The 144,179-nt window shown below is 43.5% G+C and overlaps 1 protein-coding gene and 1 pseudogene across 3 annotated transcripts; one reads left to right on the top strand and one right to left on the bottom strand.

Annotated features, from left to right (window-relative positions):
- The first annotated feature begins 42,909 nt into the window (after positions 1-42,909).
- Positions 42,910-102,899, top strand: AGPAT5 (1-acylglycerol-3-phosphate O-acyltransferase 5). 3 transcript variants are annotated; one of them, XM_022570837.3, is made up of 8 exons: positions 42,914-43,498; positions 60,891-60,960; positions 66,123-66,238; positions 69,376-69,465; positions 79,431-79,521; positions 91,361-91,522; positions 97,848-97,971; positions 100,367-102,899. In XM_022570837.3, exons 1-8 carry the CDS (start codon positions 43,280-43,282, stop codon positions 100,590-100,592), a joined length of 1,098 nt encoding a protein of 365 aa, XP_022426545.1. In that variant the 5' UTR covers positions 42,914-43,279; the 3' UTR covers positions 100,593-102,899. The 3 variants fall into 3 exon arrangements, with proteins under 3 accessions (XP_089759708.1, XP_089759707.1, XP_022426545.1); XM_089903582.1 differs by lacking the exon at positions 91,361-91,522 and having other exon boundaries at positions 42,910-43,498; XM_089903581.1 differs by lacking the exon at positions 69,376-69,465 and having other exon boundaries at positions 42,911-43,498.
- LOC111173591 (protein SEC13 homolog) lies at positions 75,042-77,475 on the bottom strand (annotated as a pseudogene).
- Positions 102,900-144,179: the final 41,280 nt, after the last annotated feature.

Genomic DNA, 144,179 nt, shown 5'->3' with positions numbered 1-144,179 from the left:
CACAAAAAAAGAGTGGCTAAATGGACTAAAAAACAAAACAAACAAATAAAAAAAAACAAGACCCATCTGTATGCTGCTAACGAAACTCACTTTCGGATCAGAGCAAAAATAGAGACTAAAAAACAATAGAAAAGATGGATGAAACTAAGAGCTGGTTCTTTGAAAAGGTAATAGACAAACCTTTAAGCCAGACTCATCAAGAAAAAAGAAAGAGCATGAATGAAATCAGAAATAAAAGAAATTACAAGTAACACAGAAATACAGACGATCATAAGAGATTACTGTGAACAACTACTGTATATGCCAACAAATTAGACAACCTAGAATAAATGGATAAATTCCTATGGTATACAACCTACAAAGATTAAATCATGAAATGAGATAGAAAATATGAACAGACCAATTACTAACGAGGAGATTGAATCAGTAATCAAAAACTTCCCAACGGTCAAAAGTTCAAAACCAGATGGCTTTAATGGTGAATTCTACCAAATACTCAAAGAATATCAATCCTTCTCAAACTCTTCCCAAAAAAAAGAAGAGGGAACTCTCCCAAGCTCATTTTATAAAGTGAGCATTACCCTGATACCAAAACCAGACAAGGACGACACAAGAAAAGAAAATTACAGGCCAATGACCCTGGTGAACATAGACGTAAAAATCCTGAACTAAATATTACCAAACTGAATTCAACAATACAATAAGATCATACACATTATCAAGTGAGATTTATTCCAGAGTTTTAAGGATGGTGTAATATCCACAACCGAGTCAATGTGATACACCACATTAACAAAATGAAGGGAAAAGAAAAACATATGTTCTTAATAGATGCAGAAAAAGCATTTGAAAAAATACAGTCAGTTCATGATAAAAATCCTCAGCCAAGTGAATGTAGAGGGAACATACCTTAACATAACAAAAGCCATGTATGACAAGCTTAGAGCTAATAGCATACCCAATACAAAAACACTTTACAGCTTTTCCTGTAAGATCAGGAACAAGACAAGAATACCCATTCCTGCCACTTTTATTCAATACTGTATTGGAAGTCCCAGCAACAGCAATTAGGTAAGGAAAAAGTGAAAGAAATCCAAATTGGAAAGGAGAAACTAAACTTCATTATTTGCAGATTATATATAGAAAATCCAAAGGCTCCATCAAAAAACTATTAGAACTAAAAAATTCAGTAAAGTTGTGGGTTACAAAATACACAAAAATTTGTTGTTTTTTCTATACACTAATAACAAATACCAGAAATGGAAATTAAGAAAAAAAATCCCATTTACAGTTGCATCAAAAGAATAAAATACTGGGCTTCCCTGGTGGCGCAGTGGTTGACAGTCTGCCTGCCCATGCAGGGGACACGGGTTTGTGCCCTGGTCCGGAAAGATCCCACATGCCGCGGAGCGGCTGGGCCCGTGAGCCATGGCCGCTGAGCCTGTGCGTCTGGAGCCTGTGCTCTGCAACGGGAGAGGCCACAGCAGTGAGAGGCCCACGTACCGCCAAAAAAAAAAAAAAGAGAGAAGAAGAAGAAAATACTTAGAAATAAATTTAACCAAGGAGGTGAATGATCTACATATTGAAAACAAGACATTAAATAAATTGAAGATGACACAGATAAATGGACACTTCCACGTCCATGGAATGGAAGAATCAATATTGTTAGAATGTCCATACTCTGCAAAGCAATCTACAGATTCAATGCAGTTCCTATCAAAATTCCAATGGCATTTTTGCAGAAATAGAACAATCCTAAAATTGGTATGGAACCATAAAAGACCCTGAATAGCCAAGCAATCTTGAGAAAGAAGAAAATTGGAGCCATCATGCTCCCAAACTATATTACAAGGCTATAGTAGTTAAAAGAGTAAGTATTAGTAGTCATACAGCTATATAGTAGTTATATATAGTAGTAGTAGGTATTAGTAGTTATATAGTAGTTAAAAGAGTAGCCCAGAAATCAACTCACACATATATGGTCAATTAATTTATGACAAAGGAGCCAGGAATACACAACAGGAAAAGAACAGTCTCTTCAGTAAATTATGTTGAGAAAATTGGTCAGCCACATGCAAAAGAATGAACTTTAACCACTATCTTACATTAGACACAAAAATGAACTCAAAATTGATAAAAGACTGAATGTAAGACCTAAAACCATAAAACTCCTAGAAGAAAACATGGATGATAAGCTCCTTGCCATAGATCTTGGTTATGATTTTTCAATTTAAAAAGCTTCTGCACAGAAATGAAAACCATTAACAAAATGAAATGCCAACCTACTTAATTGGATAAAATATTTGCAAATCATATATCTGACTAGGGGCTAAGATACAAAATATATGAAGAACTGATAGAACTTAATAGCAAAAAACAGACAATGATTTAAAGATGAGCAGAGGATCTGAATAGACATTTTTCCAAAGGAGATATAAAGATGGCCAACAGGTACATGAAAAGATGCTCAATAGGGCTTCCCTGGTGGCACAGTGGTTGAGAGTCTGCCTGTCGATGCAGGGGACACAGGTTCATGCCCGGGTCTGGGAAGATCCCACATGCTGAGGAGCGGCTGGGCCCGTGAGCCATGGCCACTGAGCCTGTGCGTCCGGAGCCTGTGCTCTGCAACGGGAGAGGCCACAACAGTGAGAGGCCCGCGTACCGCAAAAAAAAAAAAAAAAAAAAGGAAAGATGCTAAATATTACTAATTATCAAGGAAATACAAATGAAAACCACAATGAGGTATCATCTCACACCTATCAGAATGCCCATTATGAAAAAGACAAAAATAACAAGTGTTGGTGAGGGTGTGGAGGAAAGGGAGCCCTTGCGCCCTCTACTGGTGGGTGTGTATATTGGTGCAGCCACTATGGAAAACAGTATGGAAGGGCCTCAAAAAATTAAAATTAAAACTACCGTATGATCCAGCCATTTACTTCTGGATATTTATCCAAAGAAAATGAAAATACTAACTCAAAAATATATATGGACCCCCATGTTCACTGCAGCATTATTTACAATAGCCAGATATGGAAACAAAGTGTCCACCCAGTATCACAACAGATAGATGGATAAAAGAGATGTGGTATACATACACACAATGGAATATTGTTCAGCCATAAAAAAGAATGAAACCTTGCCATTTGCAACAATATGGATAGACCTCGAGGGCATTATGCTAAGTGATATAGACTCAGGGAAAGGCAAATACAGAAAGAGCTCTCTCACATGTGAAGTCTTAAAAAATAAAATAAAATAAAGCTCACAGATACCGAGAACAGATTGGTAGTTGCTAGAGGTGGGGATGGCAGAAATGTTTTCTTTTTTTAGTTTAAATAAGTTGAAAAAATAACTTTAAAAAGCTAATCTATAATGTTAGAAGTTAGGATAGTGGTTATTGGGTGGAGGCAAGGAATAAGAGGGGATGGGTGCTGCTAATTCTGCCTTGTTATCTGGGTATTGATTACATGGAATTGGTTAGTTTATAAAAACTTTCCAGCTGTATGTTTATGACATGTGTACTTTTCTGTATGCATATTATAACTCAATATAAAAACTTTAATGCTGAAAAACTAGCAAGATCTTTTGGGTGGTGCCCCTAGAAAGGAAGTGCTAGCTCCACACTCCTTCCCCCATACCTGGTTTCATTCATCGCTTCCTTATGGGTGCCCCTGAGTTGTATCCTTTGCATTAAGCTCATCCTCTAGCCCAGCTAGAGATACAGTAAGTTCAAGACGTTGCAGTCTAGGCTACCTCCCCTGCCAGGGCAGCACGGATGCTCAGATACAATCACGGGGCCATGAGGGACCCCGTCAGCGCTGGGGGTGCAGAGCCAACGTGAAGCACAGTGACAAAAAAAAATCTTTCTCAAAAGCACAGTTTAAATGCTCTTTGCTGGCAAAGGCAATACTCTTCCTAGAATCTTCGCCCCAATTCTGGTGCCACTGCAAAGGGAAGTTAAAGAGCTTCAAAATCACCTAGTAGAGGTTTGATGATCCACATGTTTACTAGAAAAAAAAAAAAAAGAAGAAGAAGAAGAAGACTGGTTGTGGAGTTGGGAGACAAACCTGTCTGCATCTGCAGCCTCATGGCGGTGGCCGTGGGGCACAACTTTCAGGTACAAACTTGGACCTGAATGGCATCACCCGGTATCCAGGGAAACATTTTTGGTTTAAGATGGCAATGTAGGGGGATTCTGAACCCCACTCCTCCCACAGACACACTGAACCTACAGCTACACATGGAACAATTTTTTCTGTTAAAAAAAAAACCCCTAGAAAGTAGCTGAGCGATGACTACACATTAAGCAAATGAAAAGAAAACCACAATGAAACTAGTAGGAGGGACACAGTTACCACAAAACCACCAGGCCGGGAGGAAACTCACAACCCTGAGCTTCTCCTTGTGGAACAGAGGGTTTCATCCTCACATCAAGCGTTCCAACTTTTAAGACCTGCTCCCGAGAAGCCCCTGAATATCCAGCTTTGAAAACCAAAGGGGCTTCTGTGCCTGAGACCCACAGGCTATAGCAACCTGAGAAACGGCCCTCACCCGCTCCGACTCACCTGCCAAAGGGCTCAGCACAGAAGCAGCTAATCACACCCAGATTTCACGTGAAAGAAGCTCATTGGCTAGTCTTTTTTTTTTTTTTTTTTTTTTGTGGTACGCGGGCCTCTCCCTGTTGTGGCCTCTCCCGTTGCAGAGCACAGGCTCCAGACGCGCAGGCTCAGCGGCCATGGCTCACAGGCCCAGCCGCTCCGCGGTATGTGGGATCTTCCCGGACCGGGGCACGAACCCGTGTCCCCTGCATCGGCAGGCGGACTCTCATCCACTGCGCCACCAGGGAAGCCTTCATTGGCTAGTCTTAAAGCACCGGCCCGAGTGTCAGGCTTCCAACTTAACATATACCTAGAGGCCTGCAGGGATACTCACCGAGGACAGAGGCTGCTAGGGACCACCTACCCCTGCCATCTGTTTTTTCCCCCCACACCTAATGTTCCCCTCTGCCAAGCTCCAGCATGCTCCTTTTTTTTTTTTTTTTTAAACTCCAGGCCTTTGTTTTTGCTTCCCCCGCATTGGCAGCAAGCATCAAGACCCCCTCCACCTTGCCTGAGGCATCGGGCACCACCTGTTCCCTTCTCCCTGTGCAGCGCTCCAGAGCACAGGTATGTCCCCAGGGGTCGGAGGGGAACTGTCACCCACATCTGTGGCCCTGATTTTCATGTCTGGTGCTACAGCTTCTGTGGCTGCCACTAAGGAGAAGCACCTCGACTACCTGGCTAGGGAGGTCAGGGGGCCTCACATTCCTGGCACCCAGTGGACTGTGACAGTCAGGGAGACAGTTCTTGGCAGACTACCGCCCCCAAGGGCACTGCACGGGCAGCAGACTGAAATGCACCCCTCGTCTTTCTGAGAAAGAGGCCTATTTGTTTGTATAGGAGCTTTGGGCTGGGGGCAGGATTCTGGTTAGGCACACATTTAGGGGCCTATGGAGTTGCTCTTGGGAAATGGGGCCAGTGATGCAATCTTCATGCTCTCCCCTCTGCCCCACTCCAACTTTGTGTCTCCCTGAAAGGAGCACGATTTTTGTAGCTACCACCAGGGGACACCTGGACATCACCTGGCCCCTGTGGCCAAGGTGCTCGTGCCTGCAGGTCCCACAGGGCGTAACTGATGGGGAAAGAGTTCTTAAACAGCTACCAGGCTCAGGGCACAGCAAGAGGACACAGACCCAGGAGTTCAATCTTTCTGTGAAAGGGACCAATTAGTTCACCATCGCAGCTGCAGCCTGAGGTGCTGGCTTCTAGTTAAACACACATCTAAGGCTGACTGTGACCCTTTCAAGAAACCTCAGGCGGTGGCACTGTCTTCTCACTCTCTCTCTACCATGCTCCAGAGCACCAGTATCTCTCAAAGGGGAGCTATTACAGGTTTCTGATGCCCCAGTTTCTGCAGCTGCCCCCCAGGGGATGTCCCTCGATCTCCTGGTCCTGGTGGCCAGGGAGGTTTGCTCCCGGCTCCCGTGAGACTGTAACCGTTGGAGAGACAGTTCTGGGCTGGTGACCACCCTGAGGGCAATGCACAGACAGCAGTAGACTGAAACACACTCCCAAGCTTTCTGTGAAAGAGGCTTATTCGCTTATTCTGGAGCTTCGGACTGAAGGGCAGGCTTTAGCTTTAACACACATGCAGGGCCCTATGAGGAGCTCTCAGGGACCACAGGTTGGTGGACGTCACCTTTGAGCTTCTCCTCTGCTTTGCTGCAGCCCACCGCTATGTCCTAGAATGGAGCTTATGCACACCTCTGGAGCCCTGATTTCTGCGACTGCTGCCCAAGGGACACCTCCAGATCACCTGGGTCTGAGGACCAACAGCACAAACACCAGCAGCCCCACAGGACTGTGGATATCTGCCCACTTGAAAAGCCGCTGCCTGTGGGTCTGGCTTCCCATCAGCCTGAACCTAAGTGCTGACTGCGATCTTCCCCTCTGGGACGTGGACAGGTCTTTGCACACCCTCAACACGTGGGAGCTATTACAAATAAAAGAGACCACTTCAACAATAAATAAGGTCTGAGAGACAACCAAGAGGTAGAACACGGTTGAACAAGAGGGTTCCTCTCCTACGTGAGGACACTCCTTCAAAACTGAGAGAGGTGTCTTTCATCAAATGCATAGAAACAAGCACAGTGTCAAGCAAAATGAAGAAAGAGAAGAGTATGTTCCAAACAAAAGAACATAAAACCATGAAGGAAAAAAAAAACCACTCAATGAAATGGAGATAAGTAATTTCCTTGATAAAGAGTTCAATGTCCTGGTCATAAAGGTGCTCAGTAAACTTGGGAGAAGACTGGATGAACGGAGTGAGAACTTCGACAGAGAAAATATAAGAAGGTACCAAACAGAAGTCACAGAGATGTAAAATACAATAAATGGGGCTTCCCTGGTGGCGCAGTGGTTGACAGTCTGCCTGCTAATGCAGGGGACACGGGTTCGAGCCCTGGTCTGGGAGGATCCCACATGCCGCGGAGGAACTAGGCCTGTGAGCCACAAGTACTGAGCCTGCGCGTCTGGAGCCTGTGCTCCGCAACAAGAGAGGCCGCGATAGTGAGAGGCCCGCACACCTCGATGAAGAGTGGCCCCCGCTTGCCACAACTAGGGAAAGCCCTTGCACAGAAACAAAGACCCAACACAGCCAAAAATAAATAAATAAATAAAATACAATAAATGAACTGAAAAAATGCCTTAGAGGGGTTCAACAGCAAACTAGATGAAGCAGAAAAAACAATCAGTCAACTTGAGGACAAGGCAGTGGAGCTCACCCAATCAGAGCAGGAAAAAGAAGGAAAAAGAATGAATAAGAGTGAAGATACAGGACAGTATCAAGCTTACTAACATTCCTATTACAGGGGTCCCAGTAGAAGAAGAGAGGAAAAGGGGCAGAAATCTGTTTTGAAAAAGTAATGGCTGAAAACTTGTCTAACCTGGGGAAGGGAATAGACATCCATAACCAGTAAGTCTAGAGAATGGCAGTTGAGAGGAACCTGAGGAGACCCACACAAAGACACATCGTAATTAAAATGTCACAAGTTAAAAGAGAGACTATTAAAAGTATTAAGAGGGCTTCCTTGGTGGCGCAGTGGTTGAGAATCTGCCTGCCAATGCAGGGGACGCGGGTTCGAGCCCTGGTCTGGGAAGATCCCACATGCCGCGGAGCAACTATGCCCGTGAGCCACAAGTACTGAGCCTGCGCGTCTGGAGCCTGTGCTCCGCAACAAGAGAGGCCACGATAGTGAGAGGCCCGCGCACCGCGATGAAGAGTGGCCCCCGCTCGCCGCAACTGGAGAAAGCCCTCGCACAGAAACAAAGACCCAACGCAGCCAAAAATAAAATATAAAAGTAGCTCCTGCTCGCCACAACTAGAGGAAGCCTGCACGCAGCGGCGAAGACCCAAAGCAGCCAAAAATAAAATATAAATAAATAAATTAAAAAAAAAAAAGTAGTAAGAGAAGAAAAACTTGTTAGGCACAAGGAAAGTGCTGAAAGAAAAAAACTTCCAACCAAGAATAGTCTTTCCAGCAAAGGAATCACACATAATTGAAGGTGAGAAAGGGTTTTCCACACAAGCAAAAGTTAAGAGTTGAACATCACTGGATTGGCCTTGCAAGAAATGTTAAAGGACTTCTTTAAGCTAAAAAGAAAGGGCATTAAAGAGTAACAAGAAAACACATGAATGTATAAATCTCACTGGTAATTGTAAGTACATAAAGAGGTAGTGGGTTAATCACTTGTAAGGCTAGTGCAAAGATTAAAAGACAAAAGCAGAAAAATAATTTGTTAATGGGGTACACAAGGTAAAAACGTAAAATGTGACATCAAAAACAAAATGAGAGGGGTATAAATATAGAAGTATAGAATACATTTAAACATATGTTGTTATTAACTTAAAATAGGCTCTTAAAAATGTAAGTTGTTATACGTAAGCCTCATTATAACCACAAGCAAAAACCTATAGTAGATACACGAAAGATAATAAGTATCAATGCATACCACTAAAGGTCATCAACCATGCAGGACGAGAGCAAAAGCAAGGAATTACAAAACAGACAGGAAAGAATCAAAATGCTGATAAAGTACCTATCAATAATTACTTTAAATGTAAATGGAGTAAATTCTTAGAAGAGTAGCTAAATGGTTAAAAAACAAGACCCATCTATATGCTGCCATCAAGAGATTTACTTTAGTTTTAAGTGTATACACAGAGAGAGAGAGTGAAGGGATGGGGAAAGGTATTTCATGCAAAGGGAAACCAAAAGAGAGCTGAGTAGCTTTACACATATCAGACAAAATAGACATTAAAACAGACAGTAATAAGAGATAAAGAAGAGCACTGCATAATGATAAAGGGATCAACCCAACAAGGGGATATAACATTTGTAAATATTTAGGCAGTCAACAGAGGAGCACCTACATATATAAAGCAAATATTAACAGAAATAAGGAGAGAAATAGCAATACAATAATAGTCAGGAACTTTAATATTCCACATAACGTTAATGGATAGATTTTCCAGACAGAAAATCAATAAGAAAGCACTGGCCTTAAATGCTATGTTAGACCAGACACTTAAACAAAAATATACAGAACATTTCATCCAAAATCAACAGAATACACATTATTCAAGTGCATATAGAACATTCCCCAGAATAGATCACATGTTCAGCCACAAGACAAGTCTTAACAAATTTAAGTAGACTGAAATCATATCAAATATTTTTCTGACCACAACAGTATAAAACTAGAAATTACAATAAGAAAATTGGACAATTCACAAATATGTGGAGATTACACATCTTATAAACAACCAATGGGTCAATGGAGAAACAAAGGAGAAGTTGAAACCTACCTTGAGACAAATGAAAACGGAAATAAATCATATTAAAACTGATGGGATGATGCTGAAGCAGTTTTAAGAGGAAGTTTATAGCAGTAAATGCTTATATCTAAGAACAAGAAATCTCAAATAAATGACTTAACTTTACAACTCAAAGATCTAGAAGAATAACAAAGAAAGCCCAAAATTAGGAGAAGGGAGGAAATAAAGGGCATAAATAAATTTTTTAAAGACAATAGAAAAGATCAATGAAACTAAGAACTTATTCTTTGAAAAGATAAACAAAATTGACAAATCATTAGCAAGATTCACCAAGAGAAGGGACTCAAAATCAGACATGAAAGAGGAAACGTTATAACTAATACCAAAGAAATAGAAAGGACTGTAAGAGACTACTATGAACCATTAAATGCCAATAAATCAGACTACTTAGAATAAATGCATAAATTCCTAGAAACATGAAGAAATTATGTGAATTTGGAGAAAATATAAAATTATGAATTATGAAGAATAGAAAATCTGAACAGACCAATTACAAGTCAGGAGATTCAATCAGTAACGAAAAAACTCCCAAAAAACAAAAGTCAAGGCCCAAACGGCTTCACTGGTGAATTCTAACATTTAAAGAGGAATTAACACCAATCCTTCTCAGTCTCTTCTGAAATATTTAGGAGGAGGGAATGCTTCCAAACTCATTTTATGAGGCCAGCATTACCTTGATACCAAAACCAGAGGAGACACCACTAGGAAAGAAAATTACAGGCCAACATTCTTGAGAAACATAGACGCAAAAATCAACAAAATATTATCAAACTGAATTAACATTAAAAGGATCATACACAATGATCAAGTGGGATTTCTTCCAGGGATTCAAGATGGTTCAACATCTACAAAAATCAATCAATGTGAGATGCCACGTATGACAAAGCCACTGTATCATACTGAACAACGAAAAGCTGAAAGCTTTCCCTCTAAGACCAGGAACAAGTCGGGATGTCCACCCTTACCACTTTTATTCAACATAGTTGGGAGTCCTAGCAAGAAAAAATAGGTAAGAAAAGGAAATAAAGTCATTCAAATTGGAAAGAAGCCAAATTGTCACTAATTGCGGGTGACCTGATGTTGTGTATATAAAACGCTAAAGACCCCACCAAATAACTGTTAGAATAAACAAATTCAGTACAACTGCAGAATACAAAATCAATATACAAATCTGTTGCATTTCAATACACTAAATAACTATCAGAAAAGAAGAAAACAATTCCATTTATAATTGCATCAAATAAAATGCCTAGGAATAAATTTAACCAAGGCTGTGAAAGACCTGGACACTGATAAATAAGATATTAATGAAAGAAACTGAAGACACAAATCAATGGAAAGATATTCCTTACTCAGGGATTGGAAGAATATTGTTACAATATCCATACTACTCAAAACAATAAACAGATATAATGCTATCCCTATCAAAATTACAAAGGCACTTCACAGAAATGAAACAAACAATTCTAAAATTTGTATAGAACCACAAAAGACCCCAAACAGCCAAAGCAATCTTGAGAAAGGAGAACAAAGATAGAGGAATCACACTTCCTAGTTCCAAACTATATTACAAAGCTAGAGTCATTGTACTGGCATAAAAATAGACACACAGATCAATGGAACAGAATGTAGAGTCCAGAAATAAACACATGCATCTGTGGTCAATTAATTTAAGACAAAGGAGCCAAGAGTATACAACGGGGAAAGGACAGTCTGTTCAATAATAGTAATGGGAAAACTGGACAGCCACATGCAAAAGAATGAAACTCAATAGTAATTTAAACAAACTTTAAACACAAAAATTAACTCAAGGACTTCCCTGGTGGCACAGTGGTTAAGAATCCTCCTGCCAACGCAGGGGACATGGGTTCGAGCCCTGGTCCAGGAAGGTCCCACATGCCGCGGAGCAACTAAGCCCGTGCACCACAACTACTGAGCCTGCACTCTAGAGCCCGCGAGCCACAACTACTGAAGCCCGTGTGCCACAACTACTGAAGCCCTCGTGCCTAGAGCTCATGCTCCACAACAAGAGAAGCCACCAGAATGTAAGCCTGCACACCGCAATGAAGAGCAGCCCCTGCTCGCTGCAACTAGAGAAGCCCACGCACAGCAACAAAGATCCAACGCAGCCAAAAATAAATGAATAAATAAATAATAATAAAAGATTAACTCAAAATGGATTAATGACTTGAAACCATAAACCTTGTAGAAGAAAACATAGGGGATAAGTTTCTTGACGGCAGTCTTGCTAATAATTTTTTTTAATTGACACCAAAAGCAAAGGCAACAAAAGCAAAAATAAACAAGAGGGACCACCTCAAACTAAAAAGCTTCTTCACAGCAAAAGAAGACAAAGAAAACAAATATAAACAAAAAGAATAGGCACTCCAAAGAATGGGAGAAAATATTTTCCAATTATATAGCCAATAAGATTACTATCTAAGGTTAATATCTAAGGTATATTAAGAACTCATACAACTCAATAGCAAATAAAAACCCTATTACTATCGTGTTTTTTTTTTTTTTTTGCGGTACACGGGCCTCTCACCGTTGTGGCCTCTCCTGTTGTGGAGCACAGGCTCCGGACGCGCAGGCTCAGCGGCCATGGCTCACGGGCCCAGCCGCTCCGCGGCACGTGGGATCCTCCCGGACCGGGGCACGAACCCGTGTCCCCTGCATCGGCAGGTGGACTCTCAACCACTGCACCACCAGGGAAGCCCTATTTTTTAATATATTAAAAAAAATGGGCAGAGCCTCATTCTTCTTATAGATGTACTGATGGCCAAAACGTAAATGAAAAGATCTTAAACATCATAATCATCAGGGAAATACAAATCAAAACCACCAGAAGATATCGTCTGACGTCTGTTAGAATGTCTATCGTCCAAGAGACAGGAGATAACAAGTGTCGACAAGGAAGTGGAGAAAGGGGACCACTTGTGAGCTGTTAGTGCGAAGGTAAGTTGGTGCAGCCGCTGTGGAGAACAGCATGAAAGATCCTCAAAAAATTAAAAATTGAACTACCATATGATCCAGCAACTCTGGATATTTATCTGAAGAAAACATCACTAACTGGAAAAGATATAAGCACCCTGACATTCATTGTAGCATTATTTATAACAGCAAAGATATGGAAACAATCTAAGTGTCCACTGACGGATGAATGAATAAAAAAATGTCACATATATACATACATACACACACACACACACACAAAATGGAGTGTTATTCAGCCATAAAAAAGAATTAACTCTTGCCATTTGCAACAATACGGATGGACTTTGAGGGCATTATGTGCTAAGTGAGATAAATCAGGCAAATACCATATGATCTCACTGACTGTGGGCAAAACACTGAACTCAGAGACAGAACATAGATTGGTGGTTGCCAGAGGTGGGCGTGAGGCTGGAGGTTGGGAGAAATGGGTGAAGGTGGTCAAAAGGTACAAGCTTACAGCTAATAAACAAGTCGTAGGGATGCAATATACAGCAAGGTGACTACTGTTAATAATAATGTATATTTGAAAGTTGCTGAGAGCGGCTCTTAAAAGTTCTCATCAAAAGAAAAAATTTTTTAACTGTATGGTGACAGGTGTTAACTAGACTTATCATGGTGATCATTTTGCAATATATACAAATATCAAATCATTATATTGTACACCTGAAAATAGTATAAGGTTTTATGACAACTATACCTGAATGAAAAATAAAAGGGTGACTCCAGATTTCCTCTGTGGTGTGTCTCCAGGATGACCCGGGGACCAATGAATCTAGTGCCTTTTATATGTATCCCATCTTTTATTCCCTACTATTTCTTTTTTCAGGTAATCGTTTGTGCACTGGTGACTATGTTTTGTTGTTGTTGTTAAAGATTTTTCCCTTGAAAAAAATGCATTCTTCGTTCTAATTACATTTACAGCTTGTGCATATCCTCCCACCTTCAGCCCACACAGGTCCGAAGACATTCTCCACAGGCACGTAAAGTCCTACTTTAAACATGTTAGGAAGTCAGAGCAATAAGTAGAATAAGTCTCTGTGATTGATTTTAAGCGGAATGATTTAATTTTGAGCTTTATTAACCTATAATGAACGCTTTATTAACCTATAATGAAATCTAAACCATGAACTTTACCGATGTCCATCTTATAACTGAGCTTCATTCTCCCCTGCGGGCGGTAAATGTTTGCTTTATGTTGTGTTTTTCTGGTGATTTTATGGTATGTGGCAGAAAATCAATTTCCACCAGTGTACTTTGGGGCAAAGGTATCTACCTACGTTGGGGGAGGGGAGGGAGACAAGGAATGATCCTTTAGTCGTGCCTTATTTTGAGCCAAGTCCAAATGCAAAAGGTTTTAAAAGGAATGTCAGGTGACTCTGCAGGTAGTAAATAATCTATAAAAAATGACAAATGGGAGAATGAAAGGAAAACCTTTCTTTGTAATCTGAGCCATCCACTGCAGAAGAACATATCATGACTTAATATTAACTATTTTAATTTGTCAGTGAATTCAGAGTATAGAAAACATCTTCTATCCAGAAAGTGATAACTGATTTGTATATGTCACAGGATACATTGTCACTTAGACTGACAGTCACCCAAGCCCAGGTACAGACCAGGGAATCAGAGAATCCCATTATCACTGTCCTGATATAACATTAACCCATGGTTGTTAGGCACACATATTTGAAAGCAATGCCATTACGTATTAAGTGGTAATTGAAAGTTAAAATTATAGATGCTCATTTTTCTAACTGTGATTTAGAGCTACTTGGTGTGTGTGTGTGTGTGTGTGTGTGTGTGTTTCTGTTGGAATTACTTGAGCCTTTTATCCATGCTATAAAGCCCAATTTGTTTCTAGAATCAAGGATTCCAAATAAATGGGAAATTTTTCTTCTAAAAAGATAGCAAGGTGGTAAACTAAACATTCCAATTAAAAGGGAATTGTCAGAGGGAATTTTTTTTAAAGACTCAACTATGTACTATTTATGAGAGACATACATACTCTAAATATAAGGACAGATTGAACTGAAAAGGTAAGAAAATCAGCAAACATGAAGCAAAAGAAAACTGCTGGGTCTTCATGAATCTCAGATGAAGTATCAATATTTCTAGAGATAGAGAGATGTCCCAGTAATTAGAGGAGTAAATTCAATGGGAAGATGAAACAGTTTGACTGCAACCAATACTATAGCTTTAAGAGATATAAAGCAAAAAGTAATAGAATAAAAAAGAAATAGATACGTCAGCAACCATAATTGGAGATTTTAAGACACATCTCTTAGTAAATCATGAATTGAGGAAACAAAAGAATCAGTACGGATATAGAGTATTTGACCCGATACCCTAGTTAACCTAACTGACATATACAGAACATGATACCCAACAACCAAAGAAAACATGTTATTTTTGCCATTACTTGGAACATTTATCTAATTAGATTACGTGTTGCACCACAAAGCAAATCACAACAAATTCAAAAGATCACTATCATACAGAAAAATTTACATGACAATAATTAAGTTTGAAATCAACAAAAGAAAATAGCTAGAAATTTTCTGAATGTATGGAAATTAAGTAACGCAATTCTAAATTATCCTTGGTGATGAGTGACGTCACTAAGATGGCAGAGTAGGAGACCCCCGTCTCTGTCCTCCCACAGCAAACTACAATTAGATGTTCTCCGCAAATGAACATCGCTCGGGGAGAGCTCAGGGATTCACTTAAGAAGCTTCATGAATACAGTGGAACAAAGACCCTGAGAATAACGGCACAAAAAGGGTAAGAGGAATAGCTTCATTAGCCTGCATCGTCCCACCCCTCAGGCTGTCGCTGCTCAGCGCCACGAGGGAGCTCACCGGCTGGAGAGGCTTCCCCTCGAGAGCTGGGTCAGGGACCAGCTTCCCCGCCTTTCAGGGCCCCTCATGAAGGACCTGCTTCAGTGTCGCCACCCAGAGACTGGCATAGCTGAGACGTCTAGAGACGGCCAGGAACAGGGAAGAAGGGCAGGGGTATCCATCACCAGCCGTGCGGTGTAAGTGATGGAGTCCCCGCTGCAGTGCTCTGCAGAAAACCCAGTAGCTTTCACCGCGGAGCAGACCAGGGGCCAGCGTAACGGCAGTGGACCCTCTGCAGGGTCCGCTGCTGAGGGCCTCACAGCAGTGCACATGTGTAGACTCCAGCTGCCTGAGTTGACCCAGCTCGCACCACGGGGGGACACCCTGGGTGCGAGGCTCCAAGCCAGCAGGCAGCCCCGGCCTCTGGCGGAGTGCATGCTTAACAACAGTCTAGTCCCCTGCGGCTGCCTCACAGCGGCGCACGCAGCCGCAGCTCAGCCCTGTAACTGCACGAGCGCACACCAACAGCGCAGGCTCCCACCGCTGCTGGGGCACCCAGGCTCAGCCCGCACCACCACTGGCACGAACGGGGCGAGGCCCTGCAGTCGCCCGTTTGCAAGCAGCCGCCCTGACGTCTGGCACAGATACCCACGGCTAGCCCTGCAGCTCCTCAAGTGAACACTGGCACAGCCTGGGTCCCAGCCGCTGCCTGGGCCCCTGAATCCAGCCCCAGTGACAATCCTGTCACTGGCCTACCCTGCCACGTGTGCCCAGTTAAGTCTTGCGTCTTTGTGCCTGCGTGCAGCAAGCCCCGATTCCCATCACCACTTCTCACCGTCACGCACACACCTACACCCAGCTCCTCCAGCTGTGTGAGCGCACACTCACAGCCCCGGCCCCTGCAACGGCTTTCACATCCCCAGCTGGCCCCAGGCCTCACCGCTGGACCTGGCCCTCACCACAGCCTGTGTGCCAGCAGCCCTTGCCATGACAAGTCACCTGCCCTGATCCCACACCACTGATCTGGAGGCATCACTGAAAACCCCAGCTGAAGTCATGGACCCTGGTGGCCTGAGCCAGCGCAACACCATGCCCACCCCCAACTCAGCGCTGTCGCGTGCCCTCACGCTTGGTGCCCTGCACCACTCGACACAGGGCCACAGTATGCTAAAGCACGTCCCCACCCACAGAAGGTCTTTCCTCACTAAACTCAGCCCATAAAGTCTGGAAGAGGTGACTGCTTCTTCAAATGCGCAGATACCCATGGAGGGCTACAGGGCTCATAGGAGTCACGGAAACACACCACCAAAGAAACACAATAAACTACCAGTGACTGACCGCCCCCCCACATGGAGTTGCACAAGTTGCCTGATAAAGAGTTCAAAACAATTGATCGAATGAAGCTCAGACAGCTACAGATAACACAGATAAACAATCTAAATTTTAAAAATACAAGAACAAAGTAAGTTTGACAAAGAGATAGGAAAAGAAACGACACAAATTTTGGAGACCAAGAAGGCTCATATTAGAAGGGTAAGAAGAGCAGCTACATTCGGACCACGACGCCCCTCCTCCAGGCCGTTGCAGCACTGCCCCGAGACGGCATCCCTGGGCCTACAGATTCCCCAGTGGGAAAAAGAAAGCCCAAGTTGGACACCCAGTGTTGTGAGTTGCTTCCCAGGAAGCCCGTTCACGCCCACCTCTCAAGGGGAGTCCTGTGAGGCCTGGTGACTGCAGATCGGATTGTGGCAGAAGGAGATGGGGCTTTATGGCAACCGGCTCTCAGATCCTGACAGAATGAATACCTACGCACTGCGCCCAAGTAGTCGTATGTACCAGCAGCTCTGCACATCTACACAGCCCAAGTGGTGCCTCAGTCTGACCAGGGAACTTCAGTCCTGCCTGGTTTAGGACCCCAAATGGCTAGCCTTGCCAGCCTTGGAGGCTGTTCTGCTGACTTTCTCAGGTAGGGAAACTTAATTCATAGCCCCATCTACAGCTAAGTATACACTCTCTGTCCCACACGACCAGGAAGCCTGGTTGGAGCACCTGAGAAGCTACGTAACCCAGCGTACTCAAGCTGAGAGCCCGGCCAGCTGCTCTGCAGGGCAGCAAAGCCAAGATGGTGGCCCTGTCTGGCAAGGGAACTCAGCGCACAGCTCTGCCTCATTTGAGACTTTAAACAATGAGCATTGCCAGCCCTGGAGCATGTTCATTAACACTGCCGTCTTGGGGCCTGTTCTGCTGGCCCGCCCCAGGCAGCAAAGCTCATTCATAGCCCAACTTATTGCTTGCTGCTGTCCCCAGACCTGCCTGATAAGGAAACCTAGCCAGTGCACCCAGGAAGATGAGTCGCCCATCCTTCAGCCCCACTTAAAGTGGCAAATGAGCAGAGAGCTGCCAGCAGCTCTGTCTGTCTGCAAAGTCGGCAGCCCCATCTCAGTGTGCGGTTCTGCCGGATCTGAGTCCCCAGACAATGAGCCATACTGGCCTTGGGGCCCATTCTACCACCCTCCCCCAAACAGTGAGGCTAATTCATACCCACCCAACTGGGAAGCCTGACCAGAGAATCCAGACAACTGCAGGGCCCATCCACACCCTGTGTGTGGGCAGGGAACCAAGCCAGCAGTGCTATCTACTGGTTCTCAGTCAGCCCCACCCACCCCGGCCCCCAGACCTCAGAGCTCAGGCAGCAGCTTCACCTAAAAATAGGTCGCAGCAGCAAACGCCATGTGCCCGAGGATGCTACCAGCTGCCCCATTCAAAAACCCAAGCAGAGTGGACTGGAGAAGAACTGTCTCTGCCAAAGTGAACCTGTGAAGTCTGGAACAGGAGACTGCTTACTCAGATGCTTAGATACCAATGTAAGGAATCAAGAATCACACACACGGGCTTCCCTGGTGGCGCAGTGGTTGCAAGTCCGCCTGCCGATGCAGGGGACGCGGGTTCGTGCCCCGGTCCGGGAAGATCCCACATGCCGCGGAGCGGCTGGGCCCGTGAGCCATGACCGCTGAGCCTGTGCGTCTGGAGCCTGTGCACCACAACGGGAGAGGCCACAATGGTGAGAGGCCCGCACACCGCAAAAAAAAAATCACACACACACAAAATCAGGTAAAGATGACACTACCAAATGAAACTAACAAAGCTCCCATAACTGACCCTGAAGAAACTGAGATCTATGAACTGCCTAAGAACTCAAAATAATCTTCTTAGTTTAGTAAAATACAAGAACACAGAGACACAGAAATAAAAGAAATTAAACAACGCATGAACAAAATGAGAAGTTCAACAATGAAACAGAAACAAAGTCAGAAATTATAGAGCTGAAGAATTCAATGACTGAATTGAAGAACTCAACAGAGAGCTTCAAAGGAAGATTCAACCACGCAAAGAATCAAACTCAAATATTGAATATATGTCATGTAAAATTATTCAGTCAGAAGAGCAAAAAGAAAAAAAGAGTGAAGAAAGCCTATGGAACTTTCTGGACACCACACACACACTATATACATATAGCGCCAGCATGCTGAACTGCAAAAGCCAAAGTAAACAAATAATTCCTTAATGAAGAAAAGTGTTTGCTACATCAATGTGAAGGCAAAGGTACTATTTCATCAAACATTTTGAAAAATCATGGTATTATGGCATCATAAAAAGAAAATAATTCTACAGCAACCGAACTCAAAGGCACAGAACATTGAGATCTAACAGATATTCAAAATAGCTGTCATAAAGAAATGCAACAAGCTACAAGAAACTCAGAAATGCAATTCAATGAACTCAAAAATAAATGTACAGAAGGAGATCTTTACCAAAGACATTAAAATTATAAAAATAAACCAACAAATTCTGGAGCCGAAGAAATCAATGAATGAGAAGAAGAATTCATTAGACAGCATAGATAAGAGCACAGATCAGATGGAAGAAAGAATGAGAGACTCAGAGGATGTGAAGTTAGAAATGATTCAGTTGAAAGAGAAAAGAGAACTAAGATTTTTTTTTAAAGTGAAGAAACCCTATGAGAGTGATGGGATTCAATCAGAAAAGCAAATCTAAGAATAACTGATGTACCAGAAGGACAAGAGGGCAGAGAGTTTATTTAAAGAAATAATAGCTGAGAACTTCCCAAACCTGGGGAAGGAACGGGACATTCAAATCCACAAAGCTGGTAGAACATCTTATTATCTCCATGTAAAAAAGATCATCTGGGCAGTTCCAGTTCAAGATGGTGACGTAAGAGGATTCTGAACTCACCCCCTCTCACAAACACACAAAATCTATGGCTACCTATTGAACAACTTCCTCTGAAAAAGCCTAACACCTGGCTGAGTGACTCCTACACACTGGACAAATGAGACAGCCCACCCTGAAGCAGGTGAGAGGGGCTGGGACACCATCTCGCCATAAAGCCCCACCTCCAGAGCCAAAACCCACGGTCAGGAGGGAACTCAGCAATCCCTGAGGAGTGAAGGGTTTAAACCCCACATCAGCACTCCAACTTTTAAGACCTGCCCCTGAGAGGCAAGCCCCCAAACCATCTAGCTTTCAAAACCAATGGGGCTTGTGTCCCCAACAAGGCTATAGACAACCTGAGAAACAGCTCTTAAAGGGCATACACACCTGGACTCATGTGCCCTAGGGCCCAGCGTGGAAGTGGCTGATCGAGGGGTGCCCAGACTTTGTGTTGGGGAGACCCATCTGCTTGTCTTGGAGCATCAGACCAGGGCCGGCTTCTGATCTGACGTACACTTGGGAACTGCCTGGGGACAGAGGATTCTTGGGTGCCATCTCTGGCTCTCCCTCTGCCTTGCTACAGCTGTGGGTGCCATTGTCTTTTAACTCTAGGCTTTTCTTTCCTGGGGGCACCATCTCTATACTCTTTCTTTGACTTACTCTAGCCAGTGGGCACCATCTTCACAATCACCCTCCCTCGTGCACTAGCTGGTGGAGGCCTTTTTTCTTTTTTTCATTTCTGTTTCCCAGCAGATGCCATCATGTTGCTCACCCTCTGCTCCACCCAGTGGTATCATCTTTGCACTCCAGAGCACAGTTACTCCCAGAGGGGACCTTTTACGTGAATCTGGTGGGCTGGTTTTATGCCTGGTGCCTAGTTTTTGCAGCTGCCACCATGGGACATCTCTATTTTGCCTGGCTCTGATTTGTCAATGGGGCTTACACTCAGGGGTCCCACAGAACTGTAACCAACAGAGCAAGGATTCTTTAAAGGCTACCACTTCTGTGGCACGGCAGGAGTGAACAGACCCAGGAGCTCAGTCTTTCTGTGAAAGTTTATTAGCTTATCATCATAGACGCATTGATTAGATTAATTAAACACACATCTAACTATAATCCTTCCCAAAGACCAGGTGCTATCTTCACACTCTCTCTGCTGCGCTACAGAATACCGATATCTCCTAAAGAGAAGCATTTACACTAATATGGTGCCCTGGCTTTTACATCTGGTGCCTCAGTCTTTGCAGCTGCTACCCGAGGATGCCCCAGCATCTTTTGGCACTGGTGGCCAGGGAGCCTTGTGATCCTGGGTCCCATGGGACTGTAACAACCTGAAAGATAGTTCTTGGCATGCTACCACCACCAGGGCGCTGTATAAAAACAAGACTGAAACATATCCTTGGTCTCTCTTTAAAAGAGGCCTATTTGCTTATCTTGGAGCTTCTGAATACAGGGCAGGCTTCCAGTTTAGCACACATCCAGCGGACTGCAGATGTGTTTTCAGGGGATGTAGACCAGTGCATGCCATCTGTGCACTCCCTCTCACTACAGCTCATTGGTACCCCCAGACCAGAGCCCTGACTTTTGTGACTGCTGCCCAGGGGACACTTCTAGTTCATCTGGCACTGGTGGCCAGAGTTGTGGTCCCATAGGACTGTATATATTGCATATTTAAAGAACTGCTGTCAGAGGGTCTGGCTTACAATCAGCCTGAATCTAGGTGCTGACTGAGATCCTGGGACACTGACAGGTCTTGGCATAGCCTCAAATAAAAATAAAATAGAGTGAACCATCAGAAATAAAAGAATGTTGGACACTCAGAAGGTCTGAGAGACAACCAAGTGTGAGGGTAGTGTTGAACGACAAGGTGTATCATCTATATGAAGCCACTCCTGCAAGACTGGGAAAGGGAGCTGTTTTATCTAATGCACAGAAACCAAAACAGAGTCAAGAAAATAATGAAGAAACACAGGGTGTGTTCCAAGCAAAAGAACATAATAAAATCTCACTAAAAGAAAAACAAAACCTTTATGAAATGGAGAGAAGTAATTTACCTGATAAAGAGTTCAAAGTAATGGTCACAGAGGTGCTCACCAAACTCAGGAGAAGAATGGATGAACACCATGAGAATTTCAGCAGAGAGAGAAAATATAAGAAAGTACCAAATAGATGTCAAAGAGCTGAAGAACACAATAACTGCCCTGAAAAATACACTAGAGGGGTTTAAGAGCAAACTACATGAGGCAGAAAAAATGATCAGTGAACTCAAAGAGCAGTGGAACTCAGAGCAGCAAAAAGAATGAAAAAGAGTGATTAAAAAATATTAAAAATTTAATTTAAAAATTTAATTAAAATGTAATTAAAAATTTTAAAAAATGATTAAAAATAAAAAACAAGACTCTGCTGCCTACAAGAGACTCACTTCAGATGTAAGAACACACACAAGCTGAAAGTGAAGGGACAGAAAAAGACATTCCATTCAAATGGAAACCGAAAGAAAGCTGGAGTAGCTATACTTATATCAGACAAAATAGACTTTCAAATAAAGACTGTAATAAGAGACAAAAAAGGGCATTACAAAATAATACAAGGGTCAATCCAACAAGAGGATAAAACTGTAAATACTCAGGCACCCAGCAGAGCAGCATCTAAATCTATAAAGCAAACATTAACAGACCAGAAGGGAGAAACAGACAGCAACACAATAATAGTAGGTGAGTTTAATGCCCCACTTTCATCAGTGGAGAATAAGTAAACATTAGCCTTAACTGACACAATAGAGTAGACTTAACAGATAGATACAGAACAGTCCATCCAAAAGCAGCATACCCATTCTTCTCAAGCGTACATGGAACATTCTCCAGGATAGATCATATGTTTGGAGACAAGCCAGTCTTAATACATTTAAGAAGACATGTCATATCAAGCATCTTGTCTAACTACAATGGTATAAAACTAGAAATCAATTACAGAAAGAAACAGGAAAATTCACAATATGTGATTATACAACAAGCTCCTTGAAAAATCAGTGGGTCTAAGAAGAAATCAAAAGAATAAAAAAAATACCTTGGGACAAATGAAATTAGAAATACAGCATTTCAAAACTTTTGTGATGCAACAAAACAAGTTCTAAGGTGGAAGTTCATAGCAAAAATACCTACGTCAAGAAACAATTTGAAATTAACTTCATACCTCAGGAACAAGGCAAAAAGAAGATTAAACAAAGGCCAAAGTTATAAGGGAGGAAATAACAAAGATCAGAGAGGAAATAAATAAAACAGTGTTTTAAAAGACAATAGAAAAGATCAATGAAACTGAGAACTGGTTCCTTGAAAAGATAAAATTGACAAATGAGTAGCTGGACTCACCAAGAAAAATAGAGAGGACTTAAATGAAAAAAACAGACCTGAGAGAGGAAATGTTACTACTGATAACATAAAAATGCAAAAGATTAAGAGACTACTATAAAAATCATTATACACCGACAAATATGATATTTAGAAGAAATGGGGAAATTCCTAGAAACATATGACTTACGAAGACTGAATTAGAAACAAATATAAAACATGAACAGGAAGATTACTGGTAAGGAGAATTCAATCAGTAACAAAACCTCCAAACAAAGTTCAGCCTTTACTGGTGAATTCTACCAAACATTAAAAGGAGGATTAATACCAATCAATCCTCTAAAACTCATCCAAAAAATGGAAGAGGAGGGAACACTTCTAAGTTCATCTTCAAGGCCAGCATCACCCTGATACCAAAACCAGACAAGGATGACACTAGCAAATTACAGGCAAATATCCCTGATAAACACAGTTGGTAAAATCCTCAACAAACTCAACATTAAAAGGATCATACACCATTGTCTGTGTAATTTACTCAAGGGATACAATGATGGTTCAATATCTGTGAAATCAAGGTGATATACAACTTCATTAAAAAAAAATGAAGGATAAAAGTTATATGATCAATATGATTTACAAAATTAATGTAAAATTGGTGCAGTCACTATGGAAAACAGTAGGGAGGCTCCTTAAAAAATTAAAAATAGAACTACCATATGATCCAGCAATTCCACTTCTGGGTATTTTTCTGAAAAAAAAGAAAAACGCAAACACTAATTTGAAAAGGTACATGCACCGTTAGGCTCATTGCAGCATTATTTACGATAGCCCAGATACAGAAACAATCTGAAGTGTCCATCAGCAGATGAATGGATAAAGAAGATGTGATATATATATTTATGTATATACAATGGGATATTACTCAGCCATAAAAAGCCATTTGCAACAACATGACTGGATCTCGATGGTATTATGTTAAGTGAAATAAGTCAGAGACAGAAAGACAAATACTGTATGATTTCACTTACAAGTGGAATCTAAAAACACAAGTAAACAAACATAACAAAACAGAAACAGACTCATAGATACACAGAACAAACAAGCGGTTGCCAGAGGGGAGGTGAATGAAATAAGTGAGGGAGATTAGAGATACAAAATAAACGAGTCATGGGGGTGTAATGTACAGTTGTAGGATACAGTCAATGATAACGTAATATGTCTGTGTGGTGACAGATGGTAACTAGATTTATTGTGGTGATGATTTTGTAATGTATAGAGATACCAAATCACTGTTGTGCACCAGAAGAAAAATCATATGGTCATTTTAATAGATGCAGAAAATCAATTGACAAAATTCAACATATGTTTATAATAACAAGTCTCAACAAGTGGGTATTGAAGGAATGTACCTCGACATAATAAAACCATACATGACAACCCATAGCTAACACCATACTCAATGGAAAGCCGAAAGCTTTTCCCCTAAGATCAGGAACACGACAATGATGCTCACCCCTACCACTGCTGTTCATCATAGTACCGAAAGTCCTAACCAGAGTAATGAGGTACAAAAAAAAAAGAATAAAAGGGTTTCCCTGGTGGCGCAGTGGTTGAGAGTCCGCCTGCCGATGCAGGGGACACGGGTTTGTGCCCCGGTCCGGGAAGATCCCACATGCCGCGGAGCGGCTGGGCCCGTGAGCCATGGCTGCTGAGCCTGCGCATCCGGAGCCTGTGCTCCGCAACGGAAGAGGCCACAACAGTGAGAGGCCCTCGTACCACAAGAAAAAAAAAAGGAATGAAAGGCATAAGAATTGAAAAGAAATAATTTAAGTTTTCTATATTTGATAACATAATTTTATATACATATGCATATATATATTCATATTCCTAAAGTCTCCAAATCAAAACCAGAATGAGACATCACCTTCGACCTGCTGAATGACTGTATTTTTTGTTTTCATTTTTGGCTTCACCACACGGCATGCAGGATCTCAGTTTCCCAACCAGGAATCCAACCTGTGCCCCTGCAGTGGAAGCTCAGACTGCTAACCACTGGACTGCCAGGGAATTTCCATGAGTGACTATCTTTAAAAAGATAAAACATAAGAAACGCTAGTAAGGATGTGGAGAAAAGGGAACCCTCGTGCACTGTTTTGGAGGATGTAAATTGGTACGGCCGCTATGAAAGACAATATGGAGTTTCCTTGAAAAGTTAAACGTAGATGGATTCTGGTTCAAGATGGTCACGTAGGAGACTCCTGAACTCACTCTCTCCCGGGGACACACTGAATCTACAGCTACAAATGAAAAGAATTCCCTCTGAAAGAAGTCCAGAAATGCCCTCGCACAGTGACATGCATTCAGGAGGAACTCACAACTCCCAGCTCCTTTCTGAAGAGTGAAGGGCTCTGAGAGGGACGGAGTAAAGGGACAAAGTAGGTGATTAAATACTTAATCCCATGAGGGGATCCTAAGTAGAAAGGGAACTTTGGGAGACCCCTGTAAGTTAATGATCACTCAAGAAAGCAGGCTTAACAACAGAAACAAACAACAAAACTGTAAATCAAGGCAATGACACCTGCACCCTGCTGGTTGAGGTCACTCTATGCACACTAAAAATAAAAATACAGGGGAAAGGTGACATTATACTGAAACCTGAGATGATTTACCATATTTTAGTATATGTTACCACCTTTTTGCTTATTTCCATAGCACCATGACAGTCCCGGTTGGGCCATATAGGGTCAAAAACTCCCCAACCCAAAGTGTAGGAGGAGTTAATGATGGAAGACTCAAAGAACAAGGAAGAAGGTGGTCTTTTCCCCCTCCCCACTTTTCCTTCGATTCTAAAACTGTAGCCCACTAAGTTCTCAGGACGGTACCCTCTTGCCTGCCCGCTTGTATCTCTCACAAGCATCCTATACTAATAAATGACTTCTGTTGCCTGTCAATTTGCCTCTTGGTGAATTCTTTCTGCACTGAGACAGAAGAACCTGGACTTCATTAAGTCCTGAGTTGAGTTCTGCGGTTTCAGACCAGGTGAATGGTTTTAATTAAAAGACAGTGGTTTTGAGTCCCCTCTTAAGTCAGGGATGGTGGGTTCAAGTCCCATCCAAGGAGTGTGGGTTCAGTCTGAACTCAAAATTTCGCAGCCCAGCTTTTAAATTTCCACCCAAGGGACAAGCCCCCAAATACCTAGCTCTGAAGGCCAACGGGGCTTGCACCCACGAGACCCACAACGTATAGGAAACCAATGGGCTCGCAGGACTCAGTGGTGATCCCCCCCAAATCTCAGCACAAAGGCCGCAGACTGGCACGTCCATCTCACGGTCTTTCCATGAGCTAGGCCTATTTATGTATCTTAAAAGCCGCAGTCTGATGGTCAGGCTTCTATTTAAGACACATGTAGGGGCTGAATGGGACCGTCTCTGCAGACCAGCGAGGCTGACGGCACCATCTTGCCACTCTCCTTCTCCGGAATCCAGGTCACCAGTGTCTCCCTGAAAGGAGCTTTTGCACATGTCTGATGCCATGGCTTCCGCAGCTGCCACCCTGGGGTCACGCCCCCTGGCTGTGGTGGCCAAGAGAGCTTACTGTTCACCAGTCCCACAGGACTGTAACAAACGACAAAGCAGTTCTTAACCGGGTATTCCCCAGGGCTCAGTCCAGAGGGAGGAGACGGAGACGGAAAGGCCCACTTCCCGGTCTTTCCCTTAAAGAGGTCTATCTGCATTCTTTAAAAGCTGCTGCCTGAGGGTCTGGCTTCTCCTTTGGGACGCTTACAGTTCTTCAAAAACCCTCAAGTACTGGGAGCCAGAAACAAGAAAGAAACAATGCCCTCCCACGCCCCCGCCCCGTGCCCCCAAACACAAAGAAGAAAGCTTGGTCACTCACACAACTATGAAGGAATCAAGAGGTGGGGTTGGGAGGAAGGATAAGTTTCATTTCTTACACAAGACCACTCCCTCAAGACTGAGAGAGGTGGCTGTTTATCTAACGCACAGAAACTTCAACAGATGGTCAAGAAGGATGAAGAAACAGAGGACTATGTTCCAAACAAAAAGATAAAACTCCAGCACAGACCTTCATGAAACAGATAAGTCATTTACCTCGTAAACAGTTCAAAATTGTCCTCACCGAGGTCAGGAGGGGAAAAAATGCATGAATAAAGTGAGAATTTCAACAAAGAGATAGAAAATACAAGAAAGTACCAAACAGAAATCACAGAATTGAAGAATTCAATAACTGAACTGAAAAATCCCACAGAGGGGTTCGATGGCAGAATAGATGAAGCAAAGGAAGCATCGGTCAGCAAACTCCAAGAAAGGGCAGTAGAATTTGTCCAAAGAGCAAAAAGAAAAGAAAAACAATGAAGACAGCTTAGTCTTACAGGACTTCACCAAGGGCACCCACATTTACATTGCAGAGATACCAGAAGCGAAGAGAGAAAGGGATAGAAAGATTATTCAGAGAAATAATGGCTGAAAACTTCTCTAAACTGGGAAAAGAAACAGACATCTACATCCAGGAATTCTAGAGCTCCAAAGAAGATGACTCCAAAGAGACTCATACTGAGACACGTTATAATTAAAATGTCAAAAGTTAAAGGAGAGAAATCTTAAAAGCAGGAAAACAACGTGTTACATATAAGGGGACCTCCGTAAGACCATCAGCAGAGTTTTCAGGAGAAACTTTGCAGGCCAGAAGTGAGTAGCATGATGTATGTAAAGCGCTGAAAGAAAAATATTGCCAATCAAGAATACTCCACCTGGCAAAACTGTCCTTCAGAAATGGAGAGATAAAGTGTTTTCCAGAAAAGCAAAAGCTGAAGGAGTTCATTACCATTAGACCTGCCTTACAAGAAATGGTAAATGGATTTCTTCAAGCTGCAATTAAAGGTGCCAATTACTATGAAAGTATAAATCTCACAGGTAAAGGCAAATGTATAGTTAAATTCAGAATACTCTAATGTTTTAATGGTAGTGGGTAAATTACTCAAAGTGAGAATAAGAGTTAAAAGACAAAAATGTCTTAAAAATAACTATAAACAACTTGTTAAGGGATACACAATAAAATAAGATGTAAATTGTGATATCAAAAAGAAAATGGATTAGAGTAAAAATGTAGAGCTTTTGTATGCATTCAAACTTAGATTGTTAGCGGAAAATATACTATTATAGATATACGATATTTTATATAAGCCTCATGGTAACCACAAAACAAAAATCCATAATAGATACACAAAAGCTGAACAGAAAGGAACCTAAGCATACCACTACAGAAAATCATCAAATCACAAAGAAAGAGAGCAAGAGAAGAAAGGAACAAAGGAATTATAGAACAGCCAGAAAACAGTGAACAAAATGGTATTGTATATGTCCACCAGAGGGCAAGTATAAGACTGTTCAACTGTATTCATGACAGTTCAAATCTGGACTCAATACAAATGCCCGTCCACACAATAGGTAAATCAATTGTAGTCTATGCATATAATAAATTACTACACCACAATTAAAAAGAAAGAAGTACTGATCCGTAGAATGAGAATGTCCCCACCAGGAGAGCAATAACATCTGTGTGAAGGGTACTTACTCTGGCCTCTCTCCATCTAATTGTTCTGAGGATGCAGAGAGCGGTTCTCCCCTAGATGTGTGACACCATCTCTCAGGAACCAAAAGACCTCTGATTTAGCCCAAACTTTTATAAAGTCTCTCACTAAAAAGGTTCTTTTAGCTTCTGAGAGAATTCTAACTTTGAGGACTCAACCTCCTCCAAGGTGCCAGGTGGGAAACATGTCAAATCATCCCCCTCCGTTGACCGTAATCTTTCACAGTCACCCGCTGGGGCCATGGACTCCAGCTTCCAAACAACATCCCCTTTTTCTCAGTTAAGATTAGCTTTAGCTATAATTCTCATACACACCCACACTCATCAATGGCCCTAGAAGCTCCAAGATGCCAGCTCTTTCCATCTTACTCCTCTGCCCCATGGCCCAAAGTAGCTCTTCAAGCTCCAGCCATCACTTTTTCATTCCACCACCCAGAAGAGATAAGTGGGAGAGAAGGGAAACACGCCTTTTTTTCTAAGGCCATTTCCCAGTGGTCTCACAAGAAGTATGCTTATGTCTCATTGACCAAAATGTAGTCAACGTGGCCACACTTGGCTACAAGTGGAAGTTAGGAAAGGCAGCCATCTAGCTGCATGGCAATCTTCCCAGATTGACTCTGGATTCGTTCTACAAAGAAGAGGAGAACTGATATCAGGGATCTCTGCTACTACCTCTAACCCAAAAATAATGTTTCCAAGCTGCTTGTGTCTGTGTGTGTGTGTGTGTGTGTGTGTGTGTGTGTGTGTTTCCTCTTCCTGGCAGTGGGAGAAGAAAAATGGTTGTCTACCTTATCGATGTGTAAATCACAGTTCAGCTGGCTCAGATGCCTAGTAAGTCCCCTACATACAAACGAGTTCCGTTCTGAGAGGGTGTTCGTAAGTCCAATTTGTTTATAAGTCCAACAACGTTAACCTAGGTACCCAACTAACACAATTGGCTATATAATACGGTACTGTGATAGGTTTATAATACTTTTCACATTAATAATACATACATAAAAAACAAACAAAAAATAAAAACACTTTTAATCTAACAGTACAGTACCTTGAAAAGTACAGGACAGTATGACAGCCGATATACAGGGGCTAGCAGGCACGTTTGCATCTTTGAAAGTTTGCAACTTGAAGGTTCGTCTGTAGGGGACTTACTATACACCTGGATTTGGCAAGACCATTAAAGAGCCTTCTACTCAGTCACCACCCTGTGCTGTGCCTGGTGACCATAAACTGTGTATATCAAGGGCAATTGTTGCTGTGTTACTTATTACGTATTTATTATTGTCATTCTCTAGTGTTAAACGTAAAGACGACTTGTACTTCTCTGTACTCTTGGCTCCAAAAGCTGAGAGCCTACTTCAGGATAAAGCTGTCGTCTCATCACGAAGAGGTCTGCAGGGCACCAACCTCGTCTTGCAGTCAGGTACCCCCCTCTCCTCAGCGTTCTCATTTTATTGCTCGTTCTGTTCTGCAGGCATCATTGTAAGCTGCCGCATAGTTTATCCGTAACAGACTGAAATGTACACACAACTAATGAAAAGTTATCACCATATGTCAAGTTTAAATATTTCACTAACAGACAAAATTAGAAAAGTCACGACTGCAGCGTCCCGCCAAAAGCATGAGTCATATCTGAAACGGGGTCCAGGAGAAACAGGTGGCCGGACGTTAGCGTCTACAGAAGGGTTGCTGCTAGCAGGGCAGCTGGAAGGTGGCTGTAAGTCAGGCCAGCGCTTGGGTGTAGAGCCAGCGACTTACATGGTGCTTGGTACAGCTGCAGAGCAGGCGGGGCCAGACTGCGAAAGGCCTAGGAGCCCATGAAGAGTGTGATTTTAAGCTTAGAAAAGAGGAGTCACTGAAGGCTTTCCAGAGGGGGAAGAGTGAGATCAGACTGTTTTAGCGAGGTGGCACTGGCAGCAGCGTGGGGAGGATTTGAAGTAGGGCGGCAGCACAGCGGTCCAGATGAGAGGAAGTCAAGGGCTCAGCAAAGTCCCTACTACCAGAAGACAGGAGAAGTCAAAAGGCATCTCCTAAAAAAGAAACTGGAATAAAGGAAGCCCGCCAGCCAGCTGGATAATATATAGGGTAGGGTGTGCACGGATGAAGCTGAGGGAAGATGGAAGGGTGACGTCAAGTCTTTTAGCAGCAAACTGAGAGGATTCAGGGAAAAGAGTGGGGTGGTGGTGCTGGAGATACTTTCTGCTAAGAACATTTAAAATTCTTGTAGAATTTTTAGGCTCAGATGTCGAGAAAGCAGATTTTTTTTTAAAATTTATTTTTGGCTGCGTTGGGTCTTCGTTGCTGCGTGTCGGTTTTCTCTAGTTGCGGCAAGCGGGGGCTTCTCTTCATTGCGGTGCACGGCCTTCTCCTTGCGGTGTATTCTCTCGTTGCAGAGCACGGGTTCTAGGTGCGCGGGTTCAGTAGTTGTGGCACACGGGCTCAGTAGTTGTGGCTTGCAGGCTCTAGAGCACAGGCTCAGTAGTTGGGGCTCATGGGTTTAGTCGCTCTGTGGCATGTGGGATCTTCGCAGACCAGGGCTCTAACCCGTGACTCCTGCACTGGCAGGCGGATTCTTAACCACTGGGCTACCAGGGAAGTCCAAGAAAGCAGGTTTTTTAAAAAATGGTTGTAGCTCGGGAGAAGTAATCTGTGGATTTGGGGGCCATTAGCAAAGAGTGGATGAGCCAAACCCATAGATGGAAACTCAAGGACGTCTGGGGAACTAGAGTGGTTGAGTGCAGAGAGGCATTTTCAGTAGGCAAAGGCTGATCACAGACAGGCTTAAAAATGTTGAGTGAAGGACTGAGCATCTGACACGGGGACAATGGTCTGGGCAGAGGCCACAAAGAGGAGGAAGAGATGGTGTCAAAAGCACCTTCTCGGGTAAGAGAAGCACCAATGGGTATTTCAACAAATTGCAATAACTTAGGGTAAGTTCTGTAATAGAGGCACCTTCAAGGGAGTGTTGAAGGTCAAGGGGCATTTACTACGGTCTGGGGGCCCTTTCAGCAGAAAGAAAACTTGAACTAGGTCCGGATGGGTAAATTAGAGAGGAAGAACATTCCAGCAGAAACAATGGTGCTTACAAAAATGCTAAGATACCAAACAGCATGGCTGTTTTAAACCATGAAAGGGGTCTGTGGGAATGCAGCTTAGTTTAGAAGGCGGCAAGCAATGGTAAACATTGGCAGAAAGGCAGGTCTGGACCAGACTGGGAAGAGCTTTACAGGTGTCCTTAAGAGCACGTACCCCAAAGAGACGTAAGAAGTCTTAGCAGGACTGTTCCTAAACAACGAACGCAAACCTACTCAGAGTGGATTAGGTAAAAGGGAATTTATCATGAAGAAGCAAGGAACTTGCATGAAGCCAGGTGCTGGAAGTCAGCTGGAGATCATAGGAGAGACAGTGGGCAGCTTGCCTTGCTTCTCTCCCCTTCTTTCAGGGCACATGAGCTGCGTGCAACCTGCACTCATATCTCTGCACGTTCATTTGTTCTTCTCCCAAAGCATCAACACGTGTGTTTGGGGTTTCCATGGCACCAATTATGACTGCAATTCCTCATGACGTCTATGCTCTAGTGTTTAGTCCTGTCTGGCTCATAATCTGTACCTGATGGTCTGTAACTTCATTACCTCGGATCCAACACTGGAGGCTGGAGAGAGGGATTCCCTTGTACAAACCTGATCTTTTAGATCTGTCTCACTTAGTCTCGCCTCTGGGGAGCACTGCCAAAGAAGGGGGCATAGAGTAGGAAAGCACCCCCCATGTTTCTACATAGCAGCAGTGTGCTGGGGGTACTCAGTAAATCCTAGAGAAAAAACATGGCACATCTTCGTGGAGTGCAGATCTCCTGTTTAATTCATCAGCTTTTGATTAATTGTTTCTATAGCCTGATCAATGCCTAGCAAATAAAGTAAAAACACAAAGTCCTACCTCTCCAGGAGCCTACGTTATTACAGCCAGGGGGACACAGATAACGCATACTGTGTCACATAGAAATAAATGTAATAGAACATCAAGCGGAGCAAGAAGTATTACATTAGGATCAGATTTGCTGCAAATAACAGAAACCTGAAACAAGCTTAAACAAGTTAAAAGGTTTTTGTAGTTTTGGTTTTTTTGCTTTCGAGAAGTCTGGAGGTAATAAACCCAATGCTGGTATGATGCTCCATAGTGTCAGGAATTCAAGCTATTTTCACATGATTGTTCTGCCATGTGTGCCTGCCAACATGGCTGACGCTCCAGCCATTACATCCGATTTTACCCAGTAAGAAAGAAGAGTACACAGCGCATCTTATACCTCACATACACCACTTCCTTTTACATTTCATTGGATAGTCAAACCATCTAGGAGGAAGAAAAGCTGGGAAACAGTCTTTATTTTAGGCAGCCATGTACCTAGGTAAAAATTAGGGATCTAATTATTATAAAATGGGAGGTGGGTATTGGGGAATAACTAGCAATGTCTGTTGCAAGGTAAACAAGTAATAACAAAAGGGCACACATGGTTAAGAGTTTCTTTGATGACATTTAACCGAGACTGGCAGAGAGAGGACAAGCATGTCCATATATGGGGAGGAAAATTCCAGGTTCTGGGAAGGTCTGTCCTGCTCGAGGCACAGGAAAGACAGCAAGAGGTCAGGGTGGCTGACGCTTTAGAATGACCAGAGTAACTCACGGATCAACTGAAACCAGTTCCTTACTGCAGTAAAGAATGTCACCCAGATGGGAGAAGAGAGAGCATTTATGGGTTTGGGGGGTCTGGGTTTGAGGAGGGCTCCATCCTGACGGCCACTGCACAGCTGAAGCTGGGAGTCTCAGGCACGGCTGTGGTGCACACAGTGGGGAGGGTGTTCCCGGTAAGGCCTGGAGTCGGGGAAGCATCACAGGCAGGGCTTAACTTGGATTTGACTCCGAGATGGGAGTGCAGTTGACCCTTGAACAGCACAGGTTTGAACTGCAAGGGTCCACTTGTTCTTGGACTTTTTTCAACGGTAAACACTACAGTACTGGAGGAACCACCTTTACGTTACACTCGAATTTTTGATGGTGTGGAGCCCCAGAGCCCCTAGCCCCAAGTGGTTTAAGGTCAACTACCTCGAGCAGAGAATTAACAGAAAGACGGCCTTGGCTGCCGTTTTTGTTCGCTCAGGTTGCTCTAACAAAGCCCCACAGACCGAGGGCTTAAACAACAGAAATTGTCCCTCAGTTCTGGGGGCTAGAAATCCAAAAGCAAGATGTTGGCAGGGTTGGGTCCCCTTGAGAGCTGTGAGGAAGGATCTGCCCCAGGCCTCTCTCCTGGGCTTGGAGATGGCCGTCTCCTCCCTGTGTTCCTTCCCATCATCTTCCCTTTGTGTGTCTGTGTCCCAGTTTCCCCTTCTTCCAAGGATGCCAGTCATGCTGGATTAAAGCCCACCCTCAGGACCTCATCTTACCCCACCCGCCACTTTTAAGACCTTATCTCCAAATACAGTCACATCCCGAGGTGGGGGGCGGCTAGGACTTCGCCACATGGATTTTCAAGGGGACAAAGTTCACCCACAACAGCTGCGTGCAGAAGATACAGCGACTGGGAAGGGGGAGGGGGCTCGAGGATGGAAATAGGGAGGCTACATTCGTACAGGTGAGACATGACAGCACCTGGATGAGGTGGAGGGGGGGTCTGGGTGACTGTGATGGTCAAACTAATAGTTTACTGAGGGATTGGATGTGGGGTGGATAGAGCAGAGTTAAGAATGACTAAGGGGACTTCCCTGGTGGCACGGTGGTTAAGAATCTGCCTGCCAATGCCGGAGACACTGGTTCGGTCCCTGGTCTGGGAAGATCCCACATGTCACGGAGCAACTAAGCCTGTGTGCCACAACTACTGAGCCTGCGAGTCACAACTACTGAAGCCCGCATGCCTAGAGCCCATGCTCCGCAACAAGAGAAGCCACCGCAATGAGAAGCCCCTCTCGCTGCAACTAGAGAAAGCCTGCACACAGCGAGGAAGACGCAACGCAGCCAAAAAAAAAAAAAAGAATGACTGAGGATTTTAGCCACCAGTAGATTAGAACTGCTGCTTACTGAGCTCCTTCCTTCCTGCCTCAGGACCTTTGCACTTGTTCCCTCAGCCTGAAATGCTCTCATCTTCCTTCTGCTCATCATTCCAGTTTTAACTTAAATGTCTCCTCCGTACAGAGGCATTTCCTGACCTTATGATTTAAAGGAACTACTTCACAACTCTCTCTCACACCTCCCTATTTTAATTCACTGCTTGCCCTTGTAACTGGATCCATCTCTCACTACTGACATTGAGACAGGGACCTTATCTGACTATATGACCAGGTCCTAGACCAGGGCCTGGTACATAACAAGCACTCAATAATTGATTGAATGAGTGAGCAAATGAATGAATGACCTAGTGCCAATGGGTGTAGCAGGAGAGGAGCAGGGAAACAGAATAACCTCTAGGTTTCCAGCAGGGAGGACTGAGTAGATGAGAGATGAAACCCACCTCAACCTGGCTTTAATAGAGGCTTCTTTGTTCGTTAACTAGAACGCTGAGAGATGGGCTGTTGAATCAGATCAGCTGTGAAACACACCCTAAGGATTTCAAAGCCTTCATGTCCTATTTCTTAGCTCTGCCTTCAGGTTGAAGCTGACTTCCTGGCTGTAGAGTGCCAAGTTTCACCCTAATATTAATTCATCAGCCCAAAGAGAGGAAGGAACATTTCTGGTAGCATCTTTGGCAGAATCAACAAGCTTCATTTCCAGGACCCACAATAACCTCCACTTGAGTCTCAGAAGCCCTAAGGGGGTTAAGTTCATCCCTAAACAATTTTTGTGTGGAAACAGAAGTAGGGCTACTTTGATTGTCTTAGAGGAGTGGTTCAGGAACCCATTACCCGTTTTCTACCTTGTTTTTTTAAACCCAGGTTATACTTACTGCTATTTACTATACTGGAAATTAAAGTGGAAAGTTTAAAATATTTAGTAAGTCCTTTTAGAGAACAGTAAAGTCCATTGTACGTTAATATTTATGGGAAAAATTCAAAACAAAGAATTTAGAGGAGTGGCATTGTTTTACATTTTTTGTTAAATCTCTTTAATGTCTGGCTTAATTGAATACAGCTGGATTCTCTGCATTCCATCTGCTGCCATGACATTTTGGTTGAGGCATCTGAAGAAAATCCAGCCTCAATCAGATATGTGATTAGAAAAGGGAAAGAGTTTTAATAGCCTTCAGATAATGTGAATATTATTTCGTATCATATTAAAACTCAGGAACTGGTAATTTCATAAAGGTTGTTAGCAATGTGGAATTTGACATATCAAATTTTTGTACCCTGTTACATTAAAATCCATTGGTCTGTCTTGCACTTTGAAATAACCATTTACCCACACGTGATTTTTAGAGTCCAAGCACTGATTTATAAAATATTGGTTCACTGAGTTATGCAGATCTTCTAAATGTTGACATACAATACTGAAAGCACGATAAGTAATATCACCACAGAACCAAAGAAGTCCAATTACTGAGAACATGTCAAGTTCATGAGAGCAAATCTAGGTTTTCCAAAATTCTGATGTTCATGGAAAAGCTCGAGGTTATTATCAGCAATATTATCAGTTGTTTTTCCTTGAAGTGACAGAGCTGGTTTATTCATTTTTGATAAAATATCTGCCAGAATAACCATAGCTTATCTGTTATTCAAGTAAAATTATGTTCTATGAAAAAACTAGCTAGTTGAGCTCACAAATCCATGTTTTTCCTCTAGAGAACTACCGTACATCAGTCAGGGTGCAGACATGCTTCACACATACTTACCTTTTACTCACACATGTTAAAAGGATGTGTACTCAAGGGTCAGGATTTAATAGAATTCACGTGTATTGTTTTGTCAAGGGTATTCTTAAGTGAAATGAGCGGTTTTTCACCGAGAGTCCATGGCGATGAACGCGTGACCACCATGCACTTTGGTATCACTGCCTTGATGCCAAGGTGCTAGCAGGTTTACCCACCAACATTACTCCAAATTCAATGCAAATAATGTTTCAGTGTCATTGTAAATATACTTTTGACTTTGGACCACCTGAAAAGGTCTTCAGGAGCTTCAAGGGTTCAATGTCCAGACTTCAAAATGAAAACAAGAAAACCCCAAGAAACCACTGCCTTACATGAATCATGGCCTCTCCTGAGACAGTGGATGGAATCAACTTTCCCCAAAGCACATGAGTTCTGTTGGGGAGCGGTGGATATCTGGTCCAAATGGAAATCTTAGGGCTCTCAAGAGCGGAACAAGGCAGGGCATATGTACAAACATCCACTGACGGAAGCACAAGAAAATAACTAGAAAGTTATGTTTATTACAACCATAACCTCTAGGTGTTCATTACAACCATAACCTCTAGGTGAGTAAGTCGGATTCGAGACAGCAGCAAGAACTTCATTCAATATTCAAAACAGTGTTTAAATCTTTTAGAACAAGAATGCCTTCTCTTGGGCTTCCCTGGTGGCACAGTGGTTGAGAGTCCGCCTGCCGATGCAGGGGACACGGGTTCGTGCCCCAGTCCGGGAAGATCCCACATGCCGCGGAGCAACTGGGCCCGTGAGCCATGGCCGCTGAGCCTGCGCGTCCGGAGCCTGTGCTCCGCAACGGGAGAGGCCACAACAGTGAGAGGCCCGCGTACCACAAAAAAAAAAGAATGCCTTTTTGTTTTAGTTTTACAGATAAAAGTAAATGAAAGCTCGAATGGAGGCTGAACAAACACAGGCAGTGCTGGGCTACATTCTAAGTTGTTAGTGAAGAGAAGGTACTCTTGTGCCCGATTGTTCCATTCCTTCACACCGAGACAAGCTTCCCTTTGCTTCTACATTCAGATAGCACCCTTCTGTTCCCACTTAACGGTAGTCAGTTTACAGTACAGCTGATCATCTTACAGCTTTCTTTAATTACATTCCACACCTGAGTTCAGGTAGGATCAATTTGGGTGTTCCAAGGCCCTCACACACACTAAGACCTCACAGCATTCAGGGTGAACGTTCGTGGTTTTTCAGAGACACAAGTTTATTCAATTCTGCTGTCAGATTGCTCCGTGGAGACGCCAAGATCACATGAGACTCAATACTTTGTCTTAGTATCATGCCAAGTAAAATCTCCTCCTCGTGAAGTTTATAAAACGATTACCCTGTATCTTTTCCAGTATTTTTTTACTTTTTATTTTAAATTTTTATTTATTTATTTTTGGCTGCGTTGGGTCTTCGTTGCTGCGCGAGGGCTTTCTCTAGTTGCTGCGAGCGGGGGCTACTCCTCGTTGCGGTGCGTGGGCTTCTCATTGCGGTGGCTTCTCTTGTTGCGGAGCACGGGCTTTAGGCACGCGGGCTTCAGTAGCTGTGGCTTGTGGGCTCTAGAGCGCAGGCTCAGTAGCTGTGGCTCACGGGCTTAGCTGCTCCGCGGCATATGGGATCTTCCCGGACCAGGGCTCGAACTCGTGTCCCCTGCACTGGCAGGCGGATTCTTAACTACTGCACCACCAGGGAAGCCTGTTTTTAACTTTTTAGATGAAGTTTTATGTTTAAATCCTCCCGTCTGGCTTTTATTTGGGTGTAGGTTGTCGAGTTTGTTTATATAACATTTTCCCCAAATGTACAGAGGTACTAGCATTTTTTGACTAATTCATTCTTTTCCCTCAGATTTTAAATGCCACTTTCATGAGACACAATACAAAACACACATACACAGCAGCACCTGTGTCTCTAGACTCTTCCTTTTGCCCCGCTGAGCCGTCCGCTTCCACACTAGCAAGACACTATTACTGTAGCGTTACACTATGTGTCGGTACCTACCGGAAAAATCCCTCCCTCCATGGACCCGCTTCCTATTGTTGCTATCAAAAATCACCACCTACTTAGAAACTTAAATAAAACCAACGTATCTTACGGTTTTGAGGTCAGAAGCTCAAAGCAGGTGTCACTGGAGTCGGCAAGGTACCGAGCAGGGCTGTGTCCTCCTGGGGCTCCGGGGGACAGTCCGCACCCGCGTTCCTTCCAGGCTCTGGAGCCTGCCTTCCCTCCCTAGCCCCCTTCCTCCGTCTAGGAAGCCAGCGAGGGCGGGCCTCAGCACGTCGCTCTCAGCTCCTTAACTGCCCCCTCCCACTTTTAAGGCCCCTCGTGACTACATTGGGCCCACCTGGAAAACCCGGCATTCGCTCCGTAAGGTCGTGCATTGGCAATCCTAAATCCACCTGTGCCCTAAATTCTCCTTTGCCAAGCAAATTAACGTATTCATGGGTTCCAGAAATTACAGGGATGTCTTCGGATGGCCGTCACTCCGACTGCCATGCTCAGTAGCCCTCCTCTTCAAAAATTTTTGAGTTGTTTCCCTACATGAATTTTACAGTGCGTTTGTCAAGTTCCCTCTCCTTCGCACCTCCCCCTCTTCACGAAATAAACCTAGTTTTACTGAAAATGTACTAAAGTCATAGTGTGAGGTTGAATATCATGCATCCTGACAATGAATGATAAAAACCAAGTTTACATTTATCATGCTAGAGAGGCAATTACTTTTCTGTAGAGAAAATGCAAAATGGTTTTCACAGTCAAAAGAAAGGTATACTTTATCACTGATCTATGATAGTTACATGATAAAAGTTATTTTTCTGAATATTTTATTTTTGTGATGTCAGCTTGTAAAAATTTATACACTTAAAAATTATTTTTCTCATTCTAAATAAATATCCATGTTCAAATCCAATTTTTTATTTGTAAACTTGTGTTCTTTTTTTTCCTTGAAGGGCTCTCTGCCGCACGGGCTGATTGGAAGCTCTGTGCTCCGCAGAGCCTGTTTCCACTCCCCGTAGATGAAAGCAAATGCCACCCGGTTACTCAAGCCTGCAACTGGGGAGGCATTCTTCACCCTCCCTGCCCCTCCTTATCACCAAGGTGAAGACTCCCGTGGATCCCACCTTCTAGTTACCTCCTGCAAAAGTCATCTCTTATTTTTCTCCTTTATTTTTATTTGCCTCTGAAATAAATTAATCCCACTGCCCCACCCCAGACCGCAAGAGTCATGACCTCAGGGCCTTTATCTGTTCTCTCTCTTTACCTGACACCCAGCATGAAGTGGGACATGGAAAACTGGATACATATTTGTTGAATCAATATTTCTTTGTAAAAACTTGAAACAATACAGGAAGTCCGGCTGAACTTCATCTAATCTTACTTCCCCTCCCCTGAGAAGACCGCCCGCCGTCATCAGTTTTTAGACATTTGCATCTAGAAATATAGTTTTATTTTTTACAGAAATGAGGTAATAGTGCATGTATTATCCAGCAACTTGCTTTTTTCACCTAACGTGCAGATCATTTGGGTACATTTAGGTACACTTGGGTCTACCTAGTCTTTTTCTAACCGCTGCATAACACTTCATGTGGCATCTTTGTGTATTCATGTAACCGCTCTGCTACTGACTGTTCATTTAAGTAGATTTCTTGATTCCAAAGTATCTGTCCATTTGATATGCCTGAGAAGATTCATGGAGTACAGACCGCCTTGCATTTCACAACCGTCCTGCCCACTTGCTCCCCAGCCCCCAACCTTACCACACTGTTCCGCAGTGAGGTGGGAAAGGTGTAATAACTTTAGGACACCAGAGGATAATTCGCCAATTTCTTTTAATTAAGGTACCATTAAGACAAGCATTTCCAATCAAACTTTACCTTTATTTACAATAATTATCAGATTTTGTGATATACATGGATTAAATTGTATGTTGCTAACAAGAGTCATAGCTCAATCCAGAAGAAATTTTAACTCTTAGGACCCTGATGACATAGTCTGATCAATAAAAGACGTGGAAGCATAAAATATATTCCATTAAGATAAAATTATGTGGCAGAAGGGGAATGAAAATGTTTTCGAGGAGACAAAGGATCAATGTAAAATTCTAATTGGTAAAAATCTTTTTTACATGGAGAATGTTGGTATTAAATCACTATGGTATTTATAACCCATGGGGTCCACTTAAAAGATTTCTGTTATTTTATTTTAACTATTTTTAAATTCTGTAATTAATTTTAAAATTTCACTTATAACTCATCAGAACTTATTTCTTTTGTAACTAATTAAACTTATGATAAAAATAATTTTAGCTATTAACTTACAAATGTGTGAGGGAAATACACAGCACACTTCTAGGGGGCATCCGAATAAAAAACAGAGAAGAGCGGCTCATTACCATGCTGCACACAGGTCTCTTCAGCCTTGAGAACCTGTGGGCTCTTAGCTTCAGTCCTTGAGACTCGCTGTTCTCACTTGGAAGGCTCTTCACCTTCCTTCCCTTCTCTAGCTCTCATCTAACTCCACCCTCAAACTTCATCTCAAATCTCTCTCTAATTGAGAAGCCTTCTATGTGCCCCGACTAAATGAGATCTCGTTGGTATACGTCCCCAGTGTATCCTGAATATCCCCCTTTACGTAAAGCTCACCCCATACCTAAGTCCCTGCTAAATGCGATCAGTCTTTTCACTGTTATATCCCAGAGCCATTGTATGCAGGCTGGGTTAGACGCGCTCTTTACAAGGAACCGTTTCAGCAGAGGGGTGGAAAAGGAAGTCAGACTGCAAGGGGTTAAAAAATGTACACCGTAAGGAAGTAGAGGCAGAGGGTGCGTGCTGAGTACAGCTTGAGAGAGGGGAAGGCAGAAAGGAGGGTAAATCTGTGACCAGCAGGGAGAGAGGAGGCTGAAGAGCACAGGGGATGAGTGTGTCGGGCTGGGTTTGGATATAAACAGGGGACGAGAGAGGCTCACGTTCTCAGTGTCCCCATGTCAGAACCTGGCACAAAACTCTACAACCAGGTGACTAACAGTAATATGGGGGTAATTCACAGGAAGTAACACACTTACATATCACAACATTTACTGACTGCATGTGTACAGATTGTAACATTAACACTGAACCAGCTTTATCTCTTCATACGTTTTCCTAATTGTAGGGATGTCTGGTCTCAGTTAAAGGAAGCGTGATTAGCATTGGTTGTGCACGGTATCCATACCCATGACTTTTTCCCTCCGGAATGACTCTAGCTCTCACAGGGCATTACTTTCCACAGAAAGAGGGGAAACCGCGTTGAAAATCTTTTGAGTGTTTAATGCTTCCTGTTGGCAATATACCTGTCCAAATAATTGTTCCTTGAGCAATCTCTATTCACCTGGACTTGTCCCTCAAGGTCACCATTTACCAATCACGTTACATGATGTCAATCACGTAGAGACAGTCAAATCAAGCAGCCACCGTCCTGGCCCTGATTAGAATTTTCCGCTAAAATGTCTTCCTGCATAAAGCTACACCACAGGCTTGCATTCAGGCAAAAAAAAAAATTTTTTTTTCCACTTAAATCATTCGGCATTCTTCTGAAGTGCAACTATCCCTGGAAAGGATTACACAGTAAACCACACTCACTGTAGCCAAAGGGCAGTAGAAGGATTCAGAAGGCCTCAGAGTCTGTTTTGACATCAATAAAACGGCTGCCCTGATTTCCCAGATTTTTGTGAAGGTCACAGAAGTAGGTTAGTACTTTATCCCACATGTGCACTCCAGTACCTTCAAGAACTACTCAAAAGCTGAGGCTCATCATAAACTATCAGAAGTTAAAGCGCCAGGCCTGGGGAAGTGAAGCAAGAGTGAATTTGATATAAGGCCTGATAAAATAAACCAGTGTGTCAAGAACCTTGTAAACAGGCTGTCCAGCTGTGCGTAAACTTGTAGCGATGGGAAGGCAGGGGCCTGACTCAGAAACATGCAGGTGGGCGAGTGAAGGGCAGGAGAGGGGGTCCTGTGCACCCGGCTGGGAGAAGAGGAGGAAGCCAGGAAGGCGGAGGGGGTGAGAGCCACCGTGGAGCGGAAGGTGAGCCTGGCCCGATAACCCAGGGCTGACGCCTTGACAGCGCTTATCGCACTGCTGTCACTGCGGGCCTTCCCACAGCAGGCCTGACCAGTCTCCGTTGCCAGCAGGAGTCCTCTTAGCCGCCCGAAGCCAAGGTCTGCAGCACCTGCGAGGTACCGCGGGTCGCCGGTGCGCCCCTCGGAAGGGGACATCTCGGCTTAAGGGTCCATCCCGGGGTCCAGGGGCCCTCAGGTGTGCAAGCAGCAGGTGGGGCGTTCCCTCAAGCCAATCTGCGCCCAGAGCCGGACCAAGGGGCACAAGGCCGCCTGGGCCCCTCCTCGGCCGACACCCACCTTCAACCCGCTCCACCCGGAAGTCGCCGCTTCCCTTTGGGGAGGGGGCGGGGGGAGGGCAAGCTTTGGAGCATGTGCAGTAGCCAGAGCGGGCAGTCCACGCGTCCGGGCGGCAGTTGCGTGTCGACTGTCAGCACGACTCGACCAATCGGGAGACGAGTTCTTGCCGCTGAGCCCCCCCCACCCGCGGAGGGGGACTATGGTAACGGGCGGCCAATCAGGAGTCGTGTTGTTGGCGCGGAGCCCCGCCCCCGGTAGGGGCATAGGGTGACGGGCGAGGGTCATGGGGTGTAAGTGATCCTGAGCTCTCGACCCCCCGAGGGCCGCGGCTTCCCCTTGCCCCGTGGCCGGGAGAAGCGCGCCGGACCCCTCATTCGCCAGCCCGCCCACCGTCCAGCGGCGGCGCGGCCCATGCGGCTCGGGGCGGAGGCCGGATCCGGCGCGGGCTGGGCGTCTCAGGGGCGGCCGGCGGCCCGGCGAGGTGAGGGGGCGGCGGCGGGGCCCGGCCCAGCCCGGTGATTGGCCGCCGACTGAGGGCCGCCGGGCGGCCGGCGGCGGCGGGGCGGGGAAGAGCCGGCGGAGCCTTCCTCGTGCGGAGCCGGGAAGATGCTGCTGTCCCTGGTGCTCCACATGTACTCGATGTGCTGCGTGCTGCCGGCCGCCGTGCTCCTGGGCACGGCTCCCACCTACGTGCTGGCCTGGGGGGCCTGGCGGCTGCTCTCCGCCTTCCTGCCCTCGCGCTTCTACCAGGCGGTGGACGACCGGCTCTACTGCATCTATCAGAGCATGGTGCTTTTCTTCTTCGAGAACTACACCGGCGTGCAGGTGAGGCCCCGCCCGCCGCACCTGCCGCCTCTCCCTGCGTCTGGGGCCCTGGGGGGTCGCAGGCGCATCCCCCAGCTGCCACCCACCCACCCAGCGTCCGTCCAGCTATGTAGCCTCGCTCCGCCGTGGCGGGCAGATCCGGCCCCGGGAACACGTGCCATTACGCCGTCCTCCCACCGTGGGGGCAGTTTCACGTTCTCGCCTAGGGTTTGGCCAGGTGCTTCCTTGCGGGTACTCCAGGATTACTAGGTAGCTGCGGTAACGCTGCTCTGCGGCCCCAAGCGGGATCCACCGCCCGCCCTCCCCCTCTCTTGCAACTGCCTGTCTTGATGCTGGGAGAAGTAGGTGCAGATGAACGTTTAAATAGGGCAAGCAGTTGACAGCTTCTGGCGTTTGGTCTAAGAAGATGGTAATGGTTGAACTGAACAGTGCGCTTTTAAAAATCGGAGACCTTTTCTTGAAACAGATTGGTGTTACTGTTTGGGCGAGAAGTACAACTTTGTTTTGCATTCTCCGCAGTACAAGTGAAAGCTGGGCAAGGAAATTAATCCATTTGTTACTGTAGAAGCCTTACCAGAGATAAAATTCTTGCCAACTTAGACTAGGCTTACATGTGTGGCTAATCTTTTGTCTGCTTACTTTCTGTTATTTTCTTTCTCTATAGAGATTGGATTTGTAGATTAAATTTGTAAAACAAACAAAAGTAGAAGGCCCTTTTAACTCCATTTAATTATTTGAAGTCTCTTACACAGGAATAACAGTTGTGTTTTCCTTCTGTTCCCCAATTTGAAAAAAAAAAAAAAGAGAGCTTAATTCTTGGTTTTCCTTATATTCAGTTAGTCCTCTTCTTTTCTTGGTGGGGACAGGTTGGAGTGAATGGGATGGCATTATTTTGTCTTTTTGTCTTTTTTTTTTCCCCCTAGAGCAGCTGCTTTCACCCTTTTGTCCACCAGCTACCATTTTGAATTTATAGTTGCATTGCTGTTGATTCCTGATGAGTGTATGCGTTTGCCCCAGTTGGAGGTTTGGGGGAAGGGAACTAGAAGCCAGGGACTGTGTTTAAATCAGTATCTGTAAGTGTTTCCTAGGAAAGAAAGAAAGATCGCTTTTCCAGATACTGGTTTCCTGATAATTGACTTTTTCAATGGGCCACATTTAAAATTTTCACTAATTCAGACCAGTCATTTCCCCACTCTGTTCTTACCTCACCACGTTTGTCTAAATGTATGGTTTTATCATGATAAGTATTTAATTTCACATCATATGACAACTGGCCTGGGCTAGGATACAGGATCAGAATATACGACAGTCATTTACCTCTTAGAAAAGTAATTCTACCTATGGCGGGTTTTAAAATTTTCGTTAAAAGCATATAATATGTCCCATGCAATGTAACATATACCATTGAAGTAATTTGTGTTTAGCGAGTTTCTTATTTTAAAAAAATGACTGTAAAATTTCACAGTATTTCTCAAATTGTGTATCTTACCTTATATTTGTTCCGTATAGACCTCCAATTTATTGTTTGAGTTCTCAGCACACGGTTTTTAAACAGTTTAATCTGATGGTGATAACGGACACTCAGTTCTAGGATTCCTAACAAACTTCATCAAGGAACCTGCGTGAAATAAAACTTTGAATTATAATTGAGGGCCATCAGGCATCCTTTTATAAATACATGAAGAACCAGTATTCAGTTATAATCTTCTAAATATCAGAATTCATGTTTCTTTATTAAAAAAATGTTTTTTGTTGCTCTTTCCCCTCCTTCTACTGGAATACACCAAAAACTGATCATTGATGTTTGCAGGCCAAAATATCTAGTGATATTTATTTCTAGACATATGCAACATGCCTCGTCATTAACACCCTCTAAATATTTTAGTCACCATTTTCTTCCTGCTGAAATCAGTACTTTAAAATATATTTTACACTAATGGCTCTGTCTGCTAATCCCCACTTTCCCAAATGCTAACATGATACATTATAACAATCAAAAGTAAAATTTGATATAAAATAAATTTAGTTTTTCAGCTGACCTGCTTCAAGTATAAATTAGTTCAAATAACACTGGAAGAAAAACATAGAATTTAAGTCTAAGATTTTAACGTTTTATATATATAATGCGTTCAGTTAGAATACCCTTAACTTCTCTAATAATTTATACATTTACTTGAAAGATTGTTTCAGTTTCCTCAGAAACCCTCAAGGCCTTCATGTCTAGAGGCCATTTATAACTAGTTCTTTCTTTTGGTAGCACTGTATCCTCAAAAATAGTCCTAAACTCTTAATGAATTAAATTTGTATTCTGTATCTTGTTGAAAAAGCAGCTAAACTGTTGTATTTGAATGAAACATGTTTATTTAGAATCAGAGAAGGGACCTCACAAGTCCAACACCTTTTTTTTTCAAGTCTGGATTCTTTCTGCATTTCTGCTAAAATGTTGCCCAGATTCTTCTCAAATATCAGTAGTTCTAGATAGAATATAAATTGTTGCTTGTATCCTTACTTTTTTTTCCTCTGCTTATTTATCATTCATGTTAAGACCTTTAAAGACCTTCCTACAGTTTAACTGGGAGTAACAGAGCCAGGGAGATCTGGATGTGCTTCTGGGTTTGCTTAAGTAGAATGACACAAACCTTTAAGAGGAAATTAAACATTTCTCAATCAAATGTGATTCCAGTCTAACACAATTTAAGTCTGGCCAGGGAATAGACTTATAAGAAACTCTTAGAGAAATGTAATTAGAACCTTGTTTCTATACTTTCTATAAACATAAATCCTGGACTGCGCAAGACAGTTATTTTAGTTTGCATTTGTGCACGATTTTTTAAAATACCTTATTTTTCTGTTATGAGTCACAGGTACAATAAAATATTCAAACACTGCAAAAATATATTGAGAAAGTTAAAGTTCCCCTTACCTACACACACCTTTCCTAGGCCTGCAACAGTTTGGTGTGTAACTTTGGATTTCTGCCAAGAGTTTTTATATAAATGTATGAATTGTGGGAAGACTCCTTCTCCATTAAATTAACTTCTTGGATGGGTTTTATAGTAACACTAAATATACCATAACCTATGGGGACACCTCTGTGCCATTGTTATGGAAAGCAAAAGAAAATATGACTCTCTATACACAATTTACTTTCCCTCTTTCATAAATTTGTCTAATTTTGTAGAACTGAATACACTGAGAGTGGGCTCTTCTTAAATGGAATTATAAGTTAATTTTTCCTTTGATATTTTCTCATTTTATTATAGTTTTTTAAACAGAGGTTAATATTAGTAGTTAGACGATCCAAAACTAAGTAGTAACGTCTCAGAACCCGCTCTTTATTCATTCATCTGATATTGGAGTGTGCCCTGAATTCCAGGTCCTGTGCTGGACTATATGGGATGGAATGAAGAAAAACATAGACAAGGTCCCTGCCCTCATGGAACTCACATTCTAGTGGGACACAAAATATAAGTACTCTGTGACTTTGTTAACCTAGTGGGTAGAGGTTGGGGGTTTGGGGAAATGTCCCTGAGCAAGTAACATATGCATTGAGCTCTGAAAAGGGCCAGTTTGGGAAGTATTGTAGTAATCTAGGTGAGATATTATGGTCAGAGTCGTGGAAAGAGTGGGCACGGAGAGAATGGAAAAAATCCCAGAAGTATTTTAAGATAGCTGATGGGGCTTTGTAATTGGATACGGAGTGGAAAGGAGAGGATTGTGTTAGCAACACACCTAGCATTTAGTGAGTGCTGACTGTGTGCCAGGTACTGTTGTCTTATGTGAGTCATCTCATCCTTACCAGATAGGCGCTGTTTTTCCCATTTTACAGATTAGAGAACTAAGGCACCCGGAGTTCACACTTGTAATGGTCAAGCCAGGATTTAGTCCAAGGCAGTCTAGCTTCAGGGTCCATTTTCCAAAGATGCTTTGCTAGGTGGTGTGGTTATATTTGTTGAGAGAACAGTCCCACTCTCAAGGTGTGCCTTCTAGGAGTGCCTTCTACTGTAACTGGCAAACAGTTACAGTAGAGGATAATACTGAAAGTGGAGGTTTTGTGTTTATTAGCTTTGTGCTGCAAAGGGAATGTGACTCTGCTGGGTTATTCAAGAAGCCATATCAATTGTTATGAACCTCTGTGAGTTTTTACTTCAAGCAGGAGTAGCATGGTGTGTTAAGGGAAAAGAGGTTCTCAGCTGATAACTGAATGAAGATGAGGACTCCTAAGCATGGCATTCAAGGCTGTCTGAATTCTTCCCTGGCCAGCTTTCCCATTCACTGATTTCACCGTAGCCCAACTACTGCTTCCTCACCAGTCCCTCCCCTAAATTACCAGTGCATTCTCAAGAATGTGCTTTTGGACTCCTCTGTACACTTCCTTCCAACTCGGGCAGCTTTTCCTCATCTGTCATGATCTCACCCCATCTCCATGTCAGGACCACTTATATGTAATATTAACATAGCATTAGCTTATTTTAATATATATGTTATCCCCTTTACAAGATTGTAGCCCCACGGAGGTGGCAATAAAGTGGAGAGTGACTTGCCTTGATTGTTCCCTTTTAACAAAAGGGCAGAGCACTCTGCAGGGAACAGTGGTCTGTGTTTCTGTGGAAATGTGGATGAGAATCTCACTTCTAAGGCATGGGGGCTCTTGAATGGCCCTCTAGTTGACAAGTTTTGATCTAACAGGGTCAACAGGTGGACTGCGTCAATTTGCTTTCTTTACTTAATAGATGGGTGAGAAAACATGCACTCTACCCACAGAAGTAAGACTGAGAATAAGGTCAGAGACCTTATAAAAGAGGGGATTCTGGAACAGCTAGCAATGCAGAGAAGGCTTTGTTTACTTGTCAGTAAAAACCTGTACTTTTTGCAATTTTTAAAGGTAAGCAATTCTGTAAGCTTTGTTTCCTCTGCTTCTTTGCATGGTCTAGCAGTGAAAACCCCAAATAAGCAAGTGTTGCATGGGGATTTAGAGGGCTGTATGTGTGTGTAAGTGTAAGTGATAGTTGGAAGCAGAGAGAAATGAGGCGGGTGGTACCTGGAAAGGGGAGTTATGTTAAGTGCTAACCACATGTGAGGCACTAGCATTTCCATTGATAAATTAGTCTCTACTCTCAGCGCACAGTTTAGCAGTTAGAAAGAGGTCAGTTTTTTAAAAAATATTTATTTATTTATTTATTTATTTGGTTGTGCCAGGTCTTAGTTGCGGCAGGTGGGTTCCTTTAGTTGCGGCTCGTGGGCTCCTTTAGTTGTGGCTCACGGGCTCCTTAGTTGCGACACATGGGCTCCTTAGTTGCGGCATGCATGTGAGATCTAGTTCCCTAGCCAGGGATCGAACCCGGGCCCCCTGCATTGGGAGCGCTGAGTCTTAACCATTGCACCACCAGGGAAGTACCCTTTTTTTTTTTTAACTGAAGGTATAATGAGATGTTACAAAATGACAAAATGAGCAAAGAGCTGAGGAAATACAGGAGTACTACAACTGAATGCAAGTGGTTGCTTAACTGAAGGGAGGTATGTGAATATAAGGAAATGATTCTTCCACGTTAGATGCGATGCACTGAATGCCAGCTCTTCATGTGCTTACATGTTGCTTTGCTCTCATTCTTAATTTGTATTTTTCTGTAGGAAAGTATTTTATGTCAGTTTTTCTCAAGTTTCTTATCTCCTTGTGGTTAATGTTCAAAGTGAAAGAATTGCATAAGCTTCTAATTTATGGGAAGCCTCATTTGACATTTGTTATTTGGAATTTTTGCAGATAATAATTTTGTTGTAGTCAAAAGATTTTTTGGATCTTGGGTGAGAAACCTGGGTGTAATTCCTAGTTCTTTGCTATTCTCTGTCAGCTTGAATAAATCAACTTTTCAGCTCAGCATTCTCATTCTTAAATGGAATACTTATTGTCATGTTATTTTGTGAAGACTAAATGAGCTAATATGTGAAACTGCTGAGCTCAGTGACATCATAGATGCTCAGGAAAAACACGCCCTGTAAATGAGGACAATACAGAGAGACAGATATGACGAATGTATGAAAGGAGGTTTGTGATTTGTATGGTTCCATTTAAATGTTGCATAATAATTATTTTTGTGTACTGATTATTAGACAAATGACTATGTTTATATTTTAACATTGTTTCGGAGGGGCGTCATACTTTTCCTATTCAGGGAAAGGTTTCAAATTGGGCAGAAAAAGACCATAGTTTTGTGTGTATTACGGTAGAAGTCTTGTACTTGATCTTGAAGTGATATATTTCATTGGCACAGAAATACATTTAAAAATCATTTCAAATAATTGTAAACGTCATAGAGTGTAAATTATATCTGCAAACTTATTTATGCTGCAATTCTTTTTTTAAGAGATATTTCCTTTTTTTAAGGAAGAGAAATTATATAGATGTTTCTCCTATCCATTCACCATTTAACACGATTTTGAGTAAACAATCTGACTTTGCTGGATAATAATAATAATAAGAGCAGCAGCTAACATTTTGGGGGACAGTTCCTATGATCCAGGAGTTGTGGCAGGTAGCTTACATGGTCTTGTTTATCTCACCACACCTGTGGTGAGTAGTTACCATTATTACATTCACTCTACAGGTAAGGAAAAATAGGCATGGGGAGGTTAGGGACTTCTGCTGCAGTTCACGTAGTTGGTGAGGGGATGGACTAGTGCTCAGGTCCGAGGCTCAGTTTAAACCCAGGGTTTCTGCCCGGGCCCTTAGTGACTGGTGCGCTGTGCATAGAGGAGATAGAGCTGCCTGTAGCTGGGCCCGCAGGTCAAACTGACAAGGCCAGATCCGCAGGAGAAGAGGCACACAGATTTAACGGGCGTTGATACTTTACGTGTAGTTTCATATTTTACACGCTAGGGTTTTTACTGGCCCCTCTCAGAAAAGAAGGGGAAACTAAAAGAGGCGGTTAGAGTCAGCACAAGGCAGTAACCTGTGGAGGCACAGCTAGGTGCAGGAAAGGTGGGTTCGGGCTCCTAGGGCTGGTACGTTGTGGGAAGGTCCCTAGGAAATGTATGGTAGATAAGGACTGTTAAGTAAGGCTTGCTGACTCATCTCGGTGCTGTCTCTGATTTTCCTGGTCCTCTAGGAAGGAACAGCTTTACGAGTGTTTTTGATGTCACCATTACAAAGTGAAGTTTAGGCCTCCTTTAGGTGGAAAAGGGGAGGGCAGAGAGCTGTGTGTGCTGCTTCTCAGTTGCCCTCAGCTCAAAATAATCCTCATGTCAAAGTGGCATGTTTTGGGGCGGCGTGTTCTGATCCCCTTCTACAGCATCATCTGTATCTAAGGACAGTGAAAGAAGTTTTTTTTAAAAATTTTCAATGTGCATGTGGAAAGGAAATGAATATTATTGAGATAAATAATATCTCAATTTTCTTTTTTTGAAGAGGAAGAATACTGTACCTTATGTACCCAAGGCGGTGTTGGTTAGATAGTCCACTGTATTAGACACGTGATTACTTCAGATTCCATTTTACCACCTCTTTTCAGGATACAAAAGAGGGAGTCTTCAAGTAGTTTATCAAATCATGGGAGCAAATTAAAAACAAGGTGAAGATGCGAGCCGTGTGAGAGGAGAGTGTCTACATTTAAATCCAAGTCTTCTGAAAGGCGCTTTGTGCAAGATAAACAAGCTTGTTTGACTAAAGCAGAATTGTAACTAGTGTGTCAGTCGCAATGAAGATAATCATTCAAAGAGCATTTTTACTGAATTAATAAAATGAAGAGAGAACATTGTTATTTTTCTCTAGAGGGACTTTACATGAGTGTTTTAAAAATGGAGGACCCCCAACTTGAACAATTATGATGACTTAAAATTACTTAGAGAATGAGGAAGAACCAAAAAGCCGTGTTTTTCACATGGCTTGTTTGAAGGAACAAATTACCTGCCGGAAAGTGGTTGTAATTTGAAATACATGTACTAGAAGATTCACAGAATGGTGCCTTTAAAACGTCACTGGTGCATTTAAAGTATTTGTTTATTCCCCGCCTCTTTACTGTTGAAAATGAGGTATAGCTTATCCACTTGTGAAAAACAAACGTGCAGTTTCTTGATTCAGTGAACATCTATCTGTTGAAAAGCATTTGAGTGCTGGGCTCTGGGTCGAACAAGGATGCAGTCCTTGCCCCTGAGGAGCCTGTGGGCCTTGAGGGGGATGTGATGTGAGTTGGAAATAAGGACGCACAGCGTGACCGGGTTCGTTGTAATGCAAAAGGGGGAGAGATTAATTCTGAGGTCTGGGTTAGAAGGCAGGGGGGCTTCGTGAGGAGGTAAACAAGCGGAAAAGCTGATCTAAAATGACTACAATGAGAGAGCGCAGGGGGCTTTTAGGTAATCAGAGAGTCGTTTAAGAATTTATTTGTAGGGGCATTTTGTAAGTTATTATTAAATTTTAAATTCGGAAAACACTACAGTTATCTTATTAATTATATACTTGTTAGTAAGACAGTAGTAACTGTCTTATTAAGTATTTTGAGAATCTGTACTCTTAAATGAAAACTTTTACTTGCCCTCCATGTTAGTAAATTTAAAAGCAAATAACCTTTTCACTTCAATGAACAGAAGAAGTTTGATAATTTTAAGTTAGAGTGAAATGCTTTTTCATTGAAGCCTCGGAAATAAATTAAGTCAAGGGCCTTAAAAACTGCATATATGTGGTACATAAACATTGTAACCATGCATTCCTTTCTTTGGATAATTAACATTTATTTGAAGTACTTAATAATTTGCGTCTATTGCAATAAGATTTGCAGTTCATCATTTCATTTACTTTGCTTTTAGAGCTTGTAAATTTTTAAATATGAAGGGCTATTCTTTGTAACTTTTTATTTCTGTTGAATTCCAAACAAGTGATAATGACAAATAAAAAAGAAACAACTTAAGAGGCAATCAATCCAAATATCTACTTTGAGATCCTAAATTATGTTATGTCAGAGGCTTACCATCTTCTTTTGCATCTTAATTGGAAATAGCTTTTATTTCAGCGAGATGCATACTGAAAAATAAACTTTAATAAGTATGAACTATGTATTTATTATTTTCCCTTCAATGGCTAGGAATTGAGATTTTGTTCCTTTCACATTTCGCCCATCTGTTTTGCCCACCAGAATTCATTACTTATCTTACTTTCTCTAGATAACCACTGAAGATCTATTTTTAAACACTGGGCATGTTTAACTTTGTTACTGAGATAAGCTAAATATAGAAAATGTCGATTGTTTGGAAGCCATTTAGGGATGGGGAAAATTAGTGAGTTTTACAGGGATTGCAGAGATGGCTTTCCTGCAAAGCTTTTCAGTTCATGTTTGTGTCTGTAAACAAAGTGGAAAACTGTGGCATTTTAAGGCCAGCGTGGTATATAGTATATGGACTAAGCCCAAGTAGTGGAGGTGTGGCATCTTAAACTGGTGGTGCCCATTAACTGATCATGGGTCACTGAACAAGGCAACTTGGTGGTTCTGTGCCTCAGCCTGCTAAAGCGTGAAATCAGAGAGCTGGACCAGATAGCGGCCAGACGTTGTTCTGGTGGCAATGCATGTACCGATTATATTCACCGTTGGGAATTGTTTGTCATGACATTAGATGACTGTGCTTATTTTTGTGGTTTCCTTTTCACCCTCAACATGCTTGTTTTATTTTAAAGTGGGATATATTGGGTTTTATAGGAGATAAAGATTGCAGCGCTATGTTTTCTGTATGATTGACACTGTAAATCCTGTGAGACATGCCCATTATTTAAATGTTTTAAAAAATAGATCTTTATTGGAGTATAATTGCTTCACAGTACTGTGTTGGTTTCTGTTGCACAACAAAGAGAATCAGCCATATGCACACACATGTCCCCATATCCCCTACCTCTTGAGCCTCCCTCCCATTCTCCGTTTCCCACTCGTGTAGGTCATCACAAAGCACCGAGCTGATCTCCCTGAGCTATGCTGCTGCTTCCCACCAGCCAACTATTTTACATTCGGTAGTGTATATATGTCCATGCTACTCTCACTTCTCCCCAGCTTCGCCCTCTCACCCCATGTCCTCAAGTCCATTCTCTATGTCTACCTCTTTATTCCTGCCCTGCAACTAGGTTCATCAGTACCATCTTTTTTTAGATTCCATATATACGTGTTAGCATAGGGTATTTGTTTTTCTCTTTCTGACTTACTTCACTCTGTATGACAGACTCCGGGTCCATCCACCTCACTACAAATAACTCAATTTCATTTCTTTTTTTGGCTGAGTAATATTCCATTGTATGTATGTGCCACATCTTCTTTATCCATTCATCTGATGATGGACACTTAGGTTGGTACCATGTCCGGGCTATTGTAAATAGTGCTGCAGTGAACATTGTGGTACATGACTCTTTTTGAATTACGGTTTTCTCAGGGTATATGCCCAGTAGTGGGATTGCTGGGTCATATGGTAGTTCTATTTTTAGTTTTTTAAGGAACCTCCATACTGTTCTCCATAGTGGCTGTATCAGTTTACATTCCCACCAACAGTGCAAGAGGGTTCCCTTTTCTCCACACCCTTTCCATCATTTATTGTTTCTAGATTTTTTGACAATGGCCATTCTGACTGATGTGAGGTGATACCTCATTGTAGTTTTGACTTGCATTTCTCTAATAATTAGTGATGTTGATCTTCCGCCCATTTTTTTAACTGGATTGTTTGTTTTTTTGATATTGAGCTCCATGAGCTGTTTGTATATTTTGGAGATTAATCCTTTGTTGTTTCATTTGCAAATGTTTTCTCCCATTCTGAAGGTTGTCTTTTTGTCTTGTTTATGGTTTCCTTTGCTGTACAAGAGCTTTTAAGTTTAATTAAGTCCCATTTGTTTATTTTTGTTTTTATTTCCTACTCTAGGAGGTGGGTCAAAGAAGATCTTGCTGTGGTTTATGTCACAGAGCGTTTTCCTCTAAAAGTTTTATAGTGTCTGGTCTTACATTTAAGTCTTTAATCCATTTGGAGTTTATGTTTGTGTATGGTGTTAGGTAGTGTTCTAATTTCATTCTTTGACATGTAGCTGTCCAGTTTTCCCAGCACCACTTATTGAAGAGGCTGTCTTTTCTCCACTCTATGTTCTTGCCTCCTTTGTCGTAAATTAGGTGCCCATATGTGCGTGGGTTTATCTCTGGCCATTCTATCCTGTACCACTGATCTGTATTTCTGTTTTTGTGCTAGTACTGTACTGTCTTGATTGCTGTAGCTTTCTGGTATAGTTTGAAGTTGGGGAACCTGATTCCTCTAGCTCCCTTTTTCTTTCTCAAAATTGCTTTGGCTATTCGGGGTCTTTTGTGTTTCCATACGAATTGTTAAATTTTTTGTTCTAATTCTGTGAAGAATGCCATTGATAGTTTGATGGGGATTGCATTGAACCTGTATATTGCTTTGGGTAGTATAGTCATTTTCACGATATTGATTCTTCCAGTCCAAGAGCATGATAAATTTTTCCATCTGTTTATGTCATCTTTGATTTCTTTCATCAGTGTTTTATAGTTTTCTGAGTACAAGTCTTTCGCCTCCTTAGGCAGGTTTATTCCTAGGTATTTTATTCTTTTTGTTGCAGTGGTAAATGGGAGTGTTAATTTCTCCTTCTGATTTTTCGTTGTTGGTGTATAGGAATGCTAGAGATTTCTGTGCATTAATTTTGTATCCTGCAGCCTTACCAAATTCATCGATTAGTTCCAGTAGTTTTCTGGTGGTATCTTTAGGATTCTCTCTATATAGTATCATGTCATAGGCAAACAGTACAGTTTTACTTCTTCTTTTCCAATTTGTATTTCTTTTTCTTCTCTGATTGCTGTGGTTAGGACTTCCAAAACTATGTTGAATAAGAGTGGTGAGAGTGGACATCCTTGTCTTTTTCCTGATCTTAGTGGAAATGCTTTCAGTTTTTCACCATTGAGCATGATGCTTCCTGTGGGTTTGTCATATATGGCCTTTATTATGTTGAGGTAGGTTCCCTCTATGCCCATTTTCTGGAGAGTTTGTTTCATAAATGGGTGTTGAATTTTGTCAGAAGTTTTTTCTGCATCTATTGAGATGATCATATGGTTTTTATTCCTTGATTTGTTAATATGGTGTATCACATTGATTGATTTGCATACATTGAAGAATCCTTGCATCCCTGGGATAAATCCCACTTGATCATGGTGTATGATCCTTAGTGTGCTGTTGGATTCTGTTTGCTAGTATTTTGTTCAGGATTTTTGCATCTATGTTCATCAGTGATATTGGTCTATAATTTTCTTTTTTTGTGATATCTTTTTCTGGTTTTGGTAGCAGGGTGATGGTGGCTTCGTAGAATGAATTTGGGAGTGTTTCTCCCTTTGCAATTTTTTGGGAGAGTTTGAGAAGGATAGGTGTTAGCTCTTCTCTAAGTGTTTGATAGAATTCACCTGTGAAGCCATCTGGTCCTGGACTTCTGTTTGTTGGAAGATTTTTAATTATGGTTTCAATTTCATTACTTGTGATAGGTCTGTTTATATTTTCTAATTCTTCCTGGTTCAGTCTTGGAAAGTTGTGCCTTTCCAAGAATTTGTGCATTTCTTCATGGTTGTCCATTTTATTGGTATATAGTTGTTTATAGCAGTCTCGTATAATCCTTTGTATTTCTGCAGTGTCAAGTGTGATTTCTCCGTTTTCATTTCTAATTTGATTGATTTGCGTCGTCTCCCTTTTTTCCTGATGAGTCTGGCTTTATCTTCTCAAAGAACCAGCTTTTATTGATCTTTGCTATTGTTTTCTTCATTTCTATTTCATTTATTTCTGCTCTGATCTTTATGATTTCTTTCCTTCTATTGACTTTGGGTTTTCTTTGTTCTTCTTTTTCTAGTTGTTTTAAATGTAGGGTTAGATTGTTTCTTTGAGACTTTTCTTGTTTCTTGAGGTGAGATTGTATTGCTATAAGCTTCCCTCTTAGAACTGCTTATGCTGTGTCCCATCAGTTTTGGGTTGTCGTGGTTTCGTTGTCATTTGTTTCTATGTATTTTTTAATTTCTTCTTTGATATCTTCAGTGATCTCTTGGTTATTTAGTAGTGCACTGTTTAGCCTCCATGTATTTGTGGTTTTTTACAGTTTTTTTTCCTGTAAACTGATTTCCAGTCTCATAGCATTGTGGTCAGAAAAGATGCTTGATATGATTTCAATTTTCTTAAATTTTCTAAGGCTTGATTTATGACCCAGGATGTGATCTATCCTGGAGAATGTTCCATGTGCACTTGAGAAGGAAGTGTATTCTGCCACTTTTGGGTGGAATGTTCTATAAATATCAATTAGATCTATCTGGTCTATTGCGTCATTTAAAGCTTGTGTTTATTTATTTTCATTTTGGATGATCTGTCCATTGGTGAAAGTGGGGTGTTAAAGTCCCCTACTATTATTGTGTTACTGTCAATTTCTTCTTTCATGGTTGTTAGCATTCGCCTTATGTATTGAGGTGCTCCTATGTTGGGTGCATAAACATTTATAATTGTTATATCTTCTTCTTGGGTTGATCCTTTGATCATTATATAGTGTCCCTCCTTACCTCTTGTAACAGTCTTTATTTTAAAGTCTGTTTTATCTGATATGACTATTGCTACTCCAGCTTTCTTTTGATTTCCATTTGCATGGAATGTCTTTTTCCATCCCCTCAATTTCAGTCTGTATGTGTCCCTAGGTCTGAAGTGGGTCTCTTGTACACAGCATATAGATGGGTCTTGTTTTTGTAACCATTCAGCCAGTCTGTGTCTTTTGGTTGGGGCATTTAGTCCATTTACATTCAAGGTTATTATCGATATGTGTGTTCCTATTACCATTTTCTTAGTTGTTTTGGGTTTGTTTTTGTGGGTCTTTTTCTTCTCTTGTGTTTCCCGGCTTAGAGAAGTTTCTTTAGCATTTCTTGTAAAGCTGGTTTGGTGGTGCTGAATTCTCTTAGTTTTTGCTTGTCTGAAAAGCTTTTTGACTCCTTCATCGAATATGAATGAGATCCTTGCTGGGTAGAGTAATCTTGGTTGTAGGTTTTTCTCTTTCATCACCTTAAGTGTATCCTGCCACTCCCTTCTGGCCTGCAGAGTTTCCACTGAAAAATCAGCTGATAACCTTATGGGGATTCCTTTGTATGGTATTTTTTGTCTTTCCCTTGCTGCTTTTAATATTTTTTCTTGGAATTTAATTTTTGTTATTTTGATTAATATGTGTCTTGGTGTGTTTTTCCTAGGGTTTATCCTGTATGGGACTCTGTGCTTCCTGGCCTTGGGTGACTATTTCCTTTCCCACGTTAGGGATGTTTTCAACTATAATGTCTTCAAATATTTTCTCAGATCCTTTCTTTTGCTCTTCTTCTTCTGGGACCCCTATAATTCGAATGTTGGCACATTTAATGTTGTCCCAGAGGTCTCTGAGATAGTCTTCAATTCTTTTCATTCTTTTTTCTTTATTCTGCTCCTCGGCAGTTATTTCCACCATTTTGTCTTCCAGCTCACTTATTTGTCTTCTGTTTCAGTTATTCTGTTATTGATTCTTTCTAGTGTATTTTTCATTTCAGTTATTGTGTTCTTCATATCTGTTTTTTTGTTCTTTAGTTCTTCTAGATCTTTGTTAAATGTTTCTTATATTTTCTCAATCCATGCCTCCAATCTGTTTCAGAGATTCTGGATCATCTTTACTATCATTACTCTGAATTCTTTTTCATGTAGGTTGCCTATTTCCTCTTCATTTATTTGGTCTTGTAGGTTTTTACCCTGCTCCTTCATCTGTGACATATTTTTTTTGCCATCTCTCTCTTTTTTTTTTTTTTTAATGAGTGGGGCTGTGTTCGTGTCTTACTGGTTGTTTGGCCTGAGGTTTCCTACACTGGGGTTTGTAGGCTGTTGGGTAGGGCTGGGTCTTGGTGCTGAGATGAGGACCTCCATGAGACCTCACTCTGATGAATATTCCCTGGCGTCTGAGGTTCTCTGTTAGTCCGGTGATTCAGACTCGGAGCTCCCACCGCAGGAGCTCTGGTCCGACAAGGGGCTCGTGAACCAAGATCCCGCAAGGCATCTGAGGCAGCAAAAAAACCCAAAAAACAAAAAAACAATAAAAAAATAGCAAAGTAAAAAATAAAATTAGACTAGGAAACTAACAGGTATGTTAGGAAGAATATAAAAATAAAAATATAGCCGAATCAACAACCGGAAGGTACATTAGTACCACAATAGTAAAAAAGAGGAGGAGGGAAAAGAAAAAAAGGGGGTGGGGGGAGGCCTTGGCTGTGGAGGGCGGGGCCTAAGCAGGGGCGAGCTTTGGGTGGTGGGTGGGGTCAATGCTCAGGACCCACAGGGCTGGAAAAGGCCCTGGGGGCTGTGGGCAGTGGGGCTTGAGCTCAAGGAACAAAGGGGCCCAGGCGCACCCCCCATCCCTGGTCTCAGAGGGCAGGGGACCTCACCTGGGAGCCCAGCAGGCTTCCTGGGCTCCAGTGGGCGGGGCAAACACCCTCCTCTCCTCTCCTGCTCCTTCGGTCTGGGAGGGCCCCTTCCACCTGCCTCTCCTGATCTGCCCGGCCTCCATCCTATGCCCCCAAGGACCTACGCAGCCTGGAGGGGGCTTTGGAGGGCAGGGGATCGGCCTGGGAGCTCACCCATTGTTTAAATTTTTAGTTTATTTTTCAAAAATATAAAATTATATTTAAGGTGTTCAATGTGATGTTTTGATATACGTATGCATTATGAAATGATTACCACAATGAAACTAAAAAAAGTGGCTTTTAATAGCATGTATGCCATTTACCTTCAAAGGTTGTAGTCTCTAAATGAAGCTCAGAGCAAGAAAAGGGAAGGAGAGTCTCCTAGTGGTTCAAGTTCTGTCTTCAGTCTGGGGGCAGGCAGGTCTCCAAAGAGTGGTATTCAGATTGAATCCGTTAAACCACAGCCTTCCATTGTGAATGTCTCATCCACCGAAGTCAAGCCAGAAATACTCTGTCGTGTAGCTGCAGTACTTTAAACCCAGTGTGTGCCACCCAGTGGCCTCAAAGCAATTCTGGCTCGTTGGTAGGAAGGGGCATTGCTCACACACCAGGACTCCACTTTTAACCCTGCGTGGATCAAGTGATTGATTTCGTCCTTTTGTTTTGGCACTGATAAGCTTTCTTAATGAAAAACTATTGAGGAGAAATCTAAACTCATATTACCTGCATCGCACTGTATAGTTTTCTGGGGAAGATATAAGAAATCTCAGTATGAGTCCCTGGTCTCCAGAACTTTGTCATCTAACTCCATTTATCTACAGAGGTTGGCTTAATGTCTTTTTCTTTGTTCTGTTGTTAAGATATAAATGAGTAGTGGTGTGATCAAAAGATAATCTCTGTGGCTATCTAAAAAGATAGATCTGTAGCTAATTCATAATCTTGAATAATCTGTGATGACAAGATACAGAAACAAAAACGCCCTGAATAAAAAAATACCACTGTTAGGAGTCATTTCGTTTGAAGTCTTTAAAAATGTACTTCTAATTTCTTTAAATAATTTATTATGAAATATTTGAGACAGAGAGAACTACAGAAAGACTCATATAAGGAGCATCTGTGTACCCACCACCCAGCTAAAGAAAGGAAGCACGACAGCTGGAGTTGCAGCCTGCTGTGTACACCCCGCCCTGCTGTGCAGCTTCCCCTTCCTAGAAGCCACTGATCCTGAACTCCCTGTGCTCTGTATAGAGATGTAAAGAGTCCCAATCATGGGACCAAGTTTCCCCATTACTTACAGAATAAAGTTTTCATCTTTAGCTTGGTATTCAGAAGACTGTACGTTCTGGTTCAGATCTCCTCCGGTCCGCCTGCACCCCTCACCGTCTCTAGGTGCAGCCTGGGTGTGCCGGCACCCTGCCAGGTGCACCCTTACTGGCCTCAGATGCTGCTGCTTCCATTCCTTTGTTCCTCTCTTCATGAACACCCCTTCCTTCACCTTCTCTGCTGAAACCGCACCTAATGAATGCTACTACTGCCTGCAGTTGACAGTTCTTTAAAATAGACTGTATTTTCATAATATTTGCATTATGTCTCATCACAGTTATTGTATGCACGCCTGTCTCTTCCACTGCACTGTAGACTCTTTGAAGGACGCTGTACCGTATAAACAGTGTTTCAGATGTTGTAAGCAGTCAGTAAAAACTCAGGAGGATACTGATCATTGCTTTACTTTATGACCATTAACCTGCCCTGCGCTCAACTGCTTTATAGACATGTGCTGTTTATGGTCTCTGAGACTCCTAAGAGAAGTCTAGTAGTTGTTAAACATGGATGGGACTATTCATGACATCACGTATTTGTCAATTTTTTGACATTGTCATATTTTGTATGTTACAGTAGTACATGTTTTAAAATATCAAAGTAATGTCTCTCTTTATTTTATCTTTTAGATATTGCTGTATGGAGATTTGCCAAAAAACAAAGAAAATATAATATATTTGGCAAATCATCAAAGCACAGGTTTGTATTTCATTTGCATGAAACAGGTTTCTCTACGCACAGTAGGAAAGTAATTCAAAGTATTTTTTATGGATTTGTTGTTGTTGGTAAAACATGAATTTTCAATGCAGGTATTATATGTGACCTCGTATTTTTGTGATTTTAGTTTTTTGGAAAATCAGGAATGTGAAAGCTATGAATTTTCCTTTTCCCTCTGCGGGGTGTATATAAGCTATTTTCTTTCTTTTTTTTCTCTTTCTTTGAATATTCTTCCTTTTTAAGTTTTGTTCTTGGAAGTGGAATTTGTGGATCATACTGTATAAACATTTTATATTTTTGATTGTTAAGCTGCAGAAAGGTTGTACTGATTTGTGAGTACTCATTTCCTTAAACACAGTATTAATTACTAATGTCTGCAGTTCCTTTTGCTTCTTCAAATGTTTGGGTTTAATTATATCTTGCTCTTCTATCAGAGGAATCACAGAAGACTCTGCTCTCCAGTGTGGCGCAGTATATACGTTAAATTAGCTCAAGGTACTTAAAAAAAACACTTTTTATATTGAAATAATTGTAGATTCACAAGGATTTACAAAAATACTATGTAGAGTCCATTGACTTCACCAAGTTTGTCCCAATGACGGCATCTTATACAGTAACCAAACTAAGAAATTAACAGTGGTTAAGGTACTTTTCAGTTCTGCAAATAATTCAGTCCAAGAAACATCCCACTTCATATTTTTTCAAAGCTGTAACTGCTTTTGATACACACTTCCTAAATTCTATTTTTATTACTTTAAAAAATGTAGTACCCGGAAGTTCAAAGCTAAAAACAAGCTGATGAATGATAACACCTGATTGAGAAATCACTAGTGCCTGTGGCTGTCCTTTATCTTCCTCCTGTCAGCTGTGTTTCTTCACGGTTACTTTTATTACTACGTATACCTTCTGGAAGGTAAAGAAAGGTAAAGAAGTTGAAGTGCATCTTTCTCAACCTGTCTTGTTACTGATTACGCTCAGTTTTCTAGGTCAAGAGCTGATGCTCTGAAGGGTGAATAGGAATTTGATGTATCTGTATTTCCCTGGCTTTATTGCCATGACTGCTAAGACTTTGATTTAATTACATTTGACTTTAGCAAAGCAACCAGCCCTGTGGTCAGGGTCTACTTCTAACTCTGACCTATAAAGCAGCCTGACTTCCTCTTTATTTTGACTGTTTCTCCAGTCATATCGGGCTTTTTACTGCTAACACAGTCTTGCTATTCCTGTTCTGCTGCTGATGGCATACGTCTACCAGGGTTCCAATATCCAAATAAAAAGGATTTGTGGGTCTAGGGCAGGGAGTGGCTCATGATAGCCCAATTTCCTTTATATTGAGCCCCTGGTTAATTTCATTTAGAGTTTTCTTTCTGTTTAAAGAATTCTCTCTTAAAATTTCTTGTTCAGGTTCCATGCCAACTTTCCTTTTTCCAGGTTTCAATGGAAATAGTGTTCTGCTAACAGAGCTTTGGTACTAGCATGAACCTGTGGAATAAGTACTCCCTGAACATTCCTGGAGGTGGGAGTAGTAGCAATAAAAATAATAATACAAAAATTATAGCCACTGCTGTCATTTGTCTGCTTACTGTGTGTTGGCCTTTATATCCATTACTTCAGAGTGAGGACTTCTGGGAAAACATTTGGAAGGACACAGAGTTTTCACGATTCTGTGTTTGGACCTGGAAGGGTAAAATGGGAAGTGTGAGCTCCTTAGGCAGCCCACGGCTGACGTGAAAACGTTACCTGTCTCATCACAGAGAACCAGTCTGCATTCCCGTCCTCTCACCCGACCTCTGAGTGCCTGGACTTTTAGTACCGGCCCCATACCAGTCCGTCGTTCGGGGTTAAGAAGGTTGCTTTTTGAATGCTTTAAAAAATCCATAATTTAGGAACATAACTAGATAGTGACTTTAAATTACTTTAGAATTATAGGCTTCAGTTAGAATGTGATAGCGGATACGTAGCCTTTTCCCAGAAAAATGGGCACATAAAACTTTGCGTAGAGTTTGAGGTTCCAGAGGCCCCTAAAGCTTATCCAGGGACATGGCTCGTTGGCCCGCTATGTCTAGGTACCCCTTTTAAAACCCTTTTGAGGTATTAAAAACCACAGCCGAGTAATCTGAAAATGTCAGTAGCAGAAAGAACATGTCAAGGACTGCTGTTCAGCTTAGGCTTCCTTGCTCTCCCTCTGCGAGGCCTGCCAGAATACAAGAGTCTTTCCTTGGCCGGGCAGCCAAAGAATTGGCATTTGAATTCGTCCCTCTGGTCCCCTGTTTTCACTTGATGTGCCCTTGCTCTCTCTGCATTCTTAGTCTCTGTTAACTTATTTATCTCCAGAGTCAGCAAGGCTGCAGTGACCACTATTCCTTCCTCTCGGCCTTCTTTAGCTCTCTGCTTTGGACACTCTGTAACTTTTTAATCTCACAAAGGTTCCGTTTTCTTGGTTTAGGTGACATTTGTCTTGACTAACAACATGTATGGTGAGGTCTGGGCTGTGGAGTCAGACCCCAATTCATAAGCTATTCTGCAATAGGCTGTGTGACTGTGGGCAAATGACTTAGCCTCTCTGAGCCTTATTGGTCAGGTGTGAGTCATGTCTACTGGTCAAGGCTTTTAGGCAGTTTCCATAGGCTAGCTCGTAATCTCACAGAGAGCCCGGCTCACACGGGCAGCGAACAGTAGGGGTGATGATGCTGACAGCTAATCCCGAGGGCACGCCGGATCCGTGTTAGGCGAGTGCTCGCATGCAGGATCTCCTTCAGACCGCGCTATGCCCTTATGAGTTGGGAGCTGTTGTTACCTGATAACACAGATGAAAAAGCTGTCATCTTCTCTTGCTGCCTCTCCTCACTGCCCTCCCCTCCTCTCTTCCCAGTTAATGGGAACAACGGCTTGGGCTGGATCACCATAGAAGAATTCTTACACAGCTGCATTTCTTGATCTCATGCCAGAACACAAAATGTGTGAATAGTTATTATAAAGGTAATACATTAGCATCTCAGCTGTCAGTAACTCAGCTGTAGTCTAGTGTCTCCTATCTGAAACCTAGTTGAGAATTTAAAAAAGTAAAAAAGATAATTGAGTAGCAAAAATTGATGGCACAAAGCTTGTGTCTTTTGACTACTAAATTAGTTCTTAAAATTTTTCCACTAAATATTTCAGAAATCTAAGGGTATAGCCAGGACAGTTCATTACAACATGACATACTTTGTAAATTTTACACTTTCTCTTAAAAGTTATTGGAAGATGTATCCTAGCCTACCATATAACCATGTGTGTTTTAATATAAAAATGAATTTTCAAATTCTTCCACATTTTAAAAAATGATTGTTTCAGGAAAAGATACCAAATCTTGTTTTTAGCCTTGTATCCCAAATATGTTCCAGAATATACTGTAGCCTGGAAACCATACGCTAAGTTCTCAGAATTTATTCTGAGTCTGTTTACTTTTACATTAGGTATATTTATAACATTAGCTTGATTATTTAGTTTCCAAGACATGGTTAGAAAGAAATGTGTTTATCAGTGACTGTTTAATTGATCTGAATTACAGGGAAGGGGATAGGGAGAGGGCTTCTATAGGGAGGTACATATTTTAAAGAAAAGTGATAATTGATAGTTCCATAGAGTAGGCGTCGCCAACTGATAGACACCACTGCTGGGGATCATTTACTACAGGGGAAAATCTTTGCATCACTCTATTTAAAGCAGCCATAATAGCAATTATAGATGTAATCATTGTACCTCTTAAATCATCAAGAAAGTTAATTATGAATGATAAAGATTAAAAAGAAAGATTTATAATAATTGATAAAACATTTTTGCAAAAGGATAATTTTTAATGTTTAACTTGGCTAATATACTTCTTTAGGATATTCTGTCCAGTATGGTGCATTGCCTAAAGAATATCACACAGCTAAGAGTTAATCTTCCTGAAATCCTGTGGAAAACTGTCCCTTTTGGTTGAAATTTTATTGTTACTCCGTTATTTTCTTGGTTTTTATTTCCTACCAGGTTTTTATTTAAAAAAAAAAAAATTTCCTCTCGAATTTGCTCCTTTTGTTTTCATTTCCATGGCCCTGAATACACTTGTGATCCGATGACTGAATCCTTTCACAGCTTCTTATTAATTTTTTTTTCAAGTATCCCATCTTCCAGTTCATCTGAGATATGAGAAAAGTCTCCCTCACATTTCATTTTTATCATTTTCATTCTTATGAAGAAATAGGGTAGTTGGCAGCCATTTATTTTCAAATCCAGATCTCTCTGGTCCTCCAGACCCTTTACCATTTGCTGGCTTAACTTCATTTTATTTCCTCTTGATCTCTTTAAATCATCTCTTCTGTTTGCCATCTTCTGTACAGTTTGCTGGTCTCCGGTCCTTTGCTTTGGCAGGAAGGCTAGTCCCAAGGAAGGGCTACTTCTGTTCAGAATTTGCTCTGCTCGAAAGATCAATTAACAACCTATTTCTTCTTATAGGTTTTTTGAGTTTTTTGTTGGCACCTCACTCGTGCCTTCTTATTTTTGTGTTTTTTTGAACTTTTAGTCATAACATATCTATGGAATTAGAGTTATTAGCAGCCTGGCTACGTGTCCTTTGATTATGTAAAGAACACATATGTGCCCAGCATAGTTGTAAGCTTTGAGAGATCTTTGTTTTGAATTCCATTATAACCTATTATTGTGTCCTGAAAGTCATTGGTCAAGATAAAATGTCCTTGCCTCTTGTTGAACATATTGGTATATACAGAATATTTACTTCCACGTGACAGCTTCATTTAGCCATTTTTTTGCTTATAATTTCATGTTTTCTAGACGTCAAGAATGAGAGAAGCCTGTTTTATTTTGTTCATGCTGCTTTTGGATTACTCTGATGGTTTGTGACTTTTGCATTTTATCCGTGAGACGAGAAGCTTTTCAAGAACCGTAAAAACAAAAACCAACAAAAAACAAATCTAAAAAACTCCACAGAATTTATATTTTGCAAATGTCTGAGGTTGTTTTAAAGTAATTTAACAATTCTAACCCTAATATTTTTCAAAGCATATCCTCATACAGTCTTGTGAAGAGGCATTTTGTGTTTCTGTGAAGGGGATGCTGGAGTTCACCCGGGGCCGCTTATGCACTAATTGATTCTGTCTTTGCAGTTGACTGGATCGTTGCTGATATTTTGGCCATCAGGCAGAACGCTCTCGGACACGTGCGCTATGTGCTGAAAGATGGGCTCAAATGGCTTCCACTGTATGGGTGTTATTTTTCTCAGGTAACTTTCCCATGCTTCTTTCTTTATATATATGTAGCTTATGAAAATTTTAGATTTTAAAATTTTACATACATTTAATATGAATGTATGAGTTTTTTTGGTTTATTTTTATGGGTTTAATAGTTTATTCTAAATTAACATGATTTTGTCTGACATTTTTAATGTTAAATAGAAAAAATGCAAATGTACAAAAACCAAATAAATAGAAAAATTTAAAGACCTAGAAATTGATGGACACTTACCTTAAGAAACTAAAAAGTAATTATCTGTAGGATATAAAAAAATAGTGAGCTATGTATATAAAGTGCCTAGCATGAGTGTCAGGTACATAATAAATATTCAATATATGTTATTTTATGCAAATTCTTTAAAATTACATAATAACCATCAGGTCATGGAACTATATAACAGGCTCTTTGATATTCAGAAGGGGATTACTAGCATTTTTCTATGCCTTTTCTGAATATATTATTTGATATGTAATTTTCTAAATATTAAGAATGAAATTGCTATGGAAGACAAACTTGTTAATAAGACTTTAATAATCGATTAAAGAAGAAAAGCTAAAGTTATGGTGATCTCTGAAAATATATAAATCTGAAAGTCATCCGCTGGACACAAGACAGTGGTACCACCGATTCGTGCTGCCCCAAGTCCCATGATCAGTGACCCTGTGGTGTTGGAGGTTAGTGTACTTACTGCCCGTCTCCTTTCCTCGTTTCCTGAGTCTTTTAAAGGGAAATAAAATTCATATATATTTTGACGAAAAGTATTTTAAACTACTGGGTGCCTGTATAAACAGGAATAGATTAATAAGTAGTGGACTTTGTGCCACGAAGTAAAATTTTCTTTTAAAAGGATTTTTTTTACAGTTTGTATGAAACAGAAATAATGCTATTCAGAAATAGTTATTTACAAGCAAAATATGAGGAAACAGACTCTCCAGTTTTATATTTCTTATAATTATTGTATTTATAAAATATTAAGTATTTTATATGTGTAGAAAAATGCATATTAATATATAGACATTCAGAAAACTAAATATTTCCAAACTGCCAGCTTGTGAGCGTTATAAGGTGCAGATTAACTGTAGCATTCAGAACAGAGATCTCTTTGCTCCCTCATCCCAACCAAAAGCAGGTGTTTGGGGAAACTTACTGTTGGGTTAAACTAAAAAATAAATAAATAAAAAGGGCAATAGCGAGCTTTTGCTCATTTAAGCCCTGTGAGTAGAACTAGAGATATGTATGACAGCTGTGATTGACCTCCACACTCTTTCCTCCACTCTGCTTTCGTTTCTGGCTATCTTTATTATAACACTTATCAATTCTCTTTATATCACACACGTATACATATTTTGCTTCCTCACTAATCAGGGAGTTCCTAAGGAAAGATACCTGGTCTTCACTTCCGTAGCTTCCATATACCTGGGAAAGAACTCAGATGTTTTTTAATTAAAATAGACTTTAAGGGACTTCCCTGGTGGCGCAGTGGTTGGGAATCCGCCTGCCAGTGCAGGGGACATGGGTTTGATCTCTGGTCTGGGAAGATCCCACATGCCGCGGAGCAACTAAGCCTGTGCGCCACAACTACTGAGCCCACGAGCCACAACTACTGAAGCCTGTGTGCCTAGAGCCTGTGCTCCGCAACAAGAGAAGGCACTGCAATGAGAAGCCCGCGCACCGCAGCGAAGAGTAGCCCCCACTCGCCGCAACTAGAGAAAGCCTGCGTGCAGCAATGAAGACCCAACACAGCCAAAAATAAATAAATATATATATATATTAAAAAAAGAACAAAAGATGCTCCTAGTTCTCTAAAAAAAAAAAAAAAACTTCAATAAGCAAATTAAATGTCTGGGAAGAAATAGTATGTGAAGAATAGACGTCATGGCATTGAAAGCTTGGGAAAGTTTCACACTGCAATATATGCATTCTTTGGCTTTAATTCTAAAGAGTTAGTGAAGAATGAATTTATTCTCATCAGTCCTCTTAGTTTGGGTAAATAGTGACATACATTCTGTAGAGCATTTTGAGTTCCTTCTCCGTACTCGGGCAAGCCAGTTCATACGTGGAAGGAACCATGACCAGAATCTAAGACCACCCTTCCTCTCCTCTTTATCCTATCCCCTCCTTGCTTCTCTTTATTTCCTTTTACTCATATTCTTGATTAAGACAAAATCAAATTCATCCAGTCAGTTAATTTTACAGATGCGTTCAAATTAGTAGAAAGGAGTACAAAAAAATAGCTGACCTGATGCAAAGTTTCAGTGAAGTGCACTTATGAGGTTTAATTAAGGCTACCTTAATTTTTATGAAGGTGCCTGTATTAGCCTGCTAGGGCTCTCATAATAAAGTATCACACTGTGTGGCTTAAACAACAGAAATTTATTTGCTCACAGTTCTGGAGGCTGGAAGTCCAAGATCAAGTCCTGGTGTCAGCGGGGTTGGTTTCTCTTGAGGTCTCTTTCTTTGGCTTGTAGACAGCTGCCTTCTCCCTGTGTCTCTCCTTTGCATGCACTTGTCTGTGTCCTAATCTCTCCTTATAAGGCTCCATTCCTGTTGGATCAGGGCCCACTCTCATGACCTCATTTATTTTCCTAAAAGCCCCATCTCCAAATACAGTCACATTGGGGGTTAGGGCTTCAACATAAGAATTTCACGGGGGAGAACAGAATTCGGTCAATGACAGTACGACATAAATATGTAGCAGGGTCAGTTTCTAAAATTTCGAAGATAGTATTTGTTGAAAGGAGAATTTTTAGTTATTCCATAATAAGTCATTGGAGAAATTGAGAGCTAAGATCCATCTGATTGAATTTTTGATTTTAAAAAAATGTATTTTTAAGAAAGAAAGCATTTTTAACCGCCAACAGAACTAAATATTCATGTGTTTTCCAGTAAAATGTCGCACACAGTTTTATTTGAATTGTATTAAAAATGTAGGAGAATTTTCAGCTAGTGTTCTCTAGATGCTAACATATGAATGTATTAAATATAATTTAATTCCTAAAATGTAATTTTATTCTTCACTCTTTGGGAATAAAGTTAACCCTTTTGATGACTGGCCATTGGATATTTTAATAGTAAATACTTTTTTCCCCTCTTTTTTTTTCTTTTTTTTCTTTTTTTATGTGGCAGCATGGAGGGATCTATGTAAAGAGAAGTGCCAAATTCAATGAAAAGGAAATGAGAAAAAAGCTGCAGAGCTACATCAATGCAGGAACTCCAGTAAGATTATGCTCATTTTCATTATTTTTCTTATCAACTCTCATTTTTTAATTTAAACATTAAATTAGCATTTAAGAATTGTTTTGAAAATATAGTATCCCATGTGTAATAAATAATTCAGAGTTTTCGAGGCAACAAAAACCCTCTAAATATAGGTAAGCAGTTATTTTTGGCCACCAGAAAGATTGCGCCAGGCGATTGGATCCTTTGCTGGTAGTTGTCAATATTGACCTTAAAGAGGAGTAACAAGAACATTTGCTGTCTTCAGTCTATAAATAGAAAACAGAACTGCGCTTGTAACCTTAGCTTCAGCCACTTCAGAGCTCCTCCAACTCCGCTTCTTCAGTCACATGGAGTTTTAGAACAGCTGTTTTCTGTCGGTATAAATTTGGATTTCTTGTATCTGTTGAGTTATTTGAAAAGTCAGGAAAAGTATGAATATCTACAAATGAAGAATCATTGAGTGTAAATGTTACTTATAAAACCTTGCTCCGCCCAGAAGGAATCTCAATATTCTCTTTGAAGAATGCCGATTGCTGCCCTATGGCTCTTCCCTGGCGCTCTCCGAGGACAGAGCACCGTGACTGCAGTGACCTCCTGAGCTTTACTCCCCAGTGCATGGCATGCTTGTCTGTCCTGGTGCTCAGGGGCTTAGCTCCCAGTTACCAGTTCTTTTCTTCTTTCTTCTTTCCTTCCCGCTCTCCACCTTCCACGTCTTCTCTTCTTGCTCATGGTGCCTTCTTTCCTTGTGTGCTTGGTGATCTTTGTCTGCTCATGATTGTACCTGGAAAATTATTTGCAGAAATCAGCGCAAGCGTAAGATGAAAGTGCCTTCCCCCAGAGAACGGTGGCATTTGTTTTAGCTGGGCCCCTCGAGGCTCCTCTCGCCCGGGCCTGCCCAGACCAAATGCTGAGCTTGAGGCTGACTGGACCACCCAGGCGACGCAACCAAGGTGGCAAGTGCACGTGAGGCCTGGATTGCCTGCTTTACTTTTGTACCAGGAGTGAAGCCTGTGGCGCTCCCTCCACTTCTGGTTCACTCTCACTGTTTCCAACAGGAGGTCTGTGGCCTTCGATTTCGGTTCCCCTCACCTTTTGAATCTCTTAGAACGAAAGTTCTTTCCTGGGCTTACTTCTGCTTTACTGTGTTTGCTTTAATCTTGGTCTTACCATCTTGTCAGCTCTTGGATACTTTTAAGATGATGTTATATCCAGCTTTTTAAGTTGTTTTCAGTAGGAAAGTCAGTTCAAATAACCTAATCTTGGGCTACCGGAGAACTTTTCTGTTTTTCAAGGGCAAGAGTCTAGTGTTTTGATGTTCATGCAGTGATGCTGAGTGGCAGGCTCGTGAGGCAGTGCTGTGAGCCGCTGTCACTTCAGGTCACTACAGGTCTGAGGCCGGTTTTTTAGAACCTGGATGAATCGTCTTTTTTTTTTTTTTTTTTTTTTGCGGTACGCGGGCCTCTCACTCTTGTGGCCTCTCCCGTTGCAGAGCACAGGCTCCGGACGCGCAGGCTCAGCGGCCATGGCTCACGGGCCCAGCCGCTCCGCGGTATGTGGGATCTTCCCGGACCGGGGCACGAACCCGTGTCCCCTGCATCGGCAGGCGGACTCTCAACCACTGCGCCACCAGGGAAGCCCTTCATTTTTTAATATTAAAGGCTATGAAACAGATACATAATCTCAGACTCTTCATTATGCTCTTTTGTTTCTGAAAGTTAATCACATAATTGACAGAGTGGAATATATCAAGTCAGCTTCCATATGGCTTAATTTTCCTCACAGAAATCTATGGTTAATCATTAAATCAGCTCTTATTATTCACTACTAGTATTATTTGAGAGACTGCAGAATTTTGTTTCCAAAAATATGTCTGAATTATCAATTACTAAGAAATACATCTTCTCAATAAATATTGCTGAGACAATATTTTTATAAGGTACTTATCAGTTGGGGGTGCAAATGAAACATTTATGTTAAAAATAACTACTTCATCTCTAGAAGTCACTTAGTCAGCATTGGAGCCATGCAGTTTACAGCACAAGTATGGAATCTTGTGCTTTGTTTCTTCCCAGATTTAACTCAAGTTCCTTTTCAAATGTGAGGCAACCTAGTGCATAAGAGTATTGGCTTTGACATCAGATTTGAGTTTAAATTCCAGATCTGCCATTTAAACTTTGTTACTTTGTGCATCACTTAACTTCTCTAAGCTTTAGTTTCCTTATATGGTAAATTTGTTAATAATTACTTGATTTGGTAGATAGGATTAAATAACATGTTTGAAAATTATGCTTATTGTATTTTCCTATTGCTGCTGTAACAAAGTACCACAAACTTACCAGCTTAAAATAACACAAATATTGGATATAACAGCAAAAGCACAGGTAACAAAAACAAAGATAAACAAATGGGACTACATCAAGCTAAAAAGTTTCTGCACAGCAAAGGAAATAACAAAATGAAAAAGCAGCCTACGGAATGGGAGAGAATACTTGCAAACCACATATCCTATCCAATAAGGTGTTAATTTCCAAAATATTTGAGGAACTCATGCAACTCACTAGCAAAAAAACAAATAACTCAATTGAAAATGGGCAAGGGACTTGAAAAGACATTTCTCCAAAGAAGACATACAAATAGCCAACAGGTGCATGAAAGGTGCTCAGCATTGCTTATCATCAGGAAAATGCCAGTCACAACCACAGTGAGAGATCACCTCACACCTGTTAGGATGGCTCTTATCACAAAGTCAGAAGATGAAAGTGTTTGTAAGGATATAGAAAAGTTAGCCGATGTTGGTGGGAATATAAGAATTCCATAGTGGTACAGCCATTATGGAAAACAGAATGGAGGTACATCAAAAGATTTAAAAAAAGAACTACCGTATGATCGAGCAATTCCACTCCCGGGTATATATCCAAAAAAATAAAATTACTATCTTGAGGAGACATCTGCATTCCCATGTTCATTCACAGCAGCCAAGATATGGAAACAACCTAAGTATGCGTTGACAGATGAATAGATAAAGAAAATGTGGTGTACACAGACACACACACACAAAATGGAATTTTTTCAGCCTTAAAAAAGAAGGAAATCCTGTTCTTTGCAACAACATGGATGAACCTCAAGGGCATTATGCTAAGTGAAATACGCTTGACACAGAAAGACAAACACTGCATGGTCTCACTTATATGTGGAATCTAAAAAGGCTGAACTCATAGAACCAGAGGGTAGAGTGGTAGTTCCCAGGGCTGGGAGTTGGGGGAAATGGGGAGATTCAGTTACAAGATGAATAAATTCTGGAGATGTAGTGTACAGTATGGTGACTATACTTAATAATAACATATTACGTACTTGAAATTTGCTGAAAGAGTAGATTTTAAGTGTTCTACCATAAAAAAAATACGGTAACTCTGTGGTGTACACGTATAGTAAGGCATCGCGTTGTACCTTAAATATATACAGTTTTTATTTGTCAATCATACCTCAATAAAGCCAGGAAACAAAATAATACTAATTTATTATCTAAATCATTCTGGAGGCCAGCAGTTCAAAATGGGTCTCACTGGACTAAAGTCAAGGTGGCAGTGCACTGAGGTCCTTAGGGAGATTCCGAGGGAGAATCCATTCTCTTGCCTTTTATAGTTTCTGGAGGTTGCCTGCCCTCCTAGCTCACGACTTCTTTCTGTCTGCAAGGCCAGCAGTGGCCGGTCTGTCTCCTTCGTGCTGGCCGTGTCTGTGGTTCTGACTCTTCTGCCTCCCTCTTTCCTGTCCTTGTGATCACGTGATCGCATTGGGCCACCCCCACCCCCACCCCCAGCATTCTACGATCAGCCCTTACCCTGAGGTCCAGTGGCTGGTAGTCTTAAATCCCCCTTTGCCGTAACCTGCCCTATTCACAGGTTCCGAGAATTAGGAGCTGGACGTTTGGGGGAGGGGCCGTCATTCTGCCTGCCACGCCCGTGTGCATCTGTGTGATTTTATCACTGTTTTCTGATCATACATAGGGCACTTGCATAATTAAATAATATACTCTTTGAGGAAAGAGATAGATACTTTGTATCTTCCACATTTTTGTATTCTTTCCTCTGTAAATGTGCAATGGAATTTTTAATGGGTTGAATGTTTCTGATTATAAATGTAGAAAACTTTGTAAAGAAGTTATACTGTGCTAGATTGGTTTAATTTGGGAGACAGAAGGCAGAGAGGAACCATCTTATTTATATTCTGTGCATCTCAGTATGAAATAGCTTTTTATTTAAAGAGAAAGCAAGTAATTAAAAGATGTCTAGCTAATCAAAACTTATTACGTTCTGAGATATTATTTCTGTATAAATGCGCCTGCTTTGGAACTCTTCAGTAAACTAGGAGAATTTTTAAAAACAAGCGGGGGAGGAAACAATATGTTTGAAGAGCTGCCACACAGGGCTTGATATTCTCACATATTTCCTTTAATCCTCACAGCAACCCCGAGTCTTCATTTGGGAGTGAGAAACTGAGGTTCACTTAACAAGTAAATTAACTTTTTGTAAGCATGGAGAAAAGGCTGTTTTTAGTAGAAAATCATCAGTTCAATAGTTGGTTACAATTTGAATGTATTTTAAACTCTTAAATAGCTCTTTTCTTTTCGAATAGACTGTTAACGTGAAATAACCTGCTAATTTTCAGGTAGGGGCCAAAGTGCGTGTGTTTAAAGTGGTATGTCACATCTTGAATATAGATTTTTCTGATGTGGAAGGTCATCACTAAAGAAAAACAGACTCTCTGGTTCCTTCCAAATGAGAATTAGCAGAATAAAAGAGTTATATGAACAGTAGCAAAAATCTTGTGCATAATTTGATTGGTTTGTGACAGTTTGTCAGTTTTTTCCTGTCCTCCTCGTTGCTTCTCTGTCCTTGAGCAGGGATTTCACTTATATTTTCCTTAATTGAGAAGCAGGTCCAGAAATGTCAGCCCCTGTGGCCATTCTTCTCTTGCCCTAGTGCTCTACTTTTAATCCCTCCACTTCCTCTGCTGCCACCTTCTCTATTTCCAGGGGAACTAAAGAAGGGAGCAGCCTTTTGGTCAGCAGTTTGAAAGCCGTAGCAAGGAAGCTATCAGATGAGAGCACCTCTGTTGTCCTGGGCTCTCATTCCTGAGAGAAGCAGAACTGCTTTGTCTCATGGCCTTTGGAGGGAGTTATTGAGAAGGCAACACACCAAGCTGGTGGCAGGGAAGGCAGGTCCCCTCGGTCAGGGTGATTAGCTACTCATGTCACGTTGTTCTTCTTCCCACCAGATGCACCATCGCAGATTTCTAAAGCAGGTCTGTTTTCACTGTAACAGCAAATTGCAACGTTATTTTGCACCAGGCACCGTATTGAGTAGATTATATGACTTACCACCCTTTTTTTTTTTTTTTTAAGAAGCAATATGAGTTTAATTACTCTGGAAACAATCACCCCCCAAATGATGCCTGAACCTGAAAGGTACATAAAAATGACCAAAAATATCTTAAAATAATAGAGCTGAGGGTTAATTGTCGTTTTTCCCTCAGAGCAAGTGTGTGTTCAGCTGGACAGTAAATTACAAACCATGTTAAACAAGGCTGATGATGAATCTGGTTGCATTTGTTATGACTCCCGGGCAAGTGACCTTGCGGGAGCGGGGCGTTCTTCCTCCCAGCTGTGTGGTCAGTCGGCCCAGGACGGGGCAGCCCTGGAGGCAGCAGGTGGAGACCAGGCCCTGCCTGTCTGGCCACTGCTCGTCCTGCTGACCCTCTGTGACTGAAGTGGACACAGCACCCTGGCCCTTGTTGACATCACTGATGCACACCCACTGCCCGTCGACCGACTCCTTCCACAGGGTCACCCTATTGTCTCCCCTTGAGGCGGCCAGGATGTTGGCTGTGATGGGCTGGCTCCCATGCCGTACAACATCACTGAACTTGTGCAGCAGTTTGGGGGACCACGCACTGCCCGAGGCACCATCACAGGCCCAGATGAACACTGGACCATCCTGGGAGCAGCTGGCAATGGTGCTGGTGGGCAGGCCGATGGAGGGGGCCCAGGCCACATCTCAAACCCAGTCACTGTGCGCTTCCAACTTCTGCCCTTCCTTGCACTGCCGCCCTCCTCCCCCGTGCACGGTTTGGTGAGGTTGTCACAGCCACAGCCACAGCGAATGCAAGCGTCTTGATGTAGCTGGGCTTCTGCCCAGATGGCTGGTCTGTGAGGCTTCCAGGTCCGACAGCAGGGGCCCAGCTGACGGCATTGCAGCCAATAGCGTGAGCACTGTTGGTCTTCTTCACTTCCCACCGGCCCAACCTGGTGTAAGTCAGCAGAGAAATGGCCCCATCCGAGCTCCCACAGGCTAGGATCGGGCCGTAGTCATGGGCGGGGGGGGCCCAGCACACAGAGTTTACTGAGGAGTCGTGTCCCGTGAGCTCACGCGTCTTCTCCCAGGTGCCATTTTCCTCTTTCCGGTCGTAGGAGCAGGATGCCAGGACATTGCCATGCATGGGGTGGGCCCAGGCCAGTCGCCACACAGGACCCTCATGACGCCTGAGGTCGGCGACGAGGATCTTTCCTCCTCTGAGCACGTCGAAGGTCTTGACGGGCCTGTCGTCAGATGAGCAGGCTGCTCGGCGGGTGCCGCGGTGGTCCGCCTGGGCATCTCGCTGCAGAGGGAGGGCTGCTCGGGAAGCCTGCGGGAATCACGTCCTCATGGGGCGCGTCCGCAGTGGTAATGACTGACGCCACGGTCACGGCAGCTCCAGGCCTTGGACATGGCAGGTCCCGGCGGCGCGTCGACTTACCACCTTCTGTCGTTGTAACATCCCAGTGAGGCGTAGGTGCCACTGTCGCTTCATTTTATAGATGAGGAAACTTAGGTGCAGAGAGGAGGAGTCATCCAGGGCCACGGGGCCTGTGAGGGGAGAGTCGGGATTGAAGTCAGTTATTCATACTGCTGTGTGCTTTCTCTAGTGACAGTCTTTGTAAATACAATTTCCTATAGAAGACCACCTACTCTGTGGCGTAATGGCCATAAAATAGCCTTATTTATTGTTTAGCCAGTGACCTTAATAATTTAATAATAATTCATTGTGTGACTGTCATATTTTACTTTTTTAATGTAACTTTTATTCTGTGTAATGATTAGTTTCTTTTACAGTTTGGAACCCATTCGCTGACTTGTGGAAGATAGTAATGGGCTTTGGCCTGTTTATTTGTTTGTTGAGCTGTAATTCACATACTGTGAAATTCACCATCCTAAAGCACGTCATTCAGTGGTTTTCCACGTATTGGCCAAGTTGTGCAGCCGTCACCACTATGTAATTCTAGAACGTCTTCATCACCCCAAGGAGCCTGTGCCTCTTAGCAGTCACTCCCTGCTTGCTCCTCTTCCCATCCTGCGCCTAGAAAATCTGTACAACTTGTGTGGTCTAATTTTGCTTCATGCCGTTCTTCCACTTCCACACTGAGTTACATTGGCTTTTCCTTAGTCCTGCAGCGCCCCGGCTCTTCCCCACCTGCGAGTCTGCACGCAGTGCGTCTTCTGTCTGGTGGCTGCCTCTCTCTCTTCTACTGAAGTACTGTTGGTGAGGTGTGATTGATGTGCAGTAGGCTGCAGACGGTTACTGTGTAGAATTTGATGAGTTTGGGTGTCTGTATACAAACCATTGCCACAATCGAGATACTGCCCATATCCACAAGCTCCAAAAGTGTCCTTGTGCCTCTTTGTGCCTGTTCCGTCTCAAGGCAGTCACTGAGCTGCTTTCTGTCACTATGGATTAGTTTGTACTTTTTAGAATTTTATATAAATGGAATCATACAGTTTGTACTCTTTGTTTGGGAGTGAGTTTGGCTTCTTCCACTTAGCATCATCATTTTGAGACTCCTCCAGTCATTGTATGTATCAGTATAGCTTGTTTCTCTTTACCGCTGCTGAGCAGCCTTGAATAGAACCGGTGAGGGTGGGCGTCCTTGCCTTGTTCCTTGTCTGCTGGGGAAAGCACCTGTTCTTTTATCATTCTTTAGGCCTTAGACCCATCATCCATTCTAGTTTCCCTCGTGTCATTTTCTTTCATATCACCTTGTTCTTTTTCTTCGTAGTCACATAGTGTGTAATTATATATTTGTATTTGTTTAGTGTACTTTCTTCTCACTTGTCTCCAAAGACCATATTGTTTTGTTACTCTGTATATAGCACCTGGCACATAATAGGTGTACAAGAAATATTTCTTGAATGAACCCTGCATGAATAGTTCTTTCTTACTTTCTTGCTAACCGTCAGTGTTTTTTAAGTAAAACATCTGAGAGACAGAAAATAATACCACACGAGTTATTAACCATTCCAATCATGAATTGTTTTATTTATAAATGCTTGAGTGAAAAGCTAATAACCTTCAGTAATTGCTTTCATGGCTTTGAATACAAACTTTACTAATTTAAAATGTTTTCTCATGAGAATGAATTTGTGGTTTTGGGAACTAATTTTAGTATTTTTCTTCCGGCTTTTCCTTCTGGCTCCTGGAACATAATAAGGAATTCTTAATTAAAAAAACTTTTTTACCCAGTTTTCTACATTTTTTGACCACTCTGAAAAGATAACCAAACACAACCTATTAATTTCTAAGTTAGGCAAAGATAGTAGCTTCTAAAAATGATATATGCAGATGGATAAAAAGCTTCTGCATTTGCATGGAAGTTGAAAACACAAAATTGCAGAGCCACCATTATACCAGCTTTTCAGGTTAAACTTTGGAAGAGAATGATCATATGTTTATCTAATGAAAAAATTCAGATTTTCACATAGGTTCATTTATATCTATGTGAAAATCATAGATCATTCAGATAAAAGAATATTTCTGTGCTGGACATCTAGGTAGATGGTCTTACCTGGGATCTGGTAAGGATGGATAAAATGAGCATACTTTTCTCTCATGAGCTCCTTAAGTTTAGACTAATTGATTACTTAGTAAACATCCAGCTTGATTTATAACTCATTTATAATTGCATTGTTTTAATTTATGAGGCCACTTGTAAATTGAGTCATTTAAAATGCATTAAGGGAGTCTTATAAAATAAGAATACTGTGTGAATCTTTTGAAATACGAACATCTATTACCTTTTATATTGTGGAAATTTATATAGTTATGTATATAACTATATATCTCATCCCTCAAATGAGATGTACTTAGGGACCCTGATGTCTAAAATTTACACGTTTTCTTTTTATTTATTTATTCATTTTATTTATTTATTTTGGCTGCCCTGGGTCTTCGTTGCCACGTGTGGGCTTTTCTCTAGTTGCGGCGAGCAGGGGCTACTCTTCGTTGCGGTGTGCAAGCTTCTCATCGCAGTGGCTTCTCTTGTTGCAGAGCACGGGCTCTAGGCGCATGGGCTTCAGTAGTTGTGGCGCACGGGCTCAGTAGTTGTTGCTCGTGGGCTCTAGAGCGCAGGCTTAGTAGTTGTGGCGCACGGGCTTAGTTGCTCCGCGGCATGTGGGATCTTCCTGGACCAGGGCTTGAACCCATGTCCCGTGCATTGGCAGGCAGATTCTTAACCACTGTGCCACCAGGGAAGCCCTAAAATGTACACCTTTTCAAAAGTCATTTTGCAGAATCTTAGGGGGAAAAAAACCTCTTTCATTGTTGAATTGAGGCTTTGTATGAGTCATTTATGGCCAGTTTTTAAATTAGTGAATATTTGCATGTAATTAGAAATGTTGGATTCTTAATGACTGACCTACAAATGAATGTAGGACGGTATTTCACATATAGTCTATGTTAATATTAAGACTTAATTGAATTTGTGCATTTTGGTTGTTCTGCTTGAAATGAAGGTCATAGGTAATTGAATATACCTCTTTTTTCCCCCACCATGGGAAATACTCTTAGGAGTAATAGGGTTAGCATTGATAAGTTAACAGCAACAATAAAAACACTCACATAAAACAAACCAAATTTTCTTTATGGCTTCACAGATGTATCTTGTGATTTTTCCAGAGGGAACAAGGTATAATCCAGAACTAACAAAGGTCATTTCAGCTAGTCAGACATTTGCTGCTCAAGAAGGTAAGTAAAACATTACCTGTATTTGAAAATAAAATTTTTAAAGATAATGACCTTTTAAATTTTTGTTCCTAGAGAAGATATTTATGTTTTACGACAGATGAAATGAATGAATGTTTTTATTCCTTGAATGAATGTCTGTATTATTTCTTAGGAAATGAAGTTTCTTCTCATTAATTCATATGCATGTTATTACATATGTCTGAGAGATTAAATTCAGGTGCTTCCTACAGTACGTATTTTGGTACCGTGGCTTTAGGCAAAATCTATCTGGGCTCATGATTATTTAGATGGAACCTTTTTCTGCAGTCTGGGTTCTGTGTGATGGACAGAGTTTCTATTTTGTAGGTTGACAGACCTAGATTGGAATCCAGATTCTGACATTTATTAGCAGTGTGGTTGCAAGCTGCCTGATGTTACTGAGCATGAGTTTGCTCGTCTCTTAAAAAAGATCTGTGGATTCTGCATCCATGGATTCAATCAACCACAGATGGAAAACATCTAAAATACATTTTTTTCAGGAAGTTCCAAAAAGCAAAACTTGAAATTGCCATGCTGGCAACTATTTACAAAGCATTTACGTTGCACTTACAACTATTTACATAGCATTTGTGTTGTATCGGTTATTAGAAGAAATCCAGAGCTGATTTAAAGCATACAGGAGGATGTGTGCAAGTACTAGGCCGTTTTATAGAAGGGGCTTGAGCATCTGTGGATTTTGGTATCCAAGGGGTGGAGTTGGGATTGGGGCTAGTCTTAGAAGCAATCCCCTGTGGATACCAAGGGGTATGCCTAAGTCTGTGTAAGAATTAAAGTAGAAGATGTGTGAAGTTCCTATTGGAGAATATTACACACAGTTAGTTCACAGTTCTTAAAAGCTATTAATGTCCCCAATAATGAGAATGTTCTTAACATCATATTTTAGAAAATTGGATAACTGATACACCAATAAGCTATACAATTTAACCAAATTGGCTGTGTTCTCAAAGGTGTCTCTAAAGATTGACCGTGGATTAGCATGTGGTCTGCCTGCTTTGATCAGCAGCGCTACCCGAACAGATGCCTTGTTGCAGCGCTCTGCCAGGGCCTCTGAGGTTATGAGAGCCTGCTGCAAGGGTGGTACTGTTCTGTGTCTGCTCTGACCCATGTGGTAGTGATCATTCGAAATGTGGCTGGTGCATCAGAGGAAATGCATGTTTAATTCTAGCTGGTTTGAGTCAACTCATCATGATCTGAGACGGAATTCTCCCCCTAGACTTCCATCTGGCTCGTCTCCATTTTCCTCCTACCCTCTGGTGCTTCGCGCTTAGTCTCCTTTCTAGCCTCCTCTTCTGCTTCATTCTTTCCTGTTTCATGTTATTTCTGGTGTCTGACTTTGGTCTTTTTCATTTATTTCACTTTCTGTGTTTTTCATGGTGGCCTTCATCTAAAATCCAGAGCTGTCGCCACCATTTATTTCACTGCAGATGACTCACAAAAAGCTTTCTCCCATCCGCACCTCTCTGCCTGACTCAAGACCTGTATTCACAGTGGCCCAGCGGAGAGCTTCACCTGACTGATGTCCCAAACTTGGTGTGTCAAATACAGTATTTACCTTTCCACTCATACGCTCTATCAGCTGGGCCTCTCTCTTCAAGGTTCCTTCAGCTTTTCTTTACAGAATATACACGTATCCCTCTTGTACTAGTATTTAGTCTTAGATGAACATTACCACTAGCTTTGGGCTGCATTCCCAAGCACATATTAATTCATATAACCTTAGGCAGGTTACTTTATTTTTTTTGGTCTATTTCCTTATTTGTAAATCAGGAATCATAATATCTCCTTCATAGGGCTTTTGTGAGATTCAGTGACATAATGTTTATAGAAAGCCTGGTATGTAATATATATTTACTAAGTCATTACTGCTAACTTAGAAAATGGAGGAGAGGTACCACCACAGGTAAATCTATTAATAATGGCAAAAATTGATAGCCGATCCTGAGGGATAAAACAGAAGGGCTAATAAAATTGGATGTAAGAACTCCAATCATTACCATTTGGAGCTATTATGTAAAAGGCAAGCAAGGCTATGTCTTGTAACCACATTCCTTTAAGAAATACTTATTACAAGGCAGATATGAGTCCTTATCCAATCGAGGATAGATAAGAACACACGTATATGATGTACAAAGAGATAAGGTGTGAGAAGTACAGATAACGTTCCGTGGGAGTTGAAGGAAAAGAGAACTAGTGACACACAGGGTGTCTGGATGACTGCCAAGAGGAGGTGACGTCGGAAATGTAGAATTAGGGCCGACACGTATGGGGAAGGGAGGGAATTCTAGGTATAAGAAATAACAATAGCAAAGACATGGAGTTAAGAGCAAAGAGTTTGATGTCTTCAAGCAAAAGATGAGTGAAGGAGAGCTGTGTGAGTTCAGTGCGTCAGGCTGGCGTGAGTATCAGTCACGGCAGGCGGCGAATTTTAGGCTTAGTGGTCTGGACGTCACTGCAGAGTTGAATGGAAGTCATTGAACAGTATGCTTTGTAATTAGTTCATTATGTTTTATTTAAGAAGTCACAGTCTTAATTCCATTTTTCTAAAAGCATGTTCTGTAACTGAGCCCACAAGATATTTTGGGGAAAAAAAGGGTTTCATGTCCAAATGGGTTTAGAAAATGTTGCATTTTATATCCTTTCCTCAGGGAGTTATAGTTCACGTTTGTGTATTAGTCTCAGAAAAGTACTGTTGTGAAAATGTCTTATTTTGTTTAAGGAACCGTTTTCTAGATTTGTATAAGAAAACAATGATCTAAAATGGTTACACAAAATTTGGGGTTTTCATGAAGTAAATTTTTATGGTTTCAGAAAATTGCGGCTCTCCTGAATTATTCCTTCTCCAATGATTCTAGATTGCTGAGCCCTGACTTTAACAAAATATATATTTTACTCTTTGAAGCTTAAAATAGTTTATAGATGAATTAGTTTGAGACTCTTCATAAAAACTTGAGTTATGAAGGCCATAAACTATATAAATTTTCAGTTACACTTGTGTGTCACCTCTTATATCCACTTTAATTCTGTTTAGGAATTACAATTTTATGTTAGATGAGATGAAAGGGAAACAATAAACTTAATATTTGGGAATTTTTTTCCTGTTACTTTTCATGTGTCTTGTAAAATCTGATGCATTTTGTTGTCATTAAATAATCAACTACATCTTGGAACACGTGTTTTCCATGAGTTGAACAGAGAGCTGAACTCTGGAGAAGTTGACCTAGAGTGCTTTAAGTCTTCACAGACTGTGCTGATTTCATTTTTGATTTCTAACATGTAACACATTCTGCTAAGGTGGTACAACTAGCCATAATGTCTTCTAGGAGTTTATAATTTAATAGGAGAGATAAACATGATTGTATTTGTTATCTATTGAGGTGTAACATATTATTCCGTACCTTAATGGCTTAAAATGACAAACATTTATTATCTCACGGTCTCTGTGGGTCAGATGTGTTTAGCTGGTGGCTTCGCGCTCAGGGTCGGTCTGAGGCTGCAGTCAAGGTGTCCGCCGGGGCCGTGGTCACATCCTGGCTTCCCTGGGGAGGAGCTGCCCCCGCGCTCATCACACGGCTGTCAACAGGCCTCGGGTCCCCTGTGGCTGTTGGCTGCAGAGTCCGTTTCTTGACACTTGAGCCTCTTCACAGAGCTCCTAACAACAGGACAGCTTGCTCCTCTAGAGCGATGGATCAGGGAGGGGCGGGGACAGGAAGAGGGAGAGGTAGTGACAGTGGGAGCATAGGGGAGGGTGAGCGAGCCAAGCATGGTCTTCTCAGAACCTAACCTCAGAAGTGACACCCCGTCGCTTTTGCCATATTCTCTTCATTAGAAACAGTTCACTGGGTCCAGCCCACACCCCAGGGGAGACTGTACAGGGGTGTGACTACAAAGAGGGCCGTGCTAGAGGCTGCCGACCTCAGTGGTGCTCAAGTAGGAGTTTTGCGTAAATAGTGACATCGCGCTAGACTGTGATGAGACACCGATGAGCAGAGTGCACTTGAGGTTAACTCAGTTCCAGATGCGGGTTCGGTGAGGCTTCCTGGGAGAGGAGGCATCTGGGCAGCTGTAAAGAGCCTCGCTGGAAGAGGCGTTGGTCGTGGGGAGGCTGCCTTTCAGTAGGAAAGGGTGGCACGAGCCCAGGAGCACTGAGAGCTCTCTGCTGTCTCAAAGCACAGTCAGTGTGTGGGGCGTGGGGCAGAGTGAGAGCCTGGGGGGGTTCCCGCTACCGGCAGGAAGGCCTGAGCGCGGCTCCGCAGGGGCAGTTGAGGTCCTCACAGTAGTAACCAGATGTCCAGAAACTAGTACGCTGTTTTCAACACCTTCGCCTCTTACAACCCTTTCATAATGTGTGATGGACTAATTCATTAAATATATTAAGCAAGTCAGAATTAGCCCTGGACATTTTATTGTATCTTGTCACGGGTCAGATCACTAGTTGTTGTTGAGGTATAATAAGTTTGCATGATGGAATGAGTATAATCCCAGATTACTGTCTGTGTGGAGAATAACATAGAATTATTGTGTGTTTTGGCTTTGAAGGACTAATGATTTCTTTTGTACAGTTTACGTGTGTGTATGTGTGTGTGTGTGTGTGTGTATTCCTATTTAAATATTGGTGTACTTTTTTCAGTTGGGTAAGACAAATGGTTATTTGCAAATAGATTTATTTACTGTGTTATGTTTACGCAGATTTGTCGTTTCAGTCCAGGTTTTAGGGCCTGTGTTAGTCACCTCAGGCTGCCGTAACAAGCCACCACAGACTGAGTGGCTTAAACAGTAGACATTTATTTTCTCCCAGTTCTGGAGGCTGGATGTCCAAGATCAAGGTACCAGCAGGGTTGGTTTCTCTTGAGGCCTCTCTTCCTGGCTTGTAGGCAGCCACCTTCTTGCTGTGTCCTCACATGACCTTTCCTCTGTGGGCTCGCTCACAGAGCGAGGTCTCAGGCATCTCTTCCTCTTTTTATAAGGACATCAGTCCTGTTGGACTAGAGCCCCACCTTTATAACCTCATTTAACTTGAATTACCTCCCTAAAGACCCTTTGGGGTTAGGGCTTCAAAATGAATTAGTGGGGCAGGGGTGGCGTGGGGACAGGGACAGACACTTCTGTCCATAAAGGGCCTTAAATTATTTTTCTATATGTAATTACATTTAATACTAATATTTCTTAATTTATCATTTTAAAAACAATGTATATAAATATTATTACCTTATAAATTTAATAGCTTATATATAGCTACTAAAAGTTACTTATTTTTAAAAATGCACACTAATTTTGTAATGCTAAAACAAGTACTTTTTTTTTTTTTTTTTTTTTTTTTTTTTGCGGTATGTGGGCCTCTCACTGTTGTGGCCTCTCCCGTTGCGGAGCACAGGCTCCGGATGCGCAGGCTCAGTGGCCATGGCCATGGCTCACGGGCCCAGCCGCTCCACGGCATGTGGGATCCTCCCGGACCAGGGCATAAACCCGTGTCCCCTGCATCGGCAGGCGGACTCTCAACCACTGCGCCACCAGGGAAGCCCTACTTAAAAATTTTTACCAGAATAAATATTGCTGTTTACTCCTCCTGCCTTTTCACAGTCCTTTCAGCTGCCCTTTTGCGAATTCTTGATCCACTCAAGCCTGGTCTGAACTCTCAGTCAGCAGTTCTCAGATTGGTGCCGGAACCAGCAACATCAGCATTGTCCAGAAACTGGCGTGAAATCCAGATTCTCAGGATCCATCCCAGACCCACTGCCTCAGAAGCTCAGCCTTGAGATGAGGCTCAGCCTTGCAGATGACCCTGAGGCATCCCAAAGTTTTAGAACCACTGGTCCAAGTAAGATTAGTTGTGTGCTCAACGGGCTAGTTGGGTCAGATTCTGGTGTTATAACTAGAACATGTGGATCTATTATTTATTGGTAAACTTTCATTTTATTCTTGTTTCATTAAGAAAAAGAAAAAAATAATAGCAGTTACTTACCCATTGTAGGGAACAGACATGGGGAATAGGGAAGGGGCTTTCCATCTGGGTCCTGTAAACGTTCAGGTACTGCTTTCCTAATTTAAGTCTTTCTCAGTTATGTGAGGTGTTTCATTTGAACTCATTTTCCTTAGAAGCGTTTTAGATATTTTGCTAGGAAAATTGGCTTCCAGTGGTTGCTAGGAAATTTGGCATCTTATGTATCTTAATCTTCCCCCTGCAGCTATTAAAGTGAGCTCAGAAGTCGTTTTTACCACAGCAGCCAGCAGGATGATAGACATAAACTTTTAGAACTCTAGTAGTGGAAGACAGAAATTTTAGTGACACACCTATAATGGCAAAACAGATACCTAGAATTTTCATGTTATTGAGCAAGTTATATTATTGATCAAGATCTCTGTAGTTTTAAAACTCTTTAGGATTTGTGGAATTCAGCTTTCATCCTTTGAATAACACTGCCTATTGTATAGGTTTAAGGGTCCTTTCAAAACATAAAAGCAAAAGGATTTTTTTTGGTAGACTTCACTCAGTAGAAGTTATTATTATATCTGGAACATCATATAAACAAATTTAAGTGGCAAATGGCAAGCTAATAATATTTGTAATATATGGCATATTAATAAACTTAGTATAGAAAGAGATCTTGCTAATTCGTAAGAAAAAGACAAATGAAATAATGGGGAAAAGGACATGAATAGGAAATTTAAGAGATATGAATGATCCACACCAGTGAACAAATGTCCTTCCTCTCTAATAATCAAAGTAATACAAATTAAATGAGCATTGTGAAACCAGCTTTTGAAGGCCAACCTGGCAAACATTAAAAAAGAAAGTTACTGCCCAGTATTGGCCCAGGTTTGGTGGAAAAGACACACTTCTCTCTGCTGGGCGCTAAGACGACATACTTGTTTCCCACGGTGCTGTAACAAATTGCCACAGATGTGTCCTCTTACAGTGCCGGCAGCTGGGAGTGTGAAATGGGTCTCACGGGCTGAAATCAGTGTGGGCATAACTGTAGCTCTGTTCGTAGGCTCTCAGTGAAAGTCCGTTTTCTTGCACAGGATCCAGCGATGGTTCAGTGCTCTGCGTTTATAGTCTTGAAATTGCACTGGGTCCTGCAGATTATGTAGCTGGTTCTGCCTCTACCTCCTCCTTGCTGTTCCTTCCTCTGAACCTTTTTCTTTTTTGGCTTAATTCTGACCCGTCTTTCCTTGGCCCTGCTGTAACTCTGAAGGCCTTCGGGAGCTCTCCTGTGTCTCCTGGCCCTGCGCTCTGCTCCCCTCACCTTGTACTTCCCGTCCCCTGGCCTTTTGACAGTCCTTAGCTGTCAGTAACCCGGCTTTTTCTACCTTCTCAGCAACTGGGAACGTGATAAAAATCCATGCTGATTGCCGTCTGCAGCCAATCCACACCATCAAATCTCAGCTGAGCCAATTACGCTGTGTTTAGCGATTCTTTATTTTTCTCTTTTTGACTATCTGTTCTATTTTTCAGATTTTCCCCCTCACATCTCAGGGTTTCTCTGCCTTGAAGAAGTTATGTTTCTCTGACAAGATCGTATCATACAATCATATTTATCTCTGTTTCAAAATCTTAATGTTGCTGCTTCAGCAGTTGTCTTTTGCTCGCATTACCTCCACACTGTTCCCCCGGTTCACAAGCACAGCCTGTTTCTCACATGGATGGATCGTGTGTGTGTGTGTGTGAGAGTGTGCACATATACCCCACCTAAGGCTTTGCTGTTGTCTCTGTCCTTTTCTTTGGCGCTAGAGAAGTGTGGGCCCCATGCATGCTCACATTTACTCCACCCAGCCTCCGGAAGCTAATCCCAGTGAGCTCTGACTCAACGGAGTGTCACGTCACTTTGGTCACTTGTCGTATTTTTTAATGTGCACATAATATACAAAGTCATTACTTATGCTCGCCTTGTCTTCTCTCCCTTTAGTATTCTCAGTCGCTGCCGTTACTTCAGTTGTCATGTCTAGTCAGATGATTCCCAGATGTTTACTTCTGCCATTTTAAGACCATATTTTCAACTACTTGTAGAGGGTTCTCTCCAACTTCAGCTTCAGCGCCCCAACCTGAGTCACCTTTTCCTTGTTAGCTGCCTCCTGCTCTGCCACTTGTGCTCTTTCTGCACGATGGGTATCCGCACACACGCTGACACACACACACCCTCCCCCGGCGCTTCCTCATGCCCATCTCTTCCTATTGAGGACACAGCCTCGTCCATGTCTTCTAGGGCAGAAGCCTCGTTACTTTTTACTCCGTTTTTTTTTTTTAACTGCCACATTTAATTTTTGCTGAATCGATGTATATTTGGTTTTTTGAACATCACTTGACTACATTTTCTCTTTCCAGTTGCACTACTTCAGTCCTAATTCAGGACCTCATTGCCTATGACCTGATGTCCTAAACTATTTCTGAAACCTAAACCGTTCTTCTTAGCACCTAGATATTATTTCTCCTTTGGCCTAAAATCCATGGAGTCCCACAGACCAACATAAGTACATCCGCCCATCGTTCTAAAGCCTTCAGCAGTGTCGCCCGGTGCACTTAGCAGTCTTAACTCCTTACTGGCTCTGGACATGTGCTCCACAGACCTTCCACATCCTGCCTCTCTTCCTTCATTCATCCGCTAGGCTTTCCCCCACTTTCTACCCTACTAGCCTCCATCCTGGCCTCGCTCCAACGTGCTGTTTTTCCTGAAGCCTTTACCAGTAAGTTATGAGTGAGTGACAGTATCTTTAAGTGTGAGTAATATTTTTATATTCTGAGGATATTTTTAATCTCTTAAGACATTCTACCAGGTACTATAGCTATTTATTTTATTGTCTCATTAACCTCTAACCTACATGTTTATAGTTTTAGAGTAGTATCTTGTTAATAATTACTGAATAAGAAAGTACTGAACAAGACATTATAAAGTCTTGTGAGCTGTGTGACTTTGAGCAAATGATTTTATCCCTCTGAACCTTGGTTACTTAATTTGTGGGAGTAAAGTGAGATGATAATACATATGTGTATGTGCAGGTATATATATATTATGTATATATAGATATATATAAAATGTAGAATCCCCTGCATGGATCAATAAAGATTTTCTGTCCAATGAGTATCATTCATTTATGTTTCCAATATATAATACTAACAACACAATTTCAGTTATACCAAGCATCACTATAATGGCCCTCGGGGAGAAGCTTGGTCAAAAGGTAAGGTAGAGTATCGTTAGTACCAACTAGAAGTTCAGGAGATCTAGAGATGGAAACAAGGCACAGCAGATACTAAAACAGGCCAGATATTGACCAGAAACAATTTAATTAGCTACCATTTTCCTATTTAGGGCTCAGAGGTTTTCTCTTCCGTAGAGGCAGAGGCAGTCCTCAGTATGGTGAGCTCGAGCTCAAGCAGTTAATTATAAATGCCTGTTATCTGGCTCTCTCTGTACTGAAACTCTAATTGGTCTCTATAGTGTTATTATGAAATTGGTTTTATTTTTTATTTTATATTTATTTATTTTTGGTCGCGTTGGGTCTTCATTGCTATGCGCGGATTTTCTCTAGCTGTGGCGAGCGGGGGCTACCCTTCGTTGCGGTGCGCGGGCTTCTCACTGCGGTGGCTTCTCTTGCTGCGGAGCATGGGCTCTAGGCACGTGGGCTTCAGTAGTTGTGGCATGTGGGCTCAGTAGTTGTGGCTCACATGCTCTAGAGCGCAGGCTCAGTAGTTGTGACGCACGGGCTTAGTTGCTCCTTGGCATGTGGGATCTTCCCGGACCAGGGCTGGAACCCGTGTCCCCTGCATTGGCAGGCTGATTCTTAACCACTGCGCCACCAGGGAAGTCCCTATGAAATTGGTTTTATAATAATGACCCAAGGTTTGGAGCGGCCCCTAGTACATTCCTCAGTGAGAAGACTTTGCCTTCACTTTGTCTACATACTAGTGATAGGTATTTCTTATTCATCTGTCACAAAGTTGATTTTTCCAAACCTTCACTATAACTCATTTTTAGGGAAGTATTACTTTTCTGTCTTCTTATCTTCTTACTGACTTAACTTAGATTCTAATAATTGTTCTTACTGAATACCACAGTGTGATTCTGTAGAACTATGGACGTAATAAAACTGGGTGAGTTCCAATAGCAAAGAAGGAAGTATTAACTAATTTAATTGACAAACCAATGTTTCCCAGCCTGGTATACTATTCAGATTTTTGTTATAAGTTTGTGAATAAATTAAACTGTTTCTGCCCTAGGGACTCAAGACAGACATGTGGTTGTGGGAATCTTTGTCTTTCCCACACCACTCTGCATTTTAAAAATTCTTCTGCGGGAAGATCCCAACATACTATAGCTGTTCTTTCTTATGCAGCTAATTTTCCCTGGAGAGAAGCCATAGAAAATCCAAATCAAGTTTTTTCTAGTCTATTTTCATGTCACTTCTTCAGAGAGCTACACTTTTCTGTTAAATTGTCAATAAATATTCTAATCCAGGAAAAGGGGGACAGTAGGAAATAGGAAGGGGAAAGGAACAAATTCTTAGCATTAGCAGGCACACTAATGAATGTGTGATTAATTATCCTATATAAATTGCAATATTGTCTCACTTAAAGAAGCTTTTGAAAGTATAGGTGTGGGATATAACTGATTCAGTTTGCGGTACCCCTGAAACTAACACAACATTGTGAATCAACTATAGTCCAATAAAAGCTTAAAGAAAAAAGTATATGTGTGTGTATATATATAAATAATATACTCAAGAGAATTGAAATCGTATGTTCATACCAAGACTTGTTCATGTGCAGCATTCATATGCAGTTTATATGAATGTTCATAGCTGCATTGTTCACAATAGCCAGAGGGTGAAAACAGCCCACATGTCTGTCAGCTAGTCAATGGATTTACAAAATGTGGCATATCCATACAATGGAACATTATTCAGCCAGAAAAGTAATGAAGTACTGATGTATGTGCCGGACACAAACGTCCACATGCTGTGATTTCATTTACGTGAAATGTTCATAATCGGGAAATCCATAGAGACCGAAAGTTGATTTGTGGTAGTGGGGTGGGTGTGTGCCAGGGAGGATAGTGTGCAGTGTCTGCCGTGGCTGAAAGGTGTCTTTGGAGTGGTGAAAATGGTCTGGGATTTGTTAGTGGTGAGGGTTGTATAGCTCTTTGAATAAACTAAAAACCATTGAATTGTATACTTTACAATGGTGAATTTTATGGTATGTGAATTAGAGTTCAGATTTTTTAAAAAGTTTACCGAGGAATTAGATTCTTTGGTTACCCTAAAAGTCAGGCCAGTATTTCATGTTATATAGACCACATCAGCTCTTAGTTCAAATATTGTACACAGTGGGGGTCATTTAGGTTCCCACCGCATCTCGATTTGAGTAGAAATAGAACTGAAAGAATCAGGGACTTGGAGTCAGAAATTAGGGAATTGTTCCTGAATCTTGAGTGACCATGGGCAAGGTGCTACCACCTTTATTCTGTTGCCAGAAATGAGGATCATATGTTTACTCTTGTCAGAGTTTTCCAAATCAAAGGGTTTCTGAGAGGCCATAAGCTTCTTGAGGGCAGGTTTTCCAACAGCTTCCCACCAGGTCTTATACATGTAGATGTTTAATAAATGTGTATTAAATGAATGTTGATTTAAATTGAGAAAGTCATGTGAGAGTGCCGTCTAAACTTTCTTAACGTCCTATAGGTATGAGATTTAACCGAAAGTATATACTGGTCTATTAGTGGAAACTTAAAAACAATTTAGATGTTATGTTCTATTTCCAAGGTGTTCTGTAACTAATTTATGGCCACACTGAATACTTCTTTTCTAGGCCTTCCAGTATTAAAACATGTGCTGACACCAAGAATAAAGGCAACTCATGTTGCTTTTGATTCTATGAAGAATTACTTAGATGCAATTTATGATGTTACAGTGGCTTTTGAGGGGACTGTGGATGATAAAGGGCAGCGGAAAGAAGCGCCGTCCATGGCTGGTAAGTTGGTTTTGAGTGAGTCATATATGTTTACCCAGGTAAAGTTTATTTTTTAAAAAAGGTAGGTGTATTCTATTACATTACATTGATATGGTTTCCAAGTATATATACTTGTATTTCTCACATATTTTTTATTAATCTGTAACAGTTGAAATTTCATTAGTCCTGCTAAGTTTGGTACTTCTTGGCTGTCCTGTTAGTCCTTGAACTTGCCCAATATCATTAACTCAGCCTCTTTCCTCCCAAGGTTTACACCAAGAAATGGAAAAGTTACATAAATCTAAGGAAGGAGTGAGGCAGGAGAGTGGAACCTAGCAGCGCCGAGGTGAATCTAAGGAAGGAGTGAGGCAGGAGAGTGCAACCTAGCAGCGCCAAGGTGAATCTAAGGAAGGAGCGAGGCAGGAGAGTGCAACCTAGCAGCGCTGAGGTGTGCACTGATGCTCAGTGTCTATCTTTGTATGTGTTTTTCATATAACATTGGTGACATCTAGTGTCACTGACAGTTCCGTGACTTTTTCTTTTTTTCAGCCATGTGCTAGGTATTAGGGACCTTTGAGCTACTGTTTATGTCAGAATAACCAGAAAAAACTAGAATTGTAAGCAAGCAGAATGTTTTAGTTAGACATACCCACAGACACTCGTGATTGCTGTCGACGTTTGAACGTGGGGTGGGCACAGGAAGCGTGTGGAGCTGCCGTCCCCTCCTCAGGGTGTCAGTTGCTGGGGGCCTCATGCTTCGCCTCGGCAGCTGCCGGCCGTGGGACTAGCTTGCCTGTCAGGGTGCTTCTCTCCATAGCAGCTCTTGAAGGCAGCTGTTCAGAACGTGTTCAGGGGCACAGAGGGTAGCTCCCAGACGTTGGGAGAGCGGACAGAGGGCTGAGGCAGGAAGGGACTAAAAGGTGGCAAATTTGATGGTGGCGGGAGGAGGTCAGACCTGGGGCAGCTGCACCTAAAGCAAGACCGACCGACCGCTCTCGCGACCGCCTTCAACTCCGAGTAAAGCCGGAAGCTCACGCTTTCTAAATTTTATTTTAAGTGTAATTCTTTGGCATATATTATACATCATACAGTTTAAAAATCAAAAGTATATAAAGTGTACAGTGAAACGGCCTGTTTCTACCCTGTCCCCATCCACCTGGTCTCCCCCTTCCCCTCCGCAGCGGTAACCACTTTTCTTCCTTTCTTGTGTATCGTGTGTACAAATTTACTGTCCATCCCTCTTACAGAAAAGGCAACATATAATACTTTTTTTTCTTTTTTAACCATGGAAGGAGTCATTCACCCAGTTCTGCATTTGAGGACAGTGCATTTAGTTATTCAGCAGTATTGCCATCCGTTTATCAAACGTTGTTCAAAAAGTAAGATTAAACACATTTTTATTGTTTATGAAAACCAGATCTAATTCCCATAATAACCTTTTAAAAATGCTGCTTTATCATGTCACCATCCAGTCCTAGGAACTCGTGGGCTGGGCCGCGCCCACGGGATCAGCGCTGGCGTCCTGGGACTCAGCATCCTGGTCCCTAAGCCCCTCCTTCACATCGTTTCCTCCTACTCTGTGCTGCTCGCTGGGTGGGACCGCTTTCCTCGCTGTCACTGAAACCCTCCTGCACCTCTACGCGGGCTCTGACCGAGGGCCGTGTGTAGGCCAGGCCACCTTCCCCTCTGTTGCTCTCATCCAAGTCTGCAACCTTGTCCCCATGAAGGCTTCCCTCACTCCTCTGCTTGCTAGCTCACGAAGCTTCCTCTTGCTCTCCACTCCCGTGGCACAAAGTGCACGTAAGGTTAGCACTTGGCACGTGGCTAATGTGCCCCCGCCCAGGTAGATCAGAAGTGCCTTTGGAGGCAAACCATTTTCAGCTGTGTCTCCCGGGCTCCAGGCCCAGCGCCCCATCTCGTTGCTCCACTTGCTCTGCACCGTAGCCAACGGGGCTTTGTGTATTCATGACGGAGGTCTCTGTTTTTGAAAAGGCTGGCTTTCCTAGCTGTCACACTCAGAAGCCATGTGGAAAACAAAATGTGTCATTTCGTCAATTAAGAGTAAATATTTCCGCAAGGAAGACTACAGCAGAGTAAAACCAAAAGGCAAGCGGAGGGTTGCAGAGAAAAAGGCTGATTTCCTTAATGTACAAAGTGTTCCTATAAATTGATATGATCAGTAGTAACTCAGTAGAAAAATGGGTAAAGGGCAAGAACAGACAGTTCACAGAAAAAAATTGTTCAACCTCATTCACAATAAGAAAAATTCAAATTAAAACGTATAATGAGATACCATTTTTTTACTATCAGACTGGCAAAAATCCCCATTAACAGGTTAGATAACAGGCCCTGTGGGTGAGATTAAAGTATCTCAGAGACTTTCATACTTTGCTGATAGGAGTGCAATACAGTACAGCCTCTGTAGAAGTTGTCCAGACAATGTCTATCAAAGTTACAAAAGCATTTACATTCCCACTGCTGAGACATTTTTCTACAAATATACCTGTGCACGTAAGAGATGACATCCGTTGTGTGTTGATTTTGATTGTGAGTTGAGACCTGTAGCTTGAAAAACTCTCATTATTACATAAACTGATTGATATGCTGCTCTACTTAGTCTAGTATAAATTAAGATTCACTTTAAATTTAGATGTAAGTAGGGTTAAGTATAAAATTCCATAACTTGGAGTATTGTAGGTACCTTGTGGCTGAGTTGAATAAGTATTAAATGTTATCTCCATACACAGTGGGCTGTTATTTAATATTCATATTTGATAGCCCAATTAAAAATTTTTTTCCATAAAGTTGCTAGATTGTTCATAGATATGCCGTAGACCGGTGTTTCTCAAAGCCCTGTAGGAGGATCGAGGTTCCATCAGAGTTACCTGGGTGGCCTCAGCTGCACTGCAGACGGCTAACGGGCTCGCTGCAGCGGGGCTGAAGCTGCGTGCTGGTGACTCTGCAGGGGTCCTTGCGGTGGCCAGCGTCTAGTAGCGTGGGTCTCATGAGGCCTCGTGTCAGAGAGGGCGACGGCAGGTAGTGAACCGTGTCCTTCCCGTTTCGTGGTCTGTTTCATTAGAATGTGGGTATGGCTCAGAGCCATCTGGGCGTCCTCTTGTGGTTCATCTGGTCTTTTCAGCAAAGTCTGAGCGCTTTCGTGGACAGCGTCCATTGGGCAGAGGTGAGACAGGGCAGTTTGATTGTAATTGATTTGTAAATCCTGTTTTTAAAATGGGTGGTGTACCAGAAGAAATTGTGAGCTAAAGGACAACAATTGATATTCTGTTTAAGCGTTTTATATGGTTCTAGGTAACTTTTTTGTCTTAATATTTTCTTATACGAAAAGAAAACATATTCAGAGGGAAAGAAGGGAAAAAACTCTACAAACTCACCTGTCCAGAAGCAGCCCCAGACAACAGTTCAGATGTTTCCCTCAAAGTCTTCTTTTCTGTAATGTCTGTATGTTGGCGTGATGTGCCTTTATGTATTTTTTTAAATGAGATTTTATTTATGTATATATATCTTCATATCCTGCTTTTTTTCCCCTTAATAGTGTGTCATGCACATCTTTACATGTCAGTATATACACTTATGTAATATTTGTATAAGGCTACGTAGTATTATTCATTGGTGTGAATATACAACAATGTATCTATCCAGTTTTTGTTGGATTTAGGTCATATTGGTTTTTTGTTTTTGTTTTCAGAGGGAAGGGGGCAGGTTGTAAGGCGGACGGTAAGCAGTATGGGCACCACCCACGGGCCCGGCGTGCAGAGGCGCACAGCTCAGCCCGCACACATCCTGGGCCCCGCTGTCTGTGCTCTGCCTTTCTCGCTAGGCTCCCCAGGCACAGAGCACTTGGGACTCGGTCTCTGCAGAGACTAGACCTTGTGACGTGTGTGGATACTTGGAAGACTTTCTGTTTGGCCCTAGCGTATCAATATACTCTAGGGACCTGCTGGAAAAGCTATAGTTAGAAAACAATTACACCTTAATTTGAGTACTTTCCTACATTCCCTAAATATTATGGATAATTGTTGCTCATGCCCTATGAAATGTGCCCCAACTAAAAGCGTTTTTACTAATATAGACACAAAAGCTTTATTGACTATCGAGGAAAGTATTCGCTACTCATTTCTTATCTTTGGTGGGAGAACCTCCTGGGTGCGCTGAGAGGTGATCTGGTGCTTGTATGGTCTGTATCTGGACGCCTGACCACAGGGCCTGGGCCAGGCTGTCTCCACTGCTGACGACACTGGGCCTTGGTTCGTTCATCCCCACGGGGAGACAGCAGTCCTTGCCTAGAGAGGTGCACGAAGGTCCAGTGAAGTGACGTGCACGAAAGCGTGGTGTAAATACCACAGTACCGTGTACATTTTAGGTGGGAAAACCTAAAAGCACCCATGCGAACTTCAGGGCCCTTTCCTCACACCAGCATCTTACTAGAGGCCTTGCTGACACGTCCCAAACACTTGAGTTCACAAGCATTCGTTCCTGACGCTGGAAGTGCAGTCGGTTTCGTTTCCTTGCGGACTCTGTACGTCTGTGCATGGGACTTGGAATATCAAGGATAAACGCAGTGTCAGTTGGATGACCACTTAATTAACAGAAGTGTTGAGGGGCAGGCGTAGGTAATTAAGTGAAGGTAGGAAAGTTGGTGTCGGCATCTGCGTTTTTATGTATCAGAAATAGAAATAGGAGGGTGAGGTGAGAAGTCACGTGCGGCCAACAGATTCTGGTCAGTCACCTGCAGCGCACACGTGTGTGGGGTCCTGTCCCACGTGCTCCCAACACCCTCACGTTGCAAAGAGGAATCAGAGGAGGTGGCTTTCCGTGGTCGGCTACGTCTTGTTTCCCTTCATAATAACGTAGCTCATGACAACCTCTCAGGCAGGGGCTGCTGCTGTCACCTCCCTCGTACGGACGTGGAAACAGGCACAGAGAGGCTGACAGGTATGCGCAGGGCTGGTGAGGGCTCAGAACCCAGGCCGCTGGCTCACTGGCTGTGCTCTTGGCCCATGCCCAGTTCTGCTCCTGAAAGCACTTCTTAAGCCAGTCTTTGATTTAAAGGGAAATGGAACTTGAGGAAAATTAAGAGAAAAATATTGAAAAAGTAAAATCTTCCCTGTGGCAGTGTTTTTGCACATTTATCATCAAAGCCAATTCACTCCTAAAAGTGTAGAAAAAATGAGCGAATTTTTGATGACCTAAGTGCAGCATGTTACTCAGAGCAGCTGTAGCGAGCACTTAGCAGAAAGAGGTGTGTGTGGTCCAGAGGCGGAACCTTCTTTAAGGGTTAGCTTAAAGTCTTCTGCAAACTCTGCAGCACACTAGTCACCGCTTCTCAGAACACGTCTTTGGACACATATCGGCTTGAGATAAAAGGTCTCGGCCTCCTACTTGCATACCCACCCAGGGAACATAGTCTTCTCTTAAATCTCGTAGCAATATTTCCTTGTACTCCAGGAATTTAAGTGTGTTAATATGCTCATGTCTCCACAGAAAGCCACCTGCAGAAAAGGGTATTTCCGGACTCAAAGTTCTGTCTTATCTTGGAATAAATCCTGACCTTATCCCTTGTGCCATGTGGGCTGCAAAAAGGACCATCTGCTTTTTTCAGATTAGCATGTTTTGGGAGCTGTAATTATTGAAGGGCTCATAGCTATTCCACAGAAAGAAATTTGGTTCCCGAACCACGTAGAATATGTTAAAATACAGCAAGGATCAGGAAAGCAAGGAGTACCAGTGAGTAGAAACCACTGGCAAGTCACAGAGGAGCGGGGAGGACTGTGGAGCTGTGGAGGCAGGGCCCGGGCCGGCCCAGCACTAGGACCGAGGGGTTAAGTGCCCCTGTGTGCCCAGTGCTGCCAGCGACACCCATCCCTGCCCTGTGGGGCTCACCGCCCAGTGGGAGCAGCGGGGACGCGCGACAAGCCCTAGGCTTGGGACCGGAGGCTGGTGGCCCCGTGAAGGGGATTGGTGGGTCTGATGGTGGTTGGCATCTGGGGATCCCTTCGGAGGGTGGGTCCGTGCTTCTAGTAGAGGCCAGCCTCCTGACCCTGGGCTGCCTGTCGAATCTACTAAAGGTTGTTGTATGGAAAGTCACATTTGGTTGATTTAACTCATGACCTAGTTAACTGTGGAAGACTTGGAAGTTATTACTACTTCAGCTTGAAACCCAAAACCACCAGTTTATGATCTTTGTTTTCTTCTTCTTTTTTTTTTTTTGGCTAAAGAAAAAATCTGTTCTTCATTGTTTTTAAACTTTTTTAAAGCTCATTTTTATCGTTTTATGTAACTGTGAATTCTAAAATAATAAAAATGAAATATTTTTGTTTCTTGTTAGAATTTCTCTGCAAAGAATGTCCAAAAATTCATATTCACATCGATCGTATAGACAAAAAAGATGTCCCGGAAGAACAAGTATACATGAAAAGATGGCTTCATGAACGTTTTGAAATAAAAGATAAGTGAGTAACGACAGTTCTAGCCCTTCAGAAACAGTGGCTCAACACAGTCACTATAGTAAACAGCGTGAGACGAATGTAAACAGTTTTATTATCTTAAGAAAGCCTTTTATGAACTCAAGTCAGATCTCATTCCATGCCTCCTCTGTCCATGTTTTAAACTTGACTGTTACAAGTCACTGTGAAAGATCTTGTTATGGGGGCTGTCCTTTGTTATTTATTGCATTTCGATAATTTGTGTATAAAGATATAAAATTTTTTAAAGAAGAGAGAGACACACAGAAAGCTTTGTACTGTTGAGATGCCCCAGGCCCGCCCTCCCGGGTCCAGGGGAGTGTGTGCGTGCTGAGGGCAGGCCGGCAGGCCAGCGGTGTGTAGAGAATCGGGCTGTGGGGTGGAGGATGGTGTCTCACGTGTATGTGGAACTGACTCCAGTGTATTTGTTGGAAGAAGAAGGGGCAGTTGACATTGTCACGAAAAAAGTGTCCTTTTGCTTTTAGTATTTTGGGGCCTAAACCGTTTCTGGGGTTGGCCTTGTGTTTCTCCCACCAGTAACATGACTTGGGAGCTGGTGCAGTGTTGGCCCCTGGCTGAGAGTTGCTGTGAGTTAAGTTCCAGGCGGGGCCTCTGGATGCCTCTGGCAAAGGCGGAGCTCGAGGTCAGATGAGGGTGAGCCTGTTAGTCTCCCTGTGATTTACACAGATTTCTAAAGGTAGAAATTTTAGAATTTTCTTCTCTTTTCAGGAAGATAAAAACTGGGTTCTTAGGTTTAGATATAATACTTAGAAATTGAATTTCCGTGGATGAAAACTTCAGCATATATTATTTATTTACTATTCGTTTTGTTTTCAGTGGAAATTTTATCCATTTTGTTTTTTGAAAGATGTGTTTTAAACATCTATACTTTTTTTCCTCTTTCTGAAAAAAATGGATCTGTGAGTTATAGGATGCACCATTTAAATTTATTAAGACCACATTGAAAAGAATGGTTTTTAAAGGCTTTAGAAAATACTTCCAGGGCTTCCCTGGTGGCGCAGTGGTTAAGAATCCGCCTGCTAATGCAGGGGACTCGGGTTTGAGCCCTGTTCTGAGAAGATCCCACATGCCGCGGAGCAACTAAGCCCGTGCGCCACAACTACTGAGCCTGCGCTCTAGATCCTGCAAGCCACAACTACTGAGCCCACGAGCCACAGCTACTGAAGCCCACGCACCTAGAGCCCATGCTCCCCAAGAGAAGCCACCGCAATGAGAAGCCCATGCATCACAACGAAGAGTAGCCCCCACTCGCTGCAACTAGAGAAAGCCCGCGTGCAGCTACAAAGACCCAATGCAGCCGCAAGAAAAAAATACTTCCAAAATTCTGTTTATGTTCAGAAATTTTACCTGTGTTTTAGTCTCCTAAAATGCTTCTTCTCAGGAAACTGCCATTGTTTCTCCTCTCCTTGTTGTATGGCAGTAAAATATTTCCTAATTAACCCTCCTAGATTAACTTTAACAAGTGAAAGCTATTAAAAATGTACTGTGTTGAAAATGAAACTATATGAAGTTTATAAACAAATTTCTGTATTTCATTGACTCTCAATTGTGCATGACAATGTGTTAAACCAATTAATCAGCGCTACCCACTTTGGATATGGAAGAAATTTTAGAAGTACAATTTATGTGTTTTGACATGAAAATCTGTTATCAGAAAAAAAACCCTGAACAATATGATTAATATCCTATGTATTTTGTGTTATAGGTGTTTATATGTATATTTAGAATGAGTCTGGACGTTTTAAAACAGTGATTTTCTCTAGGGAGTGTGAGTTGAAAGGCAACAGAAAGACTTTCCCTTTTTGTACTTTGTGTTTCAGATTTTTATGTTGAGTGTATTCTGCTATTATAACTTTACATTTTTAAAATAAGGAAACTGCATTAGCTATGCTACTTTTCCTTCTTTTACCTGCTGTTGTAATTCCATGCGAATAGGGGTGCTGGGGGGTAACTCTCCATCTATAAGAGCTGCTGGTCTTTTCTCTGACTTGTGGTAGAATAGGAGCTGCGCGGAGGAGTGTCTGGAGGGGTAAAGACGGGGGGAGGCAGAGAAAAAGCCCGCGTGCGTGTCAGGTCCCTGTGAAGTTTTAAAGATCTAAAGTTTAAAAAACATCCCCATAAAGTTACTTGAAACCATCTGTCTGTACATATTACATATAATTCCTATACATTAATCATAGAGCATATTAAAGATATTTTTAATGCCTAGAAACTCCAATTAAACCAACTCTCTGGGTGTTTCCTATAAGGACCTATAACTTCTCCAGCATATAATAGGCAGCCAATAAATATTTGTTGAATTACAATATTGAAATGGCTAAACCTGAAAGTTAACACTTTTTTTTTTTCATTCTGGCCATAGATTGCTTATAGAATTCTATGATTCACTGGATCCAGAAAGAAGAAACAAATTTCCCGGAGAAAGTGTTAATTCTAAACTAAGTCTCAAGAAGACCTTACCATCATTCTTGATCTTAAGTGGTTTGACTGCTGGTATGCTTATGACCGAGGCTGGAAGGAAACTATATGTAAAAACGTGGATTTATGGAACCTTAATTGGCTGCTTGTGGGTTAGTATTAAAGCGTAAACGCGTAGCTGTCTCCAGGCAGTGGGATGTGCTACGTTGTTTATTACTGGCGGCTGCACATTACATCCGATTGTTCCTGAATTTAATAAGAAGTGTAAATAAAGCCTTGTTGATTGAACATTGGATGAAATAGAATTTCTGACTAAAGCCGATATGCAGTTGGTCTTGGGCAAACATACATGGTTTTACAACTTTAGTCCAGAAGCTGCTGGAAAGGGAAAAGATAAACAGAGTTTATGTTATAGTTGGCATTTCCTATGAACTAATGTCAACTCCAGAAGACTGTTAGGATTATATATTTTGTTACTGTTTTGTAATTCCGATAGCTGCATTCGTGAACATCAATTGGCAGTATATTTCACTGTATTTGTTTTCTTCAGTTTTTTACAACTTGACTGGTCCAAACTCTTATCACTGAAATATTTAGTGTCTTGCAGCTGTGTAATATTCTGCCTTGTGTTTAATTTCTCCAAGTCGATGAAAGAAATTGTAGTTAAGTATGGAGAAGGACACGAGGAGAGGCTGAGGAATGCTGGTGAGGGGAGCTCTGGTTAGCGAGGACTTGTATTGTGTTGTTAGCTGAGTTCACTTTATGTTGGCAAAGTGATTAGCATCTCTGGTATTTACTGAAACAGCTTCATTTGCACACCCTGTACTCTATACAAAAGAATAATGTATAAAAATACAAGAATTAAGTTTAAGTTAAAATTGTGATCCTGATTCATTGTAGCAGAACTTTAAATTGCTCAGCTTTTTGAAGATTTAAGCTAAGCTCCTAGCACTTCATGACATTTGTGCCATAAGTACTTGAAAACCTTAAGATTTCCTGTTATTTTTTATATCGAAATAATCAGTGTGAACCTTTGTTGGACCTGAGTCCATAGATATTTGAGATGGTGGGAGCTCTCAAACACCTGACTAGGTTTATTAGCATGTGCCTTTTGCCTATTACTCTTGGGTTTAGCAAACTATTTAATCCCCAAATCATTTTGTTTATGTCGTCGTGGTCAGTTTCCACTGTATTCGAGTTCTTTTTCTTTGGATCACCGGCAGGGGTGCTGCTCGGGGCTGACACAGGGGCTCACGGGAAAGCGCTGTGTCGCCAGCCAGCGTTGGTCCTGATGCGGAGTTGAGCCTTGTAAGCTCTCGTGAGCAGCCCACCATCCACAGCAAAGGCATTTTGCGTTCGTCTTATGTCAAGAAATCACCTTCCTCAAGCCAGTGAAGTACAGACTTAATCCATCAGGACGGAGTGAATTTGTTTCATTCCCATTGGTATTAATGGGGCCACACAATTCATCTGTATCACCTGAAAAGAAGAGCTTTGTTTCAGGAACCAAATCACACAATTCTCAGTCATGGAACAATAAATCCCCTAGAAGAGGACCTTTTTTAAAGTGTGATCTGCTCTATTTTTAATGTTACAATTCAAGCTTGATTGCCTGCTGGTCATTTAAGATACCAATTCTGCTTCCGAGTAATGGATTTTTATCACCATTTAAATCATGATAAACAAATGGAAACACAAATTAAGGGAAATTTGGTCTGATTTTCCAGAACCAGAGTAAACCATTTCAAGTAACCCCTCTGAAGAGTTGGGTGGTGTGAATTGGTTTGTGTATGTTAGTATGTGTGTATGTATTGATACACACATTCCCACAGGACACAGTTGGCTTCATTATGAATGGGGGTGCAGGTAAAACTTGTTCTCATGCCAAACTGCAATTTTCTCTTACCCTGTAAAGTGCAATTTAGATCAATCCCATGTCTTCATTAAATACTCTTTTTAACAGTCCTAAACTTAGAAACTATTTCTAATTAGATCACAATAAATGTAAGTTGTGTAACTTACTTTGAATGTCATGGATATGTTCTCAATTTAAATTTTAAGAAGCAATACCATTGGAATCATGCTGATTATAACTGATTTGAAGAAGGCCAGGTGACCTGCATAAGATCACTTGAACAGCATGTTTCTTGTAACTATCCTTATATTCTCGCAAAAGGTCTATAAAATATTTGTTTAAAATTTTTTTGTATCAAAATATTTGGAAAATTAGAAGCTTCTTTTTAACATGTATTGATATGACTTGAATTATTTTATGAAATTAAGAGCCCTGTATACCTGTAAATCTTTTCACATAATATCATTTAAGCTTTTGTTTGTGCTACTGTTGATTTACAGCTTAGTTGGTGCTTGGTTTATCTCTAAAAGAATGCAATCAATGTGCATGCTTTTATGTTTTTCGCAGAAGGGTGTGTTGGGATGAAAGTAAAAGAAAAAATAAAATCTTTCACTGTCTCTAATGTCTGTGCTATTTTGTGACCCAAAAATTCACCAGCAGTCTCTTATTCCATAAAATAGGCTTCATGGCTGGCCTTGTGTTCTGAATATATAAAACTATAGTAATTTTTCTTAAGTATTGGGCAAGTTTTCTTTTAATACATTAAAATCTTCAAAATTGTGAAGCAGTATATTTGGTTAACTCATCCATATACTTTATAAGATGTATGGCAAATATTAATTACTTAACAATTCTGTAATAATTAGGACCTCACAGAAACATGTCAGATGCCTAAAATTAGCCAGGTTGGTGAGTCAAGTGTGAATCTGACTAATCCTTACATCACACGTACCAGTGATTTCTTTCATATGTATCATTTCCGTGTGATTTTTTTTTCATTTAGAATGGTACAGTTCTCCTTTATAGCCAGATTATGTAAACTTTATCGTTTCCTTAGTAATATTATGTGGTTTATACTTAATGTTCACTGAATAGGTCCATGTCAATAAAATGATCTGAATAAATTGACCATTAAAACAAAGAAATAATGTAAAAAATTTGCCCATCAAGTAAAATTAAACTGTAACCTTAATCATATTTGTTCTTGAAGTGTCAGATGGGGAAGAGGTTTCCTTGGCCCCTATTCCAGATGTCACCTCTGCTTATAAGTAGGTTTTCTTTTTTGGGTAGGGACGTGTTTTTATCATGAATTACACGTATTTTTAGATTAAAGATTGGCTAACTTGGAATATTATGTTACCATTTGGTATAACTGGCATTATAAACACACTGACTTATCCTAACACCTAAGCATTAGACTGAAAATCGGTACTTGGCAAACTGATCATTGGAAATATTCAGATATTTGATGTTCTATAGGTAACATCTGCATTGACGGAATCTAAAACTTTTCATTCAGATGTTTTGGAGTGCCATGTTTGCAGTCACTAATTTATGTCAGTTTAGAGTAGTTATGATTTGACATTATCCCTAAGATTTCATTGACACCTTTTCCAATTTGTGGATGATAAAGTAAATCCATTACTTCTACCAACTGGGGGGTCATTTTTGACCTCATTCATGCCTGAGGTCAAAGAGACAGATTCCTGGTTTTTATCCTGAGCAGAAAGGAAAAAAAAAAAAAACTTTTTCAGAAGGCCACTCTAAATAGAAAGCTCAGTACCTTCTACTGTGTGGGAGAAAATGTGATGTGGGCGGCAAACTCTCAATAAATGTTTACTGATGGGGACGAGACAGGTCAGTCATTCATCCAAATTAGTGACAATTCATGATCTTATATGTGAATATGTAAGAAAGACATGTTCTACAATTTTAGTTATATGAATCTTTACATCTGAAAAAAAAGTGGAAGAAGTTGCTATGGATGTTCTCCGTGTGCCCAGCAGGAGAGAATATTTACTAACAGTCTTCTTACGGTATGTTCAGAATAAATTCTGACATATTCTTGGGCTTACTGGTGTTTCCTTATTTCAACAAAAAGGAAAATATAAATCTCAAAAGTTATTCGGTGACATATGGGATGGTAAAGGGTCTATTTGGTTACAGTTACTTCATACATATGTGATACGTAGGTATGTTTTATTGACAACTGTAGCGATAGAATACTGTATATTGCTTTAAAAGCTCATTTTGCTTTTATACTTGCCAAGACTTGTTGAGTGCTTACTATGCGTTGGGCACTGTGCTTACCCGCAGGCATGATCTCCTCCAATCCTCATAATAGATCCCGTGCAGTGGGGATCTGTTGGCCTTTGAGAGTAACAAGTCTGTAGGCGGACTGCCAGGTTTGGGGTCCTGGTTTTACCACTTGATATCTGACCTTGGGCAAGTTAAAGTTTCTGTGACCCAATTTTTTCATCTGTAAAACAGCGATACTAATCGTGTTTACCTCAAAGAGTTGCGGAGGACTCAGTAAGTCAGTGCGTCTGAAGCACGATATGTAGTGCATGGAATGTAGCCGGTGCTAAATAAGTCTTGTTCTTGGAAGGTTCCTCCTGCCCCCAGTTTTACAGATGAGGAAACTGAAGCTCAGAGTTTGATTAAAATAATACAAAGTCACATAACTAATAATTCGGGCAGAAAAAAGTGCTCCCATTCTTTTCTGCTTAGTGACGATGTAACACAGTACTTCAAGCTACTTAAGTGCCTTTAAAGGTGGATGATCGTAACTATGATCATAGTTATTTAAAGATAGCAGGTTTTGTTTTAAATCTAGATCAAATAATCCAGAGATCACAAAAGGAGAGATTCTCCATATTTTCATAGGAAAGTCTCAGGGTCTCTCCAAACTGACTCCACGTTGGTCCTGAGAGCCAAGGAGGTGCCTGTCCTTCAGGTTGGTAGCACAGCATCCTTCCCACGTTGGTAAAGGTGAGGTGTAACAGCAGGTTCAGAGGGCTTTCCTTACAGTGGCACAGAGGAGCGTAATGTTTGAAATTATCCCACCTAAGTCCCCTTACTAAGGGAAATCACAACTGTACAATAATCTGTGCTTTATCACTACATGTTTATAATTTAGAAAAATTACCTTCCCTGTTCGAGCCCTCCTTTATCTATAAAATGAAGAGAATACTTACTTACCTCACAGAGTTTAGTAAGAGTCAAATGGGATAATAGTTGTAAAAATGCATTCTTACAGGGACTTCCCTGGCGGTTCAGTGGTTAAGACTCTGTGCTTCCACTACAGGGGGCCCGGGTTCAATCCCTGGTCACGGAGCTAAGATCCCGCATGCTGCACAGCACAGCCAAAAAAAAATACGTTCTTACATAAAGTTCATGAGTGAGATTATTATAATTCTTCCTAAATTATTTCAGCTTTACTTGCTGTATCATGTGTGACTGAATAATTATTTTCTGATGCACACAGGAATATTTATCATTAAACATTTTTGAGTCATTCAGGATCATGTTTATGTTGTGTTCTGTCCATGCATCCTGGAGTTACTTTCCACCTGCATCACAGGACAATTAGCCAGTTTTCATTTGTTCACGACTGTCTCCATCTTTTACGAGGTCTTTGGAAGTTCGTTTCGGGGAAGGTGCCAAAGAAAGTTGTGTTTTTCCCACTCCCCACCCCACCCCAGTGTCTTAATCACCGCTCAGAACGGGACATACCAGTAAGCGCATTTGGAGGTCACTTCTTGCTGTATAATGGAAACCAGGATGAAGAAAGAAAGAAAGAACCCAACTTAGAAGGAAGAGCAGTTTCAAATTCAGGACCTGCTGAAGAGAACTAGAAGTAAAGGAGCATTTCCCTGTCGAGCTGCTGTGTATGGGGCGTGGGGAGCTGACGGAGAACATTCTGGAACCCTGGAAGGTGTCTGAAGAATATCTACGGGGCTTTGTCCTGTGCCTGCTTTGGCTGATTTGATTTTATTCTTGGTGGTGGTGGTTACAGTTTGACCTTCTAGCTGAAAGGCGATCTCAAGAGCTAGCAGCACAGTTACTGTCCCTTGAAGATTTCGGGGGTGTGATTGTTGTTCCCCAGATTTTCTACAGCTGCAGCCAGCATTGCACATTCACCTCACAAAATATCACGGAGCACCTGCGAGGGCTGAGCTGACACAGCTATTTCCAAAGGAGCCTACTTAGGGTGCAAGGAGAGATGGTGAAGAATCCAGCAAAGCCAAAGACATCTTAGGAAGTAGGTGATACTACTGGACACGGCCACCCTGCCACGTCCCTCGTTCAGGTTTTCGCAGAGCACGATGATGCTCCGAGGACCTACACGGATGACAGCTGTTGGTGACGCCATGCATTGCTGGCATGTTCTTCCGAGAGGCAACTCACCTGGAACCAGGAAGATTAAAAGCAGTTGCTGCGGGCTTCCCTGGTGGCGCAGTGGTTGAGTGTCCGCCTGCCGATGCAGGGGACACGGGTTCGTGCCCCGGTCCGGGAAGATCCCACATGCCGCGGAGCGGCTGGGCCCGTGAGCCATGGCCGCTGAGCCTGCGCGTCCGGAGCCTGTGCTCCGCAACGGGAGAGGCCACAGCAGTGAGAGGCCCGCGTACCGCAAAAAAAAAAAAAATAATAATAATAATAATAAAAAATAAGTGATAGGGAAGTTACTATTTGGAAGGACCATCCAGGAATTGATGTTCAAGACAGTAAAGCACAACCAAGGAACAACAATCTGAGGCAAATAGGACAATATTGAAATGTGTTCATTGTGGGATGGGCTTAGAGTGGATGCTACATCAAACCATTTTCTGTGCAGGGAGAGGGGGATTTTTTTTTTAATCTGTAAGTTTTTCCAAATTAAAAAATGTTAAATTTTATCAATACTAGGCACATAGGTTATTTTGTTTAGCAATATTATCTGAACATGATTCCATATGGTATCATGATGACTAGTTAAATGTCAACACTTTTTCATCATTAGTAATCAGTAAAGTCTTAAAATCTGCAGGAATTGAAAAATCCTCTCTCTGGTGTATCTAAATGAATGTAATCGGTTAATGTTATGTGGTACAATGTTTCCAAATAGTTATTGGAAATAGGTGTGTGCTGTTGCGTCGGCTTCTAATGAAGAGCTAAAATCTTGTCACTTCTGTCTGCTCCTTTCATTCTTCCCAGAGGGAATTACTTGGGATGAATTGTGTTGAAAGGCAGTGTGTTTATAATGGCCTCAGAAGACACATTAAAAATGCTGACAGCAAAAGAATGAGACTTTTTAAGAAGGTTGCAGTTAATTTCCAGCAGTGTATAGGAAACAAGATAATTCCCCCTGAGTTGTTACAAGAACAATCTTGTAATCTCGTGAATAATGTCCCACTGTAGGTTAAGACTAATAGTTCCAATATCAGATCAGTTTCTAAATAGCTCAATGCAGTGATACAATAGGGAAGCTTGAGTTGGAAAAGCCAAGGAGAGGGAGAGAGTCAAGCACTCTGGCTCACTTTACAGAAATGACTGTGACGACCAAGGAAGCATGGGGACTGGATTCAGATCTCACAGGCAGAGGGGCGAGTGGTGATGCCAACCAGAGCCAGTTTGAACTGTAATCGTCAATGTTGGTGGGACTTTGTTAGGAGTATAATATGTTCAAAAGAATGTATAGGATGCAGAAACCTGAGTTCATATTAATGAGATGTATGTGTGTATATACGTGCACATGTATAAAAAATATGATTTACAATCGATCAGAATTCTCAGGCAATGCTGAATTACCTCTTTTCACCTCTTTAATGTTGAATACAGAATCTTGGGGACCTTCTCTGAAGAGTCCTTTCGCACTTTTTGAGCTGGTGACCTCCTATTCAATGGCATAATAAACTCTTTAACCAACGTCTACCCTGAAGCCTCCTAGTTAATTAGGAGACAGCTGACTTTGTTTTTTTTTAATATATATATCTTTATTGGAGTATAATTGCTTTACAATGGTGTGTTAGTTTCTTCTGTACAACAAAGCAAATCATCCATATGCATACACGTCCCCATATCCCCTCCCTCTTGCGTCTCCCTCCCACCCTCCCTATCCCACCCCTCTAGGTGGTCACAAAGCACCGAGCTGATCTCCCTGTGCTGTGCGGCTGCTTCCCACTAGCTAGCTATTTTACACATGGTAGTGTATATATGTCCCTGCCACTCTCTCACTTCGTCCCAGAGACGGCTGACTTTGCTACATGACTTCTTGTGTTCTCTAATATCCATCCATGCCCTGTTACTGTCTCTCTTACCTCGTAGAAATCTTTCTTTCCTAAAACATACTACATTTATATGCATAGTCATGCCATGTGTATCTGTCTTCACTAAACTAGGGCAAAAATATTTAATCAATAAAGGGTTTCACAGCTGACAAAATTCTGAAATTATCAGCCATACCCATATTCAAATAAAAGCCCCATTCATAATAATTAGAATAGCTCCGTTATTGAGTATTTACTATCTGATAGACAACGTGCTAAGTGCTTTTCATACATTCTACTTAAATTCTCATGGTAACCTTGGGAAGTAGATAGGGGTCCCTAAAATGTCCTAGTTGTAAGAATGAATATTTATTACCTTTGAAAAATCTCATCCAAAAGCAGAGCTGGGTCCTAAGAGACGCCTGACATTTGCTCTTATGTCCATAGTGGATGAAACAGGTCTGCAGAGACAAGGCCAGCTGGAAAAACACCTCCCCTGCCTCTGGGAGGGCAGGGGTTTACAGGGTAAAAGAAGTCACCAATAATTTCTTTTGGAACCGTAAACATGTAAGAAAAGAAATGGCCTAGTTCATAGACAGTATTGCACAATACCTTAGATTTTCACGATACAAGTTACTTTGAAGCCTACTTCCAGATACCCTGTGGGTAGTGGTGGGTTCCTCTAGGTTCACGGACTTTGGGGTAAAAGGCGGGCGTCAAGTGTAGACAGGGCGAGCGGGAACCCGGCCCTCGGGCCTTTGTATTCCAGCCCCTTCTCCATGATTGTTCGTCCCCCACCTTGGTGGCCACTTGCCGGCAGGAGCCTCGGGGGAGGCATTTGCCTCATCCTCATTCACGCTGACTTCGGGGCAGGAATGGCGGCGGCCCCGTGCCTTGGTCGGGGTGCCTTGGACAGCACCTGGGGTCCTGTCAGGATAGGGGTGATCTCCTGCGGCCAGTGGATAGACTCGGCCGCCAAGGCTTCGGGGACCCCGCGGGGCCGCCTCCGAGCCGGGCAGACGGAGTGGAGGTGCCTCTCAGGTGAGAGCCGGAGGCCACGTGGGTGAGAACCTTCCCCGGCTCACCTCCTCCGGGGGCCCTGGACCCCGCGTCCCTGACAGTCCTGCGCCACGTGTGCCACGGGGACGGTGACGAGGGCACAGAGGCCTCAGCCTGGCCGGCAGGGGGGCCGCGATCGGGTCTCCCCGGATGCCGCAGCGGCCGAGGGACAGCCATCCCGGGGCAGTGGTCCCCCTGGACCCAGGTGGCAGGGTGAGGGGCACAACGAGGGCGTCCCAGCACGACCCCCACCTGTGGCCCTGCTCGGGCCTGGGCCGGGGGGACCCTCGGGCTCCGTCTGCCGGCTCCGGGCCCCTCGGCGTGGGGCCGCCCTGGCCGGCAGCCGCTCAGCCCGAGGGTCCTGGACGCCAGGGTGGCAGCAGGGCCGGCCCGCTCTCCTCGGCGGCCCCGGCGGGCGGCGGGTGAGGTCCTGTGTTCCCGGCGGGAGGGCTCGGCCCCCAGGCGCGGTGTGGCCCGAGGCCACCCCCGGAGCGATGGGGAACGTTCGTGCGCTGAGCCCAAAGCCCGGCCCTTCCCGCACTCGCGCCTCGGTCCCCGCTTTGCACCGAGCGACCAGAGGCGTGGAACCCCCCGGGGCGCCTCGCTCCGCGGCAGGACCCCGGGCCCCTGGCCCGAGGCTGTGGCCCCGCCTCCGTCTCCATGGGGAGAGAGCAAGGGGGGAGACGGTGCGTTCTGCCTAATTCTCTGCGGCCCTCAGCCTGGACCTTGCCCACGTCCCCCCGGCCCCCCGAGGGAGGACCTCAGGCAAGACTCCTGCCAATTTGCAGCTGAGCAGGTGCTAGGCACGTTCCTGAATAACAGGAGGGACAGGGTGGTGGCCCCTCGCGAGACTTCAGTCTCACTGGAAGGGACAGTGACGCCTCTGGTGACACTGCTGGAGAGCGGGCTGGCGGCCGGCGGCCACGACAGCTCAGCAGTGAGGGTCACACTCGGTCCTCCCGGGTCCCGCTGGGCCACCTCTGGCCCACGGGTGCCGTCACCACACAGCCCGGAGGTGACACATGACCAGCCCTGGAAATGACCCGAGACCTGTGAGGTGTCAACTGTTTCTCATTTCCAGGGGGCACTTAGGCCTGGCAGAGCAGCCGGGTCTTGAGCTAAACTCGAGGAATTACAGCAAAAGCGACTCGCGTCTGTCGTATCTCGAGTGCCAGCCGCACGTCTGTTGTTTGACATGTTTCATCCTCACCGTTTTATAAAGCAGGCATCACTGTTCCCACTTTACAGATGAGAAAACTAAGTCTCAGAGCTGGGAAGGGACACGCCCGAGGCTGTAGAACTGGTCATAGATGAAAAGCCCTAGGAGGCAGAGAGATGGAGAGGGAAGGTCGTTTCCGGCAAGGAGAGCACGTGAGGTCGGGCCCGGGCCTGCCGGTGGGGACAGCATGTGTAGCGGTGACACCACGTGGGGCTGCGGGGACGGAGAGGATGTACGGCTCACATCTGGGACACAGCGGTGCCGTGCTGGGGACTTAATTGTGCACTGTCCCACTCATTCCTTACAAAACCCCAGTGACACAGAAGTTTGTCCTGTTTTAACAGCTGAGGCAAGTGAAGCTCACACAGATTAAATAACTTATGCAAAGTTCCTGAAAGAGTCAGGGGCTGAGCCAGGTCCAAATCGGTGTGTCTGACCCCAACACCAGGGCTTCCCCCCCCACCCTCTGATGAAGCTCCGTTGTGAGGCCTCCAGAACCATCACTGGCTGGAAATGAGGAGAAGCAGCTCTGGTGTGGCCCTGGCCTTTGCTCTGCTTGGTCCGGCACCCGTGGCTCTGGGCTGTTTCCCTCGTCCATGGGAAAGTTGGTGGCTTGAGATCATCCACAAGGTCACTTTCACTTTAGACTCTAGAAAAGGTCAGTTTTCTAGAAAAGTCATCCCAACCAATGCCTAATTGAGAAGCTCTTGGCTGTGGACTGCACTCTGCCCATAGAGCGAGAGCCTGGGCAGGTGACCTGGGTCATAGCCCGCGTGCTATTGTGGAGCAGTTTTGTTTTTTTGGTTTTTTTATTTATTTTTGGCTGCATTGGGTCTTGGTTGCTGCGCGCGGGCTTTCTCTAGTTGCGGCGAGTGGGGGCTGCTCTTTGTTGTGGTGCGCGGGCTTCTCATTGCGGTGGCTTCTCTTGTTGCGGAGCACGGGTTCTAGGTGCGTGGGCTTCAGTAGTTGTGGCCCGTGGGCTCAGTAGCTGTGGCCCGTGGGCTCAGTAGCTGTGGCTCGCAGGCTCTAGAGCGCAGGCTTAGTAGTTGTGGCGCACGGGCTTAGCTGCGCCGCGGCATGTGGGATCTTCCCGGACCAGGGCTCGAACCTGTGTCCCCTGCATCGGCAGGCAGACTCTTAATCCCTGAGCCACCAGGGAAGCCCAGTGGAGCAGTTCTGATTGCGTTCTTCCCCTTTCTTCAGGATGGACCTGCCCAGCAGGACTGAAATCAGCCTTGACGAGGGTCTGATTCTTCCCAATGTCAGACATCCTGCTTTCTCATTGTCCTTCCTGTTCACAAAGTGTCTCCCTTCAGGGGAGCTATGGCTTGGACCACCATGACCTCATTGTACCAACTCATCCAGAAACCCAGAGAGGACAGGCTGCGATGTGCACATTCTCCTTCAGGGTTTCTCAGCTTTTCTGTGCTTTGGTTTGCTTTCTTCGGACAAGCTCCTGCTGTGCGTGGGGGTGTGTGTTGGGGGGCAGGGCGGGGGGAGGTTTGCATGTACAGAGAGGAAAGCAAGTGAGGACAGTAAGGTGACACCAGGGCTGAAGAATAGACTTGGGTGGGGGGGTGGGGCGGTGAGTAGATCCACATGCACTCTCGCTGGGCATCTGTCTGCCGGGTGGTGCCATTCCGTGTGGATGCTCGAGGTGAAACCTGGGGAGAAGCGGCTCTTTGGACACCAGTTAGGCATTTCCCCAAGAAGGAGCGTCTGCAGAGGCCCAGAGGCGCTCCTGACTCTCCCCTCCCGTGCACTCGACCCTGCCCAAATTCCCAGCCCAGCCCAGCTCTCAAAACGCCTGGGGTGTCCAGTCTGTGCAAATCCACTGTTGATCTGTCAGCCCTCTTTTCTGGGGCCTATCGGCGTCCAGTGGAAGCAAAGCGACCTGCAGGGTGAATGAACGAATATGTGTCCGTCCCCTCCGCCATCACAGGTGTGCCGGCTGTCCGTGTGTCTGTGCTTGATTGTGGATCATGGGGATTGTTATGGGCTGAACTGTGTCCCCCCGGATTTGTGTGTTTAAGCCCAACCCCCAGGACCTCAGAATGTGACTGTAGTTGGAGATAAGGTCTTAAAAGCGGTGATTAGGGTAGCGTGAGGTCATTAGGGTGGAGCCCTAATCCCAGAGGACTGGCGTTCGTATAAGAAGAGGGATGTGTGTGCACAGAGGACAGGCCAGGTGAAGACACAGCAAGGAGACGGACGTCTGCAAGCCAAGGACTCAGGAGAAACCATCCCTGCCAACACCTTGATCTTGGACATGCAGCCTCCAGAGCTGTGAGGAAGTACATTTCTGTTGTTTAAGTCATCCAGACTGTGGTACTTTGTTATGGCAGCCGAGCAAACGAACACAGAGATCAACAATACATCATCGCTGGGCTCAGAGACTCCCTGTCCAGCAGAAGACACTGACACCTAAGAAACACCTGGTCCATCAGAAATGCAATGGGCTCCCCTCTGCCGCTCCACTCCCAGCTCCACTGCTGCTGGGGACGGAATACTCTCTCAGGTGGGTCAAGAATACACAGAAACTGTCTAGACAGAAGTGAACTGAGATGCCCTTGAGGCTTTTCCGTCTCCCTTCCATCCTAAAATTGCTGAGATCTATAAACATCTTATTGTTGACATTCTAAAAGCAACTCAGCAACTCTCAGTCTTGAGATCTCTTAAGGTCCATTATAGGGGAACAGTCACTCTGGAGGTTCTCCAAGGACTGACTTCTGTGCTGGTCTCTGAGGGACACCCATAGGAGCTGAGGCAAATGCTTTTTGGAGGAGTGACTTATTGGATGGATTTTTTCATTGCTTCACTCTTTGAACAATTGAGAGACATTGATACTACTTACACCCTTGGATGGGATCCCCTGTCCCCTGGCCTGTAATGTCCTTGGCAAACTCCTACACATCTCTCAAAACCCAACTCAGGGGTTTGTCTCCCCCAAGTTGAGCTGACTAGTACCTTCTTAAAACTATCCCTCCTTGTTAAACCTCTTAAAACTATCCCTCCTTGTTAAACCAGGTCCAGGTTGCTCTGGACTGAATGTTTGTGTCCCCCCCAAATTCATATGTTAAACCCCTACCCCCCGAAATGTGATGGTATTTGGAGGTGGAGCCTTTGGGAGGTCATTAGGTTAGATGAGGTCAAGAGGGTGGGCTTTCAAAATGGAATTAGTGCCTTTAAAGGAAGAGACCAGAGCAGGCGTGCTCTCTACCATGTGAGGATACAGCGAGAAGGTGGCCGTCTGTGAACCAGGAAGCAGGCCTTCACCAGACGCCTGATCTCAGACTTCCGTCCTCCAGAACCTGGAGAAACAAACGTGCGTTGTTGCATTTTGTTACAGCAGCCCAGGCTGACTGAGATGGTCTACGGGGACCCCTGGGGGGAAGCAGTTTTCCTCTCTGCATGGGGCACAGGGCTTGGAAGGATTTCCATTAACATGAAGTGAAATAATGAGTCGCCAGGACTAGGGATCCCGCCCGCGAGCCTGGAGCAACTTAGGAGGTGATGTTATATAAACTTAGGGCCTCATTGTTTCTGTTCATTTTACTTCAGAGGCAGAAGCAAACAAACTGGTGATGTTTTAGGAGGTGAGGAAAAGCCTCTATCCCCTCCATGATAAGAAGACCACTCTCAAAGGTGATCAAGGTGAAGTTCAGGGAAGCTGGGAATGTTGCTTCTTCAGACCTCTGCCCAGGCCTTCCCGTTTCTCCTGGGAGGGCAGCATCCTGCGGGCGCTGACGGCACCGGATGCAGGAGTCACAGCTGCCTGAGCCAGTTCCCCTGCTGCCTGCCGCTCCCAAGGGCCCTACTCAAAAGTCACGGCCCGGAAAGGCAATTTCCACAGGACGGGCCACAAAGGTGGTAGCTTTCTGCTCATCAGGGGATGAGCCTGCCCGAGGTGCTAAGGGATTCACAACCAGCCTGGTGAGCACAGGAGGCCGGAGCCTGTCCTGTGGACGCAGAGGCACAGACAGCTCGGGTTTCCTGCGGGGGATGGAGCGACTAGAAGGACCAGGCTGATGGGAAAACAAAACCAACCGCCTGCTTCCGAGCGGAGCCCGGGAGAACGCAACTGCGGTGGAGACAGGGAGTCAGGGAGGCCCGTGGGCCGCCCCACGGCTTCCTGGCGGTGGGGGGGCCCCGTTTCATGTAAGATTTTCACCTTTGGGGGCCTGAGACGATGCTTCCCATGGAGAGCATCCCGGCCTCTGTGACCCAGGATTTATTTTGGCTCCATACTCTTTCCCAGACGGGCTTCCAGATGCAGCACATTTGCCTTTGGCTCTTTTTTTTCCTGGATGCTGTCGAAATTCTCTCCTGGATTTGACTCCCCTGCCCTTTTCTCTCCTCTAACCTGCCTTCCCAGCCAGGGTGGGCGCTGGCCCGCAGCTCCCGGCGGGCGAGGGGCAGAGACCGGGGTGGGGCGCCATCTAGTGGCGAGCGGAGAGACGACTGTTCGGCCCCTCGAGGCGGAAGGTGTGCCTGAACCCAAGTCGTTAGGTAAATACGAAGGTGCAGAGGACAAAACAACAGCAGTGACAACAAGAGGCCATCCTGTTAACACGGAGCGACCCTGTAGCTGCCTCAGGTCTTGGGTTCTCTCCTGGGCCCTCGCTTGCCCCAAGGGTGACCTGGTCCTTTCGGCGTCTCCCTCCTGCCTCCCAGTTGCTGGGAGGACAGAACTGACCTTCTGGCAGGACAGCTCCCCAGCCCTTAGCAGTCACCCCTGCCTCGCAGTGTGGGGAGAGGTGGGGTGGGTCCCGGGAGGTCTGGTCCTTAAGCTCCCAGGCCCATCCTCCAGAGACGGGGTCAGCAGGTCTGAGATAAGCCCAGAATTCACTCTGTTCACCACCTGTCGGGCGATTCTGACACAGGTGGCCTTTGGATGTAGGAATGCGGCCCATGGAGGAGGGGAAATGGCTCATATGATAAACGCGGAGGACAGAAGTTCCCCTGTGTACTGTGGACCTCATACCTTGGGTCGGAACCTCCCACTTTCACAGTCTCGCACACCAGTAACGCGGAGCCCACTTTTCAGTTAGGATACAACCCCGCCTTTGGGTGGCTGGGGGCTTCCTTCTCCCAGGAGGAGAGCTGCTGTTGCTGGTAAGTGGTGAAGGCCCAGCTAACACGTGCTGGGGAGACTGATTTTCCCTCTGTGCAGAATACCTGTAAGTAGAGATGTCTGCTTTCTCTTTGGACACCAGAGGGAATATATTGACTGCAAACATAGAGCAAGGGGACAGATTCCAAGAGCTGCAGAGAGGGGAATCACAGGGAGCCTGGCCTCAGAGGCCTGCGGTGCGTGGGGATTTCAGAGGCCAGGAGACACAGAGGAAACACCCCTCGGTAATTCCCCTTCCACAGACTAGTGGAAAATCGTGCCCCTAAATGCACATGGCAAGGTCTGAAGAAGGTCTTGGGAAGAAATGCATTGTGGAATGTTATTAAAATGCTTAGGGCCCCATGTCTAATCTGCAACAGATCCTAATTCTTGGGGTTACTATTGAAATGCGTTCCTTTCCAGATTGAACGAAGCTGGCGTAGACAGGAGGGTCATGGAGTGCGGGCTTTTGCTCCCATGTCTGGTGTCTGGTGGTCATATAAGCCTGGGCCCCCTGCCATTACTGAGTGGCTCTGGGGAAGGGTCTCTCTGAGGCCTGGTTTCCTCATTTGCAACTGCAGAAGGTAACAGTTCCTTCCCCGTTGGATTAGTTGGGAGAATCAGATGAAACGGTGCATCGGGGCTGGCATATAAGTGCTTGATAAATGTTTGCAATTATGACCTGAAGACAGTTTAACATTCAAAGAAGTCCATGGAAATCATGGTAAATTTTAAGCTGGTGTGTTTTTCGGTGACTGGGAAGCTATCATCTTTAGGCTAAAAAAAAGAACCGTGTTATTTTTCTTTTTTGGTTTGGTTTTTCATGAAAAAAAAGTAAAAAAAGCTCTCCCCAAACTTAAATGAGCCAATGAACTGAAGGAAATTTACAACTGCATGAGCCATTAAATTTCAAGGCCTCCCTGGGGGCCGGGGAGAAGCCATTGCTCCATTGCTCCAGCTCATGGATTCATTCAAGAATGCCCTTCCCGGGACTGGACAAAATGATGCAGGCTAATTTTCCATCTGCAGTGCTGTGAGGACAGTTCCCACTGGCCACTGACCAGTCTGAGGCCTGTGACTAGGTGATGGCTTTCTTTCTGCATGGAAAAACCGCATTTAATGGGAGAGATCACATCACGGTCGTGGAATCCTTTGCATCTCACAATGGACAGAAGCACTTCCTAGCTCATTTCCCTGGAGTCCGACCGCCAGAAGGCATTGACCCCGTTGCAGACACGAAAGTCCACCTGATATAACGAGAGTTTTCCCCAAGCCACAGCCATCTGCCTCAAGTTGGGAAGCGTCCTTAACGTTATTCCTACGGGGGCTGCTGCCCAGGGTATGAACAGGAATGGCCTTCGCACAGGCCGCTCGTTGAAAGAGGGCTGGATCCAGCGAATCCAGTCTTAAATCCTAACGGTTACTTACAAACTGTATGATCTTGAGAAATTCTTCTTTTTCAGCTCCTGCGTATACATCGGTAAAGGAGGTGATTAAACCATCTAACAGAATAAAACCGAGGGAAGTGGCATTTTGTTATACAATGCTCGATGCATAGATATTAGTTGAATATGAGTATGTGGGAGGGGAAGGGTTGACGTGTCGGTGAGGCTCAGGTTAAGAGGGTTGTGGAAACCGTAAGAGCAAAAGCTTGTAGAACGTTCGTAACTAGAGGTCAAAGGCATATAGTCATTTATCCAGTAAGACAGGTCAGCACCAGGCAACACAGTCCGTATGGGTCCAGGAGGAGGAAGTCTGTTTCCTGGAGGCTTCCAGAAAAGTCTCTGCAACATTAGATGCATGTTATATATGAAAAATGTGTAAGTCCTGATTGTATTTCACGTACATAATGATAAACGCGCGTGCAGCAGGAGGGTGAAGTGAAGACACACAGGAGACACACACAATCCTCCACGTGAAGCCAGAGGGTTGGAGACTGGCGCCCACAAGCCAAGGGATGCCAGAGCTCACCAGCAAACCATCAAGAGGGGTCTCAGAGGGGGCGTGGCCCTGCTGACACCTTGAGTTTGGATGTCCAGCCTCCAGAGCTGAGAGACCCTACATTTCTCCTGTTTAAGCCCCCAGTCTGTGGTTCTCGGTTATGGGAGCCCTAGGAAATGCATACAGGTTTGGGGTGGGAGGTTTAACTGATTTAATGAGGAATTCTAACTCAGAATAAAATTAGGTGGAGAAGTTGAGGTTCCCTTGGGTCTGATCAACCATTCTTACACGTAGCAAAGTTGTTGGACTGAAGAAGGGAACAGGATTCGAACATACATAGTTTTCTAGATGAAGTAAAACTGATAAATTAGAAAATTATTGTTTGCTTTCAAAATACTAGCCAGCCCACTTAAAAGATATAAAGGATGCCTTTAAACATAAGTTTGCTAAAGAATCAAGATTACCTTGTTACAAATAGTATTTTATCTATATACAATATTTGGGTTGCATGTCTAGTATATTTTTTTAACATCTTTATTGGAGTATAATTGCTTTACAGTGGTGTGTTAGTTTCTGCTGTATAACAAAGTGAATCAGCTATGCATATACATATATCTCCATATCCCCTCCCTCTTGCGTCTCCCTCCCACCCTCCCTATCCCACCCCTCTAGGTGGTCACAAAGCACCGAGCTGATCTCCCTGTGCTATGCAGCTGCTTCCCACTAGCTATCGATTTTACGTTTGGTAGTGTATATATGTCCATGCCTCTCTCTCACTTCGTCCCAGCTTCCCCTTCCCCTTCCCCATGTCCTCAAGTCCATTCTCTACGTCTGCGTCTTTATTCCTGTCCTGCCCCTAGGTTCTTCAGAACCTTTTTTTTTTTTTTTTAGATTCCATATATATGTGTTAGCATACGGTATTTGTTTTTCTCTTTCTAACTTGACTTCATTCTGTATGACAGTCTTCTAGGTCCAACCACCTCACTAAAAATAACACAATTTTGTTTCTTTTTATGGCTGAGTAATATTCCACTGTATATATGTGCCACATCTTCTTTATCCATTCAGCTGTAGATGGACACTTAGGTTGCTTCCGTGTCCTGGCTATTGTAAATAGAGCTGCAATGAACATTGTGGTACATGTCTAGTATATTAAGTGCTGAATATCAGTGGTTCAGTTCAGCAGGGATCTGTTGTAGCCCTCAAATGTGTCTGGTGACTCTTTCACCTGCTCTCATCTAGAGAAAAAAGCAGAATTCATTCAATATGGTAACTCTAAATTTTTCTGTATCTATTAAGTGTTTATCTCAGGAAACATGTAATTGTGCCAGCTATTACGAGTACCAATAATCATAAAACTTCATTTTTAAAAGCATTTGATACAGACTGAGAAGAAATTACATTAGGACAGGCAGTAGAACTGCTTGAACTTCCAGCTGGCATGTTGAATCCTTTCCTATAAATCGCAGAGAACAGAACGCTTTATCACTCAGTTATGACTTTTTCTGTGAAAACAGGATCCTTGTGCTAGATCAGAATTTGCCAACGTGTAGCAGGAAACCCCGTGGAAATAGCCCCCCTGCCCCCAGATCGCAAGCGTGCTTTGTACAGGCTGTGAAGTAGCTCCATACCTGGAGACAAAAGTGGTCACGATGCATCAATTTCTTGTTAGTCGTCTAAAGCAAACTGAGGAGACTCAGCCTTGCCTGTTCTTATCTGTGTCCATGTGGAGAGAAAAGTTGAAATAGAAGATTATGAAGCCAGATGTCTGCTCTTTCCACCTGCGTCATGTGCTGATAACTGAGCAAACACTAGGAGAGGATTTGCGGTGGAAAGCCATACTGTCTCTGCTTTGGGAAGTTGCTAATGATGTCAGTCTATTGATATGTTCACCTGACATTCATCCACTCATCCAATCATTCATCTATCCATCTATCTATTCACTCATCCATCCATCCATCCATCCATCCATCCATCCATCCATCTGACCATCCAATCATCCATCCATCCATCCATCAATTTATCCATCCATCCATCCATCCATCCATCTGGCCATCCAATCATCCATCCATCCATCCATCCATCCATCCATTCATCCATCCATCCATCCATCCATCCATCCATCCATCCATCAATTTATCCATCCATCCATCCATCCATCCATCCATCCATCTGGCCATCCAATCATCCATCCATCCATCCATCCATCCATCCATCCATCCATCCATTCATCCATCCATCCATCCATCAATTTATCCATCCATCCATCCATCCATCCATCCATCTGGCCATCCAATCATCCATCCATCCATTCATCCATCCAGTTGGCATTTCTTAAGCAATTTCTCTATTGTGCCTGATACTTTCTTACCATCAGATAATTTCTTTCTCTTCGTCAGCACGGAGGAAGTCCTTGCTGGGCACCTGTGGAAAAGAGTAAACTGTCTTTTGGCCACTGAGTTGCCTGCCCACTCTGGACCAGCCAGCTTCAGCAGAGATGTTTTTTCCTCAAGTTCTCCACTCACCACCTTAAATAATTCTGTCTGGATGAAGAAAAATGGAACCCCTTACGGGGTCCCCCAAAGGTGTCTGGCAAGGTTCTCTAAGTGTCGGAAGAGACTTGTCAAACTGCTTCCAGACTACTTGTCTCCCAAGGAAGGCACCAAAGGCCACAACATTTTTTATGAGGCAGCTCAGGAGGAGATGCAACTGTTATGGAAAGATGGTCTAGAGGAAGATCAGAGAGATAGTGCCATCCTGGAGGGTGACAGGAATGTTGCTCCGTGCAGGAAACTTTCTCAGAGAGAAGCTGATGGAAGCTGAGACAAGGCTGGGGTCCAGCTCTCTTGGAAGCAGGTCTCCTGGTGTCTTGAGTGCTATAGAGACCCTGCCATGTTGCTTCCAGGAGCATCTTGATGTGCCTTTTGATGCTGCTGTTTTGACCCAAAGGAGATCATATTTTCTTATGATATAAGCCAGTGTACAGAGGATAGACTGGACTTCACACAACAGCAGAAACTTTTTTAAAAACTCATTTCTTTAGCGTTCCCCACAAGTGGTATAGGTTATCTCATTCAATTATCTTAGTATTTGTTACTCTTTCCCCCATCGTTTTTATTTTATTACTTTATTGTTAAATAACTTTATTGACATGTCATTTACATATAAAAATTGTGAATATTTAAGGTGTACAACTTGATGTTTTGACATATGTATGAATTTTGAAAACGTTCGAAATTGGCTAAATAATTTATCCATCACCTCTGCATAGTTACCGTGTGTGTGTGCGCGTGAGGTGAGATGATGTAAGATCCATCCTAACCATTGTCACCATGCTGGAGGATCTCAAGAACTCCTTCCCCCTGCATAACTGAAACTTTGTACCCCTTGGCCAGCACCTCATTTCCCCCTCTCCCCATTGTTTTAAGTAAATGACATCAGAGAAGCTGTGAGAGATTAAAGACCTTGCACAGAATCACAATGTTGCTAACTCTTGGAGATGCCAAAGCCCTTTGCATTTTAGTGTAAAGGGAGGGTAACAGGTGAAACAATTTCCCAGTTTTTACCCCAACTCACATCCAACCATATACCTAAAAGCATTTGTCCGGAGAGGGTGGTAGAAAGGACTCAGAAACCATTGCTGCACAGACCTCAGGCAGCGGTGTGCAGAGCCGGCTGGCATCTAGTGTATACCCTGAATAAAGCTTCCAGTGTCCCCCTCTTTGCTCTGTTTCCCGGGGCGGGGAGGAATGGCTCAGTAGGGAGGAAGGGGGTTGGGAGGGGAGGGACCACAGGGCATACACACGCCCGGAGGAGGCATGGTACCCAGGGCCAGGTAGAGGGTGGTGTGCGGTGAGCTGGGGCTGGTACCACTTTGAACTTTGCACAGCCTTCCGCCTGTGGTACCTGCTCTGGGAATGGGAGGAGGCCTTCCCCAAAGACCAGTAACCATGTACCTTTCTTTCCTTACTTAACTTGAAAGAAATTATGGTAAGACATACACAACATAAGATTCACTCTTTTAACCATTTCTAAGTGTACAGCTCAGTGGCATCAGTTAGATTCACATTGTTGTACGACCATCACCACCACCATCCCTCTCCAGAACTTTTTCATCTTCCCAAACAGAATCTCTGTCCCCATGAAACACGAACTGCCCTCCCCCTCCCCCAGCCCCTGGCCCCCACCACTCTGCTTCCTGTCCCTGAGCATCTGATTCCTCTCAGGACCTCTCGTAAGTAGCATCATACAGTATTTGTCCTTTTCTGTCTGGCTTATTTCATTTAGCTTAACGCCCTCGAGGTTCATCCGTGTTGTAGCGTGGGTGAGAATCTTCTTCCTTTTTAAGCCTCACTAATATTGCAGTGTATGGATAGACCATATTCGTTCATCTGCCCATCGTTTGGTGGACACTTGAGTTGTTTCCACCTCTTGGCTGTTGTGTATCTTCCTTAAAGACCTCACTCACCCCAGGACCAAGTGCTCTAGGGTACGTCATCCTTTTCACAAATCATCACGTATAGTTACTAGTCAACTTGCCATATTTATAAACAATGCTTTTTCCTTAGAAATGACTTTAGCTCGTGAAACTAGAAACAGGTGCAAAGCAAGAGAATGATAAACCCAGCATCTGTGAGTGGAGTCCTGTCTGGGTGGGGGGCAGTGGGATGGGTGTTAGTGGGTAGCGATGACCTAGTTCTCGGGTGAAGCAGTGGCCTCACCACGATCACTATTATGTACACACCCTTGTTTTCTCTATCAAACACAAAAGCAGTAATATAGGAAATTTTTCTCCAGGCTAGTAATTTTCCACATTGGCTCTGAGGTGAGATGTAAATGGTAAAAATGACTGGCGGACTTGGCTGAAGTTCACCTAGTTTTGCTTCGGGAAGGGACCACCCCGAGTTCAGTGGCAGGTCGGTGGAGCAGGGAGGTCTGTGGGGTCTCTTCCCTCCGAGCTGTCTCTCCCCTGGGGACCGTTGAGCCTCCAGGACCCGTGTGGCCAGGTTCAGGTTCAGTCGCAGGCTGGGGTCCTCCGGAAGGTCAGCTCCAGTCTCTGTTGGCTCCGGAGGGTGGCCTCTGGGGTCACCAGCGCCCACCTCATGAGCGCCCGCACGGCCCCGGCATCCCTCAGTCCCATCCCTCTCACCCTGTGTTCTTGGCCTCAGGAGAGAAGCGGGACCGCCACAGCCCTGGGTAGTGCTGGGATGAGCACATGGTCTCCAGCCCTGTCTTCCTCTGCAGCCCACGTGCCGGCCAGTGGGCAGGTGTGATGGTGGCAGGAAGTTTTCTCCTTGAGGACACCCCTTACTCCTGCTTCCAGCTCCTTGTACAGCGATGCCTCCTGCTTGCTACACCTTTCCCATATCTGTGGGCTGTTAGCACATGCCCTGCCCCCTCGGTCCCAGTGTAGTGAAATTCTGCAGATCTAGTCACTCCGTCTTCCTTCAAAAACCAGTCCCTCCTTAGATTGGGATTGACACATACACACTACTATACACAAAATAGATCACTAATAAGGACCTGCTGTAGAGCACAGGGGACTCTACTCAGTACTCTGTAATGACCTACATGGGAAAAGAACCTAAAAAAGAGCGGAGATATGTTTATGTATAACTCATTCATTTTGCCGTATACCTGAAACTAACACAACATTGTAAATCAACTCTATTCCAATAAATTTTTAAAAATAAAAATTAAAAAAAAATCAGTCCCTCCTTGTTGGTTATGTAGCACAGGGGACTCTGCTCAATATTCTGTAATAACCTAAATGGCAAACGAATCTGAAAAAGAATAGATACATGTATATGTATAACTGAGTCACTTTGCTGTACACCTGAAACTAACACAACATTGTTAATCACCTCTATCCCAATATAAAATAAAAGCTTTAAAAAAACTCAGTCCCTCCTGTTCACTCATCGTTGGGCTGTGCTTTGGACTATCTCCGCCATGCACACTCACACACACACACACACACACTCTCATGCACACACTAACATGTACACACACAGACACACTCCCAGTCACTCTCACACCCCATGGGGCATGCACTATCCATTATCTCACTTCTTCACACTCTTCTCTCCCTGTTTCAGAGTCAACACAGGTCCCTCACCAGCCGAGAAAACTGATTTGCCAATCCCGCTAGAACTCTTCTCGTCAAACAGATTTTTAAAACCACAATTCAGTCTGATGCCTTAACTCCTTTATTCTCACAGATGCTGTCATCATTAGGACGAAATAGTTATTCTTAGTGACTAATAGGTGATGCCAGGGGTCATAAGAGGTTATCGGACAGCTTATCATTAGCCTGGGAAAAGACTACAGTTCAAAATACGAGGTGCGGTTTGTGCTCAATACCTATGGCTATTGCATCATCGTAAAGTCAAAACCTTTTAAGTAGAGTTGGGTACCATCTCTGTACATATCTATAGATAGAAAGATAGATAAGTTTCTTCCTCCATTCATCCACTGACGGACTCTTAGTTTGTTTCCACGTCTTGAATGTTGCAATGAACATGGGGGTGCGTGTATCTTTTCAAGGTCGTGTTTTCCTTTCCTTGGGATAAATACCCATAAGTGGGATTGCTGGTACATATGGTGCTGTATTTAGTTTTTTGAGGGAACTCCATACCGTTCTCCATAGTGGATGCACCAATTTACATTCCCAGCAACAGCGTACAAGGTTCGCTTTTCTACACATCCTCACCAATGCTTGTTATCCCTTGTCTCTTTGATGATCCCCATTCTGACAGGTGTGAGGTGATATCATTGTGAATTTGATTTGCATTTCCCTGATGATTCGTGATATTGAGCACCTTTTTTACACCTGTTGGATATCTGTATGTCTTCATTGGAAAAATGTCTATTCAGGTCCTCTGCCCATTTTAAAAATCAGATTGTCTGGTTTTTTTGCTATTGAGTTGTATGAGTTCCCTCTCAAACATTTTAAGGGTACAGCTCAGTGGCATTAAATACATTCACGTTGTTCTACTTCAATTATCACTATCCATCTCCAGCCTTTCTTCCCCTTTTAAATAGACTTTATATTTTAGAGCAGTTTTAGATTCACAGCGAAATTGAGGGGAAGGTGCGGAGGGTTTCCATACACCCCCTGCCCCTGGACTCAGCGAGTTCCGAGTGGCTGCTTCCTCACTTCTCCTGCCGTAAGGTTTCTTTTTTTAAACATCTTTATTGGAGTATAATTGCTTTACAACGGTGTGTTAGTTTCTGCTATATAACAAAGTGAATCAGCTATACGTATACATATATCCTTATATCCCCTCCTTCTTGCGTCTCCCTCCAACCCCCCCATCCCACCCCTCTAGGTGGACACAAAGCACGGAGCCGATCTCCCTGTGCTATGTAGCTGCTTCCCACTAGCCATCTATTTTACATTTGGTAGTGTATATATGTCCATGCCACTCTCTAACTTTGTCCCAGCTTACCCTTCCCCCACCCCGTGTCCTCAAGTCCATTCTCTACGTCTGTGTCTTTATTCCTGTCCTGTCCCTGGGTTCATCAGAGCCATTTTTTTTTTTAGATTCCATATATATGTGTTAGCATACAGTATTTGTCTTTCTCTTTCTGACTTACTTCACTCAGTATGACAGACTCTAGGTGCATCCACCTCACTACAAATAACTCAATTTCATTCCTTTTTATGGCTGAGTAATATTCCATTGTATATATGTGCCATATCTTCTTTATCCATTCATCTGTCGATGGACACCTAGGTTGCTTCCGTGTCCTGGCTATTGTAAATAGAGCTGCAATGAACATTGTGGTACATGACTCTTTTTGAATGATGGTTTTCTCAGCATATATGCCCAGTAGTGGGATTGCTGGGTCTCGTGGTAGTTCTATTTTTAGTTTTTTAAGGGACCTCTATACACTTCTCCATAGTGGCTGTATCAATTTACATTCCCACCAGCAGTGCAAGAGGGTTCCCATTTCTCCACACCCTCTCCAGCATTTCTTGTTTGTAGATTTTTTGGTGATGGCCATTCTGACTGGTGTGAAGTGATACCTCATTGTAGTTTTGATTTGCATTTCTCTAATGATTAGTGATGTTGAGCATCCTTTCATGTGTTTGTTGGCAATCTGTATATCTTCTTTGGAGAAATGTCTATTTAGGTCTTCTTCCCGTCTTTGGATTGGGTTGTTTGTTTGTTTGTTTTTGGTTTTTTTTTGTTTTTGTTTTTGAGGTACGCGGGCCTCTCACTGTTGTGGCCTCTCCCGTTGCAGAGCACAGGCTCCGGACGCGCAGGCTCAGCGGCCATGGCTCATGGGTCCAGCCGCTCCTCGGCATGTGGGATCTTCCCGGACCGGGGCACGAACCTGCGTCCCCTGCATTGGCAGGCGGACTCTCAACCACTGTGCCACCAGGGAAGCCTGTTTTTTTTTTTTTTGATATTGAGCTGCATGAGCTGCTTATATATTTTGGAGATTAATCCTTTGTCAGTTGCTTCATTTGCAAATATTTTCTCCCATTCTGAGGGTTGTTTTTCATTTTGTTTATGGTTTCCTTTGCTATGCAAAAGCTTTTAAGTTTCATTAGGTCCCATTTGTTTATTTTTGTTTTTATTTCCCTTTCTCTAGGAGGTGGTCAAAAAAGATCTTGCTGTGATTTATGTCATGGAGTGATCTGCCTATGTTTTCCTCTAAGAGTTTTATAGTGTCTGGCCTTACATTTAGGTCTTTAATCCATTTTGAGTTTATTTTTGTGTATGGTGTTAGGAAATGTTCTAATTTCATTCTTTTACATATAGCGGTCCAGTTTTCCCAGCACCACTTATTGAAGAGGCTGTCTTTTCACCATTGTATACTCTTACCTCCTTTATCAAAGATAGGGCGACCATATGTGCATGGGTTTATCTCTGGGATTTTTATCCTGTTCCATTGATCTATATTTCTGTTTTTGTGCCAGTACCATACTGTCTTGATTACTGTAGCTTTGTTGTGTACTCTGAAGTCAGGGAGCCTGATTCCTCCAGCTCTGTTTTTCTTTCTCAAGACTGCTTTGACTATTTGGGGTCTTTTGTGTTTCCATACAAATTGTGAATTTTTTTGTTCTAGTTCTGTGAAAAATGCCATTGGTAGTTTCATAGGGGTTGCATTGAATCTGTAGATTGCTTTGGGTACTATAGTCATTTTCACAATATTGATTCTTCCAATCCAAGAACATGGTATATCTCTCTGTATGATCTTTAATTTCTTTCATCAGTGTCTTATAGTTTTCTGCATACAGGTCTTTTGCCTCCTTAGGTAGGTTTATTCCTAGGTATTGTATTCTTTTTGTTGCAATGGTAAATGGGAGTGTTTCCTTAATTTCCCTTTCAGATTTTTTATCATAAGTGTATAGGAATGCAAGAGATTTCTGTGCATTAATTTTGTATCCTGCTACTCTACCAAATTCACTGATTAGCTCTAGTAGTTTTCTGATAGCATCTTTAGGATTCTCTATGTATAGTATCATGTCATCTGCAAACAGTGACCGTTTTACTTCTTTTCCGATTTGGATTCCTTTTATTTCTTTTTCTTCTCTGATTGCCATAGCAAAAACTTCCAAAACTATGTTAAATAATAGTGGTGAGAGTGAGCAACCTTGTCTTGTTCCTGATCTTAGAGGAAATGGTTTCGGTTTTTCACCATTGAGGACGATGTTGGCTGTGGGTTTGTTATATATGGCCTTTATTATGTTGAGGTAGTTTCCCTCTATGCCTACTTTAGGATTCTGCAGTATACCTGGATCAATCAATGTGATACACCATATTAACAAATTGAAGGATAAAAAACCATATGATAATCTCAGTAGATGCAGAAAAAGCTTTTGACAAAATTCAACACCCATTTATGATAAAAAGTGCAGCAAGGTTTTAATGCAGGCAACGCGACGGCCCCTCCAGCTGATGTCATTCTTTCTAGAAGCTGTCATGTTCCCAGCTCGTGCAGGGCTGTGCTCCAGCAGACACCCAGACCCCCACCAGCAGGAATTTTTGGTTAGGTTTTGTGAGGCGAATTCAAAGGCCTGTCTGTGTGGCTCTCTGGCAAAGATCCCAGGCCCCAGGGAGGCCTTTTAAACTGGGGACCTGGCGGGAAATGCAGCACTGAAAGCGATTACCTACTGGGAGAGCTAGACCAGTTGATCAGAGAACCGAGCACACAAATCCATTTACACCTGGTCTTGATGCTGACCAGGTGGGGCTGCAGCAGTCAGGGCCGCTGGGGTGGGTGGGCATCACTGTGGAAGCTGTGTTTTGCAGCAAGCGTCTGGCTGGGGTGAAGGACAAGCTAAAACCCAACCAGACAGGGCAGACTTTCCTGCCGTGTAGGACGGGGCGACGGGAGCTGGTGGCGGTGAGGGCGGGGGACATGGAACCAAGTTAAGGGCTGACAATCCAGAGAGAGGAAGAAACTAACATCGCGGAGGTTTACTGCTACAGTATTTCAATTTAGGTTCTCTCTTGCTTCCTTTTTTTGGTAATTAGTATGTATTGCGAGCCTCACATGCCAAACACCATGGTAGACCCGTTCCTTGTGTGACCTCAAAACGGCTTACAACCTCCCTGCAAAACAGGCACTAGCGTTCAGCCCACTTCCTGGAGGAGCAGACTGAGGCAGGAGGCAGGGACCCCGGCTGAGGTCACGGCAGGCCCGCTTGACATAGAGCCGAGCACTGCCCTTTGCATTTGCCTGCCCCTCCTGGAGGTCCAGGTCTTGCTGCTCAATGATGCATTTATTTTCCACCCTGAGTTTATAGATGTTGTGTACATTTTCAGATAAAAATAGAATCTTTCTGGGAGATGGCCAAAGCATGATGAGAAAGTATCTTGAAAATTGCCAAGTGTTACAAAGAAGGTATTTTAAACAACCTCATTATACATTTCTGCACAAAGTGTTATTGTTTCTATTATTAGGGTGCAGTGGACAAGTCCTAGAATTCTTTTTTTTCAGCAGGACTGTCTTGGGGATATGTGGGGAGGGAAAGAAAAAAAAAACCAAACATTTCCCTGATTAGCTCTCTAAACAGAGGATGTCTAAGTCTTATGCAGCAGGTACAGTGGTACTGCATCCAGCATATCTTCTACCGGACAAACGTACGGTGGTGCTTTAACTCAGGACTTGAGACAGATGCGAAAAGAATTTGTTGAGGATGTAAATCTGCCCTCTGGAAAGGGAACTATATTCTGCTTAAAGGAAATTATGAAAATATTCACGCTTAACAAACTGATCATTGGATAGTAAATTATTTTAAAATGTCTTTTGCCTCAACCCTTTTCCCCACTGTCCAAGGAACACGGGCTCTGTCTGTTTACACTGTCTTCATCATTATTGCAGAAACGCAATGAGATGGGAGAGACTCCCCACCTCAAGAGCACAGCCTGGAGAATGCAGAAAATTGGTTCCCTGTGTTAAATCACAGGAGGAGAGGAGTGCTGGCATCAGGATGAAGTGTAGGGTTGGAAGGGCTGGCTAAGGGGGAGCTTGGGGGTTAGGGAAGAGTTAGTGTCCAGATGGCAGCATCTGTGGGCCAGTGGGGAAGGGGCGGGCGGGGGAGGGAACCAGCCCAAGCAGGAGCCTTCGGAGAGGCAGGAAGAGAAGCCGGTGAGCTGTGGAGTGGGAAGTCTGCTGTGCTAAAATGTGTGTGGTCCCGGGATGCGGAGCTGACTGAGAGTGGAGAGCGCTCTGAACGGAAAAGGGGGGGTCAGGGTCCAGATCCTGAGTCCACCTTAACTCCTGCGACTCTGGGCCAGTAACGTCACCTCTGTTGTCTTTCAGCCTTGAAAGGAGAGGGTCAGGTTCGATGGCCCCTGAGGCTTCTTCGAGACCAAATACATTCTCTGTGTCAGCTGGAGGCCATGCATCAGGTTAGGGTTAGGGTTAGCCTCAGGGAGATCCTGAGGATGGGAGCTAGGGTTAGGTTTAGGGTTAGGGTTAGGGTTAGGTTTAGGGTTAGGTTTAGGTTTAGGGTTAGGTTTAGGGTTAGGGTTAGGTTTAGGGTTAGGGTTAGGGTTAGGGTTAGGGTTAGGTTTAGGGTTAGCCTAAGGGAGGTCCCGAGGATGGGGGCAGCCTCAGGGGCTGGGCTGGACTTGGAGACGCAGCAGGGAAGGGAGAGAAGTTGGCCTGAGGACGTGGCACGGCCGGGGAAGGGTTAGAAGCAATATTTCTTTGTGTGGACACTCAGGTGTGTTTTGAGTCTTAGCAGAAGCATCTAGAGAGAGAGGTGGTGAGGATAACTCATGGAGGGAGGTCGGGGGAAGCAGGAAGGGATGGAGGTGCCAGGGTGGGAGACGGGATCCTATAAGGAAGAGGACAGGAGATAGAAGAGAGGGTGCATGAAACTCCCAACCGTTTTCCAGGGGAAAATATGGGAAGTTAAGAGGCTCCCCTGATGGGTTCCATCTTCCCAGCTCGGTTAGATTGAGGCACAGGGGAGGGTGTCAGTGTCAGTGCTGCGGGTGACATCGCAGGGGAGAAGGGGAGGTGGGTCACGCATTTCCAAAGAAGAAGCACAAAGAGCCCCCCTCAGAGTGAAGAGGGGGGATTTACAGTGAAGCTGGTTTCCTGCTTTGCGGGTTTTCTCCCAGAGCCTGGATAACGGCTATCAGTGTTGGAGGGTGAGTTAAAGTTGCCATCAAATCTCTCGAACTTCTGGGTGACAGTCTGGCCTGTGGGGACCAAGGGGAGGTGGGGAGGGGAGCACAGGGACCCCTCAACAGCTGCTGGTGAGGGCCTTGTCTCCTCAGGCTCTGGAGATGCCCCTCACTCCAGACTCACCACGCCAAAGAGGACCAGCTAGGGTCTCCTTGCTATTTCACTGCACAGACAAAGACATCGAAAAGTCATTTATTCAATAAATGCATATTGAGTACTTAAGGTATTAGAACCAGGCAGGGTCCTAAGCCCCGGGGTGCAGTGCGGGGCGAAGCCACCCCGGGCCCACGTCTGATGGGAGCGAACAGAGGCCACGGTCACCACCTGTGCAGGGAAACAGCTCACAGGAAGGAGAACCTCCAGCGGATCTCCTTCACCCGCCGCGCCCCCCGGCCCTGCACTGAGAGCTGGTTACCGTTCTGTGTGCAGGAGGAACAGATTCCAGGAGGCCAGCGGGTCCTCCCTCGCTCAGCAGCTGGGCTCCGGCCAGGCTCTGCTCTCACCCCAGGCGAAGCTGTTTTCCGGCGGGTGAGGCTCCCGAACGTGCAGGTGCGGCGGCTTTGCCCTGCGTCCTGCTTTCAGCTCAGCCTTGTAGGTGAGGACGACAGGCAGGTGGTGGGTCACAGCTGTTGGAACAGACATGCCACCGAGGGTGTCCACGCCTTCCCTTGAAGAAAGGGGACCATTGCCCAGCCTCAGTGCCTTTGCTTTGGGCACAGAACCTCTCCAAATGTTGGGGAACTCTCTGGAGGAGGAAAGAAAGGAAGACACCAGGCACGCTCATCACCATAACCCCTGACAGGGCAATTGGTTAAAAGCAGGAGACAGTGGACAGGGGGTCACCTTCCCGCCCAGACTGGAGCAGGGCCTTGGGGACGGGCCGCAGAGAGAGCCCCAGTGGAAGCCGGTTTGGAATCTCAACTGTGATGCCCGAGACCCCTTTGTCTGGGCAGCAGCAGTGCCATCCAAGCTGGGAGCGGGGACACGGGGTAGGCTGCAGCCCCAGCCGGGGCCACTTGGACTTATCATGTTTTCCTCTAACCCCGCTGTGGTCCCCACCCCCGGAAGCCTCTAATCTGGAGGCTGTGCTCTCTGGAGCAGCTCCCAGGAGACCGAGCTTTCTCCCAGGGCTGGAAGTCTTTCCTCTGTGTGTGATGCTGGAACCATCCCAACTGAGGCGGGAGGAGTCCCCCCGCCCAGGGCCCGTTTGTCCTTCCTTGCAGACCCGTGGAGAGTGTGGTCCCTCGATACCTGCCACCCAGGCCCTCAGGCCTCTGAGGAAGGAGGGAGGAGAGACCATCTGCAGTGCTGGCTGAGAACAAAGCGTTTCCTGTGCACTTTGCTGGGCATGTTCTGTGAGACTGGTTTGTATTCAGTGGGTATTTTCCTTGGCTCGTCTCCAAAACACAGCTTGCCTGGAGGTGGAAGAAACCAATTTGTTAACAATTCTCAGAAAAAAAGAGGCCAGGGCAGATAGCAGAGGAATCTAGAGGCAAAATCCCAGGGCAAAGACCACAGCCAGATGAGTGAGAGGCCCTGGTCCAGGCCCGGCTTTTGCCTCCTATCCAGCCATGGGCCCTCACGCCCTGCAAGGCCTCCTCCACCAGGAAGGCTTCCTGCCTGTCTCCATCTTGTGACCAACACTCTTTGCCCTGCAGGATGCATCCTCCACAGCAATGAGCTGGATTGCTCATTTTGATTTACTTTTATGCTTGTTAAGATGGTGAAACCCTGCTTCAGGGTGCCTGCTCTCAGGCCACTGGGGTCACCGTTCCCTGAGTCCAGGGCATCTTTGATCATTTGTTTTCTTTTTCTTAATAGTCTTTATTTTTTGAGAGCAGTTTTAAGTTCACAGCAAAATTGAGTGGAAGGTGCAGAGATTCCCCACAGATCCCCTGCCCCATCCATACACAGCCTTTCTCACCAGCTACACCCTGAACCATGTGCTACACTTGTTTCAATCAATGAGCCTCCACTGACAGATAGATCACCATGACCCAGAGTCCGTAGTTTACATTAGGCTTCACTCTTGGGGTTGTACATTCTATAGGTTCGGACAAATAGATAACGCTGCGTATCCACCACTATAGCATCCTACAGAGTATTTTCATCACCCTAAAAACCCTCTATGTTTCACCCCTTCATCCTTTCCAACCCCCAACCTGTGAGGATCTTTACCATCTCTATAGTTTGGCCTTTTCCAGAATGTCATACAGGTGGAATCAGACAGTATGAACCCTTTTCAGATTGGCTTCTTTCACTTTGTCCTATGCATTTAAGGTTCCCCATGCCTTTTCTTGGCTTGACGGCTCATTTCTTTTTATCACTAAATAATATCCCATTGTCTGGATGGACCACGGTTTATTTATCCATTCACATACTGAGAGACATCTTGGCTGCTTCCAAGTTTTGGCAACTATGAATAAGCTGATATAAACATCTACGTGCAGATTTTTGGGTGGATGTAAGTTTTCAACTCCTTTGGGTAGATACCAAGGAGTGTGATTGCTGGATCACGAGGTAAGAGTGTGTTTAATTTGTAAGAAAGAAATTTTGCATTCCCACCAGCAATGAATGAGAGTTCCTGCCGTTTCGCATCCCCATCAGCATGTGGTGATGTCAGTGTCTGGATCCGGCCATTTTCATAGGTGTGTGGGGTATCTCACTGCTGTTTTGTTTTGTTTTTTTTTTTTCTCACTGCTGTTTTAACTTGCACTTCCCATATGATGTGCAGAGCATCTTCTTTCATGTGCTTATTTGCAATCAGAGATTCGTTTCTCCCACACAATGACAGCATCGTACTGGGCAGTCATTGGGATTGAGCACTGGCCTTGGTCTCACGTTCCTTATTCCTGAAATTAGGAAGAGAGCTTACTGAGGGCAGAGTCTACGTCTCCTAGGTCGGAGCTTGGTCCCAAAGAGTCTGGGCACCTCAGGGCAAGTAAGAGCATGTCTGCTTGTGTGATCACGGAGAAGCTACTTCACCCACCTGAGCCTGCGAGAAGCCTAGGACCTTCTTTTTTTTCCTTTTTTTTGCTGTGCGTGGGCTTTCTCTAGTTGCGGTGAGCAGGGGCTACTCTTCGTTGAGGTGCGCGGGCTTCTCATTGCGGCGGCTTCTCTTGTTGCAGAGCATGGGCTCTAAGCACACGGACTTCAGTAGTTGTGGCACACGGGCTTCAGTAGTTGTGGCTCGCGCGCTCTAGAGCGCAAGCTCAGTAGTTGTGGCGCACGGGCTTAGTTGCTCCGCGGCATGTGGGATATTCCCAGACCAGGGCTCGAACCTGTGCCCCCTGCATTGGCAGGCAGATTCTTAACCATTGCGCCACCAGGGAAGCCCCTAGGACCTTCTTTAAGAGGGTTGTTTCCAGTGGTAAACCTGCTGATGTATATAGCGTAGCTCGGAGCCTGGCACATGGGCGACCCTAGGAAAGATTAGTGGATGGTGATGAGGATTATTCAGTTTGCATTTTGGAGGAATGACCGGATTCCATTAGTCCAAATAATAGCTGAGCTGCGATAAGGGAGCCGAAATCATTTTCCAGGAAATCTGAAGCCGGCAACCAGGGCTCCTTCTTGTGTTGTTTCATTATGAATATTTTGTTCTAAAATGGGTGCCTAGGAGTTTGGGGGTGATGAGTAGATAGAAAAGGTTAAGACAAAGCATAATTATGCCATGGCCACAGCTCAGTAAACTCCAACTCCTGAAGCACATATTTGGATGGAAAAACACAGTTATGACTTGAGAATGAAATCTAGAGGTTAAGAGAAAATACCTATTGGGGACTTCACCCAGGAGTCAAGCTCAGATATCAGTAAAGGGGCTAATAGAAGGGGTTAATAGAAGACTAGTTCCCGCATCCCTCGCTCACTTTCTCGACTCCAGCCAAGGCCAGTCCTGGCCTGGCGTCTTTCCTCACACCATCAACACACAATTAATGAAATGCTGGAACAGGCCCAGACAAAAACTTGTTTAGAACACTTCCTCCCCACTTCACCAGTACAAACATCTATTCTGGGTTTGGGCTATTTTCCAAGTTAGGTTACATGATAATAAACAAGTTTTTTTTTTTTTTTTGGTGAGTGAAACTTTAACTGGGTACTTTGCAAAACACAATTTAAAAAATTATTTGGAGAAACTATTAAGTGGAACAGTTCGAGACGTAAAGAATTGCATGCAGTTATAAAAATGTTTTTCTCTAAGCTCTGTTTATTCCTTGGCATCTGGAAAGACCTGCTTGGACATATTTCTGACCAGGAGTATGTGTTTCCCATAGATGCTGGGACTTTCTTATATAGGCTATCAATAATTACCTATCATATTTTAAGGATAAAAATGGGAATTGAAAAGTTCAAGAAATCAACGAGCTGGCTTAAAGTTGCTGAAAAGTTCAGAATTCATGACTGAAATTTACAAAGTAAATCAACACGCTGTAAAGAAGTAAATTAACCCAGAATGACAAAATGAAAGGATGGTTCCCATGTAACCTCATAAATTTCCCACTTGATGCATTTCAAGTCTCTGATTTCTAATAAAATTCTCATGAGAACATAGTATTGCTCCATAAAAACTCCTGAACTCTCCCCATGAGAACCGGCTGGTTTATAAGGGCACATGGGTTCAAGCCTGTGGTTTATTTATTAAAAATTTCTCAGTAAATATATCATGGTCCACTGGAGAGCACACCACGGTTATGGGGTGGCCGTGTGTCATTTCTGCTGTCCCCAAGTATGAAGAAAAACAAGAAGAAGCACGTCAAAAACTCTGAACCATGAAAAAATTGTAATCTTTCTTTTCCCCCTAAAGAAAGTTCTATGTGAGCTACTCCTGGCCTTTATCTTTGGCCCAAAAGACCTTGTAGGAGTTTCACCTTGGCCTTATGGGAGTCTGAATGGTTGACAGCGAGCCCGCAAGGCACAGGGTGGAGTCTTGGTGTCCTTTCCCTACCATGGGGCATCCCTCTTGGGCCACCCCTCTTGGGGCATCCCTCCAGGGCACCCCTCCTGGGAGCACATGGCAGACAAAGTCTGCCAAGTGGGTATTGCACATTTCTAGGGATTTCAAACGTCTCAGAGAAAAGGTGTAGTTTTAAATGTAGGCAAGAAAATAATGAGTTCGTGGCTTACTCAGCTCTCCCCACATGCCTACCACCTGGGAAAGTAATCTTTAATAACCTTGTGTTTTTCATCTGTGCCAAATACCTGGCCAGAAGCTTGACGGGTCTTAACGCCACTCGATTCTACACACGATCCTTTAACACGGGCTGTTACTATCACCCTTGTTTCAGAGTGAGGGAACGTCACACAGAAAGGTTAAGTTGCAGGGATCACACGCTCTCTGGGATGGAGCAGAGACTAGAACCCAGCTAGGCTGACTGCAACGCTGACCGCTAACCACCAGACTGGACTTGGAGGGGATGCCCACCAAGGAGATGGCATGACTCCTGGGACACTTTCCAGGTTTTATCCTACTTGCCCCAAAGTCCTCTTTAAACAAACTGGCAGGTTTTCAGATCTAACATTTGCAAAGCATCTGTAATCGGTTAAAAATTTTACTGACCTATCCACGGGTGGGCCGCGTCCGACGCTCACAGCCTACAAAGGAGACAAGCCCTCCGCCTTTTTGGTGACCCTCTTTGCCTGACTCCAGTACTCGAGCACTTGGTGGAGAGCCTGGCACATACAGGTACTTGAGGAAACGTTTGGAGAGATAAAAATAGGTTCTGCTTCATGGCTGAGAAGAGAGAATAATTAAGAATTTTTAAAATATAGACTTGGAGAGATGGACTGGGAGTTTGGGGTCAGTAGATGTGAGCTTTTATATATGGAATGGAAAAACGACAAGGTCCTACTGTAGAGCACAGGGCACTATATTCAATATCCTATGATAAACCATCATGGAAAAGAATGTAAAGAAAGAATGTCTATGTATGTATAACTGAATCACTTTGCTGTACAGTAGAAACTAATGCAACATTGTAAATCAACTTTTGTAGATTAAAAAGTATTAAAACTGAAAAAGATAGACTTCTTTTAAAGAGCAGTTTTAGATTCACAACAAAATTGAGAAGAAGGTATAGAGAGTTCCTATTTAACTCCGGCCCCCACCCATGTACAGCCCCCCGTGTTATCAACATCCCCACCAGACGGTGCGTTTGTTACAACTGATGGACCTACGCGGGCACATTATAATCAGTCAAAGTCTATAGTTTCCATTAGGGTTCACTCTTGGTCTTGTACATTCTATGGGTTTGGACAAATGTATAGTGACGTGTATCCATCATTATGATATCATGCAGAATAGTTTCACTGCCCTAAAAATCCTCTGTGCTCCACCTATCCATCCCTCCCTCTGCCCCCATCCCTTGGCAACCACTGATCTCCATAGTTTTACTGTCTCCATAGTTTTGCCTTTTCGAGAATGTCACGTAGTTGGAATCACACAGTATGTACCCTTTTCAGGTTGGCTTCTTTCACTTAGTCATACGCATTTAAGGTTCCTCCATGTCTTTGCATGGCCTGCTGGCTCATTTCTTTTTAGTACTGAATAGTATTCCATTGCCTGAGAAAAGCATACTTTTCACTGCATAGAAATGAAATGTCCTTTCTAGGTCCATGGGATTTAGCCTGAACCTGGGAGCTGGGGACACCACAGAACCGATGGCACATCACAGAACTCACTGTCCCTGAAGAGACACAGAAATGACTTTTTTTTCCTTAATGACCGTAGCAATGGGAGCCTGACTCATGGGTCCCCATGATTTGGCCCTGTTATATGAAATGCGGGTGAGGAATTGTGTACGTCTGTCCCATGAATGAACTCCATGAATAAGTCATTTCGTAAGTGCTGACTTCTAAGTTAAGGCCATTTGCTATTGACAATGGACATTTATTGTACTCCTTCTATGGGAAATGGCTCTGCCCTTAACACTTAATTATCTCAATAAACCCTCAAGCCTACAACTTACAAGGGCAGGGCCTCAGCCAGCTGGGAAATGCAAAGGTCAGGCATAGCCTTTCAGAGCTGCTGGTACCATCCAGGCGGGGCGTTTGTGTGCCTGACTGAAAGCAATGGATTAAAAAATCAACCAACTAAACTTATACTTAAGGGATGAAAGATGGAGCATTAAACAGAACAGGGTCTCCAGGCCAGGATGCGGGCTGATGGAGGGGCAAGGGCGCCACCTACTGAGCCCACGCTGCCCTGCAGGTGCGGGGAGCCAGCCTGCAGCAGCAGTTAACAAGTCCTCTGTCCGCTGCCCCTTCTACCCAGCGTTGAGGATCATGTGAGATTACAAGAGCGTTCACTCTTAAAACAGAACATGGATGTACAGTATGCTTAAATTCATAACATACACCTATTGAAACAGCCCGGCACAGCACGTGTTCATTGCAAAAGTCAGTAAGATCTATGGCCGCTTAATGCATTAACATGTCATGGGATGTTGATCTCTGCATAGAACGGGCTTCTTGCAACTTAGAATTATGGCTAAGCTTTGTCATGAATTAAGTGAGAGAAGAAGGCAGTTGGCCATTTATTTCAAACCCAAGTCAAAACTAAGCCAAATTAAGCCTTTTAGCTGATAGCTATTTAAAATAAATGACCCAAATCCTGAAAGTTTTTATAACCTTACAAAATGCAACTGGGACCTCTGTCCACCTCACTCTGTTACTCAGATTAATCACATTGCTTCCTGACTGCTGGGAAAAAAAATATTGACCTCCAAATTCTTCAGACGTTTGAGAAAGGAAGGTAGGGTCTGAATATCTAAGGAAAACTTTATCATTCACTTTGCAATGGCTGTGATTTAAAGCAAACACAGGATTGGAAGCCAGAATCAATCTCTTTCCCTCCAGTATTCCTAGAAGTTCTGGGGTTATAAGAGGGGAAGGCTGGGACCTAACATTTTGGGAATTCCTGTTTTGTTTGTTAGTCGTTTCCTAAGGGCCATTTTATCTTGGTCCTGACGATAACCCTATGAGCCTACAAGGCCTGAGAAGGGTCTCGGCCCCCACCCAGCAGGACTCTGTGGAGGAAATTTTTACCCCTTGTGCCTTGCAAGGTCACAAAACTGTGGCAAGATGCCCCGAGATGAGTTTGTGGCTTTGGAGCAAGTACTGCAAAACGTTTTCGTAAAAACAAGCTTAAGCCTCCTTCAGGATCCAGGATGCATTGGTTCTGGGGTAACACAGTATCCCAGGGGTGGTGGTGTCTCCCTCCTTCCACGGTCTGAGGGACAGAGGACCTCCACCCACACAGGGTGACTCAGGCTCCACTCTCTCTGGAGGGTGGCTGGGACACTCGGCTTGGGAAATGGGACAAGCAAACAGAAGGACCCTGTCCCTTGGGTAAGAGAGTTCATCTCCCATTGGCTTTGAGGCCATACACAAGAACTCTGTAAGTTAGCCAGACCAACAGACAGTATCCCCGATTTACAGAAGCGGAACCTAAGCCTCAGAATGATGAATTGATTTCCATAAAGTCAGAGAGTTAGCTGGAAAGAGAGCCAGGTCTCATGCCCCCACCACCATCTCCCCAGCTCAATGCTTCCCTCAAAGGCACAGTCGGCCAAAGCTCGTCTCTTCAGCGACTGACCAAACTTCAGGTATAAGAAAAAAAAAAGCAAATCTCTATTCTCCTATCGAATGCTCCATCTTTTAAGGTGAACTAAAGACAAAATGTCACCTTGAAATCCAGAATTTTCAGATCTGGATGACCTCCTCAGTTGACACTGGGTGGTTATTTCCTTGTTGGTCTCTGTTCTCCTAGTTCCAGCTGAAAGGACACACTAAAAACACAAATCCATGTTGCTTATTCTCTTCCTCTCTCTCCCTTCCCCCATCCCCAGCCAATTTGTAAACAAATCAGAAAAATCCCCGATGGGCTGGAAACCTGTCCACGGTTTGCTCTAGCTAGAATGCATTGCGTTCCACCAAGATTTAGACCCCATTTATAATGGAAACCCCGATGGGCAGTGCTGTAAGTATAGTCTTGCCATAATGAAGTGGTCAAAGTCATGGATTTTTCCATAGTATTTTTCCACTGGAGATTTCCTTCCTGAGAGATGTTAAATTAAAATCTGGATTAGAGCTTTGACTTCAGAGCAGGACGTCTCCTGGCATTGGTAGAGATTAAAGTTGACCATTATGTTGGCTTTGGTAGTCATGATGAGCAAGGGGGACAGTAGTCAAATTGATTTTTGCAAGATTGATGGGGGTGTGGGTTAGGGGTTTGGTGCTGGAGGACCTTATTTCGGCAAACTTGCATTGTCGCCCAGATTTTTAAGCAGGGACTGTTTTCTCTGCTCTCTGAGTGGCTACATAAAATAGAAAAAGTGACTAAGGTGAACAGGTATCAGGGTGACCAGCCATCCTGATCAGCCTGGGACTATCGGGTTTTAGCCCTAAAATCTCAGATCCCAGGAAACTCCCTGTCTTGGGGAAACAAGGATGGTTGGTCATCTTAAAAAGTATGGAAAATTGAATCAAACTCTGGAGGACAGAAAAGTTAACAGTCTATTTTATTTTTTAACTTTTTTATTCTTTAGCCGCGCCGCGCAGCATGTGGGACCTTCGTCCTCCAACCAAGGAACAAGCCCGCACCCCCTGCAGCGGAAGGGTGGAGTTTTAACCACTGGACAGCCAGGGAAGTCCCTATAGTCTATTTTAAAGAGAACAACCAGACTGAGTTTTAAAGTAAAGTCCTTTCTTGGTGCTTAAAAGAACTTAACCACCTAGAGGGGTGGGATTGGGAGGGTGGGAGAGAGATGCAAGAGGGAGGGGATGTGGGGATATATGTATACGTATAGCTGATTCACTTTGTTATACAGCAGAAACGAACACACCATTGCAAAGCAATTATACTCCAATAAAGATGTTTTAAAAAACAAAAGTATAAACCATAAAAAAAAGAAAAAACTTCAGCGTCATCAGCCTTTAGCTTGAGAACTGATTCAGGGCAGTCTCAGAAGGAATGTAGAAATCTCACGCTTGGCATAGCGGAATATAATATGAAAAACCAAAGACACTGCTGCTCTGTCTAGCAATTTCTTACGCTAGTCTATCCTCAGGTCTCTTGAGGCGTGAACAGAACAAGGCAGTTCTTGGTGTGCAGGCTTTCCCAGGAGCTGCTGCCGGGGCCCCTCTCCTCCAAGCCTGTCCTGCAGGCCCTCGACTGCTTGGCAAACACCCTTCTCTCTGCTGGAAGACAAAAAGGATGCAGGAGAGGAGCACAGGGGCCAAGATGTGAGCTGGGGTGACAGTGCCCTGCCCCAGAGGGTGGCTTTCTAGGTCTTCTCTTTGGTCACTCTGATGGCCATCAGAGTGGAAACCTCCGACTTTCAGGAACTGGTAGGCTGACTGCGGTAGGAAGAAAGGAACGAGTATGGAATCAAAACTAAGGCAAAAATGGCCAACACAAAACCCCCAAACTTTAGACACTTCTGCACGGGGGTGAGGGGAAACGTGCGTCAAAGCTCTTTTTGGACTTGTAAAAACAGGTGTCTCAGGGCACGAATATTAAATCCATCTTTGGAGTTATAAATGCCGAGACTTCTATGAATAGAAGCTGTTTCTGGATTTATAATTTCAGAGCCTTTGGTAGGTGTGTGTTAACTCTTTCTGCTGTTACAGATTCTGTAGCTATGAGGTCCAGGATCGTGAGATGGAGAAACGGGACAGGAGTGTAGGGAGGATTTTGACCTACTGGGGAGATGGCTACTCAACCCTCGCCCCACAGAACTTGGGTTTGGCCGTGTGGCCTGTTGAGGCCCTGCCCCTCTGGGAGTTCCTGGCTGGTGTGCCCAATGCCCCTCAACCCCAGGATGTGGAGCACACGTGACCTTGACCTGCAGCCTGAAGGGGGGACCCATAGATGACCCACAGACCTGAGTGACAGATAAGTGCTTGTTGTTTTATGCCACTGAGATGTTATGCTGTTTGCTTTGCATCCAAAGCTGACGAATACACCTGCTTTTAAAGAAGGTGTTGCCTCATTACGTCACGTCTGATTCTCTTCCCCTCGGACCAGTCCGTGTGTGTCAGGTCTTCAAAGCTGTCTTCATTCTAGGGTCTCTTCTAATGTCAGAGGTGGCAGGAGATGTAAAGCTTCCATTCTTATTTATCTGCTTCTGTTTTTTTTATTGAGGTATAACTGACAATAACGTTATATTAGTTTCAGGTGTACAACATCACAATTCGCTACTTGTACATATTGCAAGCTGACCACCACAGTGATACCCCCCATCACCACACACAGTTCCACATTTTTCTCTTGCTTTTCCTACTTATTAACAGAAGAACTTGCAATGAGCTTTGTCACTGTGCCTGCAAAGGCCATAGAAAGATATTAACCAGTGATCCAGAGTCTAAGTAAACTAGACATATAAAAATAAATTGTTTTATTTTCTTTTGCATGAGGAGTGAGGAAAACAGCGAAAAGCAGGCGCACATTTAAAATGGCCACGTCACAGCTCGGGGGTGCTGGGTTTAGAGGCAGGTGCTCTACAGCTTGTGAAAGAAGCTGAGGGCATTGCTGTGGGCAACCAGGCGGTTATGGTCGGTCCCCCCCAAGGCTGGCCTCCCTCGCTGCCGGGCTAGGGGCGCCCACTTTTAGAGACTGCACGGAGAGTCCGAGTCCGCTGCCTGCCCGGTGGGTCCGGCTCTGGCAGTGCCAGTGGAGAGTGGGGACGAGGCCTTCGTCCCTTTGGCCTCCTCCTGCCCGGTCACTGCGGGTTGGCATCGGTCCTCACCCACAGCACAGCAGACCCAGGACCCCACTGCGGCTACAGGTCCCCCCTGGATCTGGTGGCAGCTCCCCTCTCTTGCCCTGAGGGGCAGCAACAGCAAGCTGGGGCGCCCTGCAACCCCTCCTTGGTTCCTGGAACTCCACCCACAATGCTGCCAACAGTCTCCTTGTCACTGTCAATCACCCTGTGAGCGGGACACAGAGGCGCTCAGGTGCTGAGATCTCAGAGACCTCTGCTAAAAAGGCAGGCATGTGCAATTGTCTTACAAAGACCCACTCCCCAAATGGTTATTAAGATGCTCTGCTTATGAGAGGTAAAATCCCTAGTCATTCAGAAAAATCTAGAATTGCAATTCCACTTACGCGTCTTCACTGAGAGTTTGCTGTGAGCTGTCCGTCATCCAGGCCTCACCAGGCAAACTGCTGAAGAAAATGGGCTGCCGCAAGGGGCGAAAAATCATTATAGAAACGTTCATGGAAACCGACCCTAATGTCCTGCAGGTGCTGGCCAGCCGGCTTTCCCTCTTTTGTGTCAATGGCCTGGAGGCAATGTGCAGACAGTCTGTAGCACTGAAGGATACTAGGAGTCCTTTTGTTGCCTCCTATGTAGCTTCATGGGAGAAGAAGGGAGTGAGGTAGCCGTAAAAAAAAAAATTAAGAAAAGCAGGTGTGACAGCAAATATAAGATAAACGCCCTTAGAGTAAGTACCATGGGGGTAGCAGACACTTTTGAAGTTCTGGGTGAAGGCCACTTACTGAAGCAGTAACATCAATAGGATAGATCTGACATAATGACACTTAGCCTAACAGACAGCTATTCAGCTACTACTAATATTGAGGGAGAAAAGAGCAGCCCCTGACATCTGGGAACTCATCTGATGCTCCCAGCCAGGCCATGTGTTCTGTTGGACGCAGAGGCTCTCGCAGAATATCCTCAGAAGAGGCCACGTGGAAATGGTGATAGAGACAAAAGCAAGGTCACCTCGCATCCCACACCCCCTTCTACCCAAGGGGGCAATGGCTGCTGTTACCAAATAGGGCTTCCTTCTCACTCTGGTCCGCCCTCTGCAGGTGAGAATGACTGTGAGGCTCAGTCACAGAATTGCACCCAATCCAGAGCGAGCCCCGGCTGCCCGAGGTCCTCTCCAATTTCACCCCCCACTGTCCCCATCCTCGGTCCTTCCTCACAGCCTCGTCCTGAGACGCCCCGTGGGTGCATTCTCCCTCGCTGTGATGTCATAAACCCAACTGGTTCAAGTTCAGTGGGTTCCCAGTGGTCACTGGCACTGTCATCTCCAAATGTCACCCTTGTGCTCCGAGGGTCCCGGCCATGGAGATTCAGACAAGGAGTAATGTAGATGCTTCATCCCATAACCATTTTCTCAAGGTTGCAGTGAGCATGCAGTTCCTGGTGAGCCTTTGGCGTGGAGGGGAAAGGCCAGACGTCCTGGTCAGACAAGGCTCTTCTCCTGCCCTGGTCAGAGCCACCGATGCCGTTCTCCACGTCCTCCTGACAGAGTCTCTCCTTGACCAAACCCTGCTCAGGCTCCCTTGAACTTTTCAACCAAGTCTACTTCCATGTTCCTCCCTGCATTGTCCAACTTTAGCAGGAATTCTGTTAAGTCAGTTTTAACCAGAAACCCTCACCCTCCGTATCTGATTACCTTCCATATCTGATCAGGTTCCTCACCCTTTTCCAGCCCGCAGGTGATGTCTGACCTTCCTGGCCTGCCTTCAGAGAGAATCTGTTAGGTCAGTTTAGCCGGAATCCCCCTTTACCCCGGTGCTTCTTCTTAGTAATTTCCATCCACTAAGCTCCACCTGCTCCTTGGCTATAAACCCCCACTTGTCCACGATGAGTTCAGAGTTGTGCTGGTTTTATACTGAGGTCTCTTTCTCTATTGCAATAGCTCCTGAAT

This window comes from Delphinapterus leucas, chromosome 21 (genome assembly GCF_059928025.1).
Source record: "Delphinapterus leucas isolate spDelLeu-1000000601 "Yukka" chromosome 21, BTC_Dleu_Yukka2, whole genome shotgun sequence".
Classification (NCBI taxonomy): Eukaryota; Metazoa; Chordata; class Mammalia; order Artiodactyla; family Monodontidae; genus Delphinapterus; species Delphinapterus leucas.
Note: the sequence above shows the minus strand (reverse complement) of the source record. Positions and strands in the feature narration are given on the sequence as shown.

Bases quoted from the DNA above. Each gene is read 5' to 3' on its own strand.
- AGPAT5 (XM_022570837.3), top strand. From the start codon at position 43,280: ATGCTGCTGTCCCTGGTGCTCCACATGTACTCGATGTGCTGCGTGCTG. The intron at 60,961-66,122 runs GTTTGTATTTCA...CTGTCTTTGCAG, and splicing joins GGCAAATCATCAAAGCACAG to TTGACTGGATCGTTGCTGAT. The intron at 66,239-69,375 runs GTAACTTTCCCA...TTTATGTGGCAG, and splicing joins ATGGGTGTTATTTTTCTCAG to CATGGAGGGATCTATGTAAA.